This window comes from Chenopodium album, chromosome 19 (assembly GCF_948465745.1).
Source record: "Chenopodium album chromosome 19, dcCheAlbu1.1, whole genome shotgun sequence".
Lineage (NCBI taxonomy): Eukaryota > Viridiplantae > Streptophyta > Magnoliopsida > Caryophyllales > Amaranthaceae > Chenopodium > Chenopodium album.
In genome coordinates this window covers 7694122-7836965 of record NC_137852.1, presented here as the reverse complement: position 1 = coordinate 7836965, position 142844 = coordinate 7694122, and the positions used below count along the sequence as shown (strand labels likewise).

General features: G+C 34.3%; 16 protein-coding genes, 2 non-coding genes and 2 pseudogenes across 20 annotated transcripts; 11 read left to right on the top strand and 9 right to left on the bottom strand.

Moving 5' to 3' along the window:
- Window positions 1-10220: 10220 nt before the first annotated feature.
- On the bottom strand, window positions 10221-10294 carry TRNAR-UCG (transfer RNA arginine (anticodon UCG)). Its single transcript has one exon. It is a non-coding gene; the product is annotated as a tRNA-Arg (tRNA).
- A 1279-nt stretch (window positions 10295-11573) lies between these two features.
- On the top strand, window positions 11574-16411 carry LOC145594579 (argininosuccinate synthase, chloroplastic-like). Its single transcript, XM_081650898.1, has 10 exons — window positions 11574-11735; window positions 12564-12622; window positions 12912-12993; window positions 13220-13349; window positions 14007-14055; window positions 14340-14522; window positions 14690-14764; window positions 14859-15044; window positions 15495-15583; window positions 15673-16411. Exons 1-10 carry the CDS (start codon window positions 11654-11656, stop codon window positions 16223-16225), a joined length of 1488 nt encoding a protein of 495 aa, XP_081507024.1. The 5' UTR covers window positions 11574-11653; the 3' UTR covers window positions 16226-16411.
- Window positions 16412-16611: 200 nt separating this feature from the next.
- LOC145594916 (uncharacterized) lies at window positions 16612-24798 on the bottom strand. The gene is made up of 10 exons (XM_081651267.1): window positions 24538-24798; window positions 24391-24435; window positions 24225-24281; window positions 22202-22271; window positions 20116-20157; window positions 19903-19976; window positions 18619-18689; window positions 18381-18466; window positions 18145-18251; window positions 16612-16980 (listed from the first exon to the last, which is right to left on the bottom strand). The coding sequence occupies exons 1-10, from the start codon at window positions 24685-24687 to the stop codon at window positions 16918-16920; spliced, it is 765 nt and encodes a 254-aa protein (XP_081507393.1). The 5' UTR covers window positions 24688-24798; the 3' UTR covers window positions 16612-16917.
- Window positions 24799-39754: 14956 nt separating this feature from the next.
- LOC145594767 (GATA transcription factor 12-like) lies at window positions 39755-41944 on the top strand. Its single transcript, XM_081651102.1, has 2 exons — window positions 39755-40229; window positions 41028-41944. The coding sequence occupies exons 1-2, from the start codon at window positions 39819-39821 to the stop codon at window positions 41796-41798; spliced, it is 1182 nt and encodes a 393-aa protein (XP_081507228.1). The 5' UTR covers window positions 39755-39818; the 3' UTR covers window positions 41799-41944.
- Window positions 41945-53047: 11103 nt separating this feature from the next.
- Window positions 53048-56247, bottom strand: LOC145595207 (protein NONRESPONDING TO OXYLIPINS 2, mitochondrial-like). The gene is made up of 3 exons (XM_081651588.1): window positions 56016-56247; window positions 55795-55913; window positions 53048-53411 (listed from the first exon to the last, which is right to left on the bottom strand). Exons 1-3 carry the CDS (start codon window positions 56141-56143, stop codon window positions 53386-53388), a joined length of 273 nt encoding a protein of 90 aa, XP_081507714.1. The 5' UTR covers window positions 56144-56247; the 3' UTR covers window positions 53048-53385.
- Window positions 56248-57245: 998 nt separating this feature from the next.
- Window positions 57246-62426, bottom strand: LOC145595444 (3-dehydrosphinganine reductase TSC10A-like). Its single transcript, XM_081651862.1, has 4 exons — window positions 61861-62426; window positions 59949-60096; window positions 58656-58946; window positions 57246-57698 (listed from the first exon to the last, which is right to left on the bottom strand). Exons 1-4 carry the CDS (start codon window positions 62395-62397, stop codon window positions 57691-57693), a joined length of 984 nt encoding a protein of 327 aa, XP_081507988.1. The 5' UTR covers window positions 62398-62426; the 3' UTR covers window positions 57246-57690.
- A 718-nt stretch (window positions 62427-63144) lies between these two features.
- LOC145594974 (uncharacterized) lies at window positions 63145-67775 on the bottom strand. 2 transcript variants are annotated; one of them, XM_081651326.1, is made up of 8 exons: window positions 67707-67775; window positions 67426-67617; window positions 66607-66667; window positions 66477-66513; window positions 65867-65944; window positions 65719-65791; window positions 63870-63909; window positions 63145-63561 (listed from the first exon to the last, which is right to left on the bottom strand). In XM_081651326.1, exons 1-8 carry the CDS (start codon window positions 67731-67733, stop codon window positions 63512-63514), a joined length of 558 nt encoding a protein of 185 aa, XP_081507452.1. In that variant the 5' UTR covers window positions 67734-67775; the 3' UTR covers window positions 63145-63511. The 2 variants fall into 2 exon arrangements, with proteins under 2 accessions (XP_081507452.1, XP_081507451.1); XM_081651325.1 differs by having other exon boundaries at window positions 67426-67620; window positions 67707-67774.
- A 90-nt stretch (window positions 67776-67865) lies between these two features.
- Window positions 67866-67938, top strand: TRNAE-CUC (transfer RNA glutamic acid (anticodon CUC)). Its single transcript has one exon. It is a non-coding gene; the product is annotated as a tRNA-Glu (tRNA).
- Window positions 67939-69017: 1079 nt separating this feature from the next.
- Window positions 69018-69946, top strand: LOC145595992 (uncharacterized). The gene has a single exon (XM_081652423.1). The coding sequence runs from the start codon at window positions 69029-69031 to the stop codon at window positions 69761-69763; it is 735 nt and encodes a 244-aa protein (XP_081508549.1). The 5' UTR covers window positions 69018-69028; the 3' UTR covers window positions 69764-69946.
- A 1444-nt stretch (window positions 69947-71390) lies between these two features.
- Window positions 71391-72569, top strand: LOC145593933 (uncharacterized). The gene has a single exon (XM_081650291.1). It carries the CDS (start codon window positions 71391-71393, stop codon window positions 72567-72569), a length of 1179 nt encoding a protein of 392 aa, XP_081506417.1.
- Window positions 72570-76476: 3907 nt separating this feature from the next.
- Window positions 76477-77625, top strand: LOC145593932 (F-box/kelch-repeat protein At3g06240-like). The gene has a single exon (XM_081650290.1). The coding sequence runs from the start codon at window positions 76477-76479 to the stop codon at window positions 77623-77625; it is 1149 nt and encodes a 382-aa protein (XP_081506416.1).
- A 2399-nt stretch (window positions 77626-80024) lies between these two features.
- Window positions 80025-81167, top strand: LOC145593931 (F-box/kelch-repeat protein At3g06240-like). The gene has a single exon (XM_081650289.1). It carries the CDS (start codon window positions 80025-80027, stop codon window positions 81165-81167), a length of 1143 nt encoding a protein of 380 aa, XP_081506415.1.
- A 2237-nt stretch (window positions 81168-83404) lies between these two features.
- Window positions 83405-88775, top strand: LOC145593930 (putative disease resistance protein RGA4). Its single transcript, XM_081650288.1, has 5 exons — window positions 83405-83999; window positions 85345-85883; window positions 85941-88310; window positions 88479-88604; window positions 88728-88775. The coding sequence occupies exons 1-5, from the start codon at window positions 83405-83407 to the stop codon at window positions 88773-88775; spliced, it is 3678 nt and encodes a 1225-aa protein (XP_081506414.1).
- A 422-nt stretch (window positions 88776-89197) lies between these two features.
- On the bottom strand, window positions 89198-93385 carry LOC145593929 (putative disease resistance protein At1g50180). The gene is made up of 2 exons (XM_081650287.1): window positions 92320-93385; window positions 89198-90975 (listed from the first exon to the last, which is right to left on the bottom strand). Exons 1-2 carry the CDS (start codon window positions 93383-93385, stop codon window positions 89198-89200), a joined length of 2844 nt encoding a protein of 947 aa, XP_081506413.1.
- A 7896-nt stretch (window positions 93386-101281) lies between these two features.
- LOC145594726 (ultraviolet-B receptor UVR8-like) lies at window positions 101282-105065 on the top strand (annotated as a pseudogene). The gene is made up of 6 exons (XR_014102864.1): window positions 101282-101570; window positions 101681-101860; window positions 102935-102970; window positions 103075-103199; window positions 103303-103780; window positions 103909-105065. The product of XR_014102864.1 is annotated as an ultraviolet-B receptor UVR8-like (transcript).
- A 959-nt stretch (window positions 105066-106024) lies between these two features.
- On the top strand, window positions 106025-107287 carry LOC145595119 (carboxylesterase 20 pseudogene; annotated as a pseudogene).
- Window positions 107288-108790: 1503 nt separating this feature from the next.
- Window positions 108791-117918, top strand: LOC145594521 (nuclear pore complex protein NUP85-like). The gene is made up of 18 exons (XM_081650830.1): window positions 108791-109233; window positions 110409-110511; window positions 110681-110791; window positions 110905-110988; window positions 111223-111294; window positions 111373-111429; window positions 113102-113221; window positions 113326-113526; window positions 113621-113731; window positions 114111-114148; window positions 114411-114567; window positions 115486-115584; window positions 115661-115717; window positions 115874-116020; window positions 116154-116224; window positions 116359-116446; window positions 116899-116955; window positions 117159-117918. Exons 1-18 carry the CDS (start codon window positions 108851-108853, stop codon window positions 117354-117356), a joined length of 2154 nt encoding a protein of 717 aa, XP_081506956.1. The 5' UTR covers window positions 108791-108850; the 3' UTR covers window positions 117357-117918.
- Window positions 117919-118467: 549 nt separating this feature from the next.
- Window positions 118468-125268, bottom strand: LOC145595759 (protein unc-13 homolog). The gene is made up of 5 exons (XM_081652180.1): window positions 124676-125268; window positions 122348-123214; window positions 121347-121802; window positions 119995-120184; window positions 118468-119915 (listed from the first exon to the last, which is right to left on the bottom strand). Exons 1-5 carry the CDS (start codon window positions 125216-125218, stop codon window positions 118981-118983), a joined length of 2991 nt encoding a protein of 996 aa, XP_081508306.1. The 5' UTR covers window positions 125219-125268; the 3' UTR covers window positions 118468-118980.
- Window positions 125269-128697: 3429 nt separating this feature from the next.
- On the bottom strand, window positions 128698-132948 carry LOC145594771 (putative disease resistance protein RGA3). Its single transcript, XM_081651104.1, has 2 exons — window positions 129569-132948; window positions 128698-129436 (listed from the first exon to the last, which is right to left on the bottom strand). Exons 1-2 carry the CDS (start codon window positions 132943-132945, stop codon window positions 129370-129372), a joined length of 3444 nt encoding a protein of 1147 aa, XP_081507230.1. The 5' UTR covers window positions 132946-132948; the 3' UTR covers window positions 128698-129369.
- Window positions 132949-134287: 1339 nt separating this feature from the next.
- Window positions 134288-140317, bottom strand: LOC145594794 (putative disease resistance protein RGA1). Its single transcript, XM_081651126.1, has 3 exons — window positions 136717-140317; window positions 135057-135245; window positions 134288-134902 (listed from the first exon to the last, which is right to left on the bottom strand). Exons 1-2 carry the CDS (start codon window positions 140010-140012, stop codon window positions 135239-135241), a joined length of 3303 nt encoding a protein of 1100 aa, XP_081507252.1. The 5' UTR covers window positions 140013-140317; the 3' UTR covers window positions 134288-134902; window positions 135057-135238.
- Between the last annotated feature and the right edge of the window lie 2527 nt (window positions 140318-142844).

Here is a 142844-nt window from a genome sequence, read left to right as displayed (position 1 = left end):
GTAATATAAATGGTGTTTTTATATAATATTGCGAGAGACAAGTTTATAATAGTTTATCATAAGATAACAATATTGGATTTTATGAGAAGTGACACTTAAGTAGTTTTGGAGAAAAACTTTCAATAACCTATATAAGACTTATTTTGATTAGCATTTGTAAGTCCGACTTATATAAGACTTATTTTCATTCAAGTATACATTTTATTGTGGTTTCCTTCAAAGGTATGAAAATGAGTAGCGGCAGCCACTGATTGGTCAATTGAGGGTGCATAATATTGGCAGACAAATGCTAGTGGTTTTTGATTCTTTGCATTTCAAAGATAAACTTATATAACAAACCACGTTTCTACATTTTACACTATAATTGAAATTTTAACTTTCTTTTTAAATAAATCAATATATTTTCTGCATAGATTAAAGTTTCTGCTTGATAGATAAGATTAGATATCTTAATTTATAATATTGTGAATTAAAGAAAAGTGACAGCAGTAAGCTTTAAGCTTCAGCTGGTCTCTGAACTTTCACTTTGGTAAAAATTGTTAAAAATAAAAAATAAATAAATAAATAAATAAAAACTTATTAGCTATCTATTGACTTTTTATTTGATCATGACTTTATCACCCATCTTTTTATCCCTTGTAAATTCAGCACAAATTATTTAATTTGGGATGATGTTAAAATAATATGATTCTGAAAAGTGCACTTTAAGGAGAAGATCCATGACATCAAATGCCTAATATATTAGGTCAAAATGACAACAAATGAATAATAATAAATATAAACATTAAATTATACCTTACTTGTAATGAATTTAAAATTATTTCTTATTTTCAATTCTTTGCAACTTGATAGATCTTATCTATGATTCTAATTAGCTAGAGGACCACTCATAAATTAAAGTTAGCTTGCGCATAATGCATATACTTAATACTGTTAAATGAGGAGTATTAAATTAGCTTCATCAAAGTCATCAAATTAAATATTGAAAGTATATATGTAAAAGTAACGAAGTGTCTTTTTTTTTTTCTTAAGCAAAAATAATGATGACTTATTTCAACATAATCTTCAATAATTTGGCAAAATTATGTGCGAGTTAAATATTATAATTTCTTAATGTAAGGTGATATTTCATGTAATCAACATCTAGTTCGAAGATAACTTATCGTGTGTCTCACTAACAAATCAAGGTTTACTTATTAGCGAAAAAATTACTCTCCTTTCAGACTTAATTAGCCTTTCTTACTCTGAGTTTTGTTTTAGAAAATGCACACTAGCTACATTAATCCATCGAAAAATCCCTCCGTTAGAGATAGATTAATTAAATTAGTAAAAAATATATCATTTTGTTAGAGATACGAATATGATTAATATCGAAAAATATATGTGTCATAGTTCTAACTTCTAACATATTCAGTACCAGTATATATATTTAGTGTATTTCTAGTGGGTTAATACCGCGGCCAAACAAGGAGGCCCACGCCGAGGGTGGAGGGGCCTTGCGTGCGGTTAACGAGAGCAGAAAGACTCGAGAAGAGGAGTAAGGAGGATAGCTTAGCTTAATTGGCCCCGCACGCGTGAGAGTGAGACCATTGTTTATGCATTCTCTCATTTCACTTAAAATATCACTATCACATGGGTGGACTGTTTGTTTAGGGGCTGCTTCTTTCCTTTTCTTTCTTCTTTTTCAGCCACCACCCACCTATTCTTCTCTTTTTCTATTTCTCCTGCCCTTTTCGACTATACTATCCCCCTTTTTTTTTTTCTTTTTCTTTTTCTTTTTCTATAGCTTAAATTGAGATTATAGTGAACGTTACCTATTATAATATCGATCATTTAAAATTTACCAATAAAGAAAGCGGGGAATGCCAAATCATGACCCTTATTTAACTGTTTAGTTTTATCACGACTCAATTATTAATGAATTTGTTCGACTAAATAATTTTTGCTTCCTAGAACCCTAAACTAACAAGGGCAATGCAACTAATGTTCCAAGTGAAAGGCTCTCAAAACTTTTTTTTTTGGGTGTTCTACTAGATTAACCCTTTCGGCTAATCCGGATTTGGGGATTAGTTTTAGGTTGTTAGGCTTCAGTCCCCTCCAATTGACTATTGCGGAGATCGAACACGGGTTCTTCCTACCAAGTGTAGCCCCAATCACCACTAAACCAACAACCAATTGGTGAAAGGCTCTCGAAACTACTTGTTTATTTGAACAGATTGTTGCTATTGTGTAATATGAAGGAGATTTAAGTAATCATAAAAACGCAAGTTTATAAATTGTTAGAGAGGTAATACGTAGATAATTTGTTACGTATCCAACCATTCTAGAAGAGTACTTTTATTTGAGTTTTGAACAATTTTATTGGTTTAATTATGATATAAGATACAAGTATATACATATACTTCAAATTATTATATGACACAGTGACACTAATAATAAAGTTAGAAAAAAAAGAAAATTTTAGTAGAATGGCGCGTGAGGACTAAACTCACTAAAGATCCCATGGTTATTTACATATTTTCTTCACCATAAAAAAATATGTTACTCGTACAATCAATAATTATATATACTCCATTTATTTTATTTGAGGAGAAAAAAAAAAAAGAAAAAAAAAAAAAAGAAGGAAAGAATGCGTGTCACTTTCGGCGTGGGAGGGGAAAGGTAAGAAGACATTCTCCTAGGGAGGGACGAGAGTGAATGAGGTATCGTCAGTGTAACGGACTTTATTAATTGGTTTGCCTTTGTCTAGACATTCACCTCCTTCCCATATCCCATGCCCTCTTTTTTTTCTTCTTCCTTCATGCGCTCACTCCCACTCCCTTCTTTATCACTTACACATTTTTGTGCGTGCGTCGTTTTTGCTAATTTAAGGATGTAGGATCGAGTGTAGTACGTGCGTGCGAATATGGTCTTATACAAAATAAACTCTATTTGGAATTAATAATCACGTTAATAGTGTAAATTTAAGCTAAGGAAATATACACATTTATCCAGTTTAATAAGCTAAGACGTACGGTTAATAATATAAGTTGAATGAAGCCTAGATAGGAATGTAGATTCCATCAATGTTAAAGCTGGTCTATAGATTTTCATAATATTTTCACTAATTTGATATGTAAGCTTACGAGTAATTACATATTATTTCATACATCCGAGAGCACAAATAAACATGTGTGGTGCCTGTTGACTGCCCCCGCTAGGCCAACTACAACATTAAACATACGCATGCCGAGTTTAATCAGCTTATCACTAGCCACTTGGTCTGATGGGGTAAACTGTATACTATAGTACATGCAATTGTATGTTTGTTCAAGTTTGGGTCTTTTTAAGCATGATTTTCTCATGACAAAGGTAGGGTTTCTCACAGATTGATTGATTACCAACTGAGAAACAAATCCAATGATTTTCAAAGACAAAATCTTACACGTATAAATTTCATACTTGTACAAAAGTTAGCAAAAATTGTTGTCACATATGTAAACATTAACCAGTAGCTAGCAAACTTTTGGTTGTATAAAGCATTACAATGACATTGGAATTGTTGATGTTGTAACAGAATTTATTGCTAATTAACCTATGAAATTAACATAAGACCTGCAATCGTACATGATGAAATCCCTTTGCCCCTATGATATAGATAGAGTTTACATGATGGGTTATATATGGTGCTTGATTATTTTTTCACATAATTAAGTTGGTAGTGGAGCTCCAACTCCTAGATAAGGAGTGTGAATTTTGCAGGAGAGTTTTAAGTTCAAAAATTAAGCTTTTATATATATACCAAAATTCAATTATGATGAGCTAAATTTAATTTGGAATTTTGTGAAATTTGTCTTGATTTTTAATAATATAGTACGGAGTACTAATTTCAATATAATTGTTTCTTTAACTTGTTCATGTATTTGCCTTTTGCACATTTTTAATACACACATAATATTTTATCATCAATATATATATATATATATATATATATATATATATATATATATATATATATATATATATATATATATATATATATATATATATATATATATATATATATATATTACTCATCCAAATAAATTGTTTTTATCTAGAAGAGCAATTGTATTTAATAAAAACAAAGTATCATTGTTCAACTTATTTAACTTCATCCAAAAGAAAAATGAGATATAAATTAAGTTATTTACAATAACACGTATTATACACTTGAATTAAGTAAATGTGAACAGGCCCTTAAAATGTTTTTATCTAGAAGAGCAATTGTACTTAATAAAAACAAAGTATCATTGTTCAACTTATTTAACTTCATCCAAAAGAAAAATAAGATATAAATTAAGTTATTTACAATAACACGTATAATACACTTGAATTAAGTAAATGTGAACAGGCCCTTAGTTAGTTCACTTGAATATATACACTCCGATCCAAAAAAAAAAAAACTTTACTACAGAATAAGCTCTAAAAATTATATTTAATGGTAATGATTAAAACTATTCCATTGTAATTTTCTTTTTGTAAATAAAATGAAAAGTATTATTGTATGATTGTATCCTTATTTTAAGGGTTAATAACAATTAACAAATGCATATAACTAAGCTTATTTTAGTTGTTAAGAAGGTCAAAACATTGGACAAAATTTATACACTTATAAATTATAATATATATGTGACACACACATGTTTTAGTGGATGACAAAACCTTAAACTTAACCTTAAACTTTTGTCAAACAAATATAAAAAGTTCATCATTGGTTAATGTTGTAGCAGTGTAGTACAATCTTATGATAGTTATTTTTAGTACAAAATCAAAACTATATTGTAATCTGATCATACTTGGATATGATTCATTTTTCAATCCAGGTTAAAACTGTGCAGTGGATTCAATCCTTTAGCCATAAGTACATTATTTATCCTCTTTTTTTATAAACCCTAATTGTAGGTAACAGATTCATAATTACTTGCATGTTCTATCAATTCAGGGCTATTAATAAGCAAGGAGAAATTAAAGGTTAGGGAGAGAACATGTTCTCTATACCTATATATAGAATATGTACTTTTTATAAATTATAGTTCTATTCTCACTACACGAAAAAAGTACTCAACATTGATTTCCCTTATTTAGTGTTTTGTATTCTGTTTTGTATTCCATAATTTAACAGATTAGTCTTTGTCGTTAACAAGAGGTCCCATAACAACATAACATCAGCCCAATTACATGCATGACAAACATATGGTTCAATATAATGAATGGACTTGGCCTAGCTAGAACAAAAATCTTGGTCGTTTTGTGTTTAGTTAAAGTTCACAACATGTGACCAATTAATGTAGCATAGCCTAATATCATCATCCTTATTAACGAACATAATAAAACTAAAGCAAAGTGCATATATACGTTGAAAATGAACAACTATTTTATTCTCCAATCTCTTGATCGATCCTTATCGAAATCAAGTTAGCGTTAATCCCTCTTCAAATTATTTCGACCTAACATGATCTGAGTGTATAAGTGTTGAGGTATCACACTTTGTTAGTCATATGAGATGTAATAGAACTCATCGAACGACATTCAACAAGATTATTTACCTTATTATGGCAAGACACAACATCAAATTTTAACAAGAAAAGAATCCCTAAGAGAGAATTGAAATACAAGGCAAATATAAAACAGTACACACTATATTTAGGGTAATCTTTCTACAAAAGAATACTAAATGCAGGAACAGCTAGCTTAGCTTAGCTAGTTAGTCAAATCAAATCACATAAATTCTGCACTGCAAATAAATCTGGTAATCGTATATTCCATAATATGCTACACAGCACCTGGTCTACTGCTTTCTAGCTCACAGTGGGGACGCCCGGAAAGTATGATTTGATTGCCTAATATTAATGCTAAAGTGGCCGGAAAGTTACACATTTATATAAAGGGCATATCACTTCATATGATATACAGTACAATTTTTATTGTTGATTTGATAGCCTAAGCTTCTTGTGTTTTGAAAAATTTTAATTCAACCATATATTCGACGGCAGCATATTACTTTTGGTTAAAGGTGTTAATTCGCCAATTCCGGTATCTGGGTCTGGTTATAACGAGATTCAAAAATACGGAGTATTTCAAATTTAAGTCACGTTAAATTATTGTATTTGTACAATTGAAATCTAAATTAATCAAGTAGTGATGCTCTATTTTGAAGTGCTCACTTTAGATTTTTAAGTGCTCTAATTTGATCAACATACCCGTATTAAAGTTAATAAATATTGACTATTAATTCCCAATATGCAATATTGCATACTTCAAAGTCACGTGGATCATGTTAGACATCTTGATTTATACCGTATTTTCATAATATGTTCACATACGAATTTGGATATACTCCTGCCAAAAAAAACAAAAATAAATAAATAAAAATAAAAAAAAGAAGAAAGAAATTGGATATACTAATGGTTAAATACTGCTTTAGAATTTGGGCAAATAGCAAGTGTAAAGAATTTTCATAAGCAGAGTTGGTACTTGTTAAGACATAATTTTAACAACTATGGAATATTCACATATGAAATATAGCTGTCAAAAACATTAACATTAGTTTAAATGGTATGGTAACTAGAGTAAAAGTCGACACTTAAAATCAGAGAGAGTGTAAATTTAACTTTTTTTTTTGTCTTACATCAAATTAATTATTTTTGTTTCAAAAGATTTTGTTATCAATCAAAGGTTTGTATTGGTATACGTGCACAAGAAAAATGTTGTACTTATTTAAATACAGAGGAAATATACATTAGAAAGCATAAAATAAATCTTATATATGTGTAGCAATTATTTGAGAACGGATGAAATGTTTATATTTAAATTAAATGAAACTCATTTCACAACAACAACAAATCGTTAGATTGTTTCTTCAAAAAAATTGTACTTCCTCTGTTTTTTTTTACTTGCAACACTTCTCTTTTCACGCTTGCCAATGCATTATTACAATCGTTTATATCTTTGATTAGCAATATGTAAAAATTATAAACGTTAGATATTAAAATAGTATAAAACGAGACGAATCTAACAAGATCACACATGACTATATTTTTTCTTAGCTATAAATCGTCAAAGTGAAGTACATGAATAGTGTAAAAGTCAAACTGTTGCAAGTATAAGAAAACGGAGGAAGTATTTTTCAGCAAAATAAGTGGGAGATTTTCACAGTACAAGATTCTCTCAACTATCGTACAATTCTTTATCTGATTCAATATGTTAAATCACATGTATTTGTTAAATTCTTTTTTTTTTTTTTTTTTTGTACATATCTTTTGATTTTTATTAATAAATTGATGTTACTAATAAAATTGAACAAATAAATGAAACCCCACCACAAAATTATCACCACCCACACCAACCATCGTATCTTGAATTTTAATCTAGAACCCCACTGCCAACTATGATACACTATTGTGTTTGAAGATGATAATCAAATCTGTTTGTTGCTTTTGGTGGGTCCATTGGGTTCTTATGCTTTTAATTGTGAATGGATGTTGCTAAATCCATACTATACACGACTTTAATCTAATTAAATGCAGCTATGCAAGCTTGAAAGTTGGATTAAAATGAGACTTTTAATACTTTCACTAATAAGGGGATCGGAATAATTCACCCTTAAAGAACTTTTTGTTGTTGTTATTATATACGAAGCATGAAGCTTTTTTTTTTTTTTTTTTTTTTTTTTTTTTTTTTTTGGTAAGCATGAAGCTTATTTATACTTAATCAAAAATAATAAGGCAATTCTTTCAAAAAAAAAAAATAAAAAAAAATAATAATAAGGCAATTAAACAAAGCTTATTGATTGGAAATTGTACTCTAAGAAGACTATACATATGTGACATGTTTATGTTAAGACTTTTCAACATAGCCCGCTTAATTAAAAACCCAGCCCAAATCGCACAACATCCATGTATCTACTTGTATTAAGTTTGTATAGAATCAATTGTACTTAGTTTACATAAAAATCAAATTGTATTTTTGCTAGCTAGGCAGCAAATTAAAGTTTATGTAGAAAACATTTACATAGAATTCTCTTTCAATTTGTAGACATGGTAAATTTCTTGGATGAAAAAAAGAACTCTACCTTTTAGATGGCTTAATCAAGAAAATCCAATCATTTTGGAAAACATAATCATATAAGTTACAAAAGTTAATAAAGAGATGTTTTTCTTATATTTTGTCAACATTAACCAACAACTAGTAACTTTTTGGCAACGTAAAGCATTACAATAACATTGGATTTGTTAAAAATGTGACAACAATCTTGGTAAACAGATCTTAATTATAGAGTTGTAGTGTACATTAATCTAGTAAAGCATAAAGATATTTACATAAATCACATCGATCTCGTGGTTTGAAATACTTGATTAATGCTAGCCCTTAGATTATACAACACGAGGATATTAATTAATCTATAATAAGAATGTCTTATATTAATTACATATCATATTTCAACTATACATCATATACACGTTCAATTGTTCAAAGTACAAAGTTAAGGGAGATTTTTCTTATTTTGCTTGAGAATGAATTGAAAAACTACGTGATGAAGCTGATTTTGAAATGTTTGGAAATAATTTAGTGGACCACTTTGCTGATTTTGGAACATGGACCAGTCCACATTTATTTAAGATGGCTATTTAAGCATTGATCAAGCTTCTACATTACCTAAATGGGCTTTTTAGCTCACTTGTTAGAAAGACTATGAGTTATTGAGCTAGTTCTATTCACTTTATTTAGTAAAGTAATTAGTGTGCGGCCCGGGCATTGCACTGGGTTACCACTTTGATTGAATTGTTTTTTTAAAAAAAATATTATCATCCATTATGTATGTTATGCATAAATGTTAAACATAATGTTATTAATTAAGAAAGAATATGGAAAGCAATTTTTAATACTCTATTGTTGAGAAATGTTGATTTTATTCCTCTTAACTTTTTTTTTTCAAACTGCTTATCTCGTTTTCTTTTTAATTGGTGCGTGTCATTTATAGTTATATTTATCTAAATAGATGACATGAATTGTTATTAGCTAAGATGGTAAAGAGTTAGATCTTGTATCCTCAAGGTCTAGTGTTCAAAACCCACATAAACGATTTTAGGAATTGCACACGTGTCGCTCTGTCAATAAAAATTTTCCCGCCTAAATGCAATGATGATGTCAGTTTTTTTTTTTTTTTTTGCTATCATATTTTACATTTTTGAAATTTAAATATTTAAAGCTTCTACATTACAACTAAAACCTATTACTTTATCGTTGGAAATTTAAACAGTTTTAAATAGCACACTAATATATGACCTCCTACACAGAACTCTGAATAAGACAACGTTGATCACTATATCATAATTTTGATGAAAATAAAAAATTTTAAAATTACAAAATGTACATAATTCTTATTTATATTCATGTACAACAGTGATTTATTTTTAAAATATACTTCGTACAAATTAAAGATAAGTTTTATATAAACCGTGCATCGCACGCGTTCTAACCTAATATTATAAATAATACATGTCACTAACTGATGATGTGGCACAATGCTATGAGAGGGAAATGACGTGACACATAAGCAATTTTAAGAACGCTTTTTAATATATAAGTATAGTTATAGACTTATAGATTATCATTTATATTCTTCGCTTTTTTTTTTTTTTTAATTGTATCATTTGACTTTAGGCGCTACTTTATAACATCTATTAACTATTTTGAATCTTTGATCTCCTTTAGGTTTATAGTATACGAGGTCTTGAGCTTCAAGATCTTCTGGATTGCTAATTTGGTTCGATGACGTCTATGGAAGGAACCATCCAACTTCGATTTCGACCAATAAAACTAGTAAAAATTAGGTTAATTGAACACACCCTAAAGATAAGTTCAGATACTATGTAATAACATAAATAAATATACTTCCTCCGTTTTCTTTTACTTCCAACACACCTTTTAGGCACGCAGTTTTAGGAGATGATTAGTGAGGGTAAACGAGCGATTTTATCAATATAATTTTTACACGAAGATTAGAATAGGGTTAAGTATCATTTGTAAAAATTATAATGAATAATTTATCCGTTTACATTACATAAACCCGACCTCAAAACACGTGCCACAAGGCTGTGTAGCAAATAAAAAGAAACGGAGGAAGTATATGGTAAATAGAACACACTCTAAATATGATCTTGCATTTTAATGGAAAAAAATATTTAAAAGTTAAAAAATGACCACAGTGGGAGTCGAACCCACGACCTTCTGATCCGAAGTCAGACGCGCTAATCCACTGCGCTATGCGGTCGGTTATGTTGAATATTCCTTTATCTAACATACTATACACGTATATTTTAGGACAAAATGTTGCCAACTTATCCACAAAATCAAATTTGTAAAGTAGGCAGTGTAGGAAAGAGAAATGATGCTGGTGATTGGTTTCTGATCGGCGACAAAAAAGGATGGTTGAATAATGTTTGTGACGGCGTAGCAGTGCTTTCGTCGGTGGTGCTATTGTGGTTGGTAAATTACTAAATTGTGACAATTTCAAAAAGTCAATAAAATCACCCTTTTTTCTTTCTTTGGCCCGCATCCAGCTAGAAAATTGGAACATTTGACCCGTGTTGTTAATTGGCTTGTACTGACCCGACTCGATATGACTTGATATTGTTAAACTAATCCGATAATATTTTTAATTAGAGAAGTTAGAAGTAATTCTATTGTTTCGACTTTCGAGTACTAATAAATGAAATAAATACCTATTTACTTTTTTTTTATTTATTTATTTATTTTGGAATGAGCTACAAATATAATAAATTACAAATGTGAGTAAGAGATTTAAACTTGGAGTTTTGACATCCATAACGCGTCGTATATAAGTATGTAAGTCTTTATCCTTTGTCATTAAGCCAAGCACTAATTGGTGAATACACTTTCCTTGTAAGTAGTGAGGCAATGCTTTTGGGACAAAATAAAGGGTTTTTAGAAATTTTAGTACATTAAATAATCTACCTAAAGTTAGATGAAGAAATCAAAGATAAATACTCAAAGCCCATTTGATAGCCGGTAATAAGTTGTGGTAATGAAAATGAATTTTAGTGCAATTGCATAATTTAACCACTTTATCTAGATGGGTCATGTTCAGGTTGGTTTCGTGTTGTGTCGTGTCAACTTTATGTTTTCTCTCAGCAATTTCATATTCGTGTCGTGCCAGATTCGATTGTGTTGTCGAGTCGTGTCAGAAACTGTCAGGTCAATATGGGCTAAGGGATTACCAAATAGACCATCTGTACTTAGGGCCTAATCTCATTAACTGAACTCAGCTGAATTGAACTGAAATGAATATTTTATAAGAGAATGAAATTAAAAACTGAACTGAATTGAACTGAACTGTATTTTAACATATGAAAACAGACCCTATAAGATAATTTTTAGTAAGATTCTAAAAACTTAAATAAAAACAAATGAAATGATACTTTAAGGAATATCGATAAGCAGAATATTTTCTTTGGTCCCATTGAGCCCGAAACCCTGACCCGCTTTGCCCGTAAACCTTATTGAGCTCCTTATTTGGAAGTTGGAACTCCTCTTAAACCCTAAAAACCCCTCTAAGTTTAGGATTCAGACGACTATTTTCTGGGAAGAGAGAAACAAGTTGATAAGAACGATGGCTCAATTGCATGCCTTCTCTGCTACTGCTGCTGCTCCTGCTCATTCTAAATCAATTTTCAAAGCTTCTAAAGCTTCTGGTACCCATTTCTATCTTCTTTATTCTTTAGTTGTTCTGGGTTTTTTTTAGTGAATTAAAATGATTGGATTTTTTTTTGGTGAATTAAAATGATGGGGTTTTTTTATTTTTATTTTTTTGGTAAATTAAAATGATGGGCATTTGTAATTTGATGAATATTATTCGTAGAAATCGAAATGGAGTTGGAGGGTAGAAATTATTGAAATTTGAAGATGGAATGATAATGGGGTTGCGTTTAATTACATAAAAATTGTCGCCTTTAATGGGTTTGTTGTGTAAAATACAATATTTGCAAATGTTAGCTATGCTTGTATTACTTAATTCTGAGGAGGAGGAAGATAGGAGATTTTGTTTTCTTTGATGTAAATACTAGTATGTATGTTGTATTGGTCATTTGTCAAATGTACCTTGCACAAAATGTATTGTTTTAGATATGGAGATTTCGTGTGAATGCCAATTATATTAGGGCTTGTTTGGCATTATTTTTGGTTTTCAGTTTCCTGTTTTATTTAAAACTAAAAACAAAAAACAAGAAACAAGAAAAAGATGTTTCCATTTTTCTATTGTCAGTTTTAAAAATTATCAGATTTTAATAAGTCTAAATATTTTTTTGACTCATTATGTGACATATATAATATACTTTTAAAAAACAAAAAACCGAAAAACTAAAAACCACAGCTATGCCAAACGAACCCTTAGTTGGTTAAAGTCTTTTAGTGGAGGTGGTTATAAATCTACATCATTGTCCCTACATATGCGCCAAATTGTATTAGTTATAAAGATTTTCTTATTGATTGTCACTTGCTATGATCAATACTCTGTTGTGTAGGTTTCTTCCAAGCTCAAGATAAACTATGCTGCTCAAGAAGATTGTCAATGTTTAACAAGGTACATGAATTGACTGTATTGCTTGATATTTAACAAGTCTCACTTTACTCAACTTTTTTCAAAGTCTTTTAAAGGATGATTTTGTATTTTTGTTATGTCCTTTCTTTATAGCGTATGATTCCCTATGATGATTCATGTTAGCCGACCCCAAATCATTTTGGAACTAAGGCTTTGTTGTTATTGTTCTTAAGTAAAGCATAGTGTTTCTGCATCATCTTTTCCTTTCATTTTGCTGTTCTTGCTTTGCGACGACACCTCAAATATGATATATTTGGTTATCTTTTTACAGTTTGGCGCAAATATGAGCAAGTTCTGTGGCAGTGCAATAATTCAGAATAGCAGGTGCACAAGTGAAGTTCAGAAGAAACAGGGTGAGAATTTAAATATGTAGATGTTGTATAATATAAGTATTTCTTACAAAGAATGGGTATTATTGCACTGGTATCTTGTGTGACCCTGCTCCTGAGCAACCTAGAAAAGTTGCTTGTTTATGAACCTGTCTGTTATTGAATGGTTTGTGTTATTTAGATTTGATTCTATGCTATATATTTTAGTCTTTTACCTTGTGATCCCCATGACCTAATTTGTCTGATGCAGCTATCAAAGCAATTTTATCAAGTGAAAAAGAGTTAGAAACAAATGGTAGAGGTCTGCGTGGCAAATTGAATAAAGTTGTTCTAGCTTACAGTGGAGGCTTGGACACATCAGTTATTGTTCCTTGGCTGAGGTATTTTGTAACTCTTTTGTCTATTGATGTATTTCATAGGCTTTCAGTTTCACTATTGAGGTCACTGTAAATAAAAATTCCATATACACTTTGCTTTCGAACTGATCCATCTACACTTGCAGATTATTAGTTGGCTAAATCGCTTAACTTTACCCAAACCCTGAGTATATCAATCAATCGATCAATCAATCAAAGCCTTAATCCCATAAGTGGGGTCGGCTACATGAACCAAGAGTGATTATTCCGTATAGTTATCCTAAGCATATCTGATGGATATTTTATACTTAAGTTGTCTTCATGCCTCCATTTTTGTATATTATGGGTTTCAATGCTTTCCTTTCCTTTAATTTGAAGGGCTAGTGGCAAAATTGCCAGCAGATCTGTGCACTTTTTGGGCCTTTGGCTCAAATGGCACCCATCTCACCATAAGGTTCTGAGAATGAAAATAGTGTAGTACCAAATCAATTTTTTATTACTATGTTTATAGAGATGAACTGATTTATTATATATTGAAGCCTACGGGCATGTCCCATTTTATTTGGGGAGCTAAGGGGATTACAGCTAATACTCAAGAAACATAATCCTCTCTGTTCTTTTATCTCAACCGATAGCTGCTCTGTTTATGCGCATACTGAGAATACTTGCTCTCTGATCCAGGGAAAATTATGGCTGCGAAGTCGTTTGTTTTACTGCTGATGTTGGCCAGGTACAATCTTTGACTAACACTACCTATTATTTTTTGATGTGGTTATGGCTTTCTCTTTTTCACCTGAATTTTACTTATATGAACCTTTACTTTTAATTTTATATTTCTTTTTGCTTAAATGGGTATTTTCTTCTCTGGTTTGAATGCCATTATAATCTTTTTACTTAACAAGTTTACTTGATGCAATTAATTAAAAAGCTTTTAAAGTGTTCACAAATGACAATGTGCTCGAATGATATAAACGAAATTGTACATTTACATGATATATTAATAATTTTTTGCAGGGGCTGCAAGAATTAGATGGCTTGGAACAGAAGGCTAAGGCGAGTGGTGCATGTCAATTAGTGGTGAAGGATTTGAAAGAGGAGTTTGTCAAAGACTACATATATCCTTGCTTGCGTGCGGGTGCCGTCTATGAGAGGAAGTATTTGCTTGGAACGTCAATGGCACGCCCTGTCATAGCAAAGGTGTGCATATTAGCTAGTCTGGTTAACCCCCCACCCCCAACACACACACACTCACTCACTCTTGGTAAACCCAAAGAAAGTCAATACTGCCATCTGTTTGTCAATCATGTACGTGAAGAATCCAACAGATTAGTAAAGAATCAATACGCTTCCTGCTTATTCTGTAGGCTATGGTGGATATTGCTAAAGAAGTTGGAGCTGATGCTGTTTGTCATGGGTGCACTGGAAAAGGAAATGATCAGGCATGTTATATCTACCCTCTCCATACAGTGTATAGTGACAACCGTGTTCTCATTCTCTCTCTCTGATAAAACCATAATTTCTATTCATATACAGGTTCGTTTTGAGCTTACGTTCTTCGCTCTTAATCCTGCTCTCAATGTTGTTGCACCATGGAGGGAGTGGGACATCACAGGAAGAGAAGATGCTATTGAATATGCTAAAAAACACAACGTACCTGTTCCTGTAACAAAAAAATCTATTTATAGCAGAGACAGGAATTTGTGGCACCTTAGCCATGAGGTAATATTCTCATATTTCTTCCTTTTAATTTATAAAGCTCCTATGTCTCAAAGAAAAAGAAAAATTTTAAAAGCTCCTAGATGTGTGCTGTGCTGGGAAATGTTGCTGGGAGGGTTGATGCTTGAATTAGGTTTTAGGTAAGTTACAGAATCTGATGCTAGATTCTTGGTGGAGAAGCATATTGCTGACTCCAATTTTATTATACAGCCATTTATTATTTTGGTCAAAGTAGTAAGTCAGTCATACTTGTATATTTTCATGAAATACTTTGCTGTCAAATGCTCAGCTGTTTTCTTGCATGCATGCAATTGTGCTTCCAAGTAATATGCCATAGAAAATAGAGAATCCAATGCTGAAGAAATCTGTTTGATGGTTGTCTATTGCATTGCTATTTCTGTTGATGGAGATTTGAATCCGATGTTGATCCGACTTTTCCTTATGATGTCGAAGGGTGATATCCTGGAAGATCCAGCAAATGAGCCGAAGAAGGATATGTACATGATGAGCGTTGATCCAGAAGATGCACCGAACACACCTGAGTACACATTTCATTAATATATCTTTAGATTAGTCATTAAGAATTCCTTCTTCATAACTTTGTTCTCATTGCTATTAAATGAATGTGCAGATACATTGAAATCGGCATTGTCTCTGGTTCCCCTGTATCACTTAATGGAAAGGAACTCTCCCCAGCAACCCTATTATCTGAGCTCAATGAGATTGGAGGAAGACATGGAATTGGACGTATTGACATGGTTGAAAACAGATTGGTGGGTATGAAGAGTCGTGGGGTGTATGAAACTCCTGGTGGAACCATCCTTTTTAATGCTGTTAGGGAACTTGAGGCTTTGACTCTTGATCGGGAAACAATACAAGTAAAAGACTCTCTTGCCCTTAAGTATGCAGAGCTTGTTTATGCAGGTCGATGGTTTGACCCTCTTCGTGAGTCCATGGATGCTTTCATGGAGCAAATTACACGAACAACTACTGGCTCAGTAACACTCAAGCTGTACAAGGGGTCTGTCACAGTAACCAGTAGGAAAAGTCCGTATAGCTTGTACAGAGAAGATATCTCATCATTTGAGAACGGGCAGATTTATGATCAGGCTGATGCTGGTGGTTTTATCAGACTCTATGGTTTACCCATAAGAGTGAGGGCCATGCTTGAAAAGGGAATGTAAGAAATTTTAAAAACTTGTGCTGTAACTTCTGATGCATGTTGTTTTGTTCTGGTCAGTTTAGCTAAGTTGAGTTAGAGTTGTATCATGATGACCTAATTGGTTTTACAGCATTTTATTCAAATTTTCAAGTCAGGATTGATAGGTAGTTAATTTTAATAAACATTATTTTATCAAAACAGTACAACCAAAATTCATTATCATTACTATTGGTATGATTTGGTGAGTTAGCATGGCAAACAAGGGCTATCTCGCACCTGTTTTTTCTTTCACGAGCCAATGTAAGCACTGTTTTTGGTAATTCTGGTTGCATGGTACAAGCTAAACTCAAATAAATTCTTAACCATAACATTCATGTTTGATTCCACAAACAAAGAGCTCTGTTTTAACGAGTTCGGTTGTTCTCAGAGCAAATCCAATCTACTGAGGATGAAACAGCATACATTGGTCTATAATTGTTCTCATATTTCCGACCCTAGCTAATTATAATAATTCAGGCATAGAAAAAATTACAAAAGCTTTGGATATTATACATATATACGTTTATGATTGCAACAAAAGACAAAATTTTGGGTACAAAACTTCCAGCAATGAATCATATAAATGAAGCAAGCTACAATTACATCTCGTGTGCTTGAGAACTGTAAAAATTACAACATGAGGAGATACAACTCTTGAGTCTTGACCATATATGCCTATTTGCTATGTACATATTCAAGTAGAAGCCGATCAAGCTCGAAATGCCGAGATAAATATTCCTGCAAAAATTCAATAGTGACGAACAAATATGAATAGCTCAAAATGCAGACAAATATTCCTGCAAAAATTAATTGACAAACAAATGTAAAAGTGACTGAGTAACCTTCAGATCAAATTGAAACAAGACCAAAAGATTAATTACTAGTGAAACAAAGGTAATGCACCCAGTAAATCTTCATGCCCCCTAACAACAGAATAAGTGAATATCCACTGCCTCTAGGCACAGGCAAAAAACTGGAATATTATTCATCTGATCGTGGAATAAACAAAGCATCTTATTCATGTACTGGAAGGTATGTATGTCCCAGTTTTAATGTATACTTCCATTTCGGTCCATCCCAATCAAATATCTTGGAACCACTTTCGCTTGCTACCTTCCTCTCTCCATCACACTAGCCTTTTTTCTTAACTCACTATATTCATAAGCTTCATCCACTTTCAGTAATTTTGGTCACATCTAACATGCAACCACTTCCTACTACTTTTCTTAGTATGCGTGATGAAGCCTAATTGGAAGAGCGAATTGGGACGGGTCCTCTACATAATATGCCCCAACAGTCATTTCGACTATAGCATTACATTGAATCCCATACACTAGGTTGATCATTAGAAAATTTCCTCGGCCTAGTCATTATCTTTTGTCTGCATGCCTTATGCCCTTATGAAGAGAGAAGTCTGTGCAAACCAACCCAAACTAGAAGAGTAAAGATCACTCGTTGATACGGTGTACTTGCCTTCAAATTGAAATAACATTAACGGATACACAGGGGGATATGGGATTTGGGATATTATATTTAGACCATTTCTTTAGAGTTGAAACTTGATAAAGCTCATACATATGCCAAAATAAGCCCTTAATATGTCATCCTATAATATTGAATGAGGTGATGAACCGATGATAATCCACGGGCAAAGTACCAGATCAACTAGGCATATAGAGAGCAGATCCAATAAGCCAGAATATGAAGACACAAAAAAATGTCAAAATCATACATTCAATCATGTACAGAGAAGTGAAGACGGGGACAGTTTGGGGATCAATACTAGCATGTGACAAGGAAAAACAGGTCATTCTCATTATTAGTATTAACATGTCTTCAACCATCAATTAACATACTAAATTAAAGCAGTAAATGCAGTTATCAGGCATGCAGTGTGTGTACCTTGGTTACAGAAGGATGAAAAACTTTTGCATCGAAATCCACTTTTGGGTAGCGAGTTACCTCGGTAGCATTCTCAAATAATATGTATGCTGGAAGTCCCACGTTTCCTATAGATACAGGGTTTAATAAATTGCATTACTAGTATCAGTTATTCACGATTACTGACTGCAATCAACCATAAGCAACAAAATCTACAGAAAAGACAGCAAATAATCCTATCCATGACGAAAATGTACCTTTCAGGGAAATTCCAAATTTGTCAGCGACGTTAGGGAAAAGCCCAAGATCAACTATACCAAAGGACAAATTATCATTTACATATCTGCATTGAATATTCAAAATTACAGAATGATTGTCAGTAATCAGTAGAACAGAGAGATAAGAAATAAGATTATTTCATCAGAATCTGGCATCTCTAGGACAGAAAGATTAGCACCAAGTTTAGATATTATCTTTTACAAAAACAAAACTTACGTAACGGAGAGTTCAGGAAAATTCCGACTGTTCCGTACACATGTTGATGAACTTAAAGTACGAAATTCAACCTGAAACAGTAGAATTCAATGAGTCATCAACTTGACAAGCCATTTGGTAAGACGTAAAGAACTAATGATTTGAGTGACAGTAATGAGTCCTCAACCACTAAAAGCCTCAACAACATGTTTGATAGGTGATAATGAATGACAGAAATGGTAATGAGTTTATATGTAAAAGTCCCTTGATAATTCCTTGGTAATTTAACACTATCTCCAAACATATGTTTTCTTGATTATTTCAATTTTCCATTATCATCCAATTATCAATTTAGAGGTGGTATTGAAAATTCACAAAGAAAAGAGATGTTAAATCTAGACAAACATTAACAATTTGACATGAAAATTCCCTTACAAGATTAAATACAAATTTACAACTACTACCGTTTTTTTTTTTTTTCTCTTTTTTTTTTTTTTTTTTTTTTTACCCCCTACCAAACAGGCCGTAAAGAGATGAGAAAAATGAGACTAAACATGTACAAATATGATTGAATACAGAAATTTAAAGTTACCAAATTGACATGAAATTCAGTAATTATATAGCATGATGATTGGCTCAAATGATTACCAATGCACCAACCTAAAATCCAAACAAAGGAATTTTTGTATGTTACTACAAATTTGGTATATACTTATAAGACTGCGTCAAACATGCAGGTCCTGATAAAACATGTGATGAAGCAGATTGGAGTTCATATACAAAGCACCAAGTCCAAGGGATCATATAGTTGTTGTCCTTCAAATAGCCAAGCTAATACAAGGTTGGATTAGAATCCCATGGTAATTAAGATGATTGAAGGTATTTCATGTTAATACAAGGAAACCATCCCCAAAAACTAGCTAAAAGGGAGTAGAGCCCATAGACGTATTTAAGCTCCACATCAGTCCCCCCAAATGACCAATGTGGGACTAAAGTCCCATATCTTGAAACGTCCTCAGATAATGTTGCATGGCGTCCCCATTATAGACTTAATCCTTTAACTTAGTGGGATATTGATAGTTTTCAGACCTAGTAAGCCAGCAAATGAATCTCATTCTGACTCAAAATGGTCAAATATTTCCTGTTCCTAAAAACTGCACTTACAGCAACAATCCACAAATCCTCATAAAAGATAACAGGTTGCAGTTTACAAATGCTATCATACCATCATTAAACGGAAAGTACAGCCTTCTAATTCAGTATGAGAAGTGAAACATGAAAAGATCTAATGAAGAGCTCACCCACCAGCCAATATTTTGACGAAACCCCTTCAATCAATGTACTTTCCAACTGCAATGGCGTCATAGTCTTTGCTACGCCTATGGAAAACCATGCAAAGATCAATGGCAGAGCTCAGGTATCAACAGTTTGAAATAACTTTTGATGGAAATCTTCATTTTAAAAAGATAAGCTGGGGGGATGGGGGAGAGAGATGTATGGGTACATTTATGGGCTTACCAAGTTCTGGAAATGCAGGTTGCTGAGAGAGTATATATAGCACTGCAAGAAGACAACACCAAAATTGTGTCAATCACACGTGACAACCAACTTCAGCACAAAAAACTGTATAAAATAGTGATTCCAAAACTAAAGCCAGTCACCAAAAAAAAAAAAAAAAAAAAAACACTCTACTCGTTAGCTTGACTGGTGCAAAAATAGCTTCAAAGTCATTTGTCACTTGGGAAGTTGGGGGCTAGACACTTGTATATTTTTACATAATACATGAATGAATAAGAGCTGATAAGTGATAGCAACAGCTTTCAATCCACACAGAAGGTAATCAAATGATATTAGACTTGGTTTTACAGAAAACATACAAAAAAAGTATGATAACCGCCATATAACTAAATTAACAAACAAAACAATACTTGAGAGCGTTTTCCCTAAATATGCTACGAAGAGTTGCAATTCCAAGTATACAACTAAATATTAAAAAATTCCCAATCTACCGTCCACGTCAGTGGTTTAATTGGGTAATTTATTTTTCCGGTTTTTATTTACCAAATCGCTAACTCAAATAACGGTTTATAAAAAACCGCTAATTGAAGTTGCAGTCTTCTTGTGAGAAAACCACTACTTCAAGTAGCGGTTTCATATATATATATATATATATATATATATATATATATATATATATATATATATATATATATTCAAAAAAAAAAAAAAACCTTATTTTTTCCTCTAATTGTCCCACCAGTATTCGTTCATACCAAAGAAGCTCCAATCTCCATTGCCATCATACTTATCCAATATATCCAATATTCAGATCTCACATAGACTTCTCTCACTCTCTCTTCCAATTTCATTCTCCATTGCCCTTCATCTTCAAAGTTTTGAGTGGATTCATATTGAGCATATATAAATTAAGTTTGAGAATTTGATTTTTTTTTTTTTTTTTTAATTCAGATTTTGGATGGTTTATGGTTTTATCTTGCAAATCACTTTTTCAATCTTTATGTTTTATTCAAGGTTGATTTCACCTCCACCTTTGCCGCCTTCTCCACCGCCTTTGTTGTCATAGATTGTCGCTGCAAGGTTGATGCAATATATGCTCAAATGTAAATCTTTGTAACTATGGTAATCTAGATCTAACCAAATTTAGATTTTTTTTGGAGTATTATCATTCTTAATTTACTTGATTTTGTTTTTTCTTTGAGTACTATCAATCTTGAAACATCAACGTTATGTGATTTATTTTTTTTAATATTATTTGTTTGTTGATTTTTTTTTTTAATGCCTTAATTTCTAGTTTTGATTATTTGAGTTTAGGTAAATATTTGAGGTGGGATGGAAGTGAAATTCTAGATGAATCGAAGAACATCCGAGCTTAAGATTTGTTTAAAAAAAAAAAAAAAAAAATTGAAGCAGAAATTGTTACTACGAGTTAGTTTGGTGTCATTGTGGTTTTTTGTTTTTTAGTTTTTTGTTTTCCAAATTCATATGATAAGGTCATATAATGAATCAATAATTTAACAAACTGATTAAAATCATGATAATTTCAAAAGTGACAACAGCAAAGTGGAAAAACTTGTGTCTTGTTTCCTATTTTGGTTTTTTGTTTTCAAAATAACTGAAAACAAAAACAAAAAACAATGTCAAACAAGCCCTCAAGTCACGGTTTACATTTTTAATAACCGCTACATGAAGAAACAGTTTATAGCTTCGAAAACGCTACTTCAAGAGTTCAAGTAGCGGTTTCTCACTAAACCGATAAAAACGGTTTTTTTCTCTACTTGCTAACGTGGACGGTAAATTGGGAATTTTTTAAAAAAGTCGTTGTAAACTTGGAATTGCAACTCTTTGTAGCATTATTTAGAGAAAGCGCTCAAAACTTGACGAGTACTTGTGGGTATAAGACTATAGGTTTGCAAAGGAATTGTTCCAATAAAACACACACACATACACTATTCATATGTTTGTGACCTCATAAAGTGTGTCTTCATCCAAAAATGCTCTCGTTTTTTTTTTTTTTAAAATTTTTTTATTTTACGTCAATGTATCATCCCGCATGCCAGTAAAAGCCAAAGATTACAAGACCTACCTAAAAATGCCACCATGTACCATAAAGCCAAATGGTAATCCACATATAGAGCAAGCAGAAAAAGAAATGCCTAGAGTCAGAACAAAAACTGGAATCAGAACAAGCAAAGATTTAAACAAATCAATCAGCATAAACCAACATCACTACAACAACTATGGAGTACAAACTTAAACTCTTCTTTTATTACAATAAAATTGACGAAAGGCTTTAAAAAGAAAAAAAAAAAAAGTTACAGGCATCCCTGTCAGTAACGCTTCTAAGATTTCTCTCAATTTCAAGTCCATCATATTACAATATATGAATTGCAATAACAATAGAAGCTCCTTGATTAATTCAAGTTTTATCACAATAAGCTGAACAATCATCCATTGCAGATAAAACACAGAATGTGATATTCATGTTGAAGAACATAATGACAGAAGTTCATTGATTGGTTCAATTCAAGTGTTACCACAATAAGCTGAGCAATCATCCATTACAAATATAACAGAAGCTGATATTTGCGTTAAAAAAAACATAATTAAAAATTAACATTTTTCTGAAAACTTAACCACCAGTGATTATTAAAATAAAGTTATCCATGAAATTAGAGAGTCAATAAAATAAAGTACTCCGTGATTATTAAAATGAGTACAATAGTAGGTGGTACAAAACAGAATTTTTTTTTTGATAAACATGGTCATTTTGTAATAACACTTATGTGATAATCAGTAACCAAAGCTTATTAATTAGCACCTGTCAGAGGATAAAATAACCTACATATATGCTACTTGTCAAGGTTAGTCTGCTTAAAAAGTCTTTCTCTATCGCTTCACTTCGTTTAGGTATAAGGTTGTATACATCTAAATCTCCCATTAAGGCCAAAGTTCCCCCTTCCAAACCTTGGAAGCTCAAAACTCAAGGAAATTCAAGAGGAAACCTGTTATCTGAATGACCTGCATTTACCCCTGATTTTTAAATGCATAAGAAGACCTTTTCTTCAATAGTCTCTTCTAAAAAACCAAATTACTAGTAACTTAAATGCCTTCTTTTTCTTCACTTTTTGTTGATGTTACAATTTCAGATTTCTAAACAAAATTATAGAATCATTGCCCTTTATTCTACATGTCCACGGCTCATACCTGTAAGGGAAAAAAAAAAAAAAAACAAGGTGTTTCCCCAATTACCTGATTTGCGTCAAACTTTACTGTTTCTTAGTCTGTGCAACATAGGTACATTACATGCATATAGTGAAATTTCATACAAGGTTTGATATTGTTGCGACCGTTGTTTATGACAAGTCAGTCACACACCCCTAATGTTTACCAACCTCACAAGGTTTAATTTGTTAGTTATTTGGACTCTGCATCACACATTTAAATAAATTTATAATATTTCTTAGTGAAAATCCTAATGAGATATTGACATTGATCAGATACTACAATATACAGTATAACCATAAGCAAGAAGTAAAAGATGGTTGCTAAACATGTTTTGTTGCTGTAGTTAAGTGATTAAATGGATCATTATAGCATCTAATCCCTGTTCAAAAATTTCGTCCATTGTACCTTCAAGGAGCCATGAAAACAAGGGCAGAAACTAACCAGGTTTTTCTCAAGGGACAACTACATGAAACCATCTGCGGTTCTATAATACATCGCCTCTTCTCTGCAAAGACCAATATGGCAATATGGGTATCCAAGAGAGTCGATTACAATAGTTGCAGCTACCTGGCCTATCTCCCATAGTTCCCTAATCATCTATAGAACAACAAAATGGGTATTTGCCTTGTGTAAGAACATAAGCACAAGGCACACTAAGAGGATAAGGCTATTAGAGCCTACACACAAGGTGCACTGAGACAATAGGGGCCCTAAGCACACACGGTTTCGAGTAATTAATTTATTAAGGGTTTTACTTGATTACTCAAGTTAATCTAATTCCTTCCATCATCATTAAAATCATACTCATACTATCTACATTCAACATAAAAACATATAGTAAAAATAATGAATTTCAGCAAAAATTGAATCAAAGTTATCACCTTCCCAAAAAGCAATGTATCAGCAATAACTCCCTCCCATGTTTCTTCCCTTACCATCTGGGTAAATTTCAACAAAAGATCAAAATTCAAAATCAATCACCCATTTTATAATCAATATCACAGCTAAAAAAATTGAAATTAAATAAAAATAATTAAGAAGAAATACCCTGACAACAGAAAAGATTGTAAATGCGAGAATTGCTTGAATCTCCTGCAAAAAAACTCAACAAAAAATCAGTAAAAAAAACAAACAAAATTAACAAACAATTACATAAAATTTAAATAAAGAATGAGAGAGAAAAAGATTGATTACCCGGCGAAGAAGAAGGAGAGAAACATCATGAGGAAAAATGGAAGAAGCAGAAATACGAATTGGAAGGTAAGAGAAGAAAACGAGAAAATGGAAGAAATAATGTGGTTCTGTAACTACTGTATTCAGCCATTGAAATGGGTTTCTTATCATTGCTTCCTATTTATATCAATCGATCTATCAATCGAATTATTCTGCAAAATCTGCAATTTTTTGTTTTCAGATTCTGAAATTTCTTCCTTGAGTTCTTAGTTTTCACTGGAAAACTGTAAAGTTGAAGAAAGAAGAAGAAGTGTTGAGTCTTTAGAATTGGGCTTTTTTCAAGAGAAACCAAGAAAAGCAAAAGTTTGAGAAAATTGGACTGATTTGTTTCAAGCCCATTGGGTTGATGGATTGATATTGGGGATTTGCAAAATTCTAATGACCCTAATCAAACTTTAATTTTTAACGATTTTTTAAAAAAAAAAAAAAAAAAAAAAACCAGTGTGTCACCCAGGCGCTGCCCCGGGACGTTACTTTGAGTGATTATATTTATTTATTTTATTTATTTATTTTTTTAATAAAGTGTTTGAAGTATTACTAATTTGGAATGTAATGTTGAATATTGAAGAGAATATAAAGAACAATATGTATCTCTTTGTTTTTGAGTTTGGATGCAATTTTGTATTCCGCATTTAAATACATTTATGTGGAAGAATAGAATATAAATTATTGGTAGTTAAGATGGTAAGGCATGTGGTGTTCATTCTATGATATAAGTAGTTCAAACCTCTTTATATGCATTTTTAATTAACATTGTCATGAATAGGAACACTTTTTAATATATAAGTATAGATGTAGATTTGTTTTTATTTGTGAAATGTATGCAAGTGGGGGGGGGGGGGTAAGGTGAGAGGTTCCCCACCTCCAATAACCATCACTCGATGAAAATGGAATTTAAGACCTCCAAAATTTAAAGCAATTATCTTATTAAGTGAGTCAAGTCTTGCTTGGTGAGCACAAAGATTTCATGACGAGTCAACAATTATACTAGTATTTACTTCATATCAAATACCACAATTTACTAATCGTAGATATTAGATTGGGTACCAAGTATATGATGCCTCAGAATTATCAAACTTTATTTGATAACTTGATTGCGCTCAAAATTGATGTCATGATCAAGCCTAAAAATTGATACAAAAAATTCAATTGTATATTCCCAACAAAGCATATTGTGTTCTTTACTTTAGTTGTTTTAGCTTTAATATACTCCCTCTATTCTTGAAATTTCAATTCACTTAAAAATTAAACGATATCCACTATGCATCTTTTTGTTGAAACACATTGTAGACCTGTAGCTCCACTTGCAAGTAGCAAGTGTCTCAAATTAAAGAAAGATGAACATTGGCACCACATTATAAGATGAGTTATTCATATTATCATTAATTAGTTTAGTGTAAAGCCTTCTTTGGGCTTATATGTGGACAAAACTCTCCTCCTCTTTGTTTGGTTACCTAGAATGATTTTGTATTATCTTAAAATTTAAAATGGTATAATTGCACTGTTAGCTCTAAATTTCTAAGGACAGTCACAAGTGGATCTTAATTATACATAGCCCTAACAAGAATTATTGTTTTCTAGTTAATAATTATGGTTTTGGATTTATATTTATAGTTTTCTTGTTAGTAATTATGGGTTTTAATTGGATTAATGTTTATGGTTTTCTTTTTTGACACAATGGTTTTCTTTTCTGTTTATGGCTTTCTTATCAATGGTTGTGGTTTTATCGTAAACATATAGATATGATTTTGGCCTTTTGGGTTAATTGTATGTAACAAATATTTTGTAAATTGTTATGGCTTTGGGGTTAAAATTTATGGTTTTTGGTTTAATATCTATGAATTGTTGAATTATGATATCTTGTTATTAGTTTATGACTTTATGGTTTCTCTCTCTCTCTTTTTTTTTTTTTTTTTTTTTTTTTTTTGTTTTTTTTTTTTTTTGAAAGAACTTTATGGTTACTCTTAATAACATCATTTGTCTAGCAATTCCGCACAAGTCAGACGGCCAAACGCAAACATGCACGCTGTATACTTTATAAATTTATGATAATGATACTTAAGTAATTATAATTAGTCCTGTATTTTGTTTAAAGTGATTGCTCTGAAACTCAATTTCGAACATTAAAGTAGTGAAATGAGCACAAGCTAAGCTTTAAAGTAACATCCTAATTGCTATGCTCCTAATGTACATTTAAGCTCACAAAGGAACCAAAGTTTTTTTTTTTTTTTTTAATAGAAGGAACCAAAATATTTAAGCATAGGAATTATTTTACAAAATGGATAGGTTTTAAACAATCTGGCATAAATTCAAAGTACTCCGTACTATAAGAAGGGGTTGAGGAGTAATGATAATAATAATAATAATAATAATAGGAAATAATACCTAACATATACAAGTATTGATTAATAAAATCCAACTCACTTGAGACCATGCACATCTGCTTGGACAAGTTTTTGGTGAGGCTAGGCCAACTCACATTTACTTGTTCTTTCCTACTGTTTATTTTAAATCTAATTGATGACTAGAAAAGAGGCTGTTCACATTTACTGAACTGAGCTGAACTGATTGTTTATAATTTTGTTGAGGATTAGAATAAGGAGCTGAACTAAACTGAACTGAACTGCTCTGAATTGATTATAATTTTATTATTAGTTTTAAAGTTATTGTAACAATTGACTTTTGCACTTTTCCTACACTAAATCTAAAACAGTTTTATCAAATAAAAAATATAATGTACTTTATATTCACACGATTTTCATTTGACTAAATTTTTATAAAACTATTAGAACATAATTTGTATCTATTTATATCTGAGTGCAAACTGACTCCGGTATTATTTTAGTCCTTAATTTTACTAATTCTAAACTTTTAATTATAAAGGCCATGAAATTTTTAGTCCAACATCTATGTGTCATGAAATTTGCAGTCCTTGGTAACTTCTGCATACATATTATGATTTGATGATATCATTATTTAATGCAAAGAGAAGAACATTCCTCTCAATCCTTTCAATTTAGCCCAATATTAACAAGGTATTTTGAAGTAGTCAAGTAGGGAAGAAGGCAATTAAGTGATGTCTAACCCCAATCACTTTTTTGATCTGACAATTTTTAAGGCTCTAACATCTACCTAGAATTCGAGTTAAAAATTTTAACAAGTGAGTTAAATCTTACTTGATAAGAGTATAAGAAAAACCTTAACTATCATATTTGCGAATTGATACTAGTACAATATATGCATTTTCAAAAGGAGCGACACATAGTATAAGAAGTGCACAAAACGTATGAAGGTCAAAAGAAAGTAAAGGGAGACAATAAGAGTATCGGAATAACATCTACGACTTCCACCGACGTGCGGGTCACAAGATACGCAAGTACATGAACATAACAAAAAATAAAATAAAAATAATAAAACGAAAAAAAAAAACACACATCACGTGACAGCGTGGCACGTGGGCTCACGTTATATCGATCAAACCATTCCAGATCAGACGGTGAAAGAAAACAGAAAAGAAAAAGGAAAAAAAAGGACCCACTGATTCCTGCCACGTGTCATTGACCACCGTTAGATTTGGCTTTTTGACGGTATCTAAGACACTCCCTCACATGTGGGTGACCTTAACTGACAGTATTCTTAGCCTAATCACGTGCCGTTTGGTATTGGTACCCATCCTCCCTTCCTTTTTTAGTCCCTTCTTAAAATAAAAAGGAAAAAAAGTGCAATTTAATCAAAAATCATATCTCATCATTATTCCATAAAATTAAATTAATAAAGTGTATTATTTGATCTTATGTTTTTCTCAAAAATTAAACCCTCCTCTCTAAGCAAGTATCAATGGGAACCCTACATTTGGTTCCTTTTTGTTTAAGCTAGGTCCACCATACTAAATTTATCAACTACTATAATTCCAATGGAGATTATGCTAATGCTTAATTTGTATTTACTACCGGCTCATCTGTTATTGAAAGTTCTTTACATTCTTTTTTATATAACTATAAAAGTGATATATTTCTTATACAGTTTCACTTAATATAGAGTAATGTTTATTTATATATATAAAATAAAATTGCTGAAGGTAGTCAAAGATTTCTTACTTCGACCATGTGAGCAGGATTTAAAATTAAAATTTTCTTATAAACGGAGTTACAAATTAATTTCAACGTAGCTTAATACGAAGTATTATGAATTATGGTCTTGACCTATGTATTCCTAAAAATTATTTGAGTATAACAACTTGGATTTTTAATTTATTTGTAAATAAAAAAAATCTTTTCAAATATAATTGTTCAAAATTTTGGCATGCTTGGAATTGAAGTACAATTTTTATTTTAAAAAAAAAATTAACTTCAACATCAACAAAGAAAGTGATAGACCAATAATAATCATTTAATTTTTTTTTTTAGTTTTAAAATTGTCATATTTATTAGAAAAGAAAAATACATAATACACTTAATACATTGAGAATCAAAATTAACTTATTTTACTTTTCTATCAATTTAATTAACCAATCCATGTATTTATATATATTTTTCGAAGTTTGTTAAGGGTGTCTTGAAAATAAAGATCAACCACTTTTCAAGTTTTACAAATGAGTGTAAAACATGCATATGAGATAAATGTTTTTCTTTTTATAAATAATAATAAAAAAAAAATAACAACTAAAATTAAGAAATAACTACGAAGAACCAACTAAAAACTTTTCAATTGTCCAATTGATGGTTTTCATTAGTTTGAACAACAAGAGAAGGCACATGCATATATAATCATATAGTAGACGAAGTGAAAGAAGCAAAAGGCAAAAAAATAAACATTATGTTTCTTTAAAGGATAAAATAAACATACTAAAAAAAAATCATCATCTCTAGGTTTTTATACATTGATCGATATTATAGCATGCAACGTTTTAGCATTCAAGCAAAGCCAACAAATATATCATCAAAAGTTGTAGGTTCAATATTTTCTCGTTTGAAAGAAGGTAAGCCAACTTTAGCAAGACAGTACACTCCCATACTTTCAAAGTTTCAAGTAGTCAAGGACTTATAAGGTTAGGAGCATAGCCTTTTCATAATTCATAGAGGGATATATCAACTATTTTTTAGGAAAATTTGACAATTACCACCTTCTGTTATGTCCATTTTAGCAATTACCACCTTCTATTTTTTTTTTTTTTGAAAATTACCACCTTCTATTTTCAAAAACATCAAAAGTTACCACCTTCTTGCCCCTCTACTACCACGTGACGTCATTTTGGGCTCATTCTTTCCCTTTCCTCCCTATTTCCCTCACATTTCTCATTCATAACTCGATTCTCATCCCCCTTCACTTCTTTTCCCCTAAACTATCAAAAACACTTCAATTTACTCCTCCAAATAAAATTGACGAACAATTATTGTTGGTTTGGGGGAAAAAAGTGAAAAGGGAGATGAGAATCCAAATAAGAATGAGAAATGTGAAGGAAATAGGGAGGAAAGAGAAAGAATGAGCACAAAATGACGTCACGTGGTAGTTGGGGGGCAAGATGGTGGTAACTTTTGATGTTTTTGAAAATAGAAGGTGGTAATTTTCAAAAAAAAAAAATAGAAGGTGGTAATTGTTAAAATGGACATAACAGAAGGTGGTAATTGTCAAATTTTCCTAATTTTTATGGGGCACTTTGTTCAACACATAAGTACAACCGACCCCCATATATATTATTATACAAGCCATAACTAATTAACATTGTAAACATCTCTTTAAGAGCTCTATTCGAGTTCTCTTCACCAAGCAATGTCATTTTGTTGGGGAGCTGAGTAAACCGTGCAGAGATTTCATGATTTAATTGGATAATTCTATTTTTCACACAAAGTTCCTATAAAAAGGTGCTTCCTTAATTACCCCGCCTCTAGGCTTAAGTCTTTCACTTCCTCCGTTCCTAAATAATTGACACACTTCTCCTTTCTTGTCGTTTCTGAATCATTGACACATTATTAAAAATAGTAATAACCCACTATTAATGTTATATCGTTTTACTATTTTACACAATGGCCCACCACTACTCTTAAGGTTTATATTATAATAATTTCCTACCCTGCCCCATTCAACATTCTACTAATTTCAGTTTACAATGACCCATGCACTATTTTATGAGTAAAATAATATTCCACTATCTTCACTTTACAATAAATAATTCAATTAAAAACAAACGATAAATTTACCCAATTCAAACAATTCTTCGATTACATAACCATTTCAATGTGTTAATTAAATGGAAACAGAGGAATAGGAGTAATATTTATAAAGATAAATCAATATTGGCAATCAACTTGCTTGCAATTGAAAGCCTAACTGCATCAAACTATGATTATCATAGTGTTTATTAGGCAAATCCTCAATTAATCGGGGTAGACACAACATGCATGCTCATTGATCATCAAGCCTTGCGATCTCATGATTGTCCTTCACTCTCTATATAATTTTGTCCTTTTGAAACTTTTTAATGTATATCATGCTTAGCTTAGGAAAATAATTAAGTTGATCAATACAAATTAAATATCTTCATAGACAATAATATCATCGCAACTAGATATTTGTCTTTATGTTGCTTTCTTTTTGAAGCTTGCAACTAGTAATTGTGTAAAGTTAACTTCCAAACCGAGGCATTGTACTCTAATCTTTCTTTCCCTTTGTTACCCATACTTCCTATGTTCTCTTTTAATCGTGAGTTTTTTTTTTACTTTTAAACTATTTATATGCCTTCATCCTCAAATCATATATATTCTTACTAACATACAATATATAAGTAAATGATCGATAATAATTTGTACAAGAGTGTTGACTGTTAAGGTATATCTTTCATATATATACATGATCAATTATATCTTTGGTTAAAATAAAGTAATTCACTGTAAGTGTAAAAGTCAAACAATTATAATTAGAAGAAAACGAGTGAAAATATTTATCGGACATATAAACCAATTAATTGAAAAACTTACCAATAAATATATCTTTTTTACAAGTAAATACACGCATGTGATGATCATCAACTATCAACTAATTTACTATTAAGGGAGAAGTGCAATGCTTTTCACTAATTAATTAACTATTCATTATCCGTGTACGTAATAAGCTTTGTTTACAAAATCAATTAGCTAATCTCTTCATTTCACATATGCTACATCGCATACACATAGCAAAATTAAAGATAATTCTCGCATCTATTTACTAAAATGATTGGCGTGACATTAGTTGAATAAAGTAGCCAACATTACTAAATCATTTTTGACAATTACAAGGTGTGAGCTTACTAGATGCATGAATCTTCTTATGCCTTTTTATGATTTCAGTGTCACAATAGTTGAATAGGAACTTCAATTGGGTATTATTGAAGGTATTTGCTTGCAAATTTGGTGGCACTAGGGTCACTTGTGGCCTATGGCTACCAACCTCAATAAAATTTCTATCAAATGTGTTTTTGAAGGAGGAAGCATCATTAGATCGATCAAGGCCAAATTGAGTTCATTGCATAGCCTCATAGCAAAACAATCCGATGATTTATTGTTACAGTTATTAATTAATGTAGGTGCCAACTAGCTTAGTTGATTCATTTAATTAATTGTTTGAAATCTAATTTATAAACATCAAATATTCTTTAATATAAGAAATCTAGTCGTACAAATCATACCAAATAAAGGTAAAACAATAGTATATTTGAGACAAAAAAAAATGAAAATAACCTTATGGGAAACTGCTCTAAACAAAAGCAAAAAAAGATTTCATAAAATATTGAGATCATATCCATCCCAAATGGATTTTTTTACATGTTCATGAAGTGAGTTGGATGCAATTAGTAATGAGTAGGTTGAATGTGTTTGCACTACACATTATGTTACCACTTACCACAAAACTATATAGTAGTACTAATCTTTCTTTTTTTTTTTTTTTTTTTTTTTTTTTTGGGATTAACTACTGTATTATTACATTACCTTGTGTTAATAATGAGTAGCATACTCAGATTATTCCTTAAGATTATCCACATATTCTATACCTCGGGATTGACACTACAGTGAAGGTCCCACTCACCTAGTCCATATCTAATCAGGTACTACCACGTGTCAGCTAATCCACTTATATAAAAATGCACTTTTTTTTTTCCTAGACATAAATTAACGTAATCAGTTAATTGTAAGTAAAAATTAGTTAAAGCCAGTCATTGAATGACACGTCAGTGACGTCCCAACTGTTAATTTTTATAACATGGTGAGCTGTAACATCGTGCTTACTAAGTGGGGTAAAGCTTGAGATAATCCTAATTACTTAATTAATTAATTAACATAAAAAATCAATTATTAAATGGATAAAATCAGACAAATTAAAAAAAAATTGTAAAAAAGAAAAAAAAGGCACAGTTCCCTAAATAAAGGGAATTAAAAGAAAAAAAGAAATTAAAGATTAAAAAAAAAAAAAAAAAAAGGGGTAAAGAAGAAGAGAATCCGGCTGTAAACTTGGACGCTAATGCACGAGTCGCAGCGACAAACCTGCTAGATCGATTCCTAAGGAGTTGAATTTAAGATCAATTTTAGTCTATTTCTTATTTATAAAAATATAATTAAGAATTCATAATCATCTTATAATTATCTTATTAAAAAAAAAAAGAATAATGTCATAAGAACATGTACATTGTACGGTAGTCAGCCATTGGAATTGATCCCAATATTACCGCTATTTCATTTATTATTATTATTTTTTTTTTTTTTTTTTTTAAGAAGAGGGTATGGAAGTAGAGGTTGGGAATTGGGATGTAGTTATATGAATCTTATTTTAAAGTAATTTCTAGATACAAAAAATTATGATGTAAAAATTGCAAATTAAACTTATAAGAAATTATAGAAATTTACAAAATTGTATGTAGAGCCTGTTCACACTTACTATACTGAGTTAAACTGAACTGATTGGAGCTGAACTGAACTGAATTGATTGGAGCTGAACTAAATATTTTATGAGAGAAGGAAATTAGAAGCTGAACTGAATAAAACTGAACTGAACTATTTGGAGCTGAACTGAATTGAACTGATTAAACCTAAACTAAACTGAACTGAAATTAAGCTGAAGTGAACAGGCCCCTAGTATATGTGATCGTCATACTTGAGGGTGTGGTAGCTTGACATAAAAGGCAATTAATTGAATAGTGAGGGTTATAGCGATGTTCAAATTATGGGATTACTCATGGTTAGAGGGTCATTTAACGAAAAAATTCATGGTTAGAGGTTATTTAACGAGAAATTATGAACAAGTGAAGTTTTAATTGTCAAAATATAAGGAAATGGATTTTACTCGAATTATCAATGGGGTTACGTTTTTTTTATCAATTAATGTTTCTCAAATAATGAATTATTAGGATACTCTTATTAAAAAAAAAAAAAACAAACAAAACAAAAATTAAGTTCCCCTTATGAAAGAAAATTAGTTTGTTCTTTTCAGTTTATAAAAATAAGTTTCCAGTTTAATAAGTTCAGATCAGTTTCGATAAGTTCACATAAATTACAATGAGGTCCAATAAGTTTAGGGTCTGTTCTGTTCACCTTATTTTCACTTATTTCAGGTGTAATAAGTTCAGATCAGTTCAGTTAAGTTCAGATAAGTTCAGATCAGGTCTAATAAGTTTTAATAAGTGTTAACCAAGTACAAATTACATCTAAAATAAGTTTTAATAAGGTCTAATAAGTTCAGATAAGTTCAGGTAAGTTCAGATAAGTTAAGATAAGTTCAGATCAGTGAAAATCAGGTGAATAGGTTCCAATAAGTTAAATAAGGTCTTATAAGTTCCAATAAGTTAAGTAAGGTCTTATAAATTCCAATAAGTTAAATAAGGTCTAATAAGTTCCAATAAGTTCTAATCAAGTCTAATAATAAGGTCTAATAAGTTTCAATATGGTCCAATAAATGCTAATAATAAATTCAATCAGTTCTAATAAGTTCCAACAAGGTCTAATAAGTTTAATAAGGTCTAATAAATTTAGATAAGTTCAAGTCCAATAAGGTGAAGAAAACACACCCTAAAAGAGTACTCTTATAAATAAATGTGATTACATCATGTAGCTAGCTGACCACACAAGAGTACAAGACTAGATAAACTTTAATTCATATATATGCTGAATGTTAAACCTTACAACAATTTTTCAGTGCAGCGTGTGGCAAGGATTACTTATTCATAGGTTACTTGTATGGGTACTCATTCGGGGTTTACTTAGTTTGTATGAGTTACTTATTCAAGGGTTACTTGTATATGTATGGGTTACTCATTCAGGGGTTACTTAGCTTGTATGTGTTACTCATTCAGGGGTTACTTGCTTGTATGAGTTACTTATTCAAGGGTTACTTGTAGGGGTTACTTATTCAGGGATTACTTGTCGGGGTTACTTACTAATTCATCATGTAGCTAGCGCAATTTTTGTGTGAGAGTAATCCCTGACAGACCGACCTCTTGAATAAATAACCCCTATAATTTACCCTTGGCTAAACAAGTAACCCTAGAATAAGTAATCCCTGATCAAACAAATAACTCCTACAAGTAACCCCTGGTCGAACAAGTAACACCAGAATAAGTAACCTCTGACCGAATAAGTAACCCCTTACAAGTAATCCCATACCAAACCAGTAACACCTTATAAGTACATTAAGTAACCTTGATCAAACTAGTAACACCCTACAAGCAATGGAGGATCTTCTAAGGGGAAAGGCTGGGCTTCCCCCCCCCCCCCCCCCTCCCCAGTTTGATCCATAATTTATAATATGCTTAAGCTAATTTAATTAGTTACTTAGTGTTATCAATGTAACTTGTCAAACAATTACATCAAATACTATATTTTTTGCATTTTAGAAATTAGTACGAGTATAAAAGCAAACAATATTACTTGCATTTCTAAATATTTAATGGCATTTTATTTACTAGCTTATTATAGGTCGTTGTAATTCATCTACTATCTACGTTACATATTAGTTGCAACTTTTGGGTATTATTTGTGAGATATAAAATAGGAAAAATTGCTCCCATAAATCCCAACTTTGCCTCGTCCGCCCAAATTAATCCCTACATTTGATTATTATCTATTGCACCCAACTTTAGGGGGTATTAATTTCTATTGCACCCAACAGGTCACCCAGCCTGATATAACAGGTTACCTGGACACGTGTCAGCATATGATTCACTTAAAAAAAATTAAAATTAAAATTAAAATAAATAAATAAAGTTTAAAAAATTAAAATTAAATAAAAAAAAAACACCTTCTCTCTCCTCCCTTCTCCTCCTTCCCTCTCTGCTTCCTCCCCCCATCCCTTCCCTCACGGCCACCAGCACTACCTCCCCTTCCCCCACCTCCGTATCGCCGCCTCCCAGCACACCTTCCCGCTTCCCCCCTGCGCACTTCACACACCAGCACTACCTCCCCTTCCCCCCTACCCGCTTCCCCAAATCCTAACCCCTAACCCTAACATTCGAAACACTATATGGCGACAAAATCAGCCACCAACGGCCGAAATCGGTTGATAAAGGGTTGAAATCAACCGTTCAAGCCCATTATCGACTGATTTCAGCCATTTGTGGCCAATTTTGGTGGTAGATTTTGGGGAAGGGGGTTGTTTTATGGTGGGAAAACAGTCGTGCGGTGTGCGGTGGTGGTTGGCCATTTTCGGCCATTGTGGTGGGAGTGTGTGACTGGTGCGTGGCTGATGGTGTTGTTGGTGTTGCGGGGTGAAGGTTGTAGGTGGAGCTGGTGGTTGATTTTGTTGGACTGGAGCAGGGGGCTGCGTGGTGGTTGATGGGAGGTGGTAAGGGAGTTGCGTGGGTCTGGATGTGGGAATGGAAGCAGGGGAGATGCGAGATGGAGTTGGGATGGTGGTGGCGCTGCTGTTTGCGGCGGCTGGTGGTTGAAATTGGTGGCGAGGTTGGTGATTGCAGGTGGTGGTGCGGTGGTGGAGGTGGGGCAAGTGCTGTATTAGTTTTAGTAGGGGTGAGCAAAAATTCAGGGTACCCTGATTTGGAACCGGAACCTATTCGGAACCGCAGGTTCCGAACCCGGAACCTGTTGAACAGGTTCCGGTTCCGGGTAATAAAATTAGGAACCTGTTGCAACAGGTTCCGGTTCCGGGTAATAAAATTTTGGGCCTAAAACCTGTAGGGTACCCTGTTAGTACATGTTCCCTATAGGGTATATGAAACCGAAACCTATATAGTATTAAATATTCTAGACAATTAGTGTTGGTTTGTTATATTTAAAGTAGTTTACTAAAGTTGTAAGCTTTTATTGTGAACATCCATTTTTAAAAATATAGAATTGTCACAATTTATCAAGTAACTATTAAGCTTACTTTGAAAGACAGGGTACCCTGTTTAGGAACCGGAACCTGCAGGTTCCGGTTCCGGTTCCCAATTCTTAGGAACCTGTTGTAACAGGTTCCGGTTCCGGTTCCTATTTTTAGGAACCTGTTGCAACAGGTTCCGGTTCCGGGTACTGATATTTTTACAGGGTACCCTGCTACGCTCACCCCTAAGTTTTAGGACATTAATTTTTTTTGTTTTCATTTTTTGTTTTTTTTTCCAACCAATTACATATTGACACGTGTGCAAAAAAATTAATTCTCAAATGTTAACCTGATTAACCGGTTTCAGGTAAATTGGGTGCAATAGAAATTAATACCCCTAAAGTTGGGTGCAATAGATAATAATCAAAAGTAGGGATTAATTTGGGCGGATGAGGCAAAGTTGGGATTTATGGGAGCAATTTTTCCTATAAAATATTCCAAAGTTGCAACTAATATGTAACAGAGGTAGTATATATATACTTCGTATATATTTCAACTTAATTTGATAGGTTATGCAATTATAATATGTTTTATATTTTCTTCATACTTTTTTATAATTGCAATGTTGCTAGAGATTTACTTGCTAATGCAACTTCTATATCGTTAATTTTTATAGTTAAAATAAAAAAAATTATATAAATAAAAATTATAAATAATCCAATGACATGAACTATATTATATATTAGTATAAACATTGTGTCAAGGTAAGACAGTGTAAATTCAAAGAAAATTTAGGAATTACACTTTAATTCGGCCCCCCAAAACAAAGGCATCAAGATCCGCCACTGCCTACAAGTAATTCCTGACAAAACCAGTAATATCTATAAGTAACCCCTGCCACACGGTGTGGCTAACCACATATAAAATTAAAGTTTGTGTAAACCTTAATGTTCTAACAACATTTATTATTTTTAACAAATATCTTCCAAAATTTTGATTACTTTTTTTTGAAACAAAAATTTTGATTACTTGATATAATGTGTGTTATGCTAATGCTTATTTGTCGTTATGTGATGCACGACACTTGACGAAATATTAAAATTCCAAATGTTGTTGTCACGTGGGGTAAAAGCTTTATATATTAGTTATTAGTTTAGCTTTATGTCTGATAAGTTATATGATCGATATTTAGGTTAACATGATAAAGTATTGAGTAATGTAAATTTTTATTTTTATTTTTTATTTTTTTTTAAGTCTTAAGCAAGATACTTCAAAAATAAAAAAAGTCTTAAGCAAGATACTTTTTAGAAGTTAGCTAGAGTAACTAGTTAACTTTTCAAATTTTACGGGTATTAAATATTTAATGTTTCTACTTATGTTCCAATTTATTATTTGCAACAAATATTTTATTAAAAAAAAATTAGTTCTTTCCATCTCTCTCCTCATCTCATGCCCTATATTTTTCTTTTTCCATTCACCATTCACAAATAAATTTTACCTAAGGTGATTATTATGATTTAATACAGAGACTTTACATTGATAATTTGATGCAACTATATATGTTTTGTTACAAAATTTGTATCACCAAATCATCAAGATAAATCAAATTTGAGTCTAATGTCTAATAATCTAACTTATGTTATGAATTTATAGGTATCACACATCAATATTAAGATTAATATTAATTAAATTAGCACAATACCAGTAAATACGGTGTATTGTGCAAATAGTGTAACTAATTAGCACAATACGGGTAAATAATCCTCAAAATGCTTTATGATCTCTAAAATTGAAGTCATGTCAAGAGGTATTTTCTTGACAACATGAAGCATTATTTAACAATATGACTTTTCATCCTTCAAGACCAATTTTGGATTCAAAACCAATTTTGGATAATGAGGAAGTAGTTGCATATAACAAACTGACAATAGGGCAAGTAAAAAGAATTAAAGGGTTACGAGTACTAAAAAAAAAAGTAACCAAAATACTTATTAAAGTTAGTAATTTTTAAATAACATGCAATGAAAGATTATGCACGTGAAATGATATCTTACGTGTTTATTATGTTCAATTGTATAAGAGTAAAAATTAAATAAAAAAAAATTTAAATTGTGAAAGTTATACTACGTATATTGAGATGAATAAAATTATACTGTCAAATTAAATAAGAGTGGCTAATAGGGTAAGAATTCAGTGTGTGGTTGTGATTATTAAGAAAATACGGAGTATAAAAATACCGGTATTTGGACAACCAATATGAATTCTATAATTATAGCACAAAAAAATATGCTATCAAGAATTAAAGCTAGGCACACACTCACATACAATATTTTTTATTACATAAATTAAAAATAAAAAATTGGAAGCAACAATACCTACTTGAAACTCAAGTTAACCCCTATTACTAGCTGTAAAGATAAACAACAATATGGTCCACCCTTTAACTATCTAAAGTACAACGTCTTAAAAATTAAAAAAAGTGTCAAAATTTAGCTTCTATGACAAAAACTGGTAAAACAAGCAACCCTCCTCTCTCTAAAAAGCACTTCAAAATCAAAAGGGCATCAAAGTATTTTCCCCCCACTTAAAATTAATTAATTTTTAAACTAATCAAAATTCATTTATTTATTTAATTAGTTTATGTTATTGTAAGAAAATGGGGTATTATTATTTTTTGTAGAAAAAAAAAAAGAAAATGGAAGCAATATAGAGCAGCTGTCCACAAGTCCCCTTGAAACGCCAATTCACTCTCTCATCTCCCCACTCCATAAGTTTCTCCTCACCACTTCAATTCTTTCTCTCTCCTCTTTTTCTCTCTTCCACAACTCTTGCCCTTTTTTTTCCCAATTCCGAAACACATTTTACACACTTCAATTCTTTCTACTTTCTCCTCTTTTGCTCTTATAAACCTCTCTACTCTACTCTACTCTACACCACACCATTTTGTGTCCATTATATCAACAATGGAAGCGTCTTCGGGTTCCGACTTCGGCCATTTCACCCCTTCTCACCACCACCACCTTATTAACACGCCCGAGAGGCGACTCTCTTGTAGTGGTGACCCTTTTATTGTTGAGGACCTTCTTGATTTTTCCAATGATGATAATATTAATGGTGGTGTGGTTCTTCATGATAATACAAATAATAATAACAACAATATTAGCAATAATAATGATAATGGTAATGGTAATGTTAAGGGTTCTTTTGATAATCTTCGTCATCCACAACATCTTCATCACTCGAATAATTCCGATGATTCTACCGTTGTCACCCCTGTTGATAGCTGCAATTCTTCCTTCTCCGGTAATAATGACTCCATTTTTCCTCCGGCTGGGGATATTGGGTCTCACTTCTCCGGCGAGCTCGGTGTTCCGGTACGTTCTATTAATTACTCTTTATATACCAGTATGTTTTGTTATTTTGTTTTCGGAGGGGGGTTTAGAATAATGGTACTGGCCCTCGAGTTCTTAGCCAGAACTCCAGGGCCGTAAGAATTCGAGGGCCGGCATTAAGAAATTTTAAGAGTTCTAGCCATTATATCACATTTAATTTTTTTTTTTATTTTTATTATTTCACTTAACTAATTAATTATATGATTTTTTTAATGATTTTTTTAAAAGGTTTTTTATACAAAAATAAAAGTGATGAATTTTAGCTAATTTGAGGGATAATAAAGCTAAGAATTAAGACTTGAGTTTGGAATCATGTTTGTTTCAATTGGTAAAGTATATAGTGTTATATACTTATATGGTTTAGACAGTGACATTAAGGGGTTAATAATCATTAATTCTTTAATGTTGGGAAATTTGGTTCTTTTTTACTTTTTATGATGAGAAATTTGAAATTAAGGAATTTTACAAGCTAGTTTTGTTCTTTGTGCCAATTTCTTTTGAAAAATTGATGAATTTTTCTTGTCCTTTAACGTCTTTATCTAGAAAAGGGTGGGGTGAAGAGAGTCAGTGAATGCATTATGAACGAAGTAATCGTTGTGGGTCCATTGGTTTTGTACTCCATGAATAAAGGGAGAAAAAGCCAACGAATAAATCAATATATGAAGCCAAAGTTTTGATTATATGATGATCAATTTATACTGTAGTATTGTTTTTATCAATTGTAAGTATTGTATTTTATTTACTATGAACTTAATTTATCTTTTGTTTTTGTTTGGGCAGTATGACGATTTAGCTGAGCTAGAATGGCTCTCAAATTTTGTGGAGGAATCATTTTCGAGTGAAGACTTGCACAAATTCCACCTCATTCCTGCCATGTCAGCAATGAAGACCCGAACCGATGATGTCTCAGAAACCCGGTATTACCCGACCGAGCAAACCCGGGCAGCACCGCTCCCGACAAGCCCAATTTTTAGCCCGGAGATGGCTGTGCCCGGGAAAGCCCGAAGCAAGCGCTCTCGTGCTGCCCCATGCAATTGGGCCTCGCGCCTCCTTGTCCTTGCCCCGGGTGGTAATGAGCAAGTCCCGGTCGCAAAACCTGCAAAATCGGCCGGTTCGAAGAAGAAAGGGTCAAGTTTGGGTGGGATAGGGTCCATAGTGGACCCGACCTCCGGTGGTGAAGTTAGGAAGTGTTTGCATTGCGCGACCGACAAGACCCCACAATGGCGTACCGGACCCATGGGCCCAAAGACGCTTTGTAACGCTTGCGGTGTCCGGTACAAGTCGGGTCGGTTGGTGCCGGAGTACCGACCCGCTGCAAGCCCGACTTTCATGCTAACAAAGCATTCGAACTCCCATCGAAAGGTGATTGAGCTCCGAAGACAAAAGGAACTAATGAGGCAACAACAAATGCAACAACAACACCACCAATATCAACAACAACTCATTCATCATAATCCAAATACTAGTAGCAATATGATGTTCGACCCCTCTAATGGTGATGATTATTTGATCCACCAACATATCGGGCCGGACTATAGGCAACTCATATAGTCGAGTGATCAAATTATGCTAGCTAGCTAGGGAGGGGTAACAAAGAGGACTTAAAATTTTAATCTTAGACGAGTTTGGTAATAGTAGCTAGCATTTGTCTAGAATTTTCTTCCTTTTTTTTAAGAAACAATTTTTCCAAGTTCAAATTTCTTTAGTTCTTTTTGAAATTTTTTGAAAGCAACATTCGAGCAAGGGATTAAACCCTAGCTCAAAAGAGCATAGAAGAAAAGGAAAAAAAATAGTCAGGGAGCGCATTGCTTTTTGCAAATTAATCGTCGATGTAGCCTCTTTTATTTTCCACATAATTATAATTCATAATCCTTTATTTCTCCTTGCCAAATTTGGCAAATTTTAGAAACATTATTTTCCATGTATTGGCAACTTTGTACTCCTTTTGGTTCGATGATTAGCTTGACTAATCTTTGGATGTGCATGAGCATTAAGAAGTCAAGTCTTGCCACTTTCCCTTTTTCCTTTTATTTTAATTTCTTTTATTTTTTTTATTTATTTTTTTTTTTTTTGGGGGGGGGGGGGAGTTTAGTAAATTAAAAAAATAAAAAGGAAAAAAAATAGTGTGCTTCCACTAAGCATCACATGATCACTAAACCTAACCTAATAAAGAAAGCAATCTTTGATGAAGCACAACTTGAATTCCTAATTTAATTTTCTCAAATTCTCAACTAGCGGGTAATTGACTTGCCAACTAAGCCCCTTGTGATTTCCAATTAACGCTAGTCATAGTACTATAGCCTTTAACTAATCTTGTGAACAAGTGGTTGGTACATTATTGGCACTATTAAACATATTCGTAAATTTTAAAATTCTCACAAAATGTTACTATTATTTAGCTTGTGCACTACACATATCGGTATATGAGCCACATTATCACTAACATAGTTGCACATGCGTTAGATATTATTACGTAATAATTTATCTCTAATAATTCGACTCGAGCATGTGAGATATGCAAATCCTATCACCATACATATAATTTAAATTAGAGAGGTTCATGCGCATAAGATATAATTATAAAATAAATATCGTCGGCAAAGAAATGGTAGCTTAAAAAAATGAAAAGAGAAGAAAAGAAAGATGGATGGTAGTGCAACACCTATCCATCCACATTCCGTTATGGTGACTTAAAGGGGTGATGGTAGAATCAGAGGGCAGAGCAGGGTGAAAGGGGCCCTTGTTAAGGGCGCATTGAAGCGACATCATGTGCATCTTCTTTAAATTACAAGTAAGTGTCCCTAAAGAAGTAAGTGCAAAGGGGACCTGCCCCCCCTCCCATTAATTATTATTTTTAAGTTCGAGATATTAACGGTTTTTCGTTACTTTCTTCGTTTCACAATACATGTATTATTTTGACTTTTTACTGTACTGATTTAAATACATTTTATAAGTAATACTTTTAATAGAAAATAAACGTCACTATTTTAGGTGATAACGAGTATGTATAACACTTTTAACTATATATAATTAACGTAATAAATAGTTTAAATTATGAAAACTTGAAAGTCAAAGTAACTATGGAAGATGGCTAGGTTGAGAAATTAAATAGGGGAGGTATATATAAATTGATTAGATTACAAGTCCAAAGATTCATGGTCTTTTTATATTTGATTGGAAGTAAGATAATATACATATTTTACATTATTATTGTGAAAAAAGAAAACGTATGTTTAAAATTCCCTTAATAAATAGATGATAGAGGTTAAAGAGGTTGCGCTTATTTAAACTTCAGAGGTACTACTTGAGTTATTAAGTAACACTCTTTGCTTTGTAGAAGTAGAATTATTATTGTACGTTAAATAAGCGCATTTCAATGTTTTTCGACTAACAAGATATGCATTATATAAAGTATTATTTAATCTAGAAAATTGAAACGAGCTGAATTCTATTATAAGAATATTGGGTTTAGAAATTTGTTTCTAAGGAAGAGGTCATATCCTTATACTTCGCCTAGTTGAAAACAAAATAATTGAACGTAGCAAAAGGCATCAAGAAATTTTCTCTAAGAAAAAGCTTTAATATTTCTCACCCTAGAGTCCAAGTATTCTTAAACATGGTCATTGTACCTTTCTTAACACTAAAAAAGGAAAAAAAGAAATAAAAGAGACAAAGACATGTACCAAATGATTTGTCAATTCAATTGCTTGGTATTTTAATTAGAAGCAAGGGTTGGCGAAGAGAGTGCAAAAGAATTAAGGTTAGAAGTTCTTTTTCAAGCGTTTTAAGCTAATTAGCCAAAATTATTGAATGAAAGTGATGCATAAACTCCTGCAATCATGAAAATAGTTTGTAGTTAAGAATTGGTAGAAAGATATGCGAGACCTGCCTCTTGTAGCCGACTAAATTTGTTGAAAATTTAAACTAAACTACTCCGTATATACATTATCCCCAAAACAAGTTTTTGGGGTCCCTCGTTTTTTGTAGACTAAACATTTTTTTTTTTCCTGCTCCTTGAACTTTAAATAAATAGAGGTTTTTCAGTCCGGCAAAGCACATAGTGTAGCAGGGGTTACTTGTAAAGTGTTACTGATTTGTAAGGAGTTACTTGTATAAGTAGGTGTTACTTATATTCTGGGGTTACTTGTATGAGTTACTTATATTATAAGTAACCCCTATAAGCAACCCCAGACTGAATCTCCATACCAAACCATTAACACCCTACAAGTAACCCATGACCAAAACCAATAACACCCTACAAGTAACCCCTGACCAAACCAATAATACCCAGAAGTAACCCCTGCCGCACTATAATGGCCAACCGCATACAAAAAATTTGTATTTATTAAACTCTGTATCTGTATTATTAAAAGTTATGATAAAATAATAAAAAACCCCTCCAAATATCAATATTATTTGATGTTCATATGTGTGATAATTTTGGAACAAAGATTTCAAATTTTGACCTTAAAAAGTTAAATGTAATCATATTTTTTTGTCAAACGAAAAGATTATATTTTGTTAGAATAGGCCTTAAATTAGTTAGACCTAATTATTATATTAGTTACGATTAACATTTTCTCGCCTGTTTCCAACCTAATACTCTCTTAGGATTTAACCTACGAGTAGTAGTTTTGTAGTATATGGTTATGTTAAAAGCCAATAAAATTCTCCTTTCACCTGTCGGTGAACATAGCTAACTTGTTATTAGTGAATCATGTAAAATCTCACACATCTTTTTATTGTTTTTGTTAATCTTTTTTACATTAGTCAGGAAGAACAAGTAAGAATTGATGGTGTATATCATTCGATCATTAAACTAAGTACTAGTAGAACAATAAACGAAGCTATATGATGAAATAAATATTGTGATATAGGAACATATTTATTTATCGATATGTGTAGACATACTGTTAGAGTAGCATCACATCAAATAAAGTGTACGGAATCATACAATCTAAAGGTCGTACCAAGAAGTAACCGACTGATGCTTTAGAAGTCCTAAAGGTTGTGATTGAACTGATAAGTGGAGTGATATCACTTTATTCAAACAAAAATCATATACGCATAAACGCCATAATATATTGCTACATGATTGATCCTCACACTTTACGGCATGTACTATCTCCTTCTCAAAATATCTTCATATTCAATTGTTTTTTTTTTTTAAATTTTTTTTTAATTAAATTTTAAGTGAGAGTAGGGTGGAATTCAATATAAGATTTTTGAGCCACCATTTATAATATTAAAAAAAAAAAAACCCAGCCCTCATTTTACTATTATTTCACTATTCTATATTGGTATTGTTTGAGAATTAGTTGTTTGACGTATCACTTATTTAATTACATATAAGTATAGATTGGTGTATATTGATGTTTTAACTTGGTTATATGAGTTTGGTAGTAGGAATGAATATGTCTATTAACTCCAACAATGTACGGTATACTCAAATGTTGGCTATTAGTCAAACTAAAAATAAAACTAGCACAAAATCTCATTTCATGTTGATCTTAGCACTTTAATTGTACACGTTTGCTAATGTAGTAACTTTAATTTTTAAATTTTTTTTAATCATGAATATCTTCAACATAGCTAATTGCTTTTACAAACTCACTTTTTTACGTGTCACTTTTATTTCCCTTGACGTCTTTAAATTTCCCCTTAAAAAACATTATACATCACTTCGTAAACAACCTTAAAATTCATAGCTATACAAAAGTATACTTTAAAATAGAGGGAATATTAATTTTCCACACTATTATTACTACTTTATATTAAAATGTCCTATTCTATACAATGTTAATATAGGCCATTTACAAAACATTTGAGTGATATATAAACTGTCGGTGTTATTAATAAAATTAAAAGAAGTACATTGGAAAACTAACCCAATAATTTGTACAGTACGAGTAGAAAATAAATAAAATTAAACCAAGAAAAATAAAAATTGACCAATAATCACCAAGATGATGATTGATAAAAAATCAGAGTTTTACCCCATGAGTTCAGAGAATGTTAGTAGCAGAGTTATTCATGATTAACCTCTGTTTTTAACATTGTTTTCCGCTTTCCAAATCAAGCTGCCCCAGTTGTTAGCATGATTAACCTCTTTACTTAGTTTACACACTTTTCGAGGTACATTATTTAATTAATTTTAATTTTAATTAAAGAGAGAATCAAATTAATTAATTTAATTAAGTTAGATTAATATTGGCAAATATAATGCATGAGATGATGTGAGAAAGAGGAATATAATTGCACTCTGCACGGTCAGATTAATAATATAGTTTAGTGTTCAAATCATATGACCATATCATGTTACGAGTAGTATATAATCGTTACAAGATCCTAGGCACACAGCTACACTGATCCATAGGCCAATTCTTTATTAAGTATGTATAACTAGCTTATTTCAATTGTTTTATTTTATAGTTTTGTTATTATGTGGAACGTTTGTACCTTCTTGTTTCTTGCTGCTTGATATATGTTTGTCAAAATGATATACCAAGATGCATATGTTGAGTTGTTGTTTTGATTCTATATATGATTCCTAATGGAGCGGGTTATATATATTCATCTGGATTGCACTTATCTGAATTTAAATTTATCAAAGTGTATTTTATGTTGCTGAAAGCAATTATTTGATAGGAAATGAGAATGCAATTTAATTAAGAAGAGGACGTGGTGTTGAAAGTAGGTCATACATGATCCAGATTTATCTACGAGCCATAGAAAAAGTCACCGACCTATGAGCTTCAATTCATGTTCTTGATTATTAAGCTACACCACTTTCATTATCAATTGATCCATCACGTATATGTATAATTTATCATGTCTAAAGTCAATGATAAGTCGCCCACATACCTTGACTTATCAATTAATAGTATGTACCTTTGTTTTTCTCGTGATAAATATATGTTAAAACTTTCTAAAGAAATATCGAACATAATTCTCATAATATTAGAGAGGTTAGAGAAGCTTTGAAAAGCAAATTAAAGTGTTTAAGTGATGAGCACGAGGCTTTAGATTTGAGAAACCTTGTATACTTTGTTTATCTTATTTATCTATTCAAAATGCAATTAAAGATCGATAGATTTTCTCGTTCTTTACAAAGAGAGAGGTTTTCATGTAAAACGTCTATATTATACACTATTTGTTGTTTGTTCTCTATGTACATACTCTATATCTTATACTCGCATTATTGTATTTTTGACAAATAAAACGTACCCTCACCATAAATGTAAACCATGAGTGTACATTCCATAAATAGTAGTCTCCATACGCGTATTAAAAATCCTTCTATTATTATACATATAAGATATGACCTTGTTTTGTTTACTAAGACATACTCTTACCTTCTGAGCCGTTAATAACTCTTAAACTTTGATTGGTCATTGACATTATATTTGTAAAGTATGAAATTTTTAACCTAAGATTTTTTATTTTAATTACTTTTTTAGGGTTGGGCGGGCGGGCCTGTCATATAGCATGTTCAACAAAAAATTTCATAATATTATTTATAAATTAAATATTTTAAAAAATAATTAGGGGTGGCTGAAAATAAACGTAGATAAGTCAAAATTAATTAAATAATTAAAAAAATAATGCGTGGTTAGGCAGCAGACTTAACGGAGATTATCACATGGTCTTCACTGCATGCACCCATGTTCTAGTCACCAGTACTATCATGTTATTGCCTTAATTTTGCCCTTTACCATTCAAACTCAAACAACTAATACCTAAATTAAAAGCAAAGAATATTAAGTTTCTTTCTTTCTTTCTTTTTTTTTTTTTTTTTTTTTTTTTTTTTTTTTTTTTTTAATTATATAGAAGTAGATAAAATCTTTTACTAGAATATATATATTTCTGTTGATTTTTGTAGGTTTTTGTTTACTGATGATATGAATTTATTACAATTTGATGTAAGACATTATTGCATAGAATATATTCTTTACTAGCTTAGCTCCCTCTTAGGTACAAAGAATATCATTCTTGATACAATCGAGGTATGGAGAAAGATTGCGACCCTTGAAGTATATACGACCTAATATTCTCTTTGACTATAATGTTAATGTATGTACACTTTTGATCGTTAATATTGTTTAATTCAATTACAAATTAGTAAGAAATTTTAATGCTTCGATATATCTATAAGTACGAGTATCCTGTAAAATTTATACGAATTATATTTTAATGATTGTTGCCGCTTTTCTTTTATGGAAACCTTACTCACTATATATAGTCTATTGATGCCTTAGCTTTTAGATGCTTCCTAAGGTTTGGGATACTCTTACCATTTTAGTTTGAAGTTTAATTTTAGTTTCTACTCTCCGTTTTAGGAAAATATACCTCGACTGCTTCCTTTGGGATGACTCCATGTATTTATGCTTGGTTCTTTTCAGGAAATTATAAATTATTACACGACTTTATATTCACCTACTTTTTTCTTTTAAAATGTCACAGCTTTCCATTCTTTAGTCTATATGTACCAAGTACTTGAATTTTCAAATGTCTAAATGCATGTTCATTGTTCAACCTAAGGGTTCCTTATGGGATGATACGGGCGCGCGCACACAATATAATCTCTCTATTTTAATGTGAAGATTAAATTCAATGTTTACACTAAATAAAGAGTCTATCATTGACGATCGCAAGTTTAAATAAATTATACTTCGTATGAAGTACTTCGTTTGCTCCTTTAATGTTGCAATATGAGGGGAGCACACAAAATTAAACTAGCAGAAAAAAAGAAGAAGAGTAATAAAATTATAAACTTGTTCATATAATTGCAAACATTAACTAAAACAGGTAGTCCGTGGTTTTATGTGTGTTTATTTTCGCATGCTAGAAGAAGTTGCAATACGGTAGCTCACCTTGTGGCTAGAGGAGATAGGGGAGGGAACGATGAAGTTGTATGTTTTAGCTCTTTTCCTCATAGTATTGTAACTCTTGCGGAGATGGACTTTTCTCCTTGATTAATTGCAAACATTAACTAAAACAGGTAGTCCGTGTTAAAAATTAAAGATATATTGGGGATAGTTTTCAAATAGTTTTCAAATGAGTTTATGAAATTTCCTACAAAAGTATACATGGCAATAAAGGAACAACGAAGAACTTGAATTATATGTACTTCATATACTACCTTCGTTAATTATTATCTCCAATTTGGATTTTTTAAGTTACGAGTAATATTTAATGGAAACAATAGTTAAATGATCACTAATATAGACTATAAAGGAACTTTAGTAATTTTTTGTTCAACCTCAAACCTATATACTACATCCGGTTCAAATTACTCGCAACAAAGGAATATTTTATGTCTCACAAATAATACCCCTTTGTTGCGAGTCATATGAACCGGAGGTAGTAATAGTCAAAACTCAAAACCTGCACTGTCGCACAACATGCACTACTGGGCTACTGGCAGTCAGGCATCTATTTCAATTCATGTATGTAAGCATAGCCTATGTACACATATATTGCCAAGAAAAAATAGGAATATAGCAGAAAAATACTGCATATATTTTGTTGCCATTAATTGTCCAAACCAACTACAAGTCTACAACTCACAATAACTATTTTTTCATTAGTAAACACTATAAACTAAAACTTCAATGTTTTGATGGGTTGATTAACATGTTCTTTTTCTTCTTCTTGATGAATTTTCCAACATATATATAATGGGTTTGTACTAAAACTTAAATATACTATGAAAAGAGTTTCACCATAAGTCCATAAGTATATGATAAGTAATTTCAATAATTTACATTTTTTTTTTTTATATTGGAGTCGCTAATTATTAGTGTAGATTAATGACGATTCATACATAAAATAGTATATACTTAGGTTTTGCTTCTCAAAAAATGATTAATCACTCCGTTATCTTCTTATATCATTAATTCTTTAATATCAATAAATAATCTAAGGGTAAGAGTTTAATCTATTTAACTTATTTTAATCTTTTTTTTAACGCGACTTTTTTTGGACGCAAACTTAGGGCCTATTCACATTTACTGAACTGAGCCGAACTGAACTGAAGTGATTGGAGCTGAACTGAACTGAACTGAATTGAGCTGAAATGAATATTTTTTGTGAGAGGGAAATTAAGAGCTGAACTGACTAAATCGAACTGATTGGAGCTGAATTGAACAGAACTGAACTGAAATTAAGTACATGTGAACATACCCTTATTTAATCTAAAATTATCTTAAAATAGTTAAATTAAGTCGAACTAATAACTTGTCAAAGTAATAAGTCACGACGTACAAAAATATCCGTAACAACTATAATGCATGAAGCATGATCGATCTTAAATGCAATACGAAACTAAGAATGGTCGCTATCTCTATTTGTAGATGGGTTTCCATGCATGGAGCATTCTTCCACGTTCATAGTAAAGAGTCTGTCTGTTATTTACATACATTTTTTCAAAAAATTAAATTTTTTATTGGCTAACATGTGCTCCATTATGCTAATTAAGGAGTGAGGACTGAGGACCCACTTAAAATTTTCTTTGTAGAAAAAAAGTACGGTTTTCTTCCCATTCTTAATCAAAACTTATAATGCACGATTAATGTGCATATGCAAATTGTCAGAATCACAATACTCTCTTCATTGATAGGGCTATTTTGAATTGGGTCGTAAAGTTTTCATCCATCAACTTTATACAGCTTATTTGGTGTAGTTGATTAGAAATATACTTTATAGCCTTACGCTCACAAGATCAAATTTTTCTAACTAGGTACTCGGGGGTGATAATAATCCTTCATCCTATCTCATGAAAGTTGGGGTTAATCATGGTCATAAAATATACGGAGTTTTATTTAAGCATGCACTATAATTGCGATAAATATATGAGGATGTAGGAGATGGAGGGATGGTTAGTCCCTCCATCTCCCCCCACCCCTTAAGTGGTTGAGGGTTCGACTCCTCATCCCCCATTTCCTGTGATAGGGTGGGGGCTCTCCCTATGTACCTTATGGTTTTTTTTTTTTTTTTTTTTTAAAAAAAGAGTGAAAAATAATGTGTAAAATGCTTTTTTTCTTTTTTTTTTTCATTTAAAGTTGTCAACTTGTCATTATTGTTGAATAAGGTTTTTGGACCGTGTAGTGTGCTAAGATCCATATCACACTTTAAAAGTGTATCTTGAATTGGTAGGATCGTAATATCCTACTCAAGTTTTTTTTTTTTGAAAGAATAATATCCTACTCAAGTTAATTCTACATAAATTTAAAATTAGTCACGTAACTTGAAATATTAAATTGTAAATTACTATCCAAATCGCATTTCTAAACTTTAAAGTGACCTTATAAGAACATGAAAATTTACTACATTTAGTAAAAATTATTGCCACTAAAAAGGTGCATACCATTGGTCGTAATCGATAGACTAAAACAGCCATCAAAGTAAAGCAACTTTGAAGTAAAATAATAGAAAGTAAATGATCAAAGATTGATGGCATAAAGATAGATAAAAACACGTGGGGTACGTAGCAAGTATATCCGTACAAAGACATGACATAAATAACGTATAAAAAAAGGTATAGATACAAAGTATACAATACTTGATACGCAATACAGTACATGTGAGAGACATGAAAACGATGATAAAAGAGAGGAGGTTGTTGTTGTTGCTTTAATTAGAAAAAGATGAGGAGACAAATATTATCTCAATCAACCAAAAAACCACATCAATACACTCGCTCTCTCTCACGTGCGTTTCTCTTCTTCTTTAAGATACCTAACTACTCACTACTACACTCTATTCTCTCTTACTTCCCTTATTCTTTACCCCTTCTTTTTCGAGATTTTTTTGGGGAATTTATCAATGGTAATTTACTTTTAGTCATTTAGTGTATTGTCCCAAGAAAGTATTTGACTTAATGATTTAGTGATTTACGACACAACGGTTGTACCATGTTAATGGTACAACTCTTTCAAAAGCCGCACATATCTTAGGGTTTTGTGAATGGAATAGAATGACGATGACTTACTTTAGTTTTCTAATTCGCCGCCATACTTTGTAATAAACATGTTCATGGATGATTGGTAACTAAATGGTTGTTACACTTGACATTACAAAAATTAATTGTTTAAAATGTTCTATGAAAATATTTTGATACTTGTAGAAGATAAGCTTGTTTTTTTTTAACTTTTTTGTGAAAAAAGTGCTCATGTGATGTGATTTTTTTTATAATTATGTCAATTTGCTAACTAGTGACTATTATCATTTGTTTAACTCATTCAGCTGATGAGCCTTGAACCTCTTGGTCGTGCAAAAAAGGGCCAGATCGTGCTACCCTCTAAATCAATAACCAATTCATTGGGCCGCACAACCAATAACCAAACCAACTAGTGCTACCCTCGTAACTTTGAAATGGTCCAACTTTCTGAATAAAATTTGCTAACCATCAATTACCTTGTACAAAGTATTCCGTAATATGATTACAAAATCTCACTCGATGAAATCTACATTATACACCCAAATGTACCTAAAGATGGTACACATGCCAATGTGCAACTGAGCATAAAGCATAGGTGAAGCATTCGCCTTACAGCGGACAATCACACAGAGGCTCTTGTTGTGCAATGTGCACTAATGACCAGTCACCATCCGTACATGCAAGTGTATGACAGGTGCATAAATCTTAAGTAAATGCAGAAATCCACAGTAAGTGCTAGTATTAGTTGTACCAAAAATCAGTTCTGTTACAAAACTGATCAGAAATGCAGAAAACTTCAAATTAAAAGTATGATTTATATGAATAAGGAATGCAGAAAATCCTACAAAGAAATAAGAATGCAGCTTGGCTAAATTGCTTATCCAGCAAAAGTGCCAGAGTCAAAAGACTGAATCGCAAATATTTTACTTACACTCGAATATTTCAATTGGCCAAAAACTAAATGGCAGAGAAGAAGTTTTATTGATTAAAAAATCACTTAACAGCTTTTCATCTGTTATGATGAAGCAAAATCTGTCTGAGCAATAAACTTCATATCCTCAAAATATGATAACATTAAAGCATGGCAGGGTTTCATACAGAACTTGTCAGTCCAAACTTCGCAATGGTGAGGATAAATGTGAAGGGCCATGCAGCAACTTGTTGAAGTATGCTCTAGTTCCAAACTATGATCCGTTCTCATCGAGGCACACTAAGACCAAGCTCTGCATACAATGATACGAATCATACGATCATGAGAAAATTATTGAAGTTTTGGAGATTTGATAAATTACTTGAAAAGGCATTTAAATAAAAGAACAGGATGGAAATACGTTCAACAATGTCATCATAATCAACAAAATAAGCAACTAATTTTCATGTCTCCAGCACTATGTGTTCACACTTCACAAGCCAACAAGGAGTAAAACTTTCAACAGCAAAGCTGATGAATGAAACTATTAAATGCATCGCAATTTAATAAGTAGCTCAAGCCAAAAGTGACCAAGTTTCATAGGAGCACAAGATCACAATATTAAGCAAGATACATTCAGTAAGCTTCTTTCAAAGAAGGCAAATAAGTATTATGTTAACAACATGAGATATCACAAGCCAATGGAAAAACAGAGCCTAGCCCTTTAAAAACCCCCAAATAATACGCTGAACCCTTGCAATATGAAAAAAAAAAAAAAAGAGCAATATAAAGGTGTGGTTTGCTAAGTCAATACAGTGCCTCAATCATCGAGTAAAATTAAGTTGTGGTTTGCTAGGTTAGCCCTTAGGTCAAGGAATCACTACAGAGAAATTAATAATGAAGTTTGACAACAGGTATTCCCTTATATGCAAAATTGAGTGAAACTAAAGCAAGTACGAGTAATATTAAGTTGGACAACCAATTTTCCACATTGAGAAGTATTTATGTCTATACCTATAACCAATTTGGTTTGCAAGAATCTAACGTAGACAATAGATCACAAATGCAATCTGAGAAACATATAGGTGCAGAACTACATTGAGGGGGCATTTGGCTTGGGGTTTTTAATTTAGGGTGAGAGAATCACAATGGCTCATTACCTTACTTGTGGTAGGATAATTTAATCACTCCCTTTATCCTAATCATTTCCCCAAAGTCTTCTACCCCCCCCCCCCCCCCCCCCCAATCTCTCTTTCCCCACAAGGGTTGACTGTTCCCTTTCCTCAAGCCTCCTACATTACTACCAACATCACCACAACTCCGACCACCACCAACATCATCAAGAGTGACATTTCTGTCTTTCCAGAATCATTAAAAGCTTCAAATGTACCGACATATTCCAAGTAGTTAGCATGACACTCACTACACAAGAGGGTCACTATGTAGAATAAGGACATAATCATAAGACAATTTCAAAATTTAGTCTTCAAAAAGAATTGAAAGCATATAATAGGTATCAAGCAAAATTTTCCTCCAAAAGAAGAACCACAATCATATTGAATAGAGCATCAATAAGGAGGAGAAATGAAGCATAAGATTTTCGATCAAATGACTCTTACAACCAATCCATCAAGTTAACCATACCAAAATCTCATAAATTGCAAAGTCCTTCTCTTCTTGTTTTAGCCATGATCAACTCTTTCTCCGCCTATGAACCACTCATATCCATCTACGTGAACTCTCCATTACTCTCTTCATATGAAATATGCAAACCAAAAAACTATCTATCCAATGTGTTAACCCCTTACAACTGTTACACTAGCTAATAAACTATTTTCCTTCTCTTATTCAGATTCTAGTTTCATTCCATATTCTATGCTTCTCATAGGTCTCTTAACGACAGAGGAATCAGCCAAAGACTAAAAAGATCGAATCCTAGCTGGAATAGACCAGACATGTATGGCACTATGGTGAAATGAAATCCGTAGTTTCTACTTCATCCACCACCGTTGCATTGTTGACTAGTAAGCTATAAAACCTGTATCTAATTCTACTGCCAATTCAAGTTGGCAGTTGGGCACATAGTGGAATTATCCGTAAACATTATATCCTTAGTCAAAGCCCGTGAATGACTGCTAACACTTCATCTAAAACTTCAAATATGTCAAAAAAGTACCCTTTCTGGCTACTACCTTCCCTCACTGGCTCACCCCTCCATAGTTCCATACTTCCATGTTACACTCTACCAACCACAAATATCCCCCTAACCTCATCTTTCAACAAGCAGCATTACTAATGCCAAGGAACAAAACAACAAATATCGGTCCATTTCATTTACATAGTTATCAACTATAAATATGCCCTATCTGCTCAGGAAACTAATAAATAGTTGCCCCACATACAAGAGAAAGTCTAGGTTTGAGGTTTCACTTCAAATAACATTATCAAGTTACAAAGAACCTAATATATTGAAACAAAGTTACAAAGGTCACAGAATTAAGGCACGGATGATGATAACACAGAAAATTTAGCGATTTTCTATTCTTATATTGCAATGCAAATCGATTGATGAAACAAAGAAAGAGCATAAACATGGCAAAGATCAAGTTGCTTACAAGATGAATTGAAAAAAACAGATAATTTTTTGGAGAGAGAATATATCTATCAAACTCCTGGGTTGGCACTGCAGATCATACCCTGAGACAACGATCTAGAACTGCTTGAATCTATGCCAAGACATGATGTGAGTCGAGCTGATGACACTGCTGAGTGAAGTGGGAGAAGAGATTGCATTGCACCCATTTGAGATAATACCCTGAAAATTCAAAATCAATTGTCAAATTACACAATTTCTATGAAAAAATTCAAACTTGATAGAAAATTGAAATGGGGTTTTCTTGATTTCAGAGGAAATTACCTGGGAAATGAAGGGGAGGAAAGAGAAGCACGAACAGAGGGGATAGAATTTGAAGTGGGTTTTTGGGCAAAAGTAGTTTTGAGAAGATTGATTGTTGGTCTTGAGAGTGATCGAAAACGGGAAGCCATTGGAGAGAAGGGAGAAGGTGGAATAAAGGTTGATGATGGATTTCTAGGGTTTATGTTTTATCGCAAATTGAGTGAGGGTTTATCAAAAAAGATTACACGTTTGTAACTGTACTCCAAATCTTTATTTTATTTTTTTTAATTCCTTCCTCTTCCTCGTGCTTTTTGATGCATCACTTTTTTTATACAGAATTTTATTCACTAACCCGTTTTATTATAGCTTATGTGATACAACATGTGTGTTTTTATGCATAATAAGTTAATTACAAATTCGTAAAGATTAACATTTTGATGCATTAAAGAGTATATGTGTTATTCTCATGGCACCATTAATAATGAATTTTATTTATATAGCCCTACTCGTTTGATAACTTATACTGATGCAAATTGGGGCGGGTGGGCGGTTGTTGCAACACTTGTTATTTGACTACAGTAGATTGAGTGCAGACCTAGCTAGAATATCGAGGCGTCGCAAATATTGTCTCTGAGGCTGTTAGTTACGACACAATCTCTTACTTGAGTTAAATTGTCCTCTTCGATGGACTGCTTAGATTTTTTGTGATTATGCAATTTATATTCAAAGAAACCCATTTCAACATTAAGCACCAAACATGTGGAGATGAATTTTCATCTTGTTCGAAAAAAGGTTGTATTGAGTTAAATTCGAGTCCAACATGTTTCTACCCGATATCAATTTATACATTTTCACTAAAGGCCTTCCAAACCTCCTTTTGGACTTCAAATCTAGTTTTAACCTAGAGAGGAATAAAATTCCTGAATTGAGATCTCCCAAAAAAATTACAGCAAGACAATTTTACCTTTAGACACTGGTTTATGTTTTGACTTCTGACTGTAATAACTAGCTACAAAGATGAGATAGTAATCTTTGAGTACTGGCTGTTTTACATTTCTTCATAATATTATAGTTCATTCAGATACACAATCTTTGATTTTCAAAGTTCGTCCATTTCTGGTGTTATGTGCATATAGAACGGATATAAAGTAGTGACAAGCAAAAAAATTGCAGAAGACTGAAACCATTGGTCAGAGAAAAAATGGGCAGAAAATTTTAAACTAAGATAAATTAAAGAAGAGATGCTGGCAAAGTACATGCTATGCAGTTGCAATTGTAGGCCATAACATTATTGATTCATCTCTATGTTTGAACAAAGTTAACATTACAAGGGAAGTCTTAAAATGCCCTAAACACCTAAATCAATGACAAGTTTCAATTGTTCGAGAGAGAACTGTAAGTCGAGGTAACATGAATTTTCTGAAGCTGGATAGAGCTACATACACTGCATCACTTGAAAGCATGATTGCCCAGGTGCTGATCACTGGACCTATAACTCGAGTACTTGCGTAATTAAGACGCCAGAAAAGTAGCAGCAATAATTTGTACAGCCTGACAATGCCAAGATGTTGGGGTAATGGCAAAACTCTAATACATTACCAAATCTTCATCAAGAAATAAAACATTTATCTACTTCAGCTTCGAACTTTTTTTCTTGAGCTCGACTCCATCAGCTCTAATGTATCAGTTTCTAACTTCATGTCCCTGAAGCAAGAGAACATAGGATTAAAAAACAAGCTTTTACAATTAGTGGCTAGAGCAGTGCATCAGATAGGATGATGAGTACAAGTGAGCTGAACAATATGACAAAGCACTTACTGTCCCGTGTGTTCTCCATTTTTACCCAACTTTTTAGTTTCATACATTTGCAAAGATTAAGAATCCCTCCTAGAACACAAAGAGAAACATAAAGGAACCTAAATCTACCACCCTCCTTTTCTGATTGGTAGGCACGAAGGGCTCCTAGTCTAGCTATTTTGGCAAAATTGAGCTGACCCAAAAGGAGTAAGTCGCACCGCCTCACAGTGAGGTATTTGCCAAATCTCACTCAGGTAACAAAATATGTGAATTTGACACCCAAAAAAAATTTGGTACAAAAACCACATTTTTTGGTACCAAAATATTTTTGGACAATTATGTGTGTGTGTGTGTGTTTTTTTTTTTTTGGTATTTTGATACCAAAATCCAAATCTCACAGTGTGCCACTAGGAGTCCCCGATCCAAAAGACCTAGACCTAGACCTAGTACTAGTACTAGTCCTATCCCTAGTCCCAAAGTGTACTCAAAACCAGGTAACTTGATTTTGACCAGAACTAAGCCAAAGGTTTGGCAATGGTGACCTTACAAGATATAAATCCCAGAAAACACAACATGTTTTCTTCAGAGCCATATAATATAGCTATACAAAAATCCCAAGGCTCCAAACAGAAAATTGGATTTGGACTAAAGTAGTGAGAGTATAACTTGACACATAAGCATACAAATCAAATAGACATGATTCAGTATTCAAGTACCAAAAATTTAGGTAATTAAACAGAAAAAATAGTTATAAATGTTGGTTGCTATATAATTTCATACAGTCAATTACATTTCATTGTATGATTTGTACTCCAACAATTCAAGGGCATATGATAAGAATAAGACAAAACACAGCATACTTACTATTTTTTTTGGAGTGCCATTTTTCTATGCTTCCATACCAATTCCATTGAAAAAACAGACCAAGAAGGCGTACAGGACTAGCAGCAATAACTTCTAGAAATGCCATCAAATATGATCTCTGTGGAGACAGACCAGCAGTAGCTATAGACAATAATTCACCCTCAATGTTGCAAGGGATAATAAAACTGCCTTTTCTTATGCCATCTATGGTTTTCTTTGCAACTTCATCAGCTTTCATCATTCCTGAAGAACCTGCTATTATGCTTGTCAGCTCAGGCTTCCTTCTGTTTTCTGCAACAGAATTTGAGGTGCAAGGAAGGTGAGTTGTTAGACATGAAGTTGTTGATTTGTCCAATAATGGAACCATAGTGTGTTTTAGACATGAAAGGCCTTATTACCAAATCAATTCTTGAATGCTATATTAAAGACGGGGATTATATAAGCACATGACACAATCTTATACTTTGGATTTCACAAGTGAAGAAAATTCACCACCAAGTGCTTGCACAGCATATGAAATCTAACTCCAAAGTAGTTTCTAGGGATGCTAGGGACCCAAAGTTTAAAGGAAACCAATTTTTTCAACAAAAGTCAAAACACTTGCTGGTCTCCAGTGAATAGCTAAAGGTCTAAAATTATAGAAGAAATGCCCAAGATATGATGCCATCTAGGAGTTGGACACAGAAGAAATATCTCTTAACATCAAGTTCAGGCATTACTTATGCTAAACAAACAAAAAAGGTCACCAGATTGCACAAATGCACGCCATTATCTTGGAAAGTGGAGCATATAAAGGGAGGCTGACCAAAATGCACACATGCAAGAAACTAGGTCCAAGGATGTAGAAGCATAATCTAATTATTTTTGCAAGCACTACACTATAATTTGTAAGGATTGGAAATGAAACAGATAACAAGTTGGAAAGAAACTATCTATTGAAATATAGAATTGTAATATAATCTTAAGAGGTTGAGATGCGCGTGCACACACACATGATTACAAAGTCAAATGTGGCTACCATTTTACGAAAATAAAATAACAAAGAATATTCAACACTACTTGAGGTGAGTCTATGATGCTAAGAAACACGATTATTATGAATCATGACAACAAAATATTCTCAAGATATTCTGCACAAAATTATAGAGGATTAATGGATAGAACGTTTTAGTTATTAATAACAAACTAGCTCTGTAAACCTTAATTTTTGAACAAGAGAGAAGTGCACCTAAATCAATTTCAGCAGAATATCCGAAAAATTAAAGCAGAAAATAAAACTCTGTCTAATCATACCTTCTTCCAAACCAGGAGTGTCAGTGTCTGGAGGAAAGATCAGTGACACATGTATATCATCTGCAATCACTTCATGCTGCAGTGCTTCTGCCAGGCCCCGGAGTGCAAATTTACTAGCCGAGTAAGCGGTGTAACCATAAATGCCCACCTAGATGAAAAAAATAATAACAAACTATAATATAAAGCATGAGCTGTTTTGAACTTCAATATGTCACAACCAGAATGCAAGAATATAATTGACCTAGAAACAAAGCAAAAGCAACATGACAAGAACGAGTTATCAAGCCTAAGAATGCAAGAATATAATTGACCTAGAAACAAAGCAAAAGCAACATGACAAGAACGAGTTATCAAGCCTAAAAAAGAAATACAACTATCAAAGGCTATGCTCTAACACCAGAGTGTTTATGCTGCTACTACTCAGAACCTAATTTTCTTCCATCCTCTGGAAGATAATCTTACCCATCTGGTATCTGCCTATTCTTTTTAAGCTAATATTGGCCAATGTGTTCCACTTCCATAATAATACTGGTGGATGGATTGTGCCAAGCTAATAGCCTATATTGGCCAAGAATTGTTTGGGTTTTCTGTCAATCAGATAAGAGTCAAAACAAGAAAGGGGGCACGTATTGCCTTGCTCAATGTGCTCATCCTGCTGAAGCTTTGGCTCAATCTAAGGCAAATACCTAGGTTTAAAATTGTAAGCTGGTTAGGAATGATGTTTCAAGGGAATGTGAACAAAGATGTTTGCTTGCATCAGTGGAGGAGGTCAAATGCATTGGCAAGCTCTTCCAATGGTGTGATGTGCTAAAAGTGGATAGAGCTGAAGTTAGGAAGGTTCATGTTGTAGCTAATACATCCCGTTCTACCCTAATACTCTAACATAGTTTTCTAAATCTATATACTAGCTTTTTTCCACTTATTAGGATAACTTCATTAGTCAATTACTGGTTTTACAGGCAGATAAGGCTTACAAAATTACTTCAAAGTCTTAATCAGCTGGTTAAATGATTACACTATGCACCTGGAAAAAGGTCAACAGTAGCGCCACCAATAGATTGCTTTGCAGAGCTTCAAATCACAAAGACTTGACCAACAATGAAATTCAGTATAAGGAAATAAAATCAATAATGTGCGAGTATAACCATAAAAATTAACAATCAATGTCAATTGTAAATTTCTTATGTACTTTATATACAACATTTTGTATGCAGTGATTACATCATACCATCTAGCTTAGTCAGTTAAGTCTAGGGGCAAGTATCAAATTCCGTCTACGCCATTACCCTTTTCCAAACTAAATTTTCATTAAAATGTTTTCCATCAAAGTCTAGGGGCAAGTATCAAACCCACATTTCACCAAAGCTGATTTTTTTCACTGTCATTATCACTTTTATGACAGTAAAATGTAAATCTGATTGCACCTTAAATTATTACTTCCTCCGTTCTGTTAATATTGCAACAAGGAGGAAATTACGCATCCCAAAGCACTTTTTATATGCTATATATCTATAATTGTGTAAGTGTAAAAATTATAAAAAGTTGATATCGTGAAAGTATTTTATGAGACGAATCCAACAAGATCCCACATGACTATATTTTGATTAACGTATAAATCAATATTATATGGTCAAACAAGAGTGATGAATAGTGCAAAAAGTCCATTGTTGCAATATTAATAGAACGGAGGAAGTATTAAACTACACTACACCACACTATCAGTCTATCAATTTCAATTATCTTGCAATCAAACACAACAAACAACATCAAATAAAAGAAACATAACACCAATAGACACATGATTTTCTCATAAACTCCTAAAGTCGAAACATATACTAATCGGAACTCGTACCATTTTAGGAAATATATTTAATGCTTATATAAAGTCGGCCTGGATAGATAATAATCTAACCTGACCAGCTTGAGACGACATAATAGCAATCGAAGCCGGACCACGAGACTTACGATCTTTCTTCATCAATGGCAAAGCAGCTTTAATCAAATGAAAATTCCCCATTACATTAACATCAAACATAAACTTAATCTCATCCAATTCCTGAAATTCCAACTCCTGAGGATAAAATATCCCCTGATTACACACCAAAACATCAATTGGTCCCGCATCTTCAACCGCCTTCTTAACAGCGTCGAAATCCCTGACGTCAGCACTGTAAATGCTGACGTCAACGCCGGTGGAGAGCTGGATCGCCTCCTTCGCGGATTCGAGCTTACGGTGGTCGCGCGCTAAGATGGAGACACGTGCGCCGTCGGATGCGAAGTGGTGAGCGAGGGATAATCCGATGCCGCTTGATCCGCCGGTGATGAAGACGTGGCGGTTTTTGATTGGGATTGTGATTGAGCGAGGGCGGACGATGAGGTAGAGGATGAGGAGGAGAGAGAATGGGAGGAGGAAGAGGAGAGAGAAGAGGATTGTTGCTTGATCCGCCATTGTTGGAAAGCTTTGTTTTGCTGATAGTGTGTGCTTTACTGGTTATGGAACTTCTATTGAGTAACTCTTGTTTTGAAAAATGGTGGTTTAAGTTTTTCAATGGGAGCCCCGGCCTATCATTTAAAAATCGGCATAAATTGACACGAGCGGTCCTAACTATCGATTTTTTGACATATTTTTAGCCGATTTGACCCGTTAATAGTGGCACGTGTAATCGGTCTTGTTTCCGTTAAAAAAAAAAAACTTCCAGACTTTCACCACACTAAATCCTTTCCTGTTGGTTCTCTTCACCTTAAGACAATAATATTCAATTAATTAGACCAATAAACATACAATACATGGCAATTTTAATCGGTTATCCCGGTCATAATGAGTTAGAGATTGTTTTAAAGACCCTCCAATGTTGAGACTTGAGACCTTTTAAAGAAAGAAGTTCATAATTAGGACCGGTAAAGTCAATTTTTCCGATTTTGGGGCAAAAGTGCCAAAATGGGTAAAGCGGCTAGTTCTTTCCAAGGGATAAAATCAGCATATTTCAAGTGCCAATTTTAGCACTTGAGATAAACTTGGATTTTTTTTTTAATCACGATAAATATTCTAAGATTACAGTGTAAGTCAAGCAAACACTAAAGATTAGTTGTCTATTTTATTGTGCGATGGATATCATACTCTGTTTGCTATTGCATCATGTTTTGTAGAACTGGACATAAAGATAAAGTAAAATGAAATATTCTGCACTTCCAAATCAACAGAATTAAGCTTTCAATTCAATTGAATACTGCTTATGATCATTGTTTTAAGCATGACATTAATTACATTGTAAAAAGGTCTGTAATGCCTTAATCGACTACAATTTGAATGAGAAAGGTAAAAAAAAAATGAGTTTCCATGCAGTCTTCACCAAAAGACTCTCCTCCTATGCTGACTATTGGCTTCTATCTGATCTACAATTAAAATTAACTGAAGCATACTCATCGGAATCATGACATGCACAAGCTTTTGCCAAGAAAAGTTCATACTCGAGATTAAACCCTGATAGATTCCTTGTTTATCTGAAGGTAAGGCAGCCTCTTGATTGAAAGCTAAGCAGTAAAACTTTTGGCATGCAAAACTGTCAAAGAAGTCTTTGTTTCCCAGTGACAGAATCCACGGAATCTTTTCGTCCTGCAAATTGATACAAATAAAGGTCCTGTAAGTCTAAAGTCCAAAATATTCAACTGAAAGCTCCTTCCATCCTGAAATATTTTTGCAATTCCAACTGCAGTGCATTTTACAGAGATAGTATTCTTGAATGTTAATAAAGGGGCAAACTAGAAAGATAATCATCAGAACATTTGGCCTAGCTTCGGTGTATATAATTTGAGTTTAATGTAAGTCAAGTACTCAGGTACTATTGCCAAGAAACCGTGGTTCAATGTCAAACAAAATTACTTTCAAATAAAGCAGTCAAAATTAGAGGAAATCAAACATACCAGGTCCAATTGCAAGTACTGTTTTTGAACCAGCTGCAACCTTCAGCAAAAAAGTAATCAAAATGTTAGCGACACATGAATCTATCATTCTAAGTCTTAGATATTGTCTTACAGGAAGTCAAAATGACATTATCTGCTCAAACAAAAGCATCCAGAGAAGATGAAAACAACTGGAGACTCCAATATTCCACACAAACTGAAGATACCTTCAGAATATATGTGCTGAGTAATCTATGACAGAAAATTACACTTACTCTACCTTTCCCTTTTAAAAAATAAACAAGGATTTAAACCCCCAATGTAGTGACGTTAGTCAGAATCAGGGAAGCATCAAGAATAGTTTACTATGAACAGGAAAATTGATGAATTGGATGTATATCTACTACTATTCTAAAAGACAGTTTTTGTCAAGGGGGCCTTCAGTTTTGACAAGCAGAATAAAAAAAGGAGTACTGCCTTTCTCAATTCAAGCAAGCTTCAGGTATGAAACGTTACATTTCTCAGCCAAATTGAGCAATAAGACAGGCAACTTATTCAGTTCCAAGATAGAGAGGAGATAGGCCCACATAATGATCCCTCGGGTTTCAGTAATGAAAACTACAAATATCTATTGTAGAGTGGGCATCTACCTGGGATCGAAACAAAACCAAGTAGCAGCTTAGGTTATAACTTATCTGACAAAACAAATAATTATAGGCAGGAAGAAATGAGAAGGAAATAAAAAGATGAAGTTTAGCTTGATTTAGACTGAAAAGGCCATTCATAAATGAAAAGGCTTGGGAAAGGAATCCTAAACATCATCTCTCTATATGAAAAGCTCATCACCATATGAGTTTCATTTCATACGGGAAAATTGAAAACCTAGAGAAATTATTATTCTTTGATGTTTGCAGGCAATACTAAAAAGGTGATAAACTTTATGATTAACCTCTAAAGAGGATTCTTATTGCCTAATTTCTCTCTCTTCATGAGTACCTATTTTTCTCCTTAAAAATACAAGTCGAAAGCCACTGCAATTTTGACAAATTCAAAGTCTTTCCTCTTCCCCACTCAGATTGCTGCAATTACTGTAAACCCTAGTGATGGAATTACTTACATGCTTCTACTACTAAAGATGCCTACGCATGAATAACTAAATATCGTAAGTCATCAGAAACTCAGTCCAGAAAGTTGACAGCTGAAGCCACAAAGTGGCATAAGGATAGATTGGTAAAAAAAGGGAACAAAGACCCTGTTTGGACTGAGTTTGGAAATAAACAAACAACCCTTTAACGGAAATTGGTTTTCTCATTTATTCTCATTTTTCTTTGTTTGGTTTGTGAGGTGGAAAACAATTTTCTCAATGGTGAAAAATTTCATCCCTAATGGTAGAAAAAATTTTAATTTACAAAACAAGGAAACCACATTTTCCTCCCTCCTCCTTACCTCCTTTTTACTTTCCTCTCACCATCTTCACATTTCCACTCTTATTCTTCAGTTCACTATAACTTTTCTTTGTAACGAACCAAACAAAGGAAAGCTAATTTTCAGTTGTGATTTTTCTTAAAAATATGTTTTATATGAAAACTAATTTTTTATTGAAAATGTTTTACATCAAACCATACGGGGCCAAAGAGGAAAACATAAGGTTGAAGTATAAAAGCCAAGCCCCTTGCATCAAAAACAATTACAATAGGGAAGAAGTGATATGAAGAGGACAAGGAGGACCAGATACTAGGAACTGTTTCTTCAAGCAATAGATGAACAGAATGGATTGCAAAACCATAATAAACGGAGATTATTAAGAACTATTTCGTATTACATTTATAATCTTCTTGGTAGCCCATAATTCTTACAAAAAAAGGAATACCTGTGTGCGCCCAGCATCAGCAACAACAAAAGTTGGAAGGCCAATGCTCTCAGCGTCTTGCTGCAACTTATTCCTAAATCGAGATACAAAATGTGTAAATGCTGCTGAGACAATGAAAGCTTGGCAAAGAATAACAGCACATACTTACATTTCTTTTTGATTTTTGCATGTCACTACTATTTTAGCCTGCCCACATTGCTCCCACTGCCTCAATAGGGAACGCTGACTACAATTGATATAGTTAGTGCCCACTTTTGAGAATAATAGCATCAAAGCTTAAAGAACCACACTATAGCATCAAAGCATTGCTTACATCTTCTAGATCAATAGGGAACTAGGAAAATTCACCTTTAAATACTCCTTGCAACAACCAGTCCGAAGTACAAATTACACCAAAATAAATTCACAATTTCATATTATGTAGATAGTCATACATATTGCTCTGAGAGTCAAAACAAATGCAGCTCACAAATTTCATAGAAATTAACATATGTCAAGTTACTCTTATAAGATGTGAAAAAACTACAGCAGGTCAAGCTACTCTTGATTCTCTTTGGTTTGCAGTAAATTAGGTTTAAAAGAAAAGGTAACATTCAGATAGCATGTGCAATTGAGTTTATATAGGAGACGAAAACGGGATAGGGAACTATGGCGAAAGGGGAATGAAAGTACATTAGAAAGTTAAACAGCACAATCTATCAAACTTTCTGCTGAAGAAGGATGTTAGTTAGCTGAAAATTTGAGATAGCGGACAGTACCTTTGCATCAGCTCAGCATACATGCCTGTGGCAGCATCTGAAATAACAGAATCTTATCAGGAGACGACAAAAGCAAAAAAGGAAGAAAGTAGTTTGATCTCCAGTTACAATTAAAAATATTTAATCTTACGAGCACATTGAGCTGCAATCTTTCCATGTCCCATTTTCAGATCTTGTCTAACCACCAAAACCTGTAATCAACACTCCACATAAAACTAACATACAGATTACAAAACGAACATGATATAGTACACATGGTCTCTAAAACATATTAGATGTAAAATGCCAGGATATCATGGAAGATGTATAATTAAGCCTAGTGATTATCCTCCTACAAGGAATCTTTGTCGAATCCACCGAAGCAGAAAATAAGTCCTATAGCAATACCATGAAGAGTCACATATCAAAAAATGTCTACCATAGGATACTGGAACTGAAATTGAATTGTAACCGATAAATTTTATACTCCATATTCTACACAAAATATCATATATTTAACTATGGAAAATAAAGTCCATGACATTCTTCCCGAATTCACCTCCCAGGTTAAACTATTCAGGAAAATCTGTTGAATAATTCATGAATTTTAGCACACAACCTTTAAACCCCTATTCAAGTATACTGTACACATCAAGCACTATCCTTTCTGCTAAACTTGCTCAAATCCTCTTCAATCACAAATTTAATCACAAAAAGGGCTAAGTAGAAAATCTTCATGATTAGCAAACAAAATAAAGGACCCAAAAAGGCATTCTATATGATAAATTGATAACACAAACCAACATTTCATCATATTACATAATACAAGAGCTGGCAAAAATTGACATGACACAATATAGCCCAACCCGAATATTGAAATACCTCTACAACTTAATACTAGGATAGAACATAACAATCACAATTAACAATTTCATTTTAGCAAGAAATTTTAATAAATTTTGGAAAGTACCATCTTAAATTCTTCATCTGGGTTGGCTGAAGTTAAGGAATTCTTGGTTTGGTGAAAAGATTTAGGTGGGTTTTTGGAGGGTTTAGCTAAATCAAGAAGAAACCCAAAAATGAAACCAATAACAACACCTGGGATGAAGTTTTCTGGCCTGAAACTCACTCCTATCCCTTCTTTCTCCTCTCTACCATTTTGCTGCTGCCATTAATTACACAATTTGTTAGTAAAAATAAATTTTAATTATAGAATAAAAATAATTAATGTGAAAATTGAAAATTTCTTACTTTTCCAAGAGGAATTGAAAAATTCATATTCACAATTTGGTTTTTGCAGGTTTCAATTTCAGAGTGTGAGTGAGGAGGATTTAGTGATAAAAAACTGAAATTTAGCGAGCTATTGTTTTTACGTTTATATTTATTAATTAAGAACACATTATCAATAAATCCGTTGTAGTCTAGTTGGTCAGGATACTCGGCTCTCACCCGAGAGACCCGGGTTCGAGTCCCGGCAACGGAATTTTTTAATTGTTTCTTTTTTTTTTTAATTTTTTTTTTTTTTGACAATTTTTGGGAATTATAATGTGTAATCAGATATTCGGATTGCCTTTTGGAGGCTCTATTCAACTTTCAGAGTTTCTGTTATTGATTTGTATTTGTTTCAAACAAACATGTAAAGTTATAAAACAATAAACCAAAGCGCCCTCGATATAAAAAGTCAAAGTCGTAGACTATAGTTGATCAAGTTGTAATTTTTTTTGTTCATAAATCCGTGAATCTTTAATTGTATGGGTGTAGATAAAATAGATTTAGATCGGGTGGAGCATCATGTCATCACCCCCGTCCGACACACCATCCATCTGTCCACTAAGGAATTGGGTGATCATTGGGTCAAAAAGACTTAACAAGATTTTAAAATTATAAGACAAATGAATAAACAAACATGCTAAAAATGGCAAATTTGGATCGGTAGTCATAGATGAGTATAATCACTTATACATGATAATTGATGATGTAGTCAATGAGAAATCATGTCATATTCTTATTTAGGATAGATTTTGAAATTATGAAAATTGAATTGAAATAAGGAAATATTCATATTGCAATTCAGTAATGACACCTCTTAAATTGAATTGATAAAAAGTTGCTAAGTTTCTACTCATTAGTTAAACTTAATCGTATATGAATATTCTGTGGATCATCTTCTTGGTTTAAATTCAAATGTTAAACAAATACAAATGGAATCATAGAAGTTTCCTAAGAATCTTCTTTAAAACTCTACTACTAGATTTAATTGATAATGAACTTCTTATGCAAAGGGGTTTAGGGAAGTTAAACGTGCCGTATGTAAGGTTAACTTCATTAACACACACAAGACAAAGTTCAGAATTTCCCAACCCTATTACTTGTTCATACTTCATAGTATATTACTATTTTGCACTTTATTCCTTACCTTACCCTTAAGTAATTCCAACCATGTGCTCTCTTAAACTATCCAAAGTATCTCTTTCACAACAAAACATAATAAGTCTTCAAAAACTCCCTTTATATTCTTTTGCCTCATTTGCATATCTCCATAGGTAAGGCAATCTTCTTGAAATTGCCCTACCATGGAGCCAAGTCAGCCTCCACCGCCACCACGACAACATGACAATCACCAGCAAAGGCGGTCTACCCCACGATTTCATCCCTCACAGGGTTTTGCAGACAGAGTCTTGAGGGCTCTAGGGCATCGTCTACTCCTCCTCTATAGGTCGGACCCAAATTTCTACATCCTTGGTGCCACAGGAAATGTGTACATTGTCAACGTATCAACAACTCTAGCATGCACGTGTCCTGATCGTACAACCCCTTGTAAGCACATTTTATTTGTGCTTATCAGGGTCCTAGGAGTCTCCTTAGACGATCCTTTTCTAAGGAGACGGACCCTGAGGTCTAGTCAGGTGACTCGACTTTTGGCTAACCCAACCTCAAGTGATTCCCTTGCAGGCCCAACCCTTCGTGAGAGGTTCCATCGAGCATTCCTCCAGAGGGATGTTGGTGGGGCTGCCAATGCCCCACGCAATGTCGTTGAAGAGGGTGCTATGTGTCCTATCTGCCTTGAAGAGATGGGAAACTCAGGGGAAAAGTTGGTGGCTTGTGCAACTTGTCGAAACTTCTTACATGAAGAGTGCTTAATGACCTGGAAAAGGACTCAGAGAAGAAGATCAGTAAGTTGTGTGATCTGTAGATCAAGATGGAAAGATAGGGCGGACCAAGAGAAGTATCTAAATTTGGCCGCTTATGTTGGTGAAAATGATCATTTGACTCCTGAAAGTGCAAGAGGTACTGCTTGTCGCGAATAGTAGTGAATATAATCACCCCTTGAAAGTTTCATGATTGTTGATGCAGACCTGCATTATTAGTTGTACAAAGAAGTGTACTGTTAGATATCTTCATTCTTTTCTACTGCATAGTTTATTACTGAAAATATTTAGGTTGATCTAGAAACACTTGGGTTCGTTCATGCTACAGAAGTACGCAGTAGTATTTAGCCTTTACACTTGAATGATATTACAGTAGAAGATTTGATTGTTAATGCTATAATTATCCTTAATCAGACGTGCATTTCATTGATTTCAATATAGGCAATCAACTAATCATATATAGGACTCAATTTACCTCATGGTAGAACAGAGGAATTTAATTGTTGTCTTGTTGGTTATCTCTCTTGCATCTTTAAAAGTAAACAAGATAACAAAAATCAAAGTAATTAGGGATGAACAAAAATCCTTAATAAGCTTATTTCAATCTATAATCAGAACAAAAATCATTTTATCAATCAAATTAAACTATTATAAAAGTAAATCCTTAATAAGCTAATCAGATTGAATTATAGAGCTTGAAATTGAAATCAAAATTCATTAAATTCAGATGAATCTTTAACAAATTAGCTAATCAGATTCCTTTATAAATTGCTAAAATTAAAAGTGAAAAATGAAAAATAAATAAATAAATACGTAGTAAACAAAAATACTGTCAGACTTCTATCTCTGATTATCATAATTGCTTAGCCTTGCTGGCGATTTTCCATGAATTAAAACTTCCTTCAAAGTTTGGACCTTTAAAAACACTACTATAGTACTACTACTTCGTAGTAAGTTTTGTTTTTGTTTTTTTTGGTTGGATTTGACTTTTATTAACTTAAATAAATCATAATTTATCTTTCCTCTTCAGTTTTAAAATTTACAAATATATATATGCACTTATGCAAAATTCAACTCCGATATGATCCAACAAGCTGTCGAATTTTCATCCCCAGACTCCAACTCGGTACGACTCCAATTTTATTTTGACCCTATCATCAATAACAATCGATATATAATCAATGTCAAGGACCAATAAATCCATGAAATGAATTTCCATCCATAACCCCCTAGAATTTCCAATGCCTCATAGCTTAAACCTACAACAGTCCGTCTAGTGTGTGACTGGTCATATTATGTGGCCACTTGTAAAAAAGAGTAAGGAAAAATTTTGTATACACCCGGTTTTCAGTAATTTATGTAACTTTTGCACATTTTATTGTCACTTTATAACGGATGTTCAGTAATTCTGTTTTATTTAAAAGTTTGTGAAAGGGTAATAACTCTTAAAACATGACCCAAATAACCCTGTAATATTGACTAAATAATCCGTACAAGTGATACAACACTGACCGATTAACCCTGTAAACAAGTAACACTAATAACAAAGTAACCCATGATGACTGCCAACCACATAAAAGTTTGTGAACCTCCAAACCCAACACCCCTAAGAGATGGGTTAGGAATGTTTTGGGCTTTTTTTCAATAGATTTCAAATTATTGTTAGATATGCATGCTTTTCAAATCAATATGATAAATTAATAAGCCTCAACTATTCAAGTAAGCAAGGTTTAGGATTGAAAAAACTTTAAAACCCTAAAGTTCTACTCCAACAACCGTACCAAAGATGGAGAAACTCAAATTTGCCGAGAAACATCGCATAATTCCAGATGATATTTGGTGTTTTCCCTATGATATAACCTTACATATCTTACTCTTACTTCCTCTAAAATCACTAGCAAAAATGAAACTACTCTCCAAAAGCTGGTATTTCCAAATCTCTTGCCCTAAATTTGCAAATTTTCTTATTCAATTCTCAAACTTTGTTAACCCTCAAACACTAATCTTTCAATCCAAGAATTGTATCTCTTCATTGAAATCCGAAGATTTAAACAAATTAGAAATAAATACCACTCTTTTAACTCATCCATTTCCTGATTCAAAAACAGGAGTTTACTACTATTGTGCTGGATCTTTTAATGGGGTTGTTTGTATCCATATTACTACACCTGATTTGGTAGAACAACTCATTGTTTGGAACCCGGTTACGCGGGAATGCAGGCCTATTCCACTGCCTCCTGCTCGCGTTGATGATCCGCCTATCACACCAGTTTCGTGTCGTCAAAAAAGATATTGGTTCGGTTTTGTCTATTTGTTGGACGATGTTGTTATCTTTCACTTGAAGAGAAAACGGAGTTATTTGTACTCGATGAAGGATAGTTCATGGAGGGAATTAATGTATTCGAATCGATTTATTATCGAATATGAGACTATACCTTGTAGGAGTCTTGGAACTAGATTTGTCCTTAAAGATGGAGTGTTACATTATGCTGTTGGTCTCTATACGATATTTAAATTTGATTTGGTCAATGACACATTATCAAGTGTTCGTCACGTAAAACAACATCCTGATGTCGACAACAAGGTTTATCGTATCATTGATGTTGCACTTGGTGTCACACAAGAAAGTATTCTGTGTTCGGGTCGGGTATTTCAACATTGTAGGAAGGATAAGTGGGTTTTGGAGATATGGAACTTGATTGAACGTACGAATTCGAGTTCATGGAAAAAGTTGTATAGGATTTCTTTGGGTAAAGAAACACCCCGTCCATATCCTTGGGTAATTGGATTTACATATCAAGGAAAAATATTTATTGGAGGAGAAAAGCTTGTAATTGTTGATCCAAATCGGGTTGCTAGTGATAATACGCAAGAAGTTCAAACGAAACATACTGCCATTTACACTATGAGTTATGTTGAAACACTTTTATCGCCTTATTCACTTTATAACTTAGAGTATTTGTGAAAAAAACAACTTAATACGAAGAATGTGTTTGGGTAAATCTTGTACTACCTCCGTTTCACATTATCTGCAACAAACTCTCCTTTCACATTCCCCAAGACAAAATTTCTTAAGCAAAGATTAGTAAAATAAAAACATGTGATTAATTGGATGAGAGAGAAAGTAAACACCATCAGCACCCACCCTCTCACCACCACTAAGATCTGAAACCCCACCACACCACCACCCAAAACCCACCTGACCAAATCGCACCACCACCAATTAGCTCACACCACCACCCAAAACCCACCCAACCAATCGCACCACCACCTATCAACTCGCACCACCACCCAAAATCCACCCAACCAACCCAACCAGCCACCAATCAACTCGCACGGTCGCACCACAACCCAACAAAACCACCCAACCAACCTGACGAACCACCAATCAACTCGCACCACAACCCAACAAACCCACCCAACCAACCCGACCAGCCAATGAACCCACCAAACCAACCAACCCGACCACTACTAATTTAGATCTAAAACCACAACTTACCACCATCCAATTTCGATTTTGAAAAGGGGCGAATTTTGAATAGGGGAAAAGAGGCGGCGGCGACGGCTTTGATAAGGGTAAAAGAGGCGGCAGCGGCGAACTTGCAAGGTGAAATATTCGGTGGTGCAGTGGATAAGAGAGAAGATAGAAGAGAGAGAACAGAGAGAAGAGATGGTGTGGTGGTGGTGCGGTGGAATGGTCGGTGGTGTGGTGGATCTGGGTGGTGGTGGTGGTGGTGCGTTGGTTGTGCGAGAAGAGAGTGAAGAGAGATAAAGGTTGGTGCTGGTGGTGGTTTACAGGGAGGAGAGAGAAAAAATGGTGATGGTGGATATGGTTGTGAGGGAGGAGAGAGAATGTGGGTTAGGGTTTTAATTATGGGTAAATTAATTTGGGTTAAAGAGTTAATATGTTGTTTATTAAAGTTAAGTGCAATTTAGTAAGGGTATGGTGGTAATTTTACACAGAAAAATTTACTAAAAGAGGAAACTTTTTTTTTGTTGCACATAATGTGAAGCTTCCCTAAATGGAAATTGTTGCAGATAATGTGAAACAGAGGTAGTATTTTTTTTTTTATTGACTTTTTTAATTTAATGTTTTTGTAATTGTTAAAAAAAAATAATGTTATACGTTCTTTCATCTCAAAACAGTGTTTAAGGTGCTATTACCACAAGGGCGAGGGTGAGAATCGATCCCAAGATCTCTTGAAATCAGGAGGGAAGCTCTAACTACTTTAGCTATCCCTCACTTTCAATGTGTATTATTTCATGGTTGAATTTGATCTATTTCTTTTAAGGAGGATATAAAACCGGCAAATATGAGGTATAATTGACCAACTTAAAGCTGTAAACATACATGTTTATAATTTATACTCAGTTTGACTTTTGCACGATATTCACGTGTCATATTTGACTAAAATTTTTTGCTATCATAAAATTAATAAATGTTATTATATAATATATCATTACATTAGTCACAGTGTCGATCTACCTTCATAAGATATTAATGATTAAAGTTACGTCTTGCATTGGCTCGTTTAAAAAAAAAATTATGTCTTAGCAAATGTGCAGGTCAAACTGATTGCATTAAAAAAAGAAAACATAAGGAGTAGTCTAGAAAGACAAATGCATGACATTGTTGTTATGAAATTGTTAGCTCCACACCTCCACATATGTAACAACTAACAAGGATCCTTTCATCCTTTACCTCTTCACTATTATTGCCTGCTTCGACTTTGCTAGCTCGAAGACTTATGATCGACTTTGTAAAGCTAACCACATCCTCGCACTAAAGCCACAAAGTTGGAGGATTCTTATTTAGATCAAAAAGGAAAACTTCCCCATCATAGCTAGGTTACAACATAAGGATCTTGCCAGATTTCATAAATTATACCAGAAAGAAAAAAAATTAAGCTCGAAGACTTATGATTGATCTCACAAATGATGAAGCATCAAGCTTAGCTTGAACAATATATAGGTCATTGGACTTGAATTAAATTAACTACAACTACTACCTATACAACATAACAATGTATGTGTAAAAGCATGAATCATAGATAACGATATGAAAGAGGTATACAACATTATTATCTAATCTCATTCACATGACCGCGGTGAATACTACGTAGGGATTAGAAATAATGATTTATACTACTGAGGTAATTGGAAAAGTGAACGTCAATGAATGCCGAAAAGTTGAAATTAAGCTTTTGTAATTGAAGAGGTGAGTACGTAGAAACTACTTAAAACTTTAGGGCTTGTGTTTCATTGACTGAAATGTGCTGAATTGCACTGAACTTATTAGAGTTGAATTGAAAAATTTTATGAGAGAAGGAAATTAGGAGTTAAACTGAACCAATAATAATGTGATGAGAACAGGGCCAAAGTAGCATATTATTAAAGCAGGTAAGCAGCTAACGTTCTCATTTCAAACATATTACAATACTGCCTACATTTTAATACGGAGTATATGAAAATACCCTTGTACCCCTATGTATACTCTTTCAATTTCATAATAATCGCAACATAATGCGAGTATAAATTAAATATAAATCTAAGAATATTTTTTCAAGTGTTATGATTTTTCCTTCATAAAAAAATACTACCTCTGGTCCAAATTACTCGCAATTTTGAAATATTTTATAGGAGTATCTCACAAATAATAACCCAAAGTTGCGAGTAATTTGGATCGGAGGTAGTACAAGTGTCATGATTATTATGAAATGGTGGAAAACAAATCCAACCCATGTTTCTCAGCCCAACGGTCCAACCCAGCAAGAATAAGAGGGTTTTCTTTTTTTTTTTTTTTTGAAAAATTCCGAGAGGTTTTTTTTTGTAAGGAAAATTACGAGAGGTTTTTACATCCAAATGCATCAAAAGATTCAAAACAATAATCACATAAACCCTAGCCTCCTTTCTCTCTTCTCTCTCCTAAACCTAGTCTCCATCATCAATTTTCAAGGGGCTTCCATCGGATTTCACCGGTGGAAAGCCCCAATCTTTATTTTCTTTTAAGCCTTTTGTTTTGCGTTACAATAATGTCTCCCTCGAAAGAAAGGGTTTATCTCCTTCGAAAGACAAGGTTTTTTCGATCTCCTTCAAAAGACAAGGTTTTTCGTACTCCTTCGAAAGACAAGGTTTTATTTGTGCTTAATTTGGTCTCCGGTTGTGCGGGGCTACTATTGATTAGGGCTCGGATTCGGGTTACGGAATCAGCACAAGAATTAACTTTCTTACAAAATTGTGAAGCGACGACGGATCCACTCAAAAAGTTGTGTGAGACAACGAATCGAGAATATGCCGAATTGTTATATTTATGTATTTGGATTCTTAGCCCTTCCCCGATTAATTCTGGTTTGATTTTGTTAAATTCGTTTTCATTATCGTTCATTGTCAATTGTAGATAGCCCTTTGAAACTTCTTTCAAAAAAAAAAAAAAAGATTCAAAACAATTCAAAATTACCAAAAATATAGTTGGCTTCCATGAGAAGCTTTTTATTGTCTTCTTTATCAGTTCACTTTCATTCTTCAACTTTTCGTCTTCTCTTTCCAATTTCCATCACACATTCGTAGTTAAAGGTATAATCTTTCTTTTGTATTTTACTCTAATGGACTTCTTACTTTGCCTTTTTGTTTATTTTCTTGTTGTATAACTGTATTCTCTTCAATTCTCTTAATTAGGGTTTTCTTTCAATCTTTAGTCTGTTCTTCATATAATTGCTTCACTTTTGGTTATTTCTACATATTTTCATGTCAGATTATATACCCTTTTCGAATTTGTTGTGGTAAGTTATAATAGGAACTTGTATTAAATTGTTTGGGTTGTTTTTGATGTAGTAATTTCAATTTTGTTCTGCAGATTCTTTAATCAATCTAATATGAAACGCTCTAAAAATGAAGAGTGCCCTTTTTTGAGGTTATCTGAGAAATTGATCATTGAAATTCTGTGTCGATTGCCCGTAAAATCGTTAGGAAAATGCAAATTAGTCTGCAAATCATGGAATACCTTAATCTCAGACCCTGAATTTGCCATGTCACATGTTGAATTTTCCAAGAGTAATAATCAACCTTTGACACTAATTTTGCAAAAGAATAATATCTTGTCTCAACTAAAGTTTCGTGATTCGACGGATATTAGTAGGGGTGTAACCTTAGCCCCGTTGAGGCACCGGTTCCTCGAGGATGATGTTTTTGACCCTAGGTACTGTTTTATAGTCGGGTCTTGTGATGGTCTTATTTGTGTCTATGTGAAGGAGATGGGTAAGAAGAGACGTCGTGATGATTCGATGTCTCTTTGGAATCCTTGCACCACTGAGGAGTTGGAAATCTCATTGCCTGTTGAAAGGGGTTCGTTTTATGTTCATATAGAGTCTAGTTGGTTTGGATGTGTTCCCTCCTGTGATGATGACTATAAAATCTTCTTGGTCTATACGATGCATAAGCAATCTCATGGAACGTGTATGTATCTGTACTCGTTAAGGTTTGATAGATGGAAAAGTTTATATGTTTCTGATGAAGATTATGACCGCATTTCTGAAGTTGACTCTGTATACTTGGATGAGGCGTTGCATTACCTTGTACGTCGCAAATGGATTGTTATATTTGATTTGGTTTCAGAAACCTTTAAGAAGGTGCCCTTCTCAATTGATGAGGCTGATAAATTACCAAACTATCATCAGCTATCTCTTGGTGTGATTGGAGAATATGATTGTCTATGTGCTATGTTTGTACATCACTCTGAGGAATGGATGGTCGAGCTGTGGACCTTGGAGGAGTATGATGTTTGGGATTCTTGGGAAAAGATGTATCGAATTGAGTTGAAGGAAAATATTGTCATAAACTGCACGAAGTTTTTAGGGTTCACATACAGTGGTAATCTTTGCATTCAACAAGCAAATGGACTTGTGCTGGTTGACACGGATGATGATCCTCCTTCACATGTAGTGGCTCGAAATCCGTCTTTTGAGAAGGTCTACAAGGTGATGGATTATGTGGAGAGCCTTGTGTCTCCTGATTCTATTCCGTAAGTTGATTTTGGTGGCAGTCGAACCATAAGAGCATTACAAGGGACCATGTCAAGGACGCAGACAATTCAAGCTGGCTAGGTGTACAAGGTTTTAAGATGTTGGTTGATGATGAAGAATTGAAACTGTGATGTTATTACTACTATTAATAATCCTTTTGTTGACAATTAGAAGTTCATTTTGGTTGGATTTTTCTTTTTTTTCTTTTTTTCGATGAGGTTAATTATTGGTTGGATTGTGGACTTGTGGTGATGTATTTTGCATTGGCTTTGATGATTTCTACTAGAAGTATTATGCATTTAATTATGTTCTATAACCAACGTTAAAAAAATAATAATAATAAAAAATAAAATAAAATATATGTAATTACGTATCTCAAATGCATTCTATATATATGTATCTCAATTACATTACCTAAAATTATATAATCACAGAGAGAGTAAAAAGAGAGTGCCCCCATTAATCATCTAGATAAACATTATTGGTGGTTTCAAAAAAATAAAAATAAATAAATAAACATTATTGGTTAATCAAGTGGCATTATTGTTCTTTCAAAAAAAAAAAAAAAAGTGGCATTATTGTTATTAATCGTGTTACTTGAAAAAAAAATGATTTCTGTTGTGCACTGCAGCCCACGAGCAAAGTTAGCAATGAGCAGTAACTGACGACGTCGAATTGGGAAATTAACACTGTTAATATTAACAGAGTTTGGCTAATATGTTGAAAGCAGATAGGGATGAAGAACTGAAGAAGAATACTAGAAAGACAGTTGTTTTTGAAAACGAATACTAGAAAGCCAGTTAGTTTTGCCTTAACCACGTTGATGGCCGTCTTTGCGCCGTTACTCAAGTCATAAGGCCGAAAATATTAACTTACCCACATGGTTTAATATACTACCTCCGATTTTTTAGTTCGACACGTTTTGACTTTTAACAATATTAACACACTCCCCTTTAATCATATTTTGTGATGTATACGTAATACTACCTACGTCCCTAAATTACATTCCTATTTCTAGCGTTTAATCCTCACATAATAGAGAGAAGTAGAAATGTAATTCAGGGATGGAGGGAGTATAAATTATAATCATGTTGAGTCTTGTTAGATTCGTCACAATATATATTTTCAAAATATCAACTTTTTATAATTTTTGCTTATCAGTTATTAAAGATATTAACGTCTGGATTTATACATTGACAAATGTGACTAAAGAAACGTGTTAAATAAAAAGAAACGGAAGAAGTAGTATAAACTTGAAATTCCATAAGTAAAAAAAAAAAAAGAGGAATTACTACGGTAAGTCTATAACCCACAACTATTAGGGCTTGTTTGGTTGACAAAGGAATTAATTTCCTATAAGCAAATGTATTTCATGGGAATTAAAATCCCACATCAATTTTCCTAGCAATTAACTAAACTTGTTTGGCTGTTATATGGGTATTTACAAATCATGAGAATTTTGAATTACTAAGGAGGGTCTGGTAATTAAATTCACATGTTTTACGAGAATTGAAAATTCCCATAATTTTACACTTTCCACATTATCACTTTTTATGGTCTACCAAACAAGCCTCCATCTTTTTTACGTGCAACCAAACAACACCTAAAACAAGACTACAATAGTTCAATCAATCAATTCACACAGTAAAAAACTACTACTACTCCGTAAAAAACGAATTGTTATCTTCCATGAGAAGCAAAACATTGGTAAAATCACCATCAATTTCTTTCTTCAACCTTTCGTCTCTCCTTTCTTTTCCAATCTCCATCACACTTGCTCATCTTCTCTAAAGGTATGATCTTTCCAATTTCCCTTTTTGTTTTCATAATTTATGTTGATTTCCTCCATCTTAGTTGTAATTCTCTTCTTTTTTTTTTCTTTAAACTTTACTCTGTTCATAATTTCATCACATTGTGTTATTTTAAACTATTTTTTTTCATTTTTAGTCTTTTAGATAATTTGCACTTTTATAGGATGTTTTTTTTTTTTTTTTTTTTTTTTTTTTTTTTTTTTTTTAATGAAAGTTCAATTATATAGGTCTAATAAGTTCAATAAGATTTAATATGTTTCTATTTTAGATGATGTGCACTTTTATAGGATTTCAAGTAGATTAGTTGGTTCCGTAAAAAAAAAATAAAAAATTAGATTAGTTGGTTAAGTTTCCCAAGATATGACATCGAATCACGTTCACATTAGCAACATAAATTCCTAATCAGGGCCAATAACTTCCAATCAAGGCTAATAAAGTACTCGTATGGTTTAATAAGTCGAAAAGAACACACCCTTATTTTGGTTTTGATTTTGAAGTGAGAAATTGTAGTAAGATGTTATGTGATTTTGTGTTTATAATGTAGTAACATCATAATTGTTTTGCAGTGAAAACTTGAAATACTAATCTAATATGAGCTGCTTCAAATATGAAGATGACCCTTTTTTGGGGTTATCCGAAGAATTAATACTTGATATTCTGTATCGACTGCCTGTAAAATCATTGGGACAATGCAAACTAGTATGCAAATCATGGCTTACCCTCATCTCAGACCCTGAATTTGCAAGATCAAATCTCGATTATTCGAACAGAATTAATCAACCCTTGACCCTCATTGTTCAAAAATTTAATACCCTTTCCACCCTGAAGTTTTCTGATCCAACCAATGTTACTGAGGGTGTAACCTCAGACATGTTGGACAATCGATTCCTCAGTAGCTTTGTATCCAGTTATTATTATTGTTTCATTGTCGGGTCAAATGATGGCCTTATATGTGTTTACAAGAAAGAAATGGAGAGGGGTAGACGCGGTCAAGATTCATTGCATCTTTGGAATCCTTGCACCACTAAAGCAAGGGAGATCTCATTGCCTGTTAAAAGGGAGTCATTTTTTGTTCATATAGACTCGAGTTGGTTTGGTCGTGTTCCCTCCTGTGATGACTACAAAATCTTCTTAGTGTATTCGGAGTATAGGCCTTATCCCTATGAAAAGGGCTTGTATCTATACTCTTTAAGGGCTGGTAGTTGGAGAAGAATACATGTCTCTGATGATGAGGATTTGGGGTTAATCTCGGATGCTCATTCTCTTTTCTTTAGAGAAGCATTGCATTATCTTGTACGTCGTGAATGGATAGTTATATTTGATTTTGCAGCAGAGACCTTTAAGAAGGTTCCCTTCTCAATTAAACCTGATCAAGTACCAAATCATGATAAGCTTTTGCTTGGTGTCATTGGAAAATATCACTGCCTATGTGCTATGTTTTTAAATCGCTTTGAGGAACAGATGTTCGAGCTTTGGACCCTGGAGGAGTATGATGATTGGGATTCTTGGAAAAAGCTGTATCGAATTGACCTGAGGAAGTATATACTCAGAAATCGCATCCAATTTGTAGGGTTCACATACAATGGTTATCTATGCATTGAAGCAAATGGTATTGTGGTCATTGACCCAGATGATGATCCGCCTTCACATGTCGTTACTCAATGTCCCAGTGTAGAGGTTTACAAGGTTATGGATTATGTGGAGAGTCTTGTCTCCCCAAATTCTATCCCATAATTTAATTTGGTGGTAATCGAAACAATATAGAAGGGTGCGTGTCAAGGGACCTTGTCAAGGTCACTAACAAAGCTGGCTGATGTGGTTTGATGAAAATGTGATGTTATTACTACTATTCTGCGGCTATGCATGTAGTTCTGTATATTTAACTGTTGGTGCTATGCTCTGTGCCTCTGCATTTATTTACTAATCTATAATGAGTTGTAATATGCATTATTTTGGATTAACTATGCAAATCTGAAAATTAATCTTTTATATTCTGCAGTTGATATAATCTACAGTGGTGGTTACATAAGTGTGCATTCTTATTAGTTAGTCTTTTATGAGCCTCAAGAAATGGCTCTTTCAACTCTTTAATTGTGTACTAAGCATAACTTGGTCTAGTGGTTATGTTTGTATCTCACCATCAAAAGGTTGTGGGATCAAACCCAACTAGCTAGAGACACTTTGAGGGTGGGGATTCTCTTACCCTTACCCCTCACTTTCAAGGTGTCTAGTCCACTAACCTGGGTCGGGAGGACCTGTGAGATATTCCGACCCGGTAGGCCCCTTCTCCTTACCAACTGGGGAAAAAAAAAAAGAAACTCTTTAATTGTGCAAATTTTCGCTCCTTCTGTTGATCATCACACTGCTCAAAATAGTCAGAGGCCTAAAATTTTTCAGGTGATCAGGTCAGTCTAATTTTCCTCATCAATGAACTGATCATGTGTTATACGTAGTATGATGAAATCAACTAATGGATACTAGATTACTAGAGGTACCATAATATTTAAATTTAACATGTTCATACAATACAATTTTTGTCGTTGATTAAAAGAGGAAAAGCTAATGACAATAAGCCGGGCTAGACGGCTAGTCCTGTTGAAACCAGGTTTTTCATCTTCCGCAGCTGGGAATTTAGAAATTATGGATAGGCTAGGCTACAATTAAATACTTGGATTTCCTCATAAAAATATCTTTAATACTTTGTTATGATTTATCATTTTATCATTAAACTAGTTTTTGGCCTTGGATGAGTCCCGGATCATTGCTTGTATTATCTATTTTTTTTTTAAAAAAAAAAAAAAAAATTACATTGAATGTTTAATTTATCAATTTGATTAAACATTAGACTATTAGAGGGAGGAAACTAAGAATGCTATTGTGGGAATATTTGATGCCCATCAGCAGTTACAAAATTTCAATAGTGAATTAAAGTTGAAATTAATAAATGAATTTATGTTGCTTATAAATTAAATATTAAATAATAGACCAATAATATATTGAGTATTTAATATAAAAATTGCAAAATAAAGAGTGTTGCGATCAAATTAGAAAGCTGCAAGGTGTAAGTAAAATCATTCTATTAAGCCCAACAAGTATTAAGAACATTATTGATAGTTTGATGGTAAATGTCGTCCTTAAGTTTAGTGGTTCTTATTATATATTCAATCATAAATTATTAAATTTACATTATTGCATTGATTTTTGGTATTTACTATAGATGAATTATGAATTGGTCTTGATCTGTCATTGCTCATGTGTCGCCAAAAATATTATAGATTTGAGAGTTTTTTTTTTTTTTTTTTTTTTTTTTTTTTTTTTTTTGAACTTAGGTAGTGATGTGAAAAAAGCTTTAATGAAAATTTGTGTATGCTAAACGAGTAGGTTGATAATAAGGAATTTTCCTTAGGATGCTAGCGTAGACTCGTCAGAGTCATCACTCGTGAAATGCGTGATTGAACACATAAACACATTGCATTATTGCAAGGGTTTTATTTGGTAGGTCATATTGTCAAAGTCAATTTTTTCTTTTTTAAAAAATAAAAAAAAAATTAAGAAATTACTCCATAAGTGATTAATGGCCGGATAATATAATAAATTTGAAATAAAATGGCAGATGACACTGCTAATCTGCTATAGTACATAACTACGTATAAAAATAGAATAAATGAATTGACTTAAAAAAAAGAGTGGACCTATTTAGTTGTACTTGTATAGTTGTATACTCCCCTTAATTATAAGTTTAAGAGATATCAAGGTTGTCATAATTAAAGCCTTGTTTTGGCCACTTTCTCCTTAAATTAAACAAATAAATAAACACATTCACACATTGTGTAATACCAACCATTGTTACTGTCTTACTAATAGGCATTGGTGGCCGATACTACATCACATAACTGGTCCAAAACAATTACATTCCATTATCATATTTCACCCTACGTTACGTGCGTAACCGTGAGCGTGCACGGTGCACCATGGAAGCTTATCCGTTCGCGGGTGCATTGGCCTCGGCCATTTCAAGCATGTTATCGACTAGCATTCAAGATGGTCTAAGGCAAGCCGGGGCTTCGAAGGCTCAACTCCAAACCATGACAAAGAAAATCATTTCAATCCAAGAGTTTTTGGAAGATGTACGCAACACTAGGCAAGGGGTGAACACTGAATGTATCACCCTCCAACTAAATCATTGGTGTAAAAAAGTCAACGATTTGACTTTTTTTGTTGAGAATACTATCGATAAGAACGAGTATGAGACCGTACGTAGGAATAATCGATCATCGTTCAAGAAGACGGCTTTGTTATCTCTTGCTTTTTGTATGTCTCGTAGGATTAGCAAGATCCTCTCTTTGTTGGATGAGCTCGTAAAGGAGACTACTAAGATGGATACAATGAGGGGCCGCACAGTCAATGTAACGGCCCCTCGTTATAGTTGTAACGACAATGATACATTGGATCAAACTTTCGCGTTTGAAGGAAGGAAAACCGATAAAGAGACAATTGTAGAAAAATTGCTTAGCTCAAAGGACGCCGGAGGTTACTTTTTCACGATCGCTATCGTCGGAATGGGAGGTAATTCTTTTATTTTTTTTTTGAGAAACAGGTAATTCTTTTATTTGAGTACATATGAAACGCGTGGTCCTACATTAGTTTTTAAATAAGTAATAATCTTAGATTGAGCTCGGCTATGTTTTTTCTAATTAAGTTATTTTTGTTAAACGAAAATTTAATAATATCAATTATGTAGTACTTCGTTTCAAAAAAAAAAAATGATAATAATACTCAACATATTTCTTTCAAAAAAAAAAAAAATACTCAATATATTTTCTACTTAGATTATTAGCAAAATAATCTCTATTATATGAGATAAATAGGCAAGGAGAGATTTTTTTATTGAAATATAAAATTCTCCGTTTTTGCAAATGATCATGCAATTTAAAAAAAAAGAAGTACATGTTATTATTTGACAAATTAAATAAATATATAAAAAAGTAAAGCCCAAAATCATCAACCCAAAATACGTCATAATATTGATTAATTTTTATTATTTTATTTTTTTAAACAACGGAGCAATATATTAATTAATCAAGGGATAAAGCATACCATCAAAACAAAAAGGTAAATATACATGCAAAAATTACCAAAAATATACAAGAAAACATTAATCAGACAATTGTGATTAATGATCCTTTAATAAGCTCTATTTTATTAAAAAATGTTAGGGTTGGTGAGTGCACACAATGGATACAAATTAAAGAATAGAAATTACTAGTAACAATAAAGAAAAATAAATAAAAGCAAGGAAAATAGTAAAAGGAGCCTACGGTAGGAAATATTAACTCTGATCTATTTTATTAAAAATGTTAGTGTTGGTGAGTGCACACGGTGTATACAAAAATTTCGATCATAATACTATGTAATGAATAACTCCTATTTTGCTTGACACATGTAAAATGAGACATTTTCGATAATTTTTTGTCAAATTTATGCTCACATTGTATTCAAAGTCGAAGGAAACAAATGACCCCAAAACCTCTACAAAGCATGTTTTTGGCATGAGAATCGAAGAAATTTCTTTAAAATGTTAGATTTAATGATTTTGGTGGTGATTTTTTTTCTTTTTGCTAGTTTGAGTGGTATTTTAAAATTAAATTTTATATGGAGGGTAATTTCAAAAAGTGGGTTATTTATGAGTGGTGAAATACAAAATTTCTTAAAAGGTCAACGCATATTCGTGTGTGGTGTGTCCTTTTTAAGTAGAAAATTTTCTTATGTTTTACTTAAAAATGATAGTGGTTATATCATTATATGCGACTAGACGACTAGTCATTCTCCATACTTGTACTGTTGTACATCAATTTTGGTAATCACAACTTCACTAGGCATTCATGTGACCTGTTGGAATTCATGCTTGTAGGTATTGGAAAAACTTCCCTTGCTAAAAAGGTATATGAAGATCAAAGAATTCTGGATCATTTCGCGAAGAAGTTTTGGGTAACAGTAGGTGAAATTTTCGATGCAACAAAGATTTTGAAGGAAATGTTGCAGTCTGTTGTACAAGCTCCTAGGCAGGAAGAGAATTCAACTGACACTGAGGTGCTTGTTGGTTTCATGAAGGGAGAAGAAACTCTGATTGTACTGGATGATGTCTGGTCTGTGAAGCGCGAGCAGTTACATAAACTGTATGGATTGCATAGCGGAGGGAGTAAGATCAGTATTCTAGTAACAACCAGGAGAAAAGAAGCTGCAAGGACTATTAGTGCTTCCTTTGTTCATAATTTGGAAAGATTAAATGATGAGGAGAGTTGGGAGTTGTTCAAGCTGGTTGCAGCTGCTGCAGAGCCGATGGAGGAGGACTGCGACTTTGAGACATATGGCAGGGAGATTGTATCAAAGTGTCATGGTGTTCCCCTCATTATTCGGAACATGGGAGGATTGTTGCAGAGGAAAGCGAATGTGTTGCAGTGGAAGACAGTTGCGGAAACTAGATTAAGGGACTTGCCCAGCTTGGAGATTTTATCAGCTTTGTCAATGACTTATGAACGCTTGCCAAACGCTGTAAAACAATGTTTTGCCTACTGTTCTATATTTCCGAAAGGTGCCACTATTCTGAAATCTGATTTGATAAGACTCTGGCTTGCCCAAGGCTTCCTGTCTGCGGAAGCTGCAGAGAAATACTTCGACATTTTGTTGAACGAGTTACTTCTCCAAGTGTCTAAGCAGGATGAGGATGGTCATGCCATAGAATGCACAATACTAGACTTGAATCATGACTTGGCAGTGCATGTTTCTAGACACGAAGGGTTGGTTTTCGATGGCCAAGAAGAAAATCAACCGAGTAGTGTTTCCAGTGTCCAGCATTTACTGATTTCACCAGGAGTAATGGAAGAAGCAGGGGAAAGTCATTTTAGACTACGAACAATGTACTCAATGGTTGAATTCAATGCAGTGCAGGAGAATTTACTGAGTCAAGCAAGATATATGTATGTATTGAAATTAGATGGCATTGGTCTGAAAGAAGTGCCAAAGAGTATTGGAAAGCTGAAATTTTTACGATATCTTGATCTGTCAAATAATCCGATCAGATATTTGCCAGAAACAATCACACATCTCTACCTTTTGCAAACTCTACTGCTTGTTAACTGTGAGGGTTTGGAGCAGCCCCAGGGGCTACAAAATTTGATCAACTTGAAACTTGTCGATGCTAGCCCGTTACAGTTACCTAACCAGATTGTACCCCCTACTGCTCGCAGAATACAACCCCCTATAAAGCTGGATGAAGTAGGGGGATCCAAAAAGATTTCTGATCTAGGAAGTCTCAATGATATATCTGGTCCTTTATTTATTAGTGGCCTTGAATACATGGCCGACAAAGAAGCTGCCCAGGAAGCTAAGATTGGGATGAAACACGGTCTTTCAGCTTTGGAACTGCATTGGAATAGAGAAAGACTTGAGACGGGTGACAGCCAGCACAGTCCGGATGACCAGATTCTAGATGGTCTTCAACCTCACCCAAATATTCAAAGGCTTAAGCTGATTAACTACGGCAGCCAGCAATTTCCAGAGTGGGTGAAGAAGATGAAGGGTGAAGGCAATGAGAGACTTAATAAATTAGTGAAGATCGAATTAGTTGATTGCAAAAGATGCCTGCAACTTCCAACACTTGGTCAATTACCAAGTCTTTGGACATTGATTGTTGGTGGCATGGACAACATTGAGACAATAGGTCAAGAGTTTTACAGTAATGTCAATGATAGTGAAGAGGAGGGTATGCTGGAAGTATATTTTCCTTTCCTGAGAAGGCTAGAATTGCGAAATTTCAGTAGGCTGATAAAATGGTTGCCTTCCACCACAGGTCAGATGATTTGTCAAGCATTTCCGAGGCTTGAGACATTGAAAGTTGTCGATTGTCCCAAGTTGACGAGCATACCAACTGATTTCCCACAGCTGAAAAATTTGATGATCCAAGGGATTACATGGGGTAGTTGGTTGGAAACTATCATAACAGACAGCTGCAAGAATCACAGGCTAACTTCTCTCGTCTTGTGTGAGATGGTGTCCGAACCAGATTGTTTTTGTAACGAGCTATTCTGGTGTGCATCTCTTGAAGAACTCAGCTTACAAAAGTGCAAAAGGCTGGAGAAATGGCCGGCTAAACCATGGAACCTCACTTCCCTCAAGGAATTGTGCATAAATGACTGCCCTCTACTCAAATATCTTCCGCGTGTTGATGATCTTACTGCTCTGAACACATTAGTCATTAGAGGATGTGATCGCTTAGCAGGACCTCCAAAATATCTGGAAATGTGCTCATCTCTCACTAAATTGGCAATCACTGACTGCAAATCACTGACAAAGATTCCAGATTTACAGCAGCTGACTAGCCTTGAAGAACTAGATATATTAGACTGTGTGAGATTAAGAAATCTACCTGCAGGGCTTGATAAACTTACTAGCCTTCGAACTGTGAGGATCGGTGAAGTATATGACAGCTTTACGCAATTTCCAGAATGCAGGTCCCTAAAAAACCTCGAAAGAGTCTGGTTAAAAGGCTCCTCAAACATGAAAGATCTTCCTGAGAAACTAAAATGCCTCCCTCAACTGAAAGTATTAAGAATTTGGAGATTTTCATCCCTGGAAATAGTTCCTGCTTGGATTTGTGACCTTAAGGACCTGGAGATCATGATATTTGAAGAATGTGACACTTTGAAGGAGCTTCCTTCACGGAGAGAGATGCTAAAACTCAAGAAGCTACGATGCTTGCGTATTGAGAAGTGTGCCAAATTAGAGGAAAAGGGTCTTGAATGGGAAAATATTCGCCATGTATCGCATATAAAAATCAAAGGCCGCTGGTATCAGGGAGATAGAAGCTCATTATTGCAGGTATGCATGTTTTATTTTACAGTATTATTATTGAAACTACTTTGCTTAGCATAGTTCTGTTTTTTATATTTTAATAAGTATATGGTTATCCATGTGTTGAAAGGAAAACTAATTACTACATATGTACCTTAAATATTTTTAACGGAAACTGGAAATTGGAAATGACAGGAAATTACTGAACCTGAAATTGATCATTATTTTACAAATTCAGATGATGAAGAACCAAATGACGAGAATAGATATTATGATGCTGAAGAAGATCCAGAAAGAAAAGTCATTAATTTCAACATCCTGGTCAGTCTATGGAGAAATGTAATAATTTTCTTACGAAAATTCTTGAACTATCTGCAAGCGAAGCTAAATGAAGCTTCACCCCAGTAACATCTGTAGGGCGTGTAGTTATATGTTCTTATGCAGTGTTTCAGTAAAGTTGAGCACTTGAGCTCTCTAGTTGATTCCACTTGAACATGCATATATGTAACTAATTAAATTGGTTCATCCAATTAATATTGCATTATTTGGGGCAAAATGTCAATCTTAAATATCTCAATTATATATTAGCCAAACCATCAGCCAATGTATACTGACTGCAGATATTCAGCTCCTGATATATCTTGATCTGTACATTTTTCTTTACTGTGATGGTAGTTCTTCATCATCAGTATAGCTTAAGGACTTGGCAATTTGTATAATATATAAAAAAAATTTAATTCATATTTTTAAAATTTCAAGTTTATGATGTACAACCATGCCAATGGAAAAAAATAAAAAAATAATTATAAAAAAAAAGTAAAATCTACAAAAGGGATTCTTTCTCGTGGGTTAAGCTAGGAAAAAAAAATATACAGTAAACACGAGGGATTCTTTCTCGTGGGGCTAAGCAGGATTCATGAAAGATACTTGTTGCATTGTCGGGTAGCCAAGTCTTCATCATCATCATCCACAAGCGCAACTTTAATGAAAGGACAGGTAAAGTACTTGTCAGTTCCTTCCACACAAGGTTTGCAGACAACTTCAACTGATGTAGGCAATCCATCAGGTATCACTTGTAGCTTATTGCAGTTGTATATCTGCAGGCGGTGAAGTTTAGGCATGGATCCTCCTACTACCCTCCAATTCTCTAAGATGTCTATATTACTGAGCTTCAGATCAACGAGCTCCTCAAAACCTCCCTCTGTGCATTCCATAGAGGTTCCTGAGAATGAGACTGTGTCCAGGGAAAGACTTCTTAGGTTAGAGAGGTGCTTGAATTTTTGCATAGGATCAGCACACATTAGTTCACAGTTTTTGATAACTAAGATCGTCATGCTTTCTGGAAATTTAATGCTTCCTAGCTTCAGTTCTGTCATCTCTGAATTCGTACCTGTCATTTCCAGAGTACGAAGGCAACTACAGGTTGACAAAATTTCCGTTTCTTCATTCAGTAAGGCACCGTGAATCTTAAGGGACAGATGCACAAGGTTTTGACTTTTTATGCTCTTGCATTCCATAATGGTCTTAAGAGTTTCGGTCTGGGATACCACATTCTTGACCGAAAGTTTCCTCAAATCTCCCAATTTCAGTAGGTCTTTGACTTGAGATCTGCTTGTGTCAAAGTTCTTGAGTATCTCCAAGTTGCTTAAACCTTTGGTCCGTAATTTTTGAAGGTAATGAAACCACTTGACTTTGTAGGCATGCGAAGGGAGATACAACTGCTTCAGTCTTTTCATCCTCCACAAGACATTTGGTATTCTCATAACACAATTGTCTGGAAGACATACGCGTAGATCAAGAGTTTGAAGGCACCTTAGGTTGCCTATGGATGATGACAACTTTCTTACTGGAGTTCCCATGATGCTCAAATATCTCAAGTGAATCAAGTTGCCAAGCACTTTAGGCACCTCATTGATGCCAGTATTTTCAAGAAGCAATACACGAAGTAGCTTGAGGTCACTTACCAATGTTTTCAACCAGCTTTGATCATTATTGTGAACTGGACCACTTCTAAAGAACATCAGAGATCTAAGGTGTGAAGCCTTGTCAAATCGGGAGGGAAATTTATTCAGCTGACTCTGCCCAAAATGAATGGCTACACGATGCAGTTTTCTATCTTTAAATGTAGAAGCATTGATGTATTCCACATTTGTATTCTCTTGACGAACTATGGAGAGAAAATTTTCCTCTTTTGCCTTAGAAGTACACATCTCCCACATTAAGTCATGAAGGCGACATGTTTTTATCTTTCCTGCTGGCCCTATTCTTCCAACTTGAACAATACATCTTTGCACCAATTCCCTCAAGTAGCTATTAGCAATGTTCTCCAAATTCACAGGATAATCATCACTTGGTACAACAATACCTTCAGCAATCCACATACGATACAACTTTTTGGTAGGTATTTCGAAACCTTCTGGGAAATTTCCTAGATGAAGGAAACAAGGTCTCAAGTGATAGGGTAGATCTGTGTAGCTCAACTCCAACACATCTGTTACTCCGATTTTATCATTGCTGTTGACTGTTAAATATTTTTCAACATTCCTTTGAACACTTTTCCATTCCTCTCTTGTTTTTTTAAGAGCTAGAAGTCCTCCCAGGACAACTATTGCCAAAGGCAGGCCCTTGCATTGAACAACCATTTGATCTCCTAGTATCTTCATATCCTTTAACAATTGCTGCGCTTTAGGGTCTGCACACAAAGATACAGTAATACCCTAAATCAGGCATGACAAAATTTCAATCTACAGTCAAAAGTCATGGATATATTATACAAAGCAGAGAAAATCATAGCAATGTTGGTCAGAAGAGATTTATCCAAGTCTTAAGACTGCTATAAGAACACAGATTTGTCTGTCTCTTAATCTGTTTGAAGCTTAAAGATCAGTTGTGTATAGCGAGTATATATTGCTGACATAAATTGACCCTAGGTAAAGATGGAAATGGGTTCATGACCATAACTTAATGTGTTAAATTTGTAGGCCATGTGAGTCCAGGATTCCAGGATAGGGGAAGGGTCAAGGTGTTAGTTATGCGGTTGAATATGAACTGGGTTCAGAGTTTTCAAGACCTAGACCCTACCATGGACTAACTAAGCCTAGATTCACAAAAAGTCAAAAATTCAAAATTAATATGGCAATATGCACTACTCATCACAGTATTACACAAAACATTAGAATGTCATTATTTCACTCTGCCCAAATCAGACATTCATGCTCAGACCTTAGTCACCTATCAAAATATACATTGTACAAATAAAATCAAATTATGTGTATGGTTTTACACGATCCTAGTCATTGCCATATTTATCCCAAGGCAATTGCTTAACATTATCTGCAAAAAATAGCCATGTATTTGGAAAATAATTAAACTTTAATGAAGTTTTGGTAAAACTTGAAAATTTTTAGACTTCGTTGTTATAGTAAGAATGAAAATGGTTGAAAAAGTACTTCCTCAATTGTTTTAAAGTGATAAACTACCCGTCAAAAAAAAAAAAAAAAAAAAAAAAAAGTGATAAACTAACTTTATTAAGCCAATTAAGGCATTTTATTTAAGAGACACACTTCCGCTTTAGTAATAATATTTCTTCAGATTTTTTTAGTTGACACCTTTCTATTATCATTTATCATGCTTGCCAACGCATGTTTTTAACGATTAATACCTCTACTATTAATCAACATTGCAAAATTAGAAGAAGTGAATTATTAATAAAATTACATTAAAGCGATTCAAACAAAATCTCACACGAATATGTTTTATCGTATCTATAAAGCACAAAAGTGAGTCAAAGTGTGTTGTGTGAATAATGTAAAAGTCAATTAGTGTCAACTCAAAAAAAAAAAAAAAACGGAGGACCTCCGATGATAACACGATATAATTGGATCATATTGATACGGTGATGACTAATTATATGAAGATAAATGTATTGTTCTCTTCACTTGCACTATAGTTCTGTACCGCTATACGGAATAATATGGTTAAATCATTTATTTTCTAATAAGAACTGATTTTGAATAATACATAAATAAGAAGGTACCTCTAGTTCTGGTATCTTTGCCAAGAAATGCTTTCTTGTAAAACAGCTCCAAGCTCTCAGATTCTTTAAGAGGTTCAAGTTGACGAGAATATCCTTGAGGATCAACATGTAAGATCAAATCCTTGTTGCGTGTAGTGAACAACAATTTGCTGCGAGAATCACTGGGTTTTGGAAAACCATCCTTCAAAAAATTCCAATCACTTACTTTCCATAAATCATCAAGAACCACCAGGCACTTCTTCTTCTGTAAGACTCTATAAAGTTTTCCTTCTAGCCGTTCCTCAGTTTTTCGGACATTTTCCCTCTCTGTTTGATCATCAACAAGCCTAAGCAAAATTAATTTAATAATATCCCTTGAATCGAACTTCTGAGAGACATAAATCCAAGCACACTTATCAAACTGACGCCCTTTCACTTCCTGATATACTTTCCTAGCAAGTGTGGTCTTACCAGATCCTGCCATCCCACTTATGGCAATCACTTTGGTTTCTTTGTTCATCAGCTGTTCCAATAAAAGTTTTGAGTCTTCTGTCAACCCAACTATGTCATCCACCGGAAGGTGGGAATGAGTGCGTCTCAGCTCTGCCTTTTTTGACTGCAACAACGAACCTGAACTTTCCTTTTCTTCTCCGGAGCTGGCAGGCTTGACTCCATAGGTAACCATTCGTGTCGATAACTTTGAGATCTTATTGGTTAGGACATCAATTTCAGACCCAACTTGATGAGTTGACGTTACATCTTTATTAGCACAATAAAAAGTCCATTTAACCAAACTCCAAAAGATTATCCCTTCTTTTTTTCTAAAATCATCAGATACTTCGAGGAGGTACTTTTCAAGAATGTCCTCAGCTTCATATGAAAAATCGTTGATTTCAGATATCCATTTTTTAATCACTTCATCATCTCTTTTCTTCTCGTCAGCACTTCGTAGGAAGCATTGAATCCATTCGAGCTCACTTTGGAGCCCCTCAACCTTGTCTTTCACAGCATCAAAGTACTTTGCTTCTTCCACCATCCATTTTCCTAGCTGTTGAGCAGCTGATTTCAGCAACGCCGCTGCCTCCATTTTAACTAATAACTTTGTTCTCTCTTCGTTTTAAAATATATTTAAGTGGGTGATGATCAAAATTAACCTTTAGGGAAATCAAAGTAGAGACTTGTCTAGTGTAAGTTGTGTAACAAAGGATTGATCACTGCTGCACAGCAAAAGATTTTGTTTATGTTTTTCAATACTAGAGAATTGGTTGAGAGGAAGGTAGTAAGTACCATCTTTTATTAATTTTTTATATGCTAAAGATATACGAAGTATGATTTAGATATATTTAATGGTCTCATATATTTTAAACTGTCAGTTAACAGTCTTCCATTGAAGTCTATTCACCAAACTTCTTGAATTTGGGGTTGGGTTAGGGTGAGGTTACAGTCCTTGTTCTATTGTACTCCTTAATATGTGCATTATTGTCTTGGAGTCTTTGTTTTAAGAAGAAAAAAAAGTCTTATATATCTAGGCGATTTCGAGATCTGATATAATACTAAAAAATTACATAGATAGAAGTCTTTGAGGGTGTTGCCGAAAGTTTTGGATCATATTCCTTCTAGGAGTTAATCATCTAACTATTTTACATAGATATAAGTTTTTTAATATATTTACATATGGGGAACTATTGATTATATACTTCGTATTTGTTAAAATATTCACGTAACTTCGTAAGATACACCACCAGATCAATTGGAGATGCTGCCAAACCCAAAAATAATACTTTGTATAAAGGAGAATTGAAGACTGAAGTGAACATTGCAATAATGGACAGCATTCAGTTGACTGGGAAAAAAAAATAGCTAATTATTTTAGTCCCTAAACCTTAATTAACGGGATATTAACCTGTTAATGAATGAATGGTGTTATTTCTACTGTTATTATTGGGACAGAGTATATAATTGAGCAAATAATATAATCCCAATAAAAACATTACACATCCAAAAAAAAAAAAAAAAAAAAAAAAATCAACCGTATAGAACAGAGAGTTTTTTTTTCTTTTTTTTATTAATTAAAAAAACTGAGTTAACCGTAGAATACCAAAGTGAGCACTAATGTCAAACCCTTAAGGCAGCAAATTGGGCTTACTAAACTACATTGCATAAAAATGATAAAAGCTTAAAACTTGGGACACACTTGTGTAAAATTGAGTTGTTATAAAAAGCATAATGAACTATAGCCCTAAGGTAAGTTCTATGGAGAAACACTTGATGGTTTCCCTGTTAAGTATTTCATATATGCTGAGAGGTTAAGCAACAAAGGCCTCCGGTGACATGCTCGTTATTTTTAGCCTAGATCGAAGACTAGAGTAATAGTACTGTGATTCCTATAGCTGTATCAGAATCTCTGAGAAGGGTTGCACAACTGAGACTCTTCATCATATGCAAAAAGTTACAACCATTGTTCTAATGTTGTAAACTGATATCTATTCTTGGTAATGGAAACAAGCTTAATAGCATCTTATGCTACTCATTTTAAAGAGTATGGTCTTGTCCTATTGATTTGTACCAATCTTTCCATTGTCTTAATCAGCTTAAATTTTCCTTACACAATCAATTATGCAATGATATTACTCTTGTTGCATTGATGACAATTGCATAAGTTTACATACTTCTCTAGAAACTTCATAAGAGAACCTACATGTTAATTTAACTTTAATAATTAATTATTCATAGTCTTGCAAATGGTAAATAGCAAGGGATGGAACAGAACTATATAAGCAATTAAGCACATATGCATGATGCAAACGTTACGATAGAAAATACAAGCAAGTAGTTTACTCATAACTAACATCAACACTCCACATGATGTGCAAGCATAGAACTTGAATGTACACGATTAGGATACTTAAATCATATAAAAGCGCAATAGGGTCTAATCTTATTTTGTACCAGTCTTATATGTTAGTCATTCGTATGCTCCGTGTATATGAGATTGTGCCATAACTAGTTTTACCCGCACAAGGGGCTTTAATAGTTTCTTCTATACATGGTGATGATAGAAAAACATAAGAGAGGCATTAGGAACTTACAGCAAATTAACCATAATTCCAATGCGATAGATTTGCTAGTACACCAAGCTTCACTTCACCACTCGCCTGAACAAGCTGATCGTCTTTGGGTCGAACCGTCGAATGAGAACGAGCAAAGGCATGGAATGACATAACTGACGCAGCAGCAAATAATGTCCTTGTCTAAATAATTACAAAGACTCAGGGTATCTGCCGTATGCAGGTATGCTATTAGCTTGGCATAGTCAATAATACTTCAGTGGGGCATTTCGTCGAACACCTTGCGTGCATGCAATAACAAACACGACCCATGTAGAATCAAGGGCAAATTTAACAAATGCAACCTCAAAAATTCTGAAATTTTTAAAATTTCTTATCTTGGAGTTGCATTTCTCTTCGTAACATTAACTTTTTTTTTTAGAGATAATGATCTGCTCTGGCTCATTCTCTTTGTTTTTTCGTGTGTTTTTTAGCTGCTGCATTTTTGGGACTTACTGTAGCATCTCTGCTCTGTATGGGCAAGGTGATGGGTTTTGGGATTGTCTAGGCTTTGTGTCCCTAATTTCTTGGACTTGCTAAGTTGCTAGTAAAATTTTCACAATTTTTGGGGTTAGGGATACTTGAAGGGAGAGGAATTAGAAATGGAGGAAAGTTAGGCATTTACAAATGCATAACTAGGGGTATACATGTAATTATACATATGTACAAACGAATGCATATTCTGGTATCATTGGATGATCAAATGGTACCACTGAATATACAATGATACTATATATGCACATAATTGTATTATTTATGTATTCAGTTGTATATAATTTATGCATAAATAGTACCACTGAGGATTCAATGGTACCATATAAACTTTCAGTGGAACAATCAACACATGGTCCCCCATCACATGATACAATCCGACCAAAATATTGGTGGGGTCCACCTACAGACCTCTCTCTTCCTATCTCTCTCCTCTTTTCTCTCTCTATCATGTGTTTTAAAAATATCTTAATCAATGTTATGCATTTACAAATGTCTAACTTTCCTCCCTTTAAAATTCCTCTTTGAAGGGATGATCTGAAATATGATTGCATGTTCGTTTAAGTAAATTTCACTTAATAAACCCGTGATACTCCATATAACAAGTTTGAAAACTAGGGGTGTTTGGTTCAAGCATCATAGGTATAAGGTATGGATTTAGAATGACCAAAACCCATACCTTGTGTTTGTTTTTAGAAATTTCATTTTTCAAACCCATACCTCAAACCCCCAAGGTATGGGTTTTTGAAGCCCAAGGGGAGAGGTGGGTATGGCTTATCCCTATACCTTTAGGTTTAAAATTAAAATAATAACTATCATTCCTACATAAAAACCAAACACATGAAATCAAGTATCAAGTTCCAACCCCATACCACCCAGGTTTCATTTGGGTTTTAATATTTGATTTATACCAACTTTCAAACACAAGGTATAGCGGTATGGGTATTAGAAATCAAGTTTCAATTTCATACCACGCTAGTTGCTTTTTTAAATCCAAATCTATAGCACTATACGAACAAGATGGGGCCTTAAGGTTTTACAGTTGTAGTTTGGTTTGAAATTCTCTTATAAACACCCCCTTCAAGCAAGAGCAGACTTATTCATGTGCATAATAGTGTACGTGATGTCGTCGTGACTCACTACTAAAAATTAGTTAGGGGCCGTTTGGTTCACATGGGGTAATCGGAATGGAATGAACAAAGGGAAAGATAAGGAATGGAATGAAAATACCTAAAATTTGGGGTGTTGTTTGTTTTAAAATCAAAGGGAATGAGACCCACTAGTCCCACCACCACCAAACCACTCTCCAACGTTTCCACCACCAAACCACTCGCCGCACCTCCCTTCTCTGGGCATCCCCGCCCCTCGCAATTAGCCACCTTCTCCGACCACCCAACCACCTCGACGCCCTAATTTTTTTTCCAGTTTTTCGCCTACTCTAGCCACCTCACCCTAGCCGCTGCTCGCTGCTGCCGCCGCACCTCCCCCACCATCCCGAGTCCCGACACTTCCCAGCTCCGATCCGCCACCAAATTCCGCCCCCCAAAACCACTAATAACCCCAACGAAATTACCCAAATTAATCCGATTCGAACCCAAATCAAACACGGGCAGCGGAAAAAGGGTGGTTTGAAGAGGTTTTCGGTGGTTTTGGGAGGATTTTTGAGGGGTTTTCGGCAGTTTCAAGGTGGTGGATGTGGTGGCTGTCCGTTTTACGGGAAGGGGCTGCAGTTTAGCGGGGGTGGGAAAAGAGTTACGGGGGAGGGTATGGATTTTCGGGGGGAGAGGTGGCCGGCGATGGGTGGGGGAGGTGCGGCGAAGGGTTGCGGGTGAGGCGGTGGTGCAATGGTGCAGTTTTCCGGTGGCATGGGGTAGGTGTGTTGGTGGTGGTATGGTGGTGTGTTGGTGGCTATGGAATGGGAATGGAAATACCTTGGGGGGTGGGGAATCAATTTAGAAGGAATTGGGGGAATGGAGAGGGTGAAGGGAATGAGAAAAAAGGTCTAACAAACACCAACAAAGGGAATGAAAGAAGTTGATTCCCATTGATGAAGACCCCCAACCAAACGGCCCCTTAATGTTTAGTACGTTTCTTTATAGTTGCAACACTTTCCTAAAATGAAAATGTCATAATGATTGCAACACACTATAATTAAAAAGTATTTTATGTCAAAAGTTGTACTATTCCCCTTATTATAATCTCATGGCCCACTAAATTATTCTTAACAATCTCTCCTGTATTTTAAGTGTTTTAATCACATGACACCCACTTTTATTAAATACCGTGATAAATGGTGTGTTGCAAGTATTAAGAAACGGAGAAAGAATTTTTTTTTTTAATAAAAAAATTATATCAAAGAAATCAATTATTATAGATAACTCGTCTTTTTGATGATGTTATTGCATTTTCAAAAGCTTTGTGCTATACTCAGTGATTTTTTAAAAATATTAGCAAATTTGATGCTGCTATTGCATTTTCATGAGTTTGTGCTGCTTTCTTTTTATAATTAAAGAGACATGATATATTTAATTACTGGTCTCTTAAGTTATCTCACTTTTTTTTTATATAATTTTTTAATAATTATTTTGCTGCTATTTATATCTATATGTGTGCAACCAATTTTAATATTTTCCTCCAAAGCTTATTAATTAAGTAAAAAATCATAAAGTTAATGTAATAGTTTTATACTTAGTACTCTAACCCATTTGTTTGTAACATGTTATTTGTAGTACTTTCGACTTAGGGCTTGTTCTGATTTACTGAATTGAGCTGAACTGAAATGAATATTTTATAAGAGAAGGAAATTAAGAGCTGAACTGGAGTGAACTAAATTGATTGGAGTTAAACTGAATTGAACTGATATTAAGGGTCTATTCACATTTACTTAATTTTAGTGCAGTCAGTTCAGCTCTAATCAGTTCAGCTCAGTTCAGTTCAGTTCAGCTCTAATCAATTCAGTTCAGCTCCAATCAGTCCAGTTCGGTTCTGTTCAGTTCAGCTCCTGATTTTCCTCTCTCATAAAATATTCATTTCAGCTCAGTTCAGTTCAGCTCCAATCAGTTTAGTTTAGTGAATGTGAACAGGCCCTAAGCTGAAGAGAACATGCCCTTAAGATTGAACTTTTAAGGGCCTGTTCATATTTACTTAATTTCAGTTCAGTTCAGTTCAGTTCAGCTCCAATCAGTTCAGTTCAGTTCCAATCAGTTCAGTTCAGTTCAGTTCAGTTCAGCTCTTAATTTCCCTCTCACATAAAATATTCATTTCAGCTCAATTCAGTTCAGTTCAGTTCCAATCAGTTCAGTTCAGTTCAGCTCCAATCAGTTCAGTTCAGTTCAGTTCAGCTTAATTCAGTAAATATGAACAGACCCTAAGTACTATTTGGCTATTATTTGGATTTTGGTGTCCTATTTTTGAATTGAAATCAATTTGGTGAAATGTAATTTTTTGTTTTTTATTTTTTTTTATACGTAGTATAATTTTTGGATTGAAATTAATAATAAACAAGACTTGGAAAAAAATATACTTTTACAAGTGAATAAGTGATCAATAATCTCCACCAAAAAAAAGTGATCAATATTGATGGTGACTCACCATCGTGAAAATCAATCCGCCGCACTTTAAGTTGGCTAATTTTTTTTCAAATGTATTGTTATATCATTTCTCAATATACTTGTATATCATTTGTAGGTTGTAGGCCTTGTAGCTAAAACTACAAAAATAACTTATTTCCTTATTTTTTTCATTTGATATTTTTTTTTTTTTTTGAAACAAATCTCATTTCATTTGATTGTGTTTATCAAATAAATCAGCTTAATTTGGCTAATTTGCTTGGCAAAGTAGTTTCATTAACACAAATTTTGGTCATTATCTAACAATACAATGCTACATAAAATTTCACAGAAATCATTGTTAATAATCCATTAAAATTACTGTATAAGATTAGAATTTAAAAAATAAAAAATGTTACATTCTTTGACCAACAAAGTTTGCTCACTGTGATTAACAGAATTTATATATTGATAATGACATTTGTAAAATTGTCTTATGTTTAGTCAGTCTATATGGTTTACGTTACACAAAAATTTAATATTGATTTCAATCCAGGTATTAAGATATACTATATATTCATTAACAACCATTATTAAACTTTAAGTCATTTTCATGCATCACTTTATAATAATATTCCTTTTACCAGGACCTTAAATTTGGAATAATTTGTTATTTTGTTATCTAGCAGCATTGCAATTCAATCACGTTACCATTGTAAGCCATTAGCAACTGCACACCTAGCCAGATTGTATGTACAGAATACAGATTAAATTAGATGTATAGTACTAATGTCAATTAAATAATAATTAGTTATGATTAACAGACCATTATTTCATGAACTTTCCCTTGTTTTTTTTTCTTCTTTCACTCATAGGCTATACGTATACAAAGTTTTAAACAAAGTATGAGGTAAATTTAATATTTTTCTCCTTTAAAAGTTAGTAATATTTTCCTATAGTAATATATTATAGCATGTAATTTGATTTTACACTCCCTCTCTAAAAATGTTTTAATTTGTATACAAATAGCTATTGTCATTTTTTTTCCACCCCAACCTGCTTCTAATGGGCTTTGATATCACAATGCAACTTCAATGTGTTTAAAACTTTAAATATTGAATATAGTACTTATTTTAAGAAAATTACTTGACCTACTTTGATTAGTACTACGTACAAGAGTGTACAACTGTACAAATATATAATTAATACTCATAAAAAAAATATACAAAACTGTATTTCTAAATACATGTAAAATCATAATGTGTTTTTCCACATTTGTAAACACTCCAATTCTTCGTTCCAAATTAGTTGATATATTTTGACTTTTAAACATTATTCACAACTTTTTATGTACAAGTAATTAATAAATTAGACAAAACAAATCACTTAGGGTTCGTTTGGCATCGCTGTGGTTTTCTAATTTTTTGGTTTAATATTTTTCAAAATAATATTATATATGTCATATAATGAATCAAAAATCAATTAAACTTGTTAAAGTCATGATAATTTTAAAAACTGACAACGAAAAAGTGAAAAAGTCCTTTTTTCTTGTTTTCCGTTTTTTGTTTTTTGTTTAAAAAAAAAAAAACAGAAAATTAAATACAAAAAATAATGCCAAACAAATGTTGTTTGATTCCTCTCAATTTGTATTTGCAAAATATCAACTTTTTCTAGTTTTTACTTCATACTATTGTTAATTTGGGATATTAATGCTTAAAAGTTATAGTTTGGCAAACATAATAGAAATGTGAAATAATATAGAATGGAGGAGGTATGTCACTATGTCGTCATTAATTCCGTGTTTGTATCCGTTTCCATACAACCTACCCCAACGGAGTAGCACACAAATGTGGTCGGTGACACAGCTACAGAACATACTATGTCACCCCTCTTATAAAATCGATCTACTACTCCGTAATCAATAAGCCTATTAGCCAAACTAAGTAATTTCATCTCTTCTTACGCTGTGTTGTGTATTACTGTACCTTCACCTTCAAAATCAAACTTAAGAATAAGAAAGAGAAAATGGCAGATGTCACAGAAATTCCAGAATTACCACCCCGCAACCCAGCACACAAGATCGTCGCCGTCGCCGCCGGCGAAGCTCATACTCTCGCACTTTCCGGTAACCCCAATTGCCATATACTTTTCAATACAATTTTACTTTATTATATGATTGAAACTAATGTGTATAATATATGCTATGAAAATGGTGACCCAAATGAATTGGGACAGGAGATGGGAAGGTATATTCATGGGGAAGAGGCACATTTGGGCGACTTGGTAATGGTTCTCAATCGGATGAGAATTTTCCAGTGCCAATTAAATGGGATAATGATGGTGATTTGGGAAATGAGAAGTGTCCCAAATTTGTTGGGGTTGCTGCTGGTGCTTATCATAGTCTTGCTCTTGCTGGTAATACTACTATGAAATACCCCTTTTAAGTGTTTTAATTTGTTGCTTACTCAAGAAGTGAAATTCTTAGTTTAGAACTTTTTTATGTGTTGGGTGTATATGTTGATTGTGAACTCGAGTTCAGCTAGCTTAATTGGTAAAGTATTTGATCGCGGGTTTATGGTTTTGGTTCGAAATTTGGTAGTAGTACTAGTGTCCTTAGTTGGTTTATATGTACCCTACTATGTACCCTATCCTAAAACAGAAATGAATAGAAAATTTGTTAATTTGGGATTTGAACTTTGAAGTTGGTATGTAATTGATTGGTTAATTTATTTATTGTACTATATTGGTTGGTATTGGAACTTCTGTCATTTTAAGATACACTTAAGTAAAATATTACCAGCCAACGCCTATATTGATAACTGTAGTCTTTCAGACCTTCTAAATATAGTACTCCGTAATACTGTATCGAAGAGTAGAAAATGTTGTTTCTTGTGTTAGGAGAGGGAGTTTAAGTTGTTTCGTGATCGATCTATTAGTGTGGAACCTAGAAAAGGCAAAGAAATTGACTTGTAAGGCTAGACTAAGAAAAAAGACCAAGAAGACTAAAAAAGAATTTAATAAGAAAAAAATGTACATGATTATGGCTATACTATGGGATCAAATTCTATGGCCAAGCTGAATTGCACTCTTGATATTTGCTTGTTTAAGGAATGGAAGCATTGTCGCTAAACTCCTAATAATGTAGAAGAGGGATCAGTTGTTGCATTGAATAATTTAAAAATAAGGACCTGGGTGTCCTACTGTCCTGTGTCTGCAAGGCCATATCTTTCCTTCTTTTCATTTTCTAAATTGGTTATTAGCGGGAAGTAAAGTAAACCTTATGTAATCTAGTTAGTTGGAACCTATCATGCTAGACACTGCTCTTTTGTTGGTTGTAGTTTTTCTCCGGATTATATAATTCCTGCATAGTTGATTGGATTTAGCCTACCTGGATTTTAAATCCAAAATTATACTTTGGTTTTGAATGCCAATGATGCTGTTTTGAGAGAAGATACTCTATTTTTAATTCTCACTCTTTATTGATTGCAGATGATGGATCAGTTTGGTGCTGGGGCTACAACACCTGTATTTTTCTCATCTCAGTCACTTATTTCAAATGCTCTTTGTATAAGCTGCTAATTAACTGAAATTCTATTTTGGGGGGGTTTCAAATTTTTTATGATTGCTAGATAGCCAACTTGGATTTGAAGGAGAAAATGTGTCAGTTCCCCATCAATTAGGTACGTTAGTTCAGTTGAATTCTCCCCGATCTCCTGGTGATGACTCAGAAGGAAAGAGTAAAAATCCACTGAAGGTAAGAGTGCAACTCTCATTCATTTTTGTCAAGGTTATGACTGATGAAGTGATGAACAATGGAGTTATGATATACACTTTTTCCTTGTTGATTATGATTACAGGTTTGTGCAATCGAAGCTGGTGGAATGATGTCATTTGCAATTGATAACCTTGGGGCACTCTGGATGTGGGGCAACATCCCACAGCAAAGCAGTCCTGATGACGATACATTCACACTTATTAGTGTTCCAAGCCCAATTCCAATGTTCGATTTTTACGGTCACACTGTTGTTAAGGTAGCATGTGGAAATGAACATGTTGTTGCACTAGTTAGTGCTGGTGAAAAACATGTCGGTGATGATCTTGTGTGTTACACTTGGGGTAACAATAATCATGGTCAATTAGGTTTGGGAGATACAGAGAGCAGATCACATCCCCAGGCTGTTGCACAGTTCAGCGAGGGATCTGCTTGGAGGGCTTATGATGTGGCTTGTGGATCTTTTCACACTGTTGTACTTACTTTCAAGAAGCAACCGAGTGATACATTAGCTAGTGTCTGTTGGACATTTGGCCTTGGAGAAAACGGTCAGCTCGGACATGGTATTGTTGATTACTTGATTTGTAGGGATTATTAATCTTAAAATCAATTTTAGTTTTGTGTCTTAATTATTGCTCTTATGCATGTTAAAATAATGAAAATCTGTTCTGTATTTGTTTATTTGTAATAGGTACAACCCAGGGTACCTCACTCCCTGAACCTGCTAGAGAATTGCCCGAAAATGCTTATTTTGTTTCCGTAGACTGTGGATTGCTTCATACAAGTGTAGTATCATCTGCTGGGGAAGTGTGGTCATGGGGGATGGAAAAGGGTCTAGGGCTTTGCCCTGATGTGAGTTTTTCGGGTGGGGATCATGGAGATGCAATCTTGCCACTGCAATTCTCATGAAATGGGAGCAATTTTCCTGACCCTGTAGAAGTTGCATGTGGGGCAGCTCACACTGTCCTAGTTGCAGATGATGGCTACAAGCTTTGGTCTTGGGGACGAGGAAGGAGTGGAGTTCTTGGTGATGGTAAGGTTAGTGATTCTTACTCTCCGACGATGGTTTTGTGGCCCCCACTATCAGAAGATTTCAGCGATGGTTTGAACATAGAGTCAAAGAAGCCTAAAGAAGGAGGTGAAAAGACAGAAGTTGATGAAAAGTTGTCTTCAGCAATGGAAGAGATGAAACTCTTGCAATCAAAACTTTCAGTGATGGAACGTTATGTAAGCGTTCTTCATGGCTCACTCTTTGCAAAACCTTTTGAAGAGAGTGATATCCCAACCTCATTGATCGAGTCTGATTCTTTTGACGTTGGAAAAGCATGGCAAGGTATGTTGGAGGCAGCAGATGGTAAAGAGCTAAGGCGTTTAGAAATGTTCTACGGAAATATGCTTGACGGGGTCAAGGATAAGATAATGAAGAGAAAAATTCAAGAGATTGTGAGGGAGCACCTTCAGTCTTCCAGTACTACTCAATATTGATTTGCCATGAGATAATTGTACTTACAAATGCAGGGATTACTCTGTTAATACATACGAAGTACGAAGTATGATCAATAAGTTGGCAAGCTTTACTTGTAATTATAGAGGATTTTGCAGGTATGCCAACAGAAATTTCTGTAATCTGTAAAATCAGTACAGTATGTCAGTTCGCAGCTTGGTTTCAAAAAAAAAAAAAGAAACGAAAAGAAAAAAGAAAAGAGTACAGTATGTCAGTTGTATACAGTTAACTACATGAAGTTTGTTTAATAAAGAAGATTGTCAAAATTTTACACAATGTTTTGGTGGTATGTCTTGTATAAATGGGGTTATATGACTTACATCAGGTGGTTAATCTGATCATGGAGTTATATTCTTTGGTAATAATACTTCTCATTCTTTTGTAGAATGTCAGTTATAATGAATGCTTTTAAAAAGATAGCAGGCAGACAATAATTTAATTTCAAAATGTTTAACCTTGAGGTAGCAAGTTCGAATTCTACTTGTACAGGCAAGACAAGCCGCGACAAAGAGGATAGAACATGGCTGGGGTCACTCAACAATGTTCATCAAGAATGAGGTTTGTCTTATCTTATTCAATATTATCATTTATCTATAATCATCTTTTGCATAAAGCTGTCTATAGATGCGTATGGTGTGCTCCATTCTATTTTCATCTCTAGGATTTGTTAGCACTCTACTTAGCGTGCTTTTTGTTCACATGAACTTATTAAAACCGTACTTACTAAACCTGATTGGATTTGATCGGCCCTGATTTCACTTATGTTTGCACTTGATTAAACATGATCAACCATAACTAGACTTAATGAGCTCAAACACTTTTTACTTTAACGGTAAAGAGAATACACCCTTATTTGATAATTATGTCTGAGCTAGCAAACGGGAATTCTGATCAAGTTTGTTCGAGATTTGAGTCATGTTCAAGTATGCTATTTATGAGTAGGATCGCGTATTGAACCGGTCTATTTAGGGGCAAATCCAAATTGGGATGGTTTAAAGTTAATAACTTTGGGTTATTTAGTGTGTGAATTTTCAATTGGTGTTATTAATGTTTAGTTTCATTTTCAATTCGATCGGTTACAGATTGGATATGGGTCGATCTAAACCAGTCAAAATCAATTATTCAGTTGTTCACACCTTCACGGGGTCATCTAATCATCCGTGACCTGATAATCAAATCTCTTTCCCTGGATCTTATCATCACAAGTCACAAGACTACAAACTAGTACACCTTTTCGCAGTTGAGAACAATAATGGGAATGTGACCAACTTTTAATTCACTGCTTTTTTATCTCATAAATTTGGAATTTTTCTCTGCATTCTCTATTTTATTATTCAATCATCATAAATAAACTAAGGCAAAAATGGAAGCCATTAAATTATACCCAAACAAACTACCATTCTTCTTCTTTCTATTAATAGTAATTTTACTATTAGTAGTCCAAATCCAAGCTATTTATCCAATTAATTATAATTTCTCTAAATCATCCATTAATCCCAACAAAATTGATCCTTATGCATTTCTCCACATTATTCCGAATTCGGACGGGTCAATAACCCGAATCAAGCAATTCTACCCGACCGTCCCGCCCAATACTTCTACTTCCCTTGCATTTTCTAGAGATGTCCCTCTCAACCGGGTTAAAAACACATGGGTTCGGGTCTACTTACCCAACAAGCCCGGGCCCGAGCCCGTTATGAACCTCCCCATCATGGTGTTTGCCCATGGTGGGGAGTTCATTCTCCTAAGCACGGCCACCCCTCAATTCGACGCGTTTCTCTCCAACACCGCGAGCAGCCTCCGTGTGCTAGTGGTCTCAGTTGAGTACCGGCTCGCCCCCGAGCATCGCCTCCCCGCCGCCTACGACGACGTTTTGGAGGCATTGTATTGGGTGAAGGATAAGAAGGATGAGTGGGTGACTAAATATGGGGATGTGTCAAGGTGTATCATTATGGGGGAGAGTGCAGGGGGCAACATTGCGTACAACGTTGGATTACGTGCTTCTGAGTTAGTTAATGAACTAAAACCGTTAGTTATACGAGGTTTGGTTTTAATTCAACCGTTTTTTGGGGTAACTAGTCAAACTCCTCTTAAACAAGGTGGTTTTTTTCCTTTAGAGGTGATTGAGTTGCTATGTAAGTTAACTTTACCACTTGGGACTAGTAGTAATAATCCATATTTTAACCCGATGTTCGGTGGCGGGTCGAGTAGTTTGAACAAAATTAAGGATTTGGGTTGGCGGGTTGCGATTGCGGGTTGTGATGGGGATGGACTTTTTGATAGGCAAGCAGAGGTGTTCGGGTTTCTTAAAGATAGAGGGATTGATATTAGTAGTTATTTTAGTAATGGATATTACCATGGTATTTTTGTTAGTGATTTTATTGAATCACAAAAACTGTTTGAATTTGTAAGAAGTGTATTTTCTTCTTATGTAGCTTTTTAAATAGTATTTGACTATTTGTTACCAAGTACATTCTTCTAAGAATTATATGTTTGTCTTAGTTGTCAACCAATTATTGTGAATTGTAGTAAAAGTTTGGTTATTTGTAAGAAGTACGAGTTTGATTTTTTTTTTTTTTTTTTTTTTTTTGACAAGAAGAGAAAGGATTTCATTAATGAAAGATAGCCAAACGGCACTTACAAACAATTCCGAGGAAATCTAAAATTTCAATACAAATACAATTCACCTTAGAACTAGTTGCATCGTAGATTTGATCAACGATCGCCTTTATAAAAATCTTCATCTGAAGCAATACAATCTGTGAGTTAGCACTAATTCGGCTTGAGATCCACATATGAATAGTTGTTTGGGTGAAAAAACTCATATGGCCTTCTAGACACTTTTGGAGATTGTGAAACCCTAAATCTTCAAACTTTGACAGACGAACAAACAAATAAATTAAACCTAATAGTAGATCAAACTTCATCATAAAGATGTGATCTTTTATTGAAAGCAATTAGAAAGTTTTTTTGGGGCTTACCACCGGTAAAAATACCGATGGAAGCCCCCTACAAAAATTTACAATTGAGATCAGAAGAAAAGAGATGGAAGAGAAAGAGAGAGAAGGAGAAGATTGAAGGAAAACCTTCAAAAAAAGAAGAAAAATCTAGCAATGGAGGCTAGAAAAACCCTCCCAAGGGAAAAACCCTAGAGGGAACAAAAAAACCCTCCCAAGGAGAAAACCTAGAGGGAACTTGTTTAGTATTACGAGTTTGATTATTTTAGTTCAAATGAATACATGGGAAAATAAATTGTTACACCAGTGATCATTATGCCCCTATTTAAGGCGTTTTTTTTCTCTTTCTTATGATGTACTCATGTACACAATATACTATAAATCTATGTTATGTATAACAAATATTCTCAATAATTTTATGTAACATATCTTCTTGATTTTGGTTCACTTAAGAAGTAAAATTTGCTAAAAGAGTATTACTCTCTCCGTTTTTTTATAGCCTAGAGATGAGATTACGCAGAGTTTTAGGTGGTCTAATAAATAAAATGTTAGTGGGGAAAATCCAAATAGAATGATGCGAGTAACTTTATAAGTTCTCTTTCAAATTGACACTACTAACTAAGTTATAGATTAAAAACACATTATAAAAACTCATTTTCAAAAGTTGTCAAATGCTCCAATCAATCTTCTCAATACATGACCTTTTAAATAATTTTTTACAACGTTTATAATCACTATATTAATCCCGTGTTCGATCCCCCGCAACAACAATTGGGGGGGAACTGGAACCTTACCACCCAAAACTTATTCCCGAATCCGGATTAGTCCAAAGAGTAAACCGGTTGGAACACCAAATAAATAATTACTATATTAATTAAGTAAAATATTATTATTATTTTTTTTAATATACACTACTCCGTATCAAAGTACATTAATTGATATGATATGGAGAAAATTTGATCTATTTTAAAACAGAGAGAGTATTCCGAAGTATCAAGTGAAAGTGAGAAGTCAACATCCCACCGGTGCAAGTCAAAGTGTCAAACACAAAAAAAAAGTAAAAAACTCAGTCCACCTTCCACAGTCTTCTCTACACTCCCATTCCCAATTTCCCTCCCTTAAACAAAACCCCCAAATTCCAAAACCCTAATCCAAACCCTCCACCGTCAAACATGCCGGCACCGGCGGCGCCGGTACCAATTTCCGACGACCAACTCTCTCTCCTCCCACTTCCACCATCTCCTCCACAACAACCCATAGTCTACCCTCTCCTCCATTCTCTCTCCTCCCCTATTTCTCGCATCGCCATCTCCTGGTCTCGCGGCAACTCTCTCCGACTCTCTCTCCTCCCTCAACCTTCCTCTAATGGCGGCGATGATTCTTCCGGTGGTGGTAGTGTGGTGGAGGTGAAGCTTTCTGCTGGAAATAGTGGAATTGATGATGATTCTCAATGGAGGAGGATTGTTTATGGTTCTGTTGCTCCGTTTGCGATGTTTCAGAATCGGAAAAACTCGGTTTTCGCTTTGTCTAAGCTTTCTTTGCCCAATGTTGATTGGTAATTTTGAGTTTTGATTATTTGCATTTTTAATTGAATTATTATGATTTTTTATTTCTTATGGTTGAATTGTTATTTGTTATCTAATTTTGTGTCATATAATCTTCATGACTTATATACATTACTACATTGTCGAAAGTTCGAGCTTTGATTATGGTTTGGTTTACTTGTTTACGTGTGTTAGAATCTGTGATTTTGGCATGTTTCTGGATAGAGTTCATTATTGCATATGATGGAGAGATTATTATAAGGTAAATCTAGGTTGCTATACAATCGGTCACAATTACTGAACAATGTTAAGAGTTTTTTTTTTACTTTTTGGCACATAATGGAAAAAAAGTTGAGTCAAGCTCAGATCTTTTGTTTGTGCATTTTGTGTTCGTTGTCTTAGGAGATTTGCTTTTAAAGCTTATATTGGTTTCTATTGTGGGTTTAATTGCTCAATAATGGTTTAAGAGTTGACAAAAGATACTTGAATTGAGTGCCACAGTGATATTATAATAGGATTTGGGCCATTTGGCAATGCTTATCGAGGACCTCCTTACTGAACTTATGATAGGTGAATTTAAAGGATGACTTAGAAGTGATGTAGTGATGTAGCAAATGGAAACTTTGGTTTTTGATTGGTTTAATACTTTCAAATGTGAGTCTATGAATGGTAATTGGAATTATAGGAGGTTAAAGGTTTCAATATCGAAGCTTGATCGCAAATCACTAATAACTCTATGAATTTGTCCTTATTAATGCAGGACAATTGGGCTCCAAGTCCTTTTTGACTTGATTTGCTTTCAGAATGGGGAACAGACTGATAAATAATAGTAGAAAAATGTTACATTGAAGCTATTTCACGTTTGCATCTTCTTCTAAGCGTGGAAATCTGTTGTATTAAAATATTAGACGATGGATCCTGACATCTAGTTATTGAACACTACTGTAATTTGATGCATCAACTATTCAACTGCAATTTTGTCGTGTTGCGTTTGTTTCTAAGAGCTCTTGAATTTCTTGCTGTATGCTAGGTTGAAATTTGCTGTTTTGTCTGTGCAACTGTTTTTTGACTCATTGATTAGTGTTAACTTCATTAAGTTTTTACATATTTTTCCCATTTAACGCTTAGTTAGTTGCATGCATTATATCTTTTGGGATTGGTCATTCACAATGTTAGAGATGACCAGGTGGGAGTATGTCATGGAGTATAGCAAGGAGATAAACTCACTTCTTGGTACAACAAAGTCAATGGCTAGTTCAATTGTTGAAGACCCTAGAAGAATTCTGATGGTAATCATGTGAGAGTATTTTTCTATTTGAATTTTTGTGTGGCCACATTAGTGGAAGTGATTAAAGAAGTAATATGAAAATGAATGTTCAATTGTAGCCATTAGTCCCGGTTGTTGACACTTTTCTATTTCAATTGAACTTGTGCACTCTTATGTCCTTGATTATTTAGGTAAATGAAGAACCAACAAGTTTAAAGGCTGCATGGGAGCTACTGGAAATCTTTTATGCTGACAAACAGTCTCAAACTTGGCTACCTGAACGTCTTGTTGATTGGCTAGCTGTAAAAATCTTTAGCTTTGTATCATGTTACAGCGTTTCAAATTCTAGCACCTTTGCTTAGTGTGGCGCTCAAATTCTGCCTAATTACTATTATTTTCTGTTTTGTTCTGCCAGGACTATGATAACCTCTTTTCAGAAACTCAACATACGGTGTACTCAAAACTTTTGGATTTGCAACATCATCTTTTGCATTTGCAGGTAGTTTTCTTATGCTAAATGTTCCTCCTAGCTGCATTTTAAAATAAAAAAAATCAAATATTGTAGAGGACCAATGTACAAATTGGCATTGTGCAGGCTCTTCAATCTAGCATGAATGTTCCTCAAAAAAGTTAATTTAGCACAAGTTTTGCTATTTTTGTTGGATTAAGGCTAGATAGAAATACACCTTGGGGTTCGAAAATGTTTTTACATCCTGAAATTATCTATATGCAGGTGGTTGAGGATGATCCAAAGTACTGGGATTGTTTGTCATCAGCGCTAGCTCTTGGCTGGTTGGATATTGTGGTATGTGGATTTGAAAGCAGTGTGGCATGAGTGCCTTCAATAGAACTTAATGTTTGATCCCTTAATTGTTGCTTGCAGGTTAAACTACTACGTCTACACGGTTCATATGAACTTGATCAGATCGGAAAACGTGAGGTAAGGAAATCAGTTGTTCTTTCCTATTTCATGTCCGTGGCTCTTATTAAAGTTCTCTAGTACTACTTCAGTGTTTCCTTCACTTTTAGCTTGTTGTCTTTCTGGTATCAAACTGTTTCCTGCTGCATTCCTTAAATTTTCGAAGAATGAAGTCTTACAATGTATGACAATAGCTGTCATATCGCTTGAGGAAGTGTTTTCTTGGTATGGCAATAGTTGTCATTGTTGCTTTAGTCGTGTGCTGACTGCTGAGGGGACTGGAAAGTTAGCATTCTACCCACTGTACAGATAAACTGCTGAGAAGAAGCTTAGATTACGATGTTAGACATACTCATGAGTCTCGAAACACACTAACATTGTGCATAATCTTCCACTAATAATAAAATTATGTTAACATTTTGAATTCAGCTGTTCTACAGCTTATTATATGAGATGGCTGGAGCCTAAAGATGATATTTTGTGGGACTTTCAGTCTGTTACCATATTGATATTTGATACTGGACATACTTTTCTTAAAAAACTTTCTAGTCCTGTCCCTCGGGTCAATGAGGAGATTCATCCCAGGTGTTACGACCTGTATGTCTTAATCACTTACACTTTAAGCCCTTACAGAAGTTTTTATGCAATTCTCACTTTAGGAAGAATGATCGGCAAGAAATGATCACTCTTTCTGCTTCCTCTGTGTGAACCTGCCTTATCAGAAGCAGTACTTGTCATGATGGATGAGGATTACTCTGCTTGATTAAAGGACCTTGGAATTAAGTAGTTGAGACAACCTTCATGGGTTCGTGCTTCACCAGATGATGCTTTGCCTACAAATCTTCTAGTCTTGACACTTTGTAATTTTTGTTGCTGGGACCCCATTTCTTCAATGTGAACATCTTCCCAAGTCCCATGCATAAAAGGATCATTCTGCAAACTCTCTGTGGTGGCAATTTGGTGATCAACGCATGTTATGCATCTGTATTAAGCTCAATTATTGCTGCTTTTTCATGCTTGTGCGGTTTTGCCATTGAACCTTACCAATGAATGTATACTGTAATTAATCTGGGCTTGTATTGTGATCTGCTGGAAATTATCTTTATTCTGCATGACCATCTTGTATATGATACATCAAACATCATATGTTTGTCCTTTCACATTTCTCGACATGCTATTTCCATTCCACAAGTTATTGGGGATAAAGAAGCTGCTGATGGTTTCTTGTTAACAATCTGTGTCCTAGAATGAATGTCTTCATGCTGTTTGATGTCCCATCTTGTATATGATACATCAAACATCATATGTTTGTCCTTTCACATTTCTCGACATGCTGTTTCCATTCCACAAGTTATTGGGGATAAAGAAGCTGCTGATGGTTTATTCTGAAAGTGCTAAAAATCTCTTGTTAACAATCTGTGTCCTAGAATGAATGTCTTCATGCTGTTTGATGTCCCATGGTAGACACTGCTTTTTGTTACGTAGTAAATTCATTTGTTAACTTTTTCTTGGCATCCCTCTCTGAATGCTAAACCTTCAATTTGCAAGTGCAAATATCAATTATAAGAGGGTATATGAAATAGAAGATTCTTTTATGGTCATACATTTTATGTATAAATCACTCTTATTTATTTCTGATCAAATAATGGGCTCACAATTAGACTTTTTTTGTTTGTGCCTGTATTTGGAATAGACAGAAAATGGTCTGGTTGAAGCAGTAGTTGTTCTTGTTTCAAAAATGCCACGTCTACGTCCTGAATTGCAAGCTGGAAGATTGGGGGAATGTTATAGAAATAAGTCTGACTTCATCAAGGTATATCAATGATCCTTTCATAGTTTATTAATAGCTGCTTCTAGGCCAATTATGACACATGGATAATGGGCTCTGTTTTATGCTGATGTTGTATAAATACCTAGGGTTGGGAGAAATGGCGGGCACGAGTTACTAAGCTGGAGTGCAGTTCTTTCTGGGTTGATTGTGGCCACCAGAAAACCAGAGAGGGTTTGAGAAAAATTCTACAGATTATGCTGGGGAACACTGAACATCTTTCTGCTACAACATACAATTGGGTTGAACTTTACATATCTCACTTTCTATACATCAGGCCATTCACAGTGGTTAGTGTTAATGATACATATATAAATACTATTTCATTGAAAAACTTGGTGATCTACTGTGGTAAAATGTAGTAAAGAATTTATTTTGAATCAGGGGTTAGAAAGTTTGTACGGCCTGGCCCAGAAATGCATACAGTTGAAGCCTGTTTCTCATCCTCATAGTTTGATGGGACTTATGGTTGGGATTCTCGGAGATAATACTGAGGTGGGGCATGTGATGCTATCATTTTCTGAATTCTTTGTTTTCTTTATGATGTACTTTTTTTAATCTCTCTTGTTCAAAATATGATATACGTTAGCTATTAATACATATTTAGATTTGGTCTACGTTAGCTATTAATACATATTTAGATTTGGTCAAATCATCTTGGTATTGTGAAATGGCATTTATATTCCGTTGATTATGTATAATGGTCATAATATAATATGAGTCTGATGTTGCATTTGTAATGTAAAAATTGGTTATGTTATTTTGGATTTGAGGCAGTTAGTAATTCAGCTGTTAATGTTCTCTCAAGTCAAAGACCTCATCTTTGCTGCTTCTAATTATGAATTTTGTTTTCTTCTTCTTCTGCTTACTTTAGGTTGTCTTGGTGGAATGCTCGAGAGCTTTTGGCCCTTGGTGAGTAGCTATGAGCATATTATTATCATATTTTGTAGGCTTCACTGGAATTGTTTGGTTCTTTCTTCAATGGAAACATCAACCTATGATCCATGAAAAGACGATTGCAATTGAATTTTAGTTTAGTCATTTCTTCTTGATTTGCATCCTTTTCTTTTCCCTTGTTGATTTTGATGTTAATCAAGAGGCAGTGACCCCATTCCAAAGCATGATGTTTTCTTTCAAATTTCAATCAGTGATAAACTAATTTGCTTACTTGTAGGATGGTGACCCATGCTATAGAGTTGTTGACTGCTGGAAATGATCAGTCAGAAATTCTTTTGCATGAAGTGCGCCAGAACCTGGGAGGGATTAGTATCGAGGAGCTCCACCGGCTTGTATATGCTCAAGTTCTGGCTTCTCATCAATTAACTTGGCAGGTGAGTATATGCTTTATTGATGAACAACTAAGAACTAATCTAATGTGATGTTTGCATTTGACAACTATCTTATGCCTTCCCCCCCCCCCCCCCCCCCCCCCCCATAATGTTGTGATCAATAGTGTGTTAGTGGGGTATTGAGCAGAAAAAGACTTAGAAACTATCAGAAGACGTTAGTTCAAATAAGTGCCCAATGCTTTAAATAATTTATGGCATCTTTGGATGAGGAAATTGAAGTGAAATTTAAGAAGCTTTAGTGTTTGTATTTTGGACTAACTATTTTAGTCAATGATGTATAGTTTACAGCTATAAATACCATAGAGTTGTAGTTTTGTTTGCTGATTTGGACTATAATTTCATAAGTTCTGGATTTTTGGACTAGATTTGAACTCAGCCTGTTGGATTTTAAAGTCCAATTTTGACTCCTAAGTTTCTACATAAATTTAATATGCTCCATGTCTTAAACTTGTGATATATTAATTTGGTGGGATAGCCATAAGATTGGACTGTCAGAGATTATTTGTGTTAACATTTTCTTCACAAACATATTAGCTTTAATTAGGTTGCTTATGCAGTTATATGTTCGATTTTGAACAAAAATAAATAAATGAATAATAATAGGGTCGGGAGAAAAGGGAAAAAATGGAGTTGAACTTGTGAAAAATTGTTTGGACTGGCCTTGTTCAGACTGAATTTTGACTCATACAAATTTGGACTGGCCTTGTTCAGACTGGATACTCATACAAAGTATATTAGAGTTCAGAATTCTCTGGACTGAATTTGGACTGGGTAAAGTTCAATCCAGTCCATCCAGTATACCCCTAGTCCCCTAGAGGCTTGTGACCTTGTGTTGAGTGCATTCTTGTATCTTTTGTTGGAGCATATTTGCCATTCTAATCTCATCTGACTTGTTCCCAGATTGCTCCAGTATATTTGACATCGTGCAAGCCAGGAATAGGCATGTTAGAGATTTTACTGTATAGGCAACCTGTACACTTCAAGCAAGGATTGCTCAAAGTGAGTATCATGTTGGATAACTAAACTATGGCCTCCTTGACTTTTTGCTGATTTCTGATAAGTTGTATTTGAACAGAGCCTAGAGATCTGCCGTTTATATGAACTTGATGATGTCAGCTCAAATATCATGAAGGTATGCCTTGATTTAGTTATGCTTTGATTCTGTGTATTGTTTGAGTGCCTGAAAGGCATGCTATTGCTCATTGATTCTATTACAGTACATTAGTAAATCAAGGAAGATAATCCTTGCATAATTCTAGAATGACGTAGTAAATCTGCCCCATGTCAGATTGCTGGCATACATCACTGGAAGCATGGTCGAAAGGGGTCTGGTATCTTCTGGCTCCAACAAGCTCAGGATGAAATTCGTCTCAATAAAATAGCTCAGCAGTTGTTTGATTTTGTTGGGAAATCAATATCTGAAGAGAGCTTCAAGGTAATAATTTTTTGATTTGACCTACTAATTATAAATATTCCATGCCATTAAAATTCTGATGCTCATGTACTCATGTGGCCTTAATCTTGAATTTCATTTAATTTGAAGGACTTTTATGATTTCATTTTTGCAGCAATGGGAAGGATTGATTGAATTGTTAGGTTCTGACACAAGAACCGCCGGGGGTCTGGAGTTTCTGCACAAGTACGTTGCTTACCTAGTCCATATATTCAGTTCATACATGGAGGAGACATATATAGACATTTTATTCTTGTAATTTGTCCTTGATTTGCTAAGTTATTTATTCTAGTTTCATTTATGCCCTTAATATTATTCAGGTACAGAGATTTCAAAAGATCCCTGCAGCAAGTTGTTGATGGAAAGGCTACTGATGCTGCAAGGCAAGCAGTGGAATCCCTCATTATGGTAAAAATTGTTTATAATTTCCCAACTACCTTAGATCTGGAAACTAGTTCTTTATACATGGGAGGCCTGTTTTATTTGTTACTTGGCTTTTACTTTTACATCCATATTATGGTGGCTACTTGATGTGCATCATACCTGTCTCTTTAGTATTCTTGCTAGATATTATGGAGTAAAGGCCCTTTTTAAAAACTTCTAAGTTCTAACCGCTATAAGTAGTGGATTGACATTCATCCTTAAAAAGGAAGAGATAGTTGTACATATCCCCATTATTGCCATCATTTAAGGGGATCTTGTCACTATATGTGCTTGCATAACTGACTTTACAGAGTGACCTTGTCATGTTTAGTAGATCTCAATCTATAATGAAGAAATGATAATCTTCAACGGTTCTACCTCTCCTCCTGACCTCTCTTCTGTTGGCATTTACAAAAGTTTTTGTTACTATTTTGCAGCTCATGAAGAATTCATCTACGCCTCAACGATTCTGGTTACCTCTTCTTTATGACTCGGTAAGATAACTTCTAATATGTCATGTCTAGGATTGTGAGGCTACTGTATGAGCGAAGTTTTCATTTTTCTCCAACTTTGTTCTGTAGAGGAATTTTAATTATGTAGCTCATAGGCTGTTTCTCTAATAATGACATGCTCTTTTATGTTGTAAGTTTAATGACTTTGTTCATTCCCATCAATTCATAATTGCTGTTATTGGCAGTTGAAACTGCTCACGTGGCGAGAGGGTCCTCTTCTTGATGTTGCACAGACCAACTTATTGCTGAATAAGCTGCAAGAGTTGTCTATTGCGAGGATGCGCCCTGATTATGTCGAAGCTGACCTGCCAACCCAAGCATTGAGTTCTGTCCGGTTGGCTCTTGCTACAAATCTTGGGCGTGCTATTCTTGAAGAGCAGTGACATTTTGTATAAATTTGAATGAATTCAGTCATGCATCACCACTTTTCAACCGGCCTGAAAATTCTTGGCATGAAGCCATCAACAGATCAAACCAGATATGTTAGCACTCATTACTTCACCACCGCTTTATCCTCGAAGTTGTCTGCAAGTGACAAGGCTATATGCGTGGAAAAGGTGTTCCATACCAAATAGTCCTGCTAAATTAATTGTGTAATGGTTCATCTGCTATAATTTATACCCATCGAGCCCTTTGCAGTTGGTAAGAGATGTAACACTCTGTGATGAGGGGTGACGGGATTGGAGCTAGGTAAGGAATGTAACATTAGAGCTTTGTAATTTGTACAAGTATAATTAGTGGTCATAGTAGAGATTTTGTGTAGATGCTACTGAAGAAAAATATTGTGGCGAGTGAATTGTTTTGACAGCAAAAGGGAAAACACCCTGGGCATTGAAGGGAATGTAAAGTTGCATCATAGTGCTAAATAGATTGATTTTGGATTTGATAAAGAGTTTTGCTTTGTACTCCCTCTATTTTTAAATACTTGTTCCATTTCTATTTTTTGCACTATTCATTTGTCCTACTTTGACTAATGTTTGTGATTTATACATAACAAAAAATATAGTCTTGTAGGTACTTGTTAGAATCATCTCAATGATTGAATTATTAATTTTCAATTGTTAGAATTTATACTTATTGATTATTAAAGATATTAGTGATCAAAGTTAGCATCGACATGCGTGTCCAAGAGAAATGGAGCAAGCATTTAAAAACAGAGGGAGTAATTACTCATTGCTTTAATGTAGGGCGAATTTGACTCTTGAAGACAATGCAGTGCAAGTCTTATTTCCTTGAAGCTTTTGTAAGCACAGTCCTTTCATAACAGATGAAGACATATCTGCCTATCTTGTATACCTTAGCTTCTTATGCATAACCATTACCCTATGAATATAATTTTCCAACAAGTAGTTTCGATGACATATTCTTACTACTATTGTACCAATGTCTAAAGATCAACTGCTTCAAATTCCTTAATACGCTTATAAATTGATGCACAATTGGCAAGTGCTCTCAGAGAACAAGAATATGGTATTTTGGCAGGGCAAATAATAATGAATATTTTTTAAAAGAATTATAATTTCAATTACACTATAAGAATGAAAGATGACTATAATACATACATATAACAAATGACAGTATGAACACTGGTAGATCGTATCAAACCTTCTGTGCTTGTGCTACATACCAGAAGCAGCCAAGCATCTGGACCAAGGAAAACAACACCACATTGTGCAGCACAGAGCTATCGAATGCCTGCAAACCGAGCAAAAATACAACAGTAATATGATGGATTACCATAGAAAAGGCAGTAATAGTCTACATATAGTGACAACCATCTGCCATTGCTATAACGCCAGCCTGTAGGAGCTTCGGAAGTCATTTGTCCTCCTGCACCAAATACGTGAAGCTTCTGACCGGCCAGGTTCACATATGTGTTTAACTGTTGTTTAATTAAAAGATGTACAAAACTCTACCAAGCAATTGAAGCTTGCTAACCAAACCCAGAACCATGGGGCCATTCTGCTGAAGCAAAATTTGATTATAGAGTGGTAGCCGTGTAATTAACTACAGTTTCTTGGGCAGATTATAGGTTCTTTTGAGGAACTTTGAAGCAGCATCATCATTCCTGTGACACAGGACACGCAATAATGTGTTTGGTTCAGTAGGGTTCCATTGACCTGATGTAGGAGGTAACGGGAACCCAAATCTAGATTTGGCAGAAGAACCATAAGTTTCAATAGTCACTTGTCTAAAACGCTCAATGAGAGATTCTGTATCTGTTCGAAAGAGAGGAAGGACTTCTCTCGGTGTAGATGTATATTTGTTAATCAGATCAGTGGACAACCCATCACCATTAGCCCAGAAAAGGTCTTTAAGGGCTTTGAAATCATCCTCTATGATCTGTGAATCCTTCTGGGAAAAGGCACAATAGGGCCCTCCAGCAAGCAGAACCAACAAGAATCCATCACATGATGCTTTCATGATGTCAGTAATAATCCGAGTGCGTATTCTTTCATTCACAGTGTCTGATATGACCAATAAATTCTGCTCCAACTCCTGTAGAAAAGGTTCAATTCTTGAAGATGATGCATCTCCAACATATAAATTATCCCATAGAACATGGCTTAGATCATGGAAGACTAGTTTATAACCTACAGCCTCAGAAAGTTGATGGATTGCTTCGAGGCATGCTGCTGGTGTCAACTCAAACTTCTTCCCTGTACCATTGGAAAAATCTTCTTCACGAGCAGACTCACAATTCCTCAAATGTGTGATAATTCTTTTCTCTACAGCTTCCAACTCTGCCCGAATTTTGTGTAAGGTATTTATACGCACACAAAGTTGTGGCACCCCAGAAGCAGTATCCCCATTCACGGCAACTTGAGAGCTCTTTCTCTGAGAATTTACTGGTTTATCTTTTTTCTTAAATACACCTAATTTAGACCCTATTGGACACCTGGTTAAAGCCGGCATAGTAGGCAGAAATGTACTACGTGTTCCTGTGACCAAGGGAAAATATTGAGATTATTATGTCAAAAGTAAGAAGTAGAAATAGACCAGAGATTGGTAGGCACGTACCACAGCCAGATTTTGCTTTGCTTACAAAGTACTGTAAGCATCGGTCAAGGCCAGCTACTAAGTCAGGAAGCAGTGCTGGATGCATTGGAATAGGTAGCTGAAAGAATGCATCCAAAATTTCATCAATGACCCGCAGTACCTCAATGGCTGATGGTGCAAGTCCCTCTTGACTAGCACGTGGATTCCAAGCCTAACATTTTTTTGAAAACAAGGTTAGCTTTTACCAAACCAAGATTTCAGATAGTATTACAAAAAAAACTTGCTGCAACGAGAGAGTAATTCCAAAAATAACAACCTAACCACAGAATTTAATCTACACAGGAAAATAAATGTACCAATATACATCTATAAGTTACACAATAACACAATGCATATTTTTAATATAGTCCTGCACCTCACTCAGACATGCCATGGCATAGCTAGGGCATAAAACATCTGTTGTCATAATTTCAGTCTATTACAGGCTACACGAGTAAATTTCTGTAAAATTGCCTAATGAAGAGCTAACAAACGCCCTCCATCCAACAAAGATGTCACATTTACTGAACCTGGACACAAATTGCTATGTCACAGTAGTCAAGACTGACAATCTTTGTTGGACTGAAATTCTTAAATACCCTGGAAAATGTTTATAAAACCTTCACAAGGATTGATTAAATCAACAAGTGATTAGCATAAAGAATCCTGATGTCTCAAAATAAAAAATTATGTCACAACAAAATTAGGAAAGTCAGATGCCAAAGTTGGCCAAATATCCACTTTCTTGGCTACAAAGAGATAACTCTATACTTGAGTTTTTTATGTGATGTAGCCCATCAGTCAATGCTGGCCAGATCTCTGACAATCAAGGGCTCTAACATACTCCATGCAATTACAGGGGGTAAATAAACACACTTGGCATCATCAATCCACCATAGGTGAATCAAGACAACAGTGCAACGGCAATTGTTTGCCAAGACACAGCATCCCTTAGATGAGTACAAAGCAGTTTGTGCAGTTTACAGCAATTTTCATCCCATAAATAAGCACAGAGTTAGGATTACAGATACGTGTTGGAATGTCAATGTTGGGTTAATATAAAAGTTCAGCATGATAGCCATTTTGCTTGGCAAAAAAGAGTCATTGTACAGTGGATCACATGAAAGATGAAACTACTCTGGCTTCTAAAACTGCACTATCCTTTCTGCCACAGTACTAAACTACAAACTAATAGGCTATCTTGGAGAAACTTGATGTTTTAGCTCAAAGTACAAAGGAAATAACAATTTTTTGGTGAAAGTGTACGACACTATGACTCGTAGAAAAAGTAAAATAAACCAATTTCTACCAAAGCAAAGTTAGATAGGTTTTACCTCTTGTTGTATGTTTCTGTCAATTCTTTCCTTCATTTTATCTAGTCTCATCTTCATCCAAACTTTGACCAAATTGGCTATGGCAGCTTGAGCCTCATATGGTGGCATCTCACGGATAATTCCTTTGCCACCATCATCACTATCCACTGAATCCTCAACTGCTGTCTGCACAAGATCTTGCTCCAACTTGTCAGCTGCTCTCAATATTTGCACAGCATCAGGTGTCAACTCTGATATGCTTGAAATGAACTGCTTCAATTCATTTCCATAGCAAGCATGTAAGGTAGCAACTGCCACACCAGCAGCCAAAGGATGCCACCTCTTCAATATTGGACTGAATACTTTCTTCTCATGAGAAGCAAGTTCACCAACATCCTTAGCCAAGATTACAAGAACCGGAAGAGGGTTCGGTTGATTCTTTGATGCTCTCCGACTTGAATCTGCCTTCTCCATCCTCTGCAGTTTTATAAACGAAATGTATCTTTATCGTCAGTGGGTTAATACAAAAATATATATTAGCATTTTGAATTAACTGGGATTAAAAATCAATAAAATGAAAAGATAATTTTGCATCTACAATCAGCTCTGGACCCAATAAATCAATGATAGAGAAACACCACAACTCTTATATTTTTCCTACAACCAAAATGTAGATTGTTCAAATAACTGGCTAAAATCCACATATACCAAAGCAACCCAGCAAATCTAAATAGTAACAAATTTCATCAAGAAAAGTATATTTTCTTTCCATCTAGCAAATTCACACAAGAGATCATAGTCATTATGCACAGAATGAGAATACACGCCCAGATGTTCCTCCATGCGTCTCACACAAAATAAGAGTAACATATCCTATCATTATAGGCTCCATGACAATTCCCCTAGAACATGTATGTCTCCCAAAACATAAAAGAAATTGAGAGATATGAGTTGAACTCGGAAAGAGTAAGTTTAGACTAAATAAACCTATACGAACAATAAACGACTACAGATAAACTTGCCTGAGCGAATGCAGTACGAAGTGATGACCGGATGTATGTATCAATTCTACTACGAGCCACATCAACTTCGCCTTTCCTCTTTCTACGATACTCATGAGATATATCTTCAACTAATATTTTTGCAGCTGATATCCCAATTGAAACTATATGAGGCATGGTATTAATATTTACACTATCAAACGTGTCATGATATGCAAGCAGTCTTCTTTCAACACAACTCAAGATAGAAGTTAATGTTGCACTCAGAAACTTAGAGTATACCGAATCCTTTGTCGTCTTTGCATCCTTTGCTACTTCTTCTAGCTGACCATCAACTGCAGATAGGAGTTCATTTTCCACTTGACCAGTAGCAACAAAACGATTAAATAGAACCCATGTAAAACAGAGGTTATGCAACATTTGGTTGATGCCAAGAATAGGCCATGTTTTCTTGATAAGTTCCATAAGTTCATCAACCTCTTCAATAATCGTTGATTCATCATTAATGTCAAAGCATGCTTCCAGCAACATCTCATAGAGACAAAGATTGATAGGGAACCCATCAGCCCAGTGACAAGAGTCCGATAATCCGTCAGCAGCTCTGCAAGCCAAAGCCACAACAGCACTACGGAGAACTTGCATTGATTCATTATTTTTTCCAGTCTCTATAGGCCTCTCCAAAGCTCCTCGAATAATCTTTTGCAGTCGTTGGGCAGCAGCATCAGCTTTACCAATTGGCTGATAAGGATGTAAGATAAGCCCCGCTTCAAGAACCCTCAAGTTTCGTTTTTGCCATGCATCATATTCTTGTTGATCAGTAAAGTCTGATGACTTCAGCTGTTGTAACAGCTCAAGTGGAAGAACCAGGTTATCAATACGTTTACCAAGCTGTGACAAGGACATAAAAGCAGTAACTGGTTCAGTTTCTTGAAGCACAGTGTATCTATCAAACACATCAAATTACAAACAAATTTGTATTTGAGATATTGAAAGTAGCAAAAGAAAGAGGACTGATCCTTGGGATACTGGTGTGATGGACTAATGGTTACAGATATCAAGAATTCAATGATTATTAAAAAAAATAACAATTCCTCATGTTAGTAGTGTCCAATATAGAAGTTACGAGGAAGTTAACAGCTACCATAGTTGCTAACTTGCTACAATTTCTTTTCCCTACAACAATTTTGGAAAATCCAAACATGCAGTCTAAGAGGGATGACCGGATGATCAACAACTCAGTTTAGAAAGATTTGCACTTGGGAGGCATTTTACCCCATTAAGATGTCTAGTGGCACTTCAATAAATTTCTTGACTAGTTCATTTTGGGTACTTTGGTTCTGATTTACACTTTAAGTAAATCTTGGAGATCTTTTAACATTTTCTCGACAGCCCATATATGTTAAATAACACTCATCCTTTCCTTTCATGGAAAAAAAATTCCTTTATTCCTCAGACTTCAGAAAGCTGAAACTTTGAAGTTCAATTTAAATACGAAGTATATAAGAACTCAAGATTCATTAACCCAGTTCTGTGCCAGAACAATTTTCACTTTAATGCTATCAGTGATTTCAGTGCCAGAATAGTAGCAACAATGCACCATATAAATTCAGTGTATAAAAGAAGGCCGTAACACAGCGGACGTGCTAATAGCACAATGTAAACTACAAGCATACATCCATATACAAATATATACTCCGTAGTTCAATGAAACAAGTTGATGTCAACTAGCTTAGCTCTCTCTACACAAATAAATAACAATATGTTAAAGAAACATGATTCGAGCAAATGAACCTACTCCCTCTCCTAGCAGGGTAAAGGGGGGAATGAAAGATGAAGAATGCTTACGCAATTACGCGCCTTCCAAGTTCCAATACCTCTCACCAACCAACCTAATTGATTATCACGCATAATAATACAACAATTAACAACCTAAAAAATTGCCAAAAAAGCTCCTTTTCCTTTTAATCTTTAGCGTGAAGTAAGATAGAATCCACCGACAAACATACCAATTAAAAGCTGAAATTGATTAATTTTCTCATACTTACCAATTTCATCATCCTAAGCTGACCAATACATCGGATCACCAATTAAACAATTATTAATCAAATTCAATAACCTAAAAAATACTGAAAGATTTATATTATACAATATACAATTAAGAATAAAATTCAACTTAATTTCCAGCAAATCGTAATACTGTAGTAGAACTATTTGACAAATTAAGCTCAAATTCTTCAACAATGGCAAAAATTCTACCATAATTCACCTACATTACGATCTACAAACTTCGAAGACTCGAAAATTAGCTAAAATTTCAACGAAATACCAGAAATTAAAGCGAGATCTGACCTGAGAAGCAGCGATCCTAAGAAAAGCTCGGCGAATTCTAGAATCAACAGTCTCAGAAACTCTCATCTGAACTCTCATAAGCTCACCAACAGTCAAAGGCTTACTCTTAGGGCTACTCTCACCAACCTGAGACCCAGGACTACCACCATTACTACTCCTCCTCAACCCTAAACTCCCCGACCCGGAAGATCTCAACCCTAACGCCTTCTTCATCCTACTCGCCGCCGTCGACGTCAACGACCGCTGCAATCCGCCGGAGTTTGCACCACCGCCGGCGCCATTGGTGGTTGTTGCGGCGGAGGTAGGGGAGGAGGAGGAGGAGGAGGAAGCTAGGGTTTTTCCGGAGGAAGTGCGGCAGGCGGCGACGAAGATTTCGTAGGCGGTGGAGCGGAGGTCGAGGAGAGAGAGGGAGGAAGTGAGGTCGGCGGAGAAGGGAGAGGAGAGAGAAGATGACGGTGGTTGGGAAGGTGGTTGGTGTGGTGGTGGAGTGGTTTCGCGTTTGGAATCGCCGAGTGAGCTCCGGTCTCGGAAGAGGAGCGACATTGTTGATTGTTGAGAGAGAATGACTGATTGAGTGAGGAGAGAGAAAGAGGAATGAAGAACAAGAAGAAGAAGGGAGAGTGAAAAAGTGAAGGATATTTTGGGGAATATTGAATTCACGAATTATTTTTTTTTATTTTTTTATTTTTACTTTTTAACTTTCTTAATTTAGAAAAAAAATAATAATAATTGAGAGTTTAACTGTTTAAGGCCCTGTTCTTTTGAGTTTCTGGACAGAGCAGAGCAGAGCAAAGCAGATTGAAGCAGAGCATAGCAAAGCAGATTGAAGCAGAGCATAGCAAAGCAGATTGAAGCAGTTATTTTTAAGTACTATTTTTAAGCAGAGCAGATTTCATCAGAATAAAGTAGAGCAGAGCAGAGCAGAGAAGCTCTAAAGAACGGGGTCTAAGAGGGGAAATTTGATTTTTAAATTTGAAATGAAGTAATTTGATGTCTAATTTAAATAATAAAATATTAAGATGTTTGTATTTAAAAGTAAATTTTGAATTTTGATCGTTAATTTATTTGAATTATACTTGTGGATCTCTTAAGAAGTATTGAGTATTATGTATTTATGAGGAAAAAAAAAATAGACAAGATGCGTTTGTAAATGTGTAATTAAAAAATATTTTTGTATAAAATAATGTTAATATTATGGATTAGAAGCAGATAAATTGAATGGATGTTTCATGTTTATTAAACTTTGTAATTTAAAGCTTAGATATACCTTCAAGTCTTTAACTGTATAAATGACACTTTATCAATATAGTGTTATGGATTATGAATGTAGAAGGTTTCAAATGAAGTCAAGAATAAAAAGTGTTTGGTTGTAGGCAAATGTTAGATTGTGTTTTTAGGGTGTACTTTTGGGTTAGCTAGTAAGCTAGACACGACAGGGAGACTTAGAGTCATAATGTAACACTGATTGAGTAGTTTTGAAAAATTGATGTAAACATAGCATTACTCATATGCCATGTCATGTTGTGCCACATGTTATTTTTGTTATCTATTTTCAACTGTTGAACTACATCTAAATTGATTTACTTTGCAACTTAATCTAGACATCATTTATGTGCCGAATTTTGTATTGTATCATAGATAGTAGACTAGTGCCAAGTGACGTACCATTTAATATCCCATATGGCTACTGACAACATTTGGTTGGGTAAAATTCTTAATTCTTCGTGTATAGTTATATTATGTGTTGGATCGATTCATGATTCATCGTATTTCAATTCTCTCGTCAATTTATATTTTGATTAACATTTGTGTTACATTCAATGAAGTATGAATATAATTCATAGACTATATATTGCTGAGACAGATTTATTTCCATAATCTTCATGTAACAGAAATGTTTATTAGATTTTTTTTTTATAAAAAGTTAAGAGAGTTTGAAGTTGGACTGTAGTTGTAGGAAGTGTCAAACTGTCAACTGGCAGTAGTGTGAAACTGTGAAACATGGTGGCCGACTTCAACTAAACAAAGTTGTCTGGCAATTAGAATTTTCTCTTACTGACTTGAACAAGATCATCATATGGGATCCATCATTTGTGGGATACAGACAATACCACTACATGTTATGGTCTTCTTGTATTATTATTTTTCGTTACGAGTATTTTATTTGAGTCTTTTTAATTTTATCTTTCTTTATACAAAATATACCGTATACACCTTTATATATTAATCCGTACTCTATGATTTTCTCAATTGGGTTCATATGAAACCATTAAAAAAATGGAAACCATCAAAGAATTAGCCCCGTCTGATTGTATAAAGTCTTTTTAGTTTTTATTTTGTGTTGCCGTACTTAATTATATGGTTGCCATCTAACGTAACATCACGTAGGGCCCTTTTGATTTACTGAATTGAGCTGAAATGAACTGAACTAGATGTAAAAAATGTAATCTAAGATGTGTCTTAAAATACGGCGATCTAATCTAACATCATTTTAAAATGTAACATCCACTTATATTTCTATCTAGATACACATTGAGCTTCATATTGACAATAAGGAAATAGTGGTAATAGACTCTAGAAGGTCTGCTAATGTTGGCTGTGACAAAAATTACATGGGATATAACGATTACAAATTTACAACGAACTGATTGACAATAATTACATTGCTTAAATTCTTGTAGTAATATTCTAATATATTTAATTTATGTTTGTGGGCAGAGGTGCGATATTAATGATAGTTGGTCCAATGATTAGTACAGCTTAACAAATTTGTTTACATAGATGCTGCTTTTTGTATGTTTATATCCATCTAAAGAAAATGACCATTAAACTTGCATCTTATTCTGCCCCACATGGTCTGCCCTAGTAGCTTGAATATATAAATTGTAAGTGGCAAATTAATTAATTAATTATAATCAATTACCCAAATGTATGCTAATTAAATCTAGAGGTCATGTGGATTGTGTGTGTACAGCTAAAAAGTAACGTAGATTATCCAAGATGAAAACAAATTATCACTAAATGGTATTAAGAATATGTCCGAGCACATGAGATAGAGCAGTCAGCACCAATGAGGTCTTGACCTAGTAGTTAAGACTGAGGGTCTATGTATGATAGGTCATAGGTTTAAATTTCCCACTCGTAGTTATACAAACTTGTAATTTTCAATACAAATTGAAAGTACATCACCAGACAAAATGGTTTCTTTTCGCTTTTTTGTGCTTGATGCATATCCAATTGCATCTTTGATGTGCATGATAAGGCATCTCTTAAAACAGTCACCATTCTTCATTTTGGTGTATGCACTCCTGCACCAGGCCTTTTAAATTTGAAGGAATTGCAGGTTTATTACAGTTATATTAGTCTGCTCTGTCTGATTATATCCTTTCTGTCCAATAGCCTACGGTATGAAGCATCGCCTTATATGCAATGCAGGCATTCAGAAATTAAGATAATCAAGACGGAGCAAGGTAACTAAAATGTACAGAAGCACCAGTTACAGGAGCTGAGAAGCAGGGTACATGCTTTAGGATTAGTAGTCAATTTAAGCTCCTGCTAGCACTTAGTTGAGCTAGTTCCTAGTTTGTTTCTTGGTTAGACAAAACATATGCTTAATTATTAATTAATGCAACATAATTACAACTTCAAGTGTTACTAGTAGGCCTATATGTTTGATTACAACTATCCAAATATGATGGTTGTGACAAATTTAAACTCTAGTTCTAAACTGCTGTACAAGAACATCAGATCACATTGATATCACTAATGACTGATTTCATTATAGAACATGGTATCTTAAAGTATTTCATAATGGATCTTATTTCTTATTTATCATTGTGATCCGTTATAATTTTCTCCATTCATGTTCACCATTACCTTGTCTCTTAAACTGCAGTTGCTATCACAGCATCAGAAGTAATTTGAATAGATACCAGCAAATAGCTTGATACGACCCAACTGTACTTGATAAGAAAATCTTTACATTCAACTAAATATACCAAAACTCCAATCACCACTAGAATATTCACAATTGACAGGAAATAAATTGAGAAACAGAATTAAGCCTGTATAACATGAGAGACTTATTAAGTCGAAATCCTTTTAGGTGTGAAGAGTAAAACCACAGGAATTGGAGGAGTCCACCGATTTCTTATATTATCATCAAAGCTCAAGGGTAGCAATATTCTAACAAGTTTCACAAAGGTTAACATAATAGCAACTACATACATAAGAGATCAACAATAAGAGGACAAAGGCGACAGATATCACCAGAAAACAAAGATCCTTTCCATCTGTGTTTCCTGACAAACTGGAGCACATCCACGATCACATCATCTGAATCGAAGCTCCTTGTGGCCCCAATAAGCAGACCAGATGTAAGCCCGAACACACCACGACAATCCCAACACTAGCCTGTGATTAGCATCACTGGGTAAACTTTCACCACCTTCTAGGAAGGGTTGAAAAGCTCCACCAATCATATGCACAGCCCAATCAAATTAATCTGCTAAGACTTAGGACTAGGCAAAAATAAACAATCTTTTTGTTACAAAAAACTTGACAGTACAAATAAACATACTGTCTCACAATGTAGAAAACCTACAGCTAGGAGAGGGCTTGATTCAAGTCCTTGAGTAGAGATTTTTTTAGAGTTAATAAACACGAAGTATAAGAAGGCAGATGGAAGCAAGCTATCATTCCCATTCTGGAGATTCAATAATGCCTAAGTCGTCGTGGAAATTTAATTCACATCCTGTAGATCTGATGAAAAGAAAAAAAAAATAACAGTTAGTAATGCTTTCAAAATTTCTATTCACCACTATACTGCATGATTAACTGATATGATGTAGACATACAAGATTACAAGGGCTAAAGGTTTTTTCAGAAACTCACATATCAGTATGGGGAATATGCTGAAGAATGTGGCAATCTTTGCCATTCGGCTTCTTGTATCTTTTTCCCAAATCCGGACAGCCTCTAATGTAAAGCTTCTGTAAAGATGTAAGGCCTTGTATCGATGGTGGAAGTGAAGCCAAATTTGGACACTTTATGATCCGAAGCTCACATAGCAAGGAGAGGTTGCTGATCTCATCAGGGAGTGCTGTCAGATTCAGGAGAAATGTTACTGTCAGATACTGAAGCATGGTTAGGCAAGCAATGCCTCGAGGGAGTTTCTTCAATTTTGGGATGCAGGACAATTCTAAAGAGTGGAGGCTCCTCAAGCCTTGCCAATCCGGTCTGGTGGTCGTCTCATCTTCTTCTTCCTCCTCCTCTTCCAACTCTTTGCAGTTTCGGATAGTCAGTGTCTCAAGGAAGGGCAGATGTATCCCCTTTGATATGTTTCTTAAGCTTCTGCAGTTATAAATATGAAGATGTCGAATGGAATTTGGAGAATCAAATATCAAACTCCAGAGTTTGTGGCAATGCCTTATTTCTATTGTCTCTAGGTTGCACAGCCTACTACTAATTGACAAAAAAACAAGCCCATCATTAGTTTCACATAATTTCAACCGCTTTAATGATGTGAAGAGAATTGATGAAGATGGTACTGAAGATGAAGATGGTGCTTCCTCGTCACTCTGTGACATCAGATTGGATCTAAACAATCTCCCATTGATGTTATGTACCTCTAATGACTCCAACTTTGGTGCAAAAGGCATTGACATCAATTTCTTGCAGCCATTTATTTTCAATTGCAAAAGACGAGGAAACAACTCCTTCCTTTGCTCATCCTCACCATTTGATGATCTAGTCCACCCCTTTAATCGCGGCAAATCCTCCAACTCCAAGACCTCTAAGGAAGGGAAGCAGTCATTGTGAGCTGTAGAACCAAAGTTTCCACCAACCCAACTAGTGCCCTCATCTTCTACATACTCCAAGGCATTCAACGATTGAAGATAAAGAGATTTAAGATGAGGCAGTTGTCTCAAGTAAGGGAGAACTCGGCAATTATTGCAACACACAAGGCTAATGGACACAAGCTTACGCAACCCATCAAACCACCAAATGGGCATCTCATCTCCTTTGTATCCAAGAACCTTCAGGTATTTAACCTTTTGAGGAAGTTGCAAGCATGATATCATCCTCTTTAATTCATCAGAATCAAGAGTTGTTTCTTCTTCCCGAAAGCTCAATATAAGAGAAATCAGTTGTTGATTTTCCTTCAAAGTTGCCCTTTGAGCTTCCATCACTGCATTTTTGCGCAACTTGAAAAATTGAATCCTCAGTTCTCCCCTAAGATTTAAGGCTGGCAGTGAGTCTATGCCAGTATTTTTCCCTTTTCCTACTATAAATCCATGTAATTCATGAAGAGTTGTCATTCTCCCAAAACCTGACGGCAAATCTGTCAAATTATCCCAATTGATCACCAAGTGCCGGAGATTAGCCAATTTAGCAAAATCTCTTGGTAACTCCTTATGGAAAGGACAGCTATCAAGGTTCAATGTTTGGAGATTCTCTAACCTTGTTATGGCATTAGGAAGACATTCAATACAATTCCGTGCAAGATTAAGGTATCTTAAATGGCGCAATCTCCCTATGGAACTTGGGACAGTATCAATATTGTTCAAGCTCAAGACGCGTAAGGACTGGAATCTTGAAATCAACCCTTGAAGACTAGCAGGCCTTTCAATAGATAATCCAAGCAATGATCGTATGTTCTTGGCAGCTAACAATGATGATGGAGCATCCCATCCATTCAGAGATACATGTATAAGCTCGTCAGTGACCTGCATTGAAGACTCACCCAACAGCATGTTCTCAGCTCCTGCTACATGTTGTGCCAAGTCATGCACTAAGTCATGAATTTTGCACGTTTTGACATTCCCTTTACCATCCTCTTTGGGATCTTGAAAAAAATTCATCCGTAACAACTCCATAAAATACTGATCTCCGATATCTCTGTTTGATGGCTCAAAATATCCTTGTGCCATCCATAAATGTACCAAATCAGCCTTGCTAAACTCATAGTCTTTTGGGAACAATGAGCAGTAGGCAAAGCACTGTTTTAATGCCGGAGGTAAGTAATCATAACTTAACTTTAACACAGGCATCAAGTTGCCATCCTCCATCAGCTTTGCCTTTGATAGTTGATCATCTTTGAAGAGTTGCCACTCTTCCTCACTATCTTTAGAGTAGAGGAGGCTTCCAACAACTCTGATAGCGAGGGGAACGTTTCCACAACTACTAACAATCTCTTTACCGATCTGAGTTAAATTAGGATTACTCTCCTCTTGGTTTTGTTTGAATGCTAAGCTTCTGAAAAGCTCCCAAGACTCATCATCTGTTAGAAATCCTAATTTATAAGATTTAGGAACCGTGCCTACAACCTTTGCAACATTATCAGAGCGCGTAGTTACAATTACCTTACTCCCAATGCGACCACATTCCAACAAGCTCATGAGATCCAACCACCTATCTCGGCTATCATCCCATATGTCATCTAAGACAAGAAGATACTTCTTGTTTTTAATAGAATCATGAATCTGTGATTTAATTTGATTCAGTGAACGGTCACCAGAATCCTCATCAGTGAAGCACCTATAAAGTTTCCCCATAACCGCCTTTTGATTGTCTACCTTTGGTACACAAACCCATGTAACAAGATCAAAATGTTTCTGAACTCTCGCATCATTGAACACCAATTGAGCAAGAGTGGTTTTTCCTAGACCCCCGAACCCAACAATTGGAATGACAGTAACCTTTTCATCATCATATTTGGGATCTAATAGCATCTCAATTATCATGTTTTTATCATTTTCTCTACCAATGATATCAACTGCTTTAACAAAAGAGGCTGTTTCCCTTCTTTTCATTAATTGGGCTACAGGATGTTGTGGGTCTTCTCTGTGATCATACACTCTCAGGTTTAAGCTAGTCAAACCCGAGTTGATGGCATCAAGTTCTTGTCTAATAGACTTGATTTCTCGAGCCACTTTCCAGTTAAGCCAAAGTATGTTTGATCTAGAGAACAAGACGTGTACCTGCATCCGTCGTCCCTGCTGATCAAGAGTGAGGATTTCATCAAACAGGTCACCAGCTCGGTAAAGCACCTGCCTAAGCATCCTAAGCCACTCTTTGATGGTGTCACTACCCTCTGCTTCCTGGTACTTCTCAGCATCACGAACTCGAGCTTGAATCATCCTGATGGTTTTCTCAAGATTCTTCAGATCATCTCGCGCACTCCACCAGAATCCAGCCTTCTGAATGACTGCTTTGCTCAACGATTCCAAGGCTTTTGATGCTAATTCCCACACAATTCCCTCTGCCATTTTTTCAATCTTGTTTTTCTCTCTTTCTGCAAAGTCAGTGTATTTGATGATCTTGACCTGGATAAGTCTTCAAGAATAAATATTCTCATTGGTTTTTGGCCCACTTAATTCTTATCTGAAATGCCAACTACAAAGCTGCATTAATGCTACTATTACTTTTCTTCCATTTATTATTTAATCTTCACAATAATTACCATTTACCTCTAATTGACTAATACTGTAGTTGCTATTACAAATATTTGAAATAAATTGAATTTTAAGCCTGCAGGAAGTGTTCCACTTCTGCAGAAAAGATGTAAACTAAGCACTTATCATTTATTTATTTTTTGGAAAGACTGTACTTATCATTTCATTGAAGTCTGCACATTTTTTTTTCTTTAGCTGTGTAAAGATTAAAAGCTGTAAAAATTATAGTTATAATCAAAACCGGGGTACATCTCTCTCCTTTCTGCCACCATAGAAATTTATGAGAAGCAAAGAAATGCAGGGCCAGCTGACTTCTAACAATACAGATACAATGTGCATGCTCAAACAAAGCGAAAAGAATACAAGGATGAAAATTACAGGATAAAGTTTATCTCTGAGCTGTAATCTTATTGGTGTATCTTTATAAATTCAATGGTTAGAACTTAAAAGTTTCACAATGTATCATATATGCAATATTATTTGTTGCCTTTTCCTATAAACTCTGATAGTTATGAGTATGACAAGAAAAAAAAGGACTTTTTGTAAAAAACTACCTTTTAAACTTCAGATTTTGCGAAAAACTACCCTAAAAACAAAATGTGGTAAATAACTACCTTATAAAGATAAAATGTTGTAATTGACTACCTTTCACCGGAATGACACATTTGACTTTTATTTCCCGACATTGACAATGTCACGTGACCCTTAAATGACTTCATTCCCCCTTTTTTCCCCAAATTTTTCCGCTTTACACCAATTCAGCCCATATAATTATCAAAGGGATTGCAAATAAGCAATATAAAATATTATTAATTGGATTGTTAAGGGAAATAGTTGGTGTAAAGCGGGAAAATTTGGGGGAAAGTGGGAGGAACTAAGTCATTAAAGGCTCATGTGACCCTCACATGACATGGTCAACGTCGGGAAATAAAAGTCAAATGTGTTTTCCAGTGGGAGGTAGTCAATTACAACATTTTATACTTTATAAGGTAGTTGATTACAACATTTTGTTTTTAGGGTAGTTTTTCGCAAAATCCGGAGTTTAAAAGGTAGTTTTTCACAAAAAATCCAAAAATAAATTACCACCAGATTTAAGTACAAATAGATAAGCAATTCGAAGAGTTAAACCATGGGACTTTTAAGGAGTGCACCCTTCTTCTCTTATTATTAATATTTATTGAGGATAACAAACCGAAAAACATATTTCACAAAGGTATACAGCAACTTCATACATAAGATAACAACAATTAAAGGACTAATGTGAAAAATGTCACCAGATAACAGAGTTTTGTTCAGCACCCTTTTCCAACTGGAGCTTGTATCTATAATTACACAGCATTATTAAACCACGATTACTCATCAATCGAACCACAATAGCAGATACATTTTTGAGTACCATTAAACTCCTCTCCTCCGCCTGTCTTGTGTGTTGAATTTTAGGATACCACAAAACACTTCCCAAACCTTCCTTTAGAATCACCAAATTCTAGAGGATTAGCCTGTGATTAGCATCACTGTGTAAGCTTTCCCCACCTTCTAGGAAGGGTTGAAAAACTCCACCAATCATATGCTCAGGCCAACCCGATTATACTAACCAAAAGTGATGATGTAAAACACGGGCCTCAATTTCATTTCACTTGTTTCATGCTTGGTGTATCTTCTTCTCTGGTTGCATTAATGATGCACAGCCTGGCATCTCTGGAGAGCATCAAAATAGTCACCATCTTCACTTGAGTGCAGCATTCCTGCACTGATCAACATATAGGAAGAGCTGCAATAAACAATAGCAGGTTAATTTATTAATTTCAGCAAACAAATCTACACGAAAAGCCAAACGACAAAATGAGTAGTGAAATTATGCAATATAGCTACTTAGGGTAATGATATGATAATTCCTTCTTGTAATGAATACCATTTATTCTTACAGTTTTCATTTGTAAAGCCTTAGAGCCTGGAAGTGGGCTTATTTAGGTAGTTGGAAAAGAAAGACTAAACAGGAAAAGCAAAGGGTTTGCCTTTGAGCTCCTCATTGTCTTCGCCCTCAAATTCTTTGCCTTTGTATGTTCTGTATTCTACCGTTGTTGCTTCTTCCAATCCTCGGTATCATCTACCAACTGTTAATATAAAATTGCTTTATCAGTTGATGCGTAAAAATTCTCTCCAACATCATGGGTATTGAGAACCAACATCAAATGGTAACAATGGCTAAACATATACATGAAATCTCTGTATAAGACTAAAGGAATACTTGTATAATTGTATAGTTTGCCCATGTAAACCCATTAGGGGACACCTAATCAGCTAATTTAGAATATGTTCTCATAAAATATGGATAGATTAAGGACCTTTCAGTTAAGATGAAACAAGTTTAGATGAGTGACGCTTACAGCAGCTTGGAATAGTCAGTCATGAAATTGCTGTAATGATAAAGGAGGCAGACTTGTTTTTGTTAAGTTAAGAAGCAAACGACTGTCCAATTGTGAAGATAAAATTAAAAATCGTAGATCCTTAACCAATAATCCAATGTTTATAACTACAGCAAGCCAGATTTGTAACATGTATTTTCATGCAGCTCCATTTAAAGCACATACATCACATAAATTGGACCAAGTTATTGTATATACTGAAGCTGATGAATTCCTTTATGATTACTTGATTAGTATATACAAAAGGAGGGTCTATATAATATTTATCACACACTCATCAAAACAATAAACACGGGAAACAGTTGAAATGCATCACCTATGAGCAAGTCTGACATTTGTACAAATAGTATAATTTTTGTGCTTCATCCAGTTTCTGGACAAGTACTTGTGTAAAATTTTGCCATCTTTCTTTACGTAACGCCCTTTTAAGAACATAATGTCCAACATGTGACCCGACTAATAATCCTTCCTATACAATGTATGAGTATTTCTATTCTCTTTTGCCTTATTCTATTTCATTTTTTGGAAAATAGGAGTAAAAGATAATGGGTACATAGAGTATGAAGACAGAGTGTAAGAGAAAGATAGCTAGTCGAAAAAAACCGCATAATACTATAAGATTGTTTGTGAGCATGTTATGCACAAAGATGATTTACTGATCATATAAGACTTTAAGTTTGACATTCAAATTTTCAAGCACAACTTACATTCCATTACCAAAACAACTTTGTTTAAGGAATATATTAGAAAGAATTAAAAGAAAGAAACAAGTAGCAAGTTGAACAAATTTTGTACTACAATCCATCAAATGCAATTGAAGTTCATTTTCACTCTCTTCATTCCGAATTAAATGCATCAATTGATCTTTTGTACTTTTATCTTACTTTGACCGTAATTTTTTACCAATATAGAAAAACAAATCTTTATAGATTCATATAAATATATAGTTTCTACAAATCAGCTTTTCAACATAATATAAAGATATTATATTTTTTTTTTTCAAAAGAAATTATATCTACTGTCAAACTTGTATTATTTGTCACATGTGTTATTAAGCTAACGCATTGGTTTTGTAACGAAGGAAATTTTTTTATTTCCCCTAACAACAAATGTCATCACATATAATAAAAGAACACAAAGACAAAGTTGAGAAACTCACATAGAAACCTCGGAGATATGTTGGAGAAGGTGCCAATCTTGGCCATTTGGCTTCTCAAATCTTTCTTTCAGATGTGGACAATACCAGATATTAAGTGACTGTAAAGAGGGAAGGCCATGTAATGACTGTGGAAGTGATGCCAATTCTGGACAATCACAGATTGTAAGTGACTGTAAAGAGGTAAGGCCATGTAATGACTGTGGAAGTGATGCCAATTCTGGACAAGTATCAATTTTAAGCTGACGAAGCGAGGAGAGGTTGCCCATCTCTTTTGGGAGTTGTGTCAACTTCTTGAGCTTTGAAAATTGAAGTTCTTCAAGGACAGAGAGATTCCCCACTGTTATATTTTCCAAGCTATTGCAACACAGAATTGTAAGATGTTGAATGGAAATCGAAGATTCTATCGTCAAACTTTTCAGTTCCTTGCATTTGTATATCGTTAATTTTTGTAGATTAGATAGCCTACTACTGATCGTCAGATAAGCTAGTCCATCTACAATTGTAATACTCACTTTTTTTAAAGATGATGAAGATGCTTTTTCATCATCAATTGACATCAGATTCAATTCTAACACCTTCCAATTGATTGTATTCAAATTCAAAGACTCCAACTTTGGTGTTAGAGGCATCGATGTCAACTTGGGGCAATGATATAATATCATTCGCCGAAGACGAGGAAACAACAATTGCCTTGGCCCACCATCATCATCCGCTGCCGGTCTTGTCCACCCCTTCAGAGACCTTAAATCCCAGATTGTCAAGGTTGTTAAGGATGGGAAGTAACCATTTTGGGCTCCAGAACCACACATTTCACCTCCACTTTCCCAGATGTCGTCTTCATCTTCTACATACTCCAAGTCATCAAGCATAGATAAAGAAAGTTCATTGAGATAAGGCAGGCGACTCAAATGAGGAAGAACTCTGCAATTACTGCAATCACCAATGCGAATGGAAACAAGCTTAGATAACCCACCTAACCATCTACGTGGCATCTCAACTCCTTTGTAGTCATAAACTCCAATATCTTTAAGATTTGGAGGCAGTTGCAAGAACATTAACATTCTATCCATTTCACCAAAATGAGGAGTAACTTCCATAGGATGAAATTTTAACTCAAGACTAGTCAATAACTGATTATCCTTCAAATTTGCCCTCTGTGCTTCCACAACAGCACCATTTCTCCACTTCCTAAATTCAATACGCAGAAAATTCAAGGGTGGCAATGAATCTATACCATAGTTTTTCCCAACTAAAAATAGATCTAACTCTTTCAAAGATGTCATTTTCCCAAATCCTAATGGCAAATAACTCAAACTACTCCTAGTAATGCCCAAGTGCCTCAGGTTGTCCAATTTACAAAAATCTCTTGGCAACTCTGTAAGAGAGGAACAGCCAACAAGCTTCAGTGTTTGCAGGTTCTGTAATCCTGTTATATCCTCAGGAAGACATTTAATTCTATGATTCTTTGCAAGATTAAGGTACCTTAGATGTCTCAACTTCCCTACAGAATTTGGGACCACGGAGATATCCATATTCTCTAAGTCCAAGGCACGCAAAGACTGAAGTTTCAAAATCACCAAATTAAGAGATGATGCTTTTATAGTAGTATTTGCATACTTGGATCTACACAGTAGCAATGACCGCATATTCCTAGCAGCAAGCAATGACACTGGAACTTCCCATCCATCATCTTCTGGCTTTTTACCTTTAAATCTCACATGCATAAGCCTACCAGGGGAATATATTTGGTCTAAATGCTCAATCTGTTTCATCTCTTCACCAGCTATAACTTGAGCCAAATCATGCACTAAATCGTGCATTTTGCATTCGACGCTCCCTTCATCATCTTCATTTGGATCTTGAAATAAATTCCTCTGTAACAATTCCTGGAAATATTCTTCTCCAATATCTGTGCTATCAAAATATCCTTGCGCCATCCACAATTTAACTAATTCATCTTGCCTATATGTGTAATCCTTTTCGAACAATGAACAGTAAGCAAAGCATTGCTTTAATGCCGGTGGCAAGTAATCATAACTCAACTTCAACACTTGCATTACGTTACTGTCTTCTTTCCTCTTTGCCTTCGATCGTCGAGCATCTCTAATCCGTTCCCAATGGTTTTGGCTATTTCCAGGGTAGAGAAGACTTCCAACGACCTTGATAGCAAGGGGAACATTTCCACAGCTTTCAACGATCTCCTTCCCAAGCTGTCTCAAAGCAGGATTACTCTCTTCTTGTCTTGATTGGAATGCAAATTGCTTGAAAAGATTCCAAGACTCCTCTTCAGCTAGCTCTCTTAGATTGTGGGCTTTTGTTGTCCCAACAGCTTTTGCAACATTCATGGAGCGTGTTGTTACAATTACTCTACTCCCACTTGCACCGCATTCAAGCAATGTAAGGAGATCCAACCAACTAGCCCGACTCTCATCCCATATGTCATCTAAGACAAGAAGATACTTCTTATCCTTAATCGAATCTTGGATGCCTGAATTAACCTGACCAGCTAACAGTTTATTAGAATCTGTTTTACCGGTTAAGGATTGGTAAACTCGCCTCATTACAATGCTTTGATCACCTACCTCAGGTACACAGGCCCATGCAGCAAGATCAAAATGTTTCCGAACATTCTCATCATTAAAAACCAGTTGAGCAAGAGTGGTTTTTCCAAGACCCCCAAACCCCACAATTGGAATCACAGTAATCTTTTTCCCATCATCATAATTGGGATCAAAGAGCATCCCAATAATAATGCTTTTATCAGTTTCCCTACCAATGACATCTTCTGCTTTCACAAAAGGGCCTGTTTCCCAATTCTTAATGAAACGAGCCCTTAGTGGTTGTGGTTCATCTCTACGATCATGATAGGCATTCAAGTTCAAGCCAGCAATATCAGAATTGATTTCAACAAGTTGTTGTCGAATAGACTTGATTTCTCGAGATATTTTCCAGTTAAAACAAAGAGAGCCAGATCTCGAGAAAGAAACACAAACCTGCTTGTTAACCTCCACCTGCTGTTGTTTCTGGCGGTCAACAGTGAGGACAAAATCAAACAGGTCGTCAACTTGGTAAAGCACCATCCTCAGCCTGCCAAGCCACTCTTTGATGGCATCACTGCCATCCTCTTCCCGGTGCCTCTCAGCATCGCGAACTCGAGCTTGAATCAAGTTGATGGTTTTCTCAAGCTTCTTCAAATCATCTCGTGCACCCCACCAGGATGCAGCCTCTGTTATGGCTGCTTTGCCCAAGCCTTCCAACACTGTTGTAGCCAAGTCAAAAAGAGCTCCCTCTGCCATTTTCTTGTGTTTTTTTTTTTTTTGGGTAATTTTTGTTGGTGGTTCACTGGTTCACTCCCTTTTCTCTCTGCCTTGAAATTCTTGTAGACAATTCTTGTAAATGATGATGAAGGATGAATTACAAGGACATTGCATTATTATCAGCATTTATGTAAAAGCAGTGTGAAATTAATGATTTTTTTCTCTCGTTGGCTGTGAATCACACGTTCACACTATTGTCTACTGATAAATAATTACAGTAACAGAGTACAGTACTCTTTTTTACATTTGAGTAACCAACAGTAATGTAAATTGTATAGGTAAGGAAAAATAGTGTGTAGACTTGTAACACCCTAGGAAGATTTTTTTTTTTTTTTTTTTTTTTAATTCTCTTTTTTTTTGTTAAAAAAAAAAAGTAGTAGTAAAAGTTAAGGAGTAAAAATTACTTCCAAATACTTGCAATTGTTTTGTTAACATGTTAAATGCGGGTGAACACAGGGATAATATGCTAAATTTGAAACAATATAAAATGAACTTGGGCAACCCGAACAAGGAGGAAAGTTTAGTCCACATACAAGAGTTACGAGATTCTATACTAAAACCAATTGACAATAGTAAGAGGACAGAGGTACTTCTCTACCTTATAAAGTGAAACCATTTTTCCTCTTGATGGGACACTCACAAGTGGGATATAATGGTTTCAACGGATACTAAAATAACGAATATTTGAATTTAAAAATACCTTTTCTATAAAAAAAAATTAATAAATAAATAAAAGTAATTGCATATATGCATACCTTTAGAAAGTGATGTTGTAAATTTCCAATTGGCATTTCATCAAACACCTTATGTGCAATCCTTTTTTATGTAGTTGAGCAATGTAATAAATTTAATTGATGAATTTACTTTTGCTGCCCCTCACTAAGTATAATGTAATGCAGTCCGTATGATGTTGCAAAATAGTGAAGTGTTAAATATTTTCTTCTGCTCATCAAAAAAAAAAAAAAAAAAAAAAAAAATATTTTCTTCTGATTTCTGAAATAATACATTGATACCAAAAAACCAATGTAAAGTTATGGCTTAAAGAAAACCGGAGGGGAAGAGTTCGTCACATGGTACATAAACTTTACTTTGTACTCCGTAGTCCGTACTCTATACTATAGTGGTTTGGTCTTTAGTGCGATAACTATGAGCTTTAGAAGTGCCAGCTTTTATAAGTATAGACATAGTTACTTACCGCAAAGGGAAGCAGAAAAGGAAAAGATGGACAATAATTTTGGGGTGAGTGGGTCTTACTAATAATGAAAGATCGAAAGGTGCACTTCAATGACTTGCTTCTTTGAATAATATATTACACAAGATTAATCCCTTGCCAAGTACGATTTATACAAAATTTTATAACAAATTATAATGTTTATTCATGATCTACCAAATTTCGTGTCACGCAAGGACATCTCATTGATTTTAGCGGCCCTGATCGAAGCGACAAGGTAATACACATTATTTGCAATAGATACTCATAGAGTCGTGGTATATTAACATTGCTAAAACAAGAAAATTACCTTACCGTAAATCGAACGAAGGATGAACAAGCAAGAACTTTTATGAAGTTATTGAAATCACTCAAAGTCTTAAATCAACAATTCACAAAGCAATTTGAGTATATTGTTATATGAGGTTTTGTAGTATTCCTAATAATTTTACACGTCTATCTTACGTTAATGGAGAAACAGACATTTACTTTTTTCTAATTTGTTTTAAATTTGGTGATTTTGAAAATTTAATTAGAATATTGATGGAAGAATATGGAAAGTTGAAGAAATTGATATGGAAACTTGAATAAGGGAGATGAAATGTGCATAGGAATCGGAGAATAACTAGGCATGAGAATAATGCATTAATGATGACTTAATTAATTTCTAAAACTAAATGTAAAACTGTAGAAATAAACAAATTAAAATAAACAAAAATAATCAAAAAATGAACGGAAATGAACGGAATTTCAGGCGTGAATTTTTTTATTGAGGTGATGACATATGTCATTTTTATTCACCTTAAGTATATAATATAATATTCACCTTTAGTATATAAGTTATAGAAGATTATACACCAAAAGAAAATAAAGGCAGGACACTAAAGTCTGTAGGAAAATTTCACAAGAATAATCCAACCTTTCGCTGGTTCCCCCAAAATAATCCAACCTTTTGATTAACCTCGAATAATCCTAAGTTTACCTATTATTCTCTCCTAGCAAACCTATTTTACCTACAACCGGCTGAATAAGTCAACATTAGTTTTTTTTTTTTTTTTTTTTACTTTTTTTTTCCTCTCCTATTCTTTCCTCCTCCTTCCTCCTTAGTTCCAAGACCTGAGAGCAATGGAGGATGGATTGAACATGAGAGCCCTAACCAACCATCCTTTAAACACTACCACCACCCAACAACCTCCCCCCAGCCACTCCCTCACCCTCCTTGGTTTGCCGCCGCTCCCACCACCGGCCAACAGTGACCCACCACTCCCTTTTTCCGCCTCCATGCAGCTCCTGCAACCCCCTTCCTTCCCTACCCCACCCTTAAACCACGTTACCTCCCATGCGTAATCTTGCCCGCGAAACCACCACTCCCTCACCCGCACCACCGAAACCGCACTCCTCCAATTCTCAAAACCGTTCATCCTCTTCTCCCTCTCAATCAAATTTCTCTCTCCTCCTTGAAACAACCACCACTATCCTACCCAGAAACCGAAACCCCAACCTGCACCAATTCGTACATTAATTTGGGGCTCAATTGGTTGTGGTTGTACATTGTTGATGTTGTGGGTGGTGGTTGATGTTGTAGGTCTTGTTTGCAGTTG

Coding starts and splice junctions, on each gene's coding strand:
- LOC145594771 (XM_081651104.1), bottom strand. CDS start 132,945: ATGGCAGAGGGAATTGTGTGGGAATTAGCATCAAAAGCCTTGGAATCG. Junction 129,437..129,568: donor CATATTCCCCATACTGATAT/GTGAGTTTCTGA, acceptor TCTTTTCATCAG/ATCTACAGGATGTGAATTAA.
- LOC145593933 (XM_081650291.1), top strand. CDS start 71,391: ATGGAGAAACTCAAATTTGCCGAGAAACATCGCATAATTCCAGATGAT.
- LOC145593931 (XM_081650289.1), top strand. CDS start 80,025: ATGAGCTGCTTCAAATATGAAGATGACCCTTTTTTGGGGTTATCCGAA.
- LOC145593932 (XM_081650290.1), top strand. CDS start 76,477: ATGAAACGCTCTAAAAATGAAGAGTGCCCTTTTTTGAGGTTATCTGAG.
- LOC145593930 (XM_081650288.1), top strand. CDS start 83,405: ATGGAAGCTTATCCGTTCGCGGGTGCATTGGCCTCGGCCATTTCAAGC. Junction 85,884..85,940: donor TGTTGCAGAGGAAAGCGAAT/GTGTTGCAGTGG, acceptor CCCAGCTTGGAG/ATTTTATCAGCTTTGTCAAT. Junction 88,311..88,478: donor ATAGAAGCTCATTATTGCAG/GTATGCATGTTT, acceptor TGGAAATGACAG/GAAATTACTGAACCTGAAAT.
- LOC145594767 (XM_081651102.1), top strand. CDS start 39,819: ATGGAAGCGTCTTCGGGTTCCGACTTCGGCCATTTCACCCCTTCTCAC. Junction 40,230..41,027: donor CCGGCGAGCTCGGTGTTCCG/GTACGTTCTATT, acceptor TTGTTTGGGCAG/TATGACGATTTAGCTGAGCT.
- LOC145594916 (XM_081651267.1), bottom strand. CDS start 24,687: ATGATAAGAAACCCATTTCAATGGCTGAATACAGTAGTTACAGAACCA. Junction 22,272..24,224: donor ATACATTGCTTTTTGGGAAG/GTGATAACTTTG, acceptor TTCTGACTCTAG/GCATTTCTTTTTCTGCTTGC. Junction 18,467..18,618: donor TTTCCTGAACTCTCCGTTAC/GTAAGTTTTGTT, acceptor TATTCAATGCAG/ATATGTAAATGATAATTTGT.
- LOC145593929 (XM_081650287.1), bottom strand. CDS start 93,385: ATGGAGGCAGCGGCGTTGCTGAAATCAGCTGCTCAACAGCTAGGAAAA. Junction 90,976..92,319: donor CAAAGATACCAGAACTAGAG/GTACCTTCTTAT, acceptor CTTTGTGTGCAG/ACCCTAAAGCGCAGCAATTG.
- LOC145594974 (XM_081651325.1), bottom strand. CDS start 67,733: ATGAATTTTTCAATTCCTCTTGGAAAA. Junction 66,668..67,425: donor CAGATGAAGAATTTAAGATG/GTACTTTCCAAA, acceptor TGTTGATTACAG/GTTTTGGTGGTTAGACAAGA. Junction 66,514..66,606: donor GATTGCAGCTCAATGTGCTC/GTAAGATTAAAT, acceptor CTGTTATTTCAG/ATGCTGCCACAGGCATGTAT.
- LOC145594521 (XM_081650830.1), top strand. CDS start 108,851: ATGCCGGCACCGGCGGCGCCGGTACCAATTTCCGACGACCAACTCTCT. Junction 110,792..110,904: donor GTCTTGTTGATTGGCTAGCT/GTAAAAATCTTT, acceptor TTGTTCTGCCAG/GACTATGATAACCTCTTTTC. Junction 116,956..117,158: donor TACCTCTTCTTTATGACTCG/GTAAGATAACTT, acceptor TGTTATTGGCAG/TTGAAACTGCTCACGTGGCG.
- LOC145594579 (XM_081650898.1), top strand. CDS start 11,654: ATGGCTCAATTGCATGCCTTCTCTGCTACTGCTGCTGCTCCTGCTCAT. Junction 11,736..12,563: donor CAAAGCTTCTAAAGCTTCTG/GTACCCATTTCT, acceptor TCTGTTGTGTAG/GTTTCTTCCAAGCTCAAGAT. Junction 14,765..14,858: donor CTGGAAAAGGAAATGATCAG/GCATGTTATATC, acceptor ATTCATATACAG/GTTCGTTTTGAGCTTACGTT.
- LOC145595207 (XM_081651588.1), bottom strand. CDS start 56,143: ATGGCTTCCCGTTTTCGATCACTCTCAAGACCAACAATCAATCTTCTC. Junction 55,914..56,015: donor TCCTCCCCTTCATTTCCCAG/GTAATTTCCTCT, acceptor TTGAATTTTCAG/GGTATTATCTCAAATGGGTG. Junction 53,412..55,794: donor TTCTAGATCGTTGTCTCAGG/GTATGATCTGCA, acceptor CATTGTATGCAG/AGCTTGGTCTTAGTGTGCCT.
- LOC145595444 (XM_081651862.1), bottom strand. CDS start 62,397: ATGGCGGATCAAGCAACAATCCTCTTCTCTCTCCTCTTCCTCCTCCCA. Junction 60,097..61,860: donor TGTCGTCTCAAGCTGGTCAG/GTTAGATTATTA, acceptor TTTTTCATCTAG/GTGGGCATTTATGGTTACAC. Junction 58,947..59,948: donor CACTCCTGGTTTGGAAGAAG/GTATGATTAGAC, acceptor ATTCTGTTGCAG/AAAACAGAAGGAAGCCTGAG.
- LOC145595992 (XM_081652423.1), top strand. CDS start 69,029: ATGGAGCCAAGTCAGCCTCCACCGCCACCACGACAACATGACAATCAC.
- LOC145594794 (XM_081651126.1), bottom strand. CDS start 140,012: ATGGCAGAGGGAGCTCTTTTTGACTTGGCTACAACAGTGTTGGAAGGC.
- LOC145595759 (XM_081652180.1), bottom strand. CDS start 125,218: ATGTCGCTCCTCTTCCGAGACCGGAGCTCACTCGGCGATTCCAAACGC. Junction 121,803..122,347: donor TTCGTACTGCATTCGCTCAG/GCAAGTTTATCT, acceptor ATAAAACTGCAG/AGGATGGAGAAGGCAGATTC. Junction 119,916..119,994: donor CAAAGCAAAATCTGGCTGTG/GTACGTGCCTAC, acceptor CCTTGGTCACAG/GAACACGTAGTACATTTCTG.